Source organism: Pinus tabuliformis, chromosome 8 (genome assembly GCF_031772625.1).
Source record: "Pinus tabuliformis cultivar Carrire ecotype Pingquan chromosome 8, CPIR1, whole genome shotgun sequence".
NCBI classification, from domain to species: domain Eukaryota; kingdom Viridiplantae; phylum Streptophyta; class Pinopsida; order Pinales; family Pinaceae; genus Pinus; species Pinus tabuliformis.
The window spans coordinates 23533195-23677373 of NC_142294.1; the positions used below are offsets into that span (position 1 = coordinate 23533195).

General features: G+C 37.8%; 1 pseudogene; it reads left to right on the forward strand.

The window, feature by feature from the left end:
• The first annotated feature begins 15401 nt into the window (after positions 1 to 15401).
• LOC149233958 (protein CHUP1, chloroplastic-like) lies at positions 15402 to 93510 on the forward strand (annotated as a pseudogene).
• Positions 93511 to 144179: the final 50669 nt, after the last annotated feature.

Sequence of the window (144179 nt, forward strand, 5' to 3'; positions counted from 1 at the left end):
CTCATCCTGCAACCACAAAGATATGACCAATTAAAAGCAATATGAAACAATGTGCAATAGAAAAGATAAGAACTTTGAAAACTTGCACAACTAATTGAAGGTTTAGATTATTACCAAAAGGATGTGTCATACCGAATGGTTCGAGCCAATTTTTAACTTTACCTTGATGTTTGAAATTTAGATCATACAAACCTTGCAGGCTTCTTGCAAATACGCATTCATCTGTGCTCTTAATTCTTGCAAACATTAGAAAAGCTCAGAACTTGTTATTTGCAACAGGGCTTGCCAAATAAGATTGTTCTAACCATTCAATGATTGGATCTTGATATTCAAGCCAAGCAATTTGAAGACTTTGGGACTTATGAGAACATGAATTTTCAATTAATGTATTCAAATCCCAATGAGAATCGTTGATATTATGATCAGATTGGTCGGTTAACATAGAAAGTTCTCGATTCTCTATCGGTTCCCCTTGTATCCAGTTGCATGCAAAGTCAGCAATAAGAAACGTTATGACATTTAAAATAAGTGTTGACATTATGAGTCCAGGAAACCAATCAGGATATTGAGTTGACAAATTATTAGAAACATGTTTCAAATCAAACTAATTACTAACACAAGTGTTTTGGTCGGCTGAATGGTTGAAGAAATTGCATTTATTGTAGAAGAGAACATGTGCCAAAGAGATGATTAGCTTCATGATATGAAAAAAAAATGATCATATGTTCAGATTCAAAAGAATTTAATAGAGAATATTGCTTCAACCCAAAACTACCTTTATCTCGATCATAAAAATGATAGGCCTTGAAATTGTAAGGAACCGTGGAAGATATGCTTCCCAACTCTTGGTCTAGCTTAAGTAGTCGACATGAAAAGGAGCTAATCAAACAAGAACCTTTCATTTGATCATAAATTATATCTTGGAGATCATGAAGATCGGCTTGAAAGTACGAAGAGTCCTTTAAGAATGAACTCATAATCAGTGGATGAATATTAAGGAGAGAAATATGCGTGAAAGCTGGATCCAAATTAGTTCAAGGATCTTAACAGGATTGCAATAACTTGATATAACCATCAGCAGGAGTTGAAGTGCCTTGACTTCCTAGCAGGTCTCTAAACTTATGATGATGGATGATCAAATTCTGGTGTCTTAGAAAATCAACAGGTAGACATGCACCACTATCATCATATGTATCAATGAAAAGACTATCAATGATTTAGGATTAAACACATCATATTCTTGATGGATAGAAAACTCAAATACATCAATTGAAAAAATCACTTGATTATTTAGGGTTGGAACATCCTCCTTCTGACTTACAAAAGATTTACAATTGAATATATCATGAATAATAGATTCAAACTTTTCATCCTATGGTTATAATATCACATTGTCTTGTACTTAATTGCAACCATGATCAGCCGGATAAATATAGAAAGTATTTAAGGGGGATGTTGGTGTGACAAACTTATCAAACATATTTGGGTACTAGGAATATTGTGCTAGAGATGAAGAAGGATTGAAAGGCTCTCAAGGAGGAGGAGCACTTGTACTTAAATCATATTGAACTTGAAAGAACTATGGATTAGCTTCATTTTCATCAGTGTAACATTCAAAGATAGGCATACCGATATGACACTCATATCGACCAAGATATTCCAAATATTAAAAAACCTGACAATTTACCACTTCAGATTTGTTATCCAAGGATGTATGGATTAAAGAAGATTCAAGATAATTTTAAATTAAAATATCATCCCAATTCATAAATGAAGATTGTAAACTATGAGAAATGGATTATGACCTTGCAAATCCAAGCTCGCAGAAGAAGAGAATATAGCTTCTGATATACTTGGATATTCACGACCATAAGTTTTAATGGAGACAGGGATATCACAGTGATGATTATCCAAAGTATCAACTTTGATGAGAGGTTTAGAGTCATTTGAAAAGTTATAAAGATTAAAATATTGAAGACCACCCTGAAAGGAAATATTATTATCTTGAAAGGGGGGAGAAATATAAGACATATCTTCAACACTTTGCTCCTCTACATGTGAAGTGCATCTACCTTGTTCTTGATTACCGCTTGAAATAACAGGTTGAACATCATTATGAGTTGAAGCAGGTGAAACAAGCAAATCTTGAAACATAGGTGATAGAGGTTTCAGAGTATCCCCAAAGACAATTGACTTTTCATTTATATCAGATTCAAGATTAGACTTATGTACATTAATATGGTCTTGAAAACTTGAGGGATCAACTTTCACTTTGGGCTCCATGCAATTAATAAGTCATTCCAATTTTTCATCAATAGGATGTGGATCATAAGAATTTGATGGAGATTGAATGAACAAATCAACAATTTTATTTTTAGATACCCCAACCTTAACATCATCACAATGGGGCACCCAAATTGGTACTGGAAAAGGAGGACGACAAGGAACACAAGGAATAATAAGTTCCTCCTTGGGAGATTGAGGTGTCTCATGGTTAGCCAAAGTTGGGAGAGAGAATCATCTAGGGGTTCAGATTCAAAAGATATGAAAGAGAGTAGAATCAAATTCTAATTTTTTTCCATAATGAAATATGAATCAACCACTCCTTCAAGAAATTCATAGCAAAGGTGAAGAAACCAATTAAGAAAACCCTCTACAGATTCACTAGGTTCCTTTCTAAGAAAATCACTTCTATCACATACAGCTTGATAATAATACCTGTCAAAGGCTTCACAAAGCTCCTTAACAAGTTGCTCGAGTGAATGGATAGAAGTAGTAGGTAATGTATGACACCATTTCTTAACTCAACCTTCAAATGTGAGGGTGAAAAACTTTTCCATGAGATATTTACAATGTATTCCACTATAAAGGAAAAAATGAACAAAATTAAACATATGTTCACGAAAAGTTAATTTACCCTTTCTGCCAAACTTGAATCGAGACATGTCATGAATAATTTCTATGGGGATGGTAAAATCAAGCTCTATAGAAAAACATCTCGAGATTATGATTTGGGAAAGATCCATTTAAGATAAGAGATTCAAAACAGACTCAAAGGGCACAACTTGTCATCTATCCCTCCTTCTATCACTAGAATGTTTATGGTGTTGGATACCACCAACATACAAGGGGTCTCCCTGATGTGAAGTCCCAATTAGGCCTCACACCATTTGGAGTATGAGCCCCATCCAAAATACGACCCAACTACCATTTACTTAAATATATTCCTTGGATTTAACTATCAGCATGAGGGAGAAGTGTGAAGGTGCTTTCGAATGAGAAAGCTATTGTGCCTTGTGGATGTTTGATTGTCGATGTATTAATGTTCTCTTACTGCGGAGGGGGAATAAAGTGAGCCTCTAAGAGAGAAGTAGTATTACTATACTAATGGAGACACACGTGAAAGAGAAAGGCTCATCTAAAATCAAGCGAAATAGTTCACAAAGATGTGACGATCATTATAAACATAACAACATATTTCCAACAAGAAGCACCGAAGTCACCAAAATAGTTCAATTACTCTAGTAATGGTGAAAGAAAACATGAACAATAAACATTTAAATAATAGTCTTAGAAACATTCACAATCCATGCATGAAAATGTGTTGGCATGAAAAGGATTCAATATTAAGAAAAAGTCCCAAGATACATAAATACAATGAACACCACTAGCTCCAATAGTGGAGCGTTAGAGCCACTACTTGCTCCCTAAAAGTACTAAATATGTATCTCTAATGCCTTGTGGGAGAAGCCAAGGTTAAAATTCCTTTACATGAGGAATGAGGATCTATTTATAACTTGAGGAATGACCTTTCACATCCTCATGATTCTTGACTTTCCAACTTCTAGTGACCTTTGGACTTCTACAACCTTTGGAATTACATATAACTTTTGATATTACATGTCTTTTGGACTTCCATGACTCTTTAGTTCATACATGACTCTTGGAATTCCACTTATTTGTGTTTACAATGATTACAATAATACATCATGACTTCCACATCATCATGTGATGAGACTTGACATGTCACTATCTTTGATGATTGGGACTAATAGTGACTGATGACATGGAATTTATCTAGTGGTGACATGGTTGTCACTTGTGTCTTTATTTCTTCAAGCAACTTCAATCGTTGATGTCCTCACCCTCCAAAGGGTCTTTGATGTAATGTAGTATTTTGGGTGCTTTGATAATCAAGGTTCGAGTGTGCTCTATGTTCTTCATGTAGCTTCCTTCATTTGTTATCTTTGTACGGTCTTCCTCATGGGTGCTTGCCATGATGTTTCTCGAATACTTATGTCTGCAATCACTCATGAAAAGAAATGATCATCATGAAAAATATCTTATTCTACCATGTTTTATGCATATTTTTTGTTCACGCCTTTTAAGTGCACTCGAGAGGGACAAAAGGGGATTTTGGGTGCACTTTGAAAGGTTGAAGGGCTAAAGGGGATAGGCTTCGTGGCCTCTTCATGAGATAATTCACTCAAGAGAGGGAGCCAATCAAGGCAGGGTGCATGGCACAAGTCTGAAGGATGAAGGGGAAGGCTTCGGGCTTCCCAAGTGTGTTGTGTACTCAAGGGAGAGAAAGAGGGCGTAGGGCACACTCCTGAAGGCTGAAAGATGAGGCTTCATGCCTTTGGAGTGTTCTGATGCACTCAAGAAACCAAGGAGAGTGCATTCCTTCAGGTTGAAGGAGTGCACTTGAAGGAAACCAATGAGTGTGCATGGTGCAACTCTGAAGGCTGAATGATGAAGTTTCATGCCTTTGAAGTGTGCTCATGTGCTCAAGAGACCAAAGAGGGTGCATGGTGCAAGTCCAAAGCTAAAGGATGAGGCTTTATTCCTTTGAAGTGCTCTCATGCACTCAAAGGATCAAAAGGGCACATGGTGCATTGTGGAAGGATGAAGGGTGGAGCTTAAGGCCTTCGAGGTGCATTCATGCGCTCAAGGAGGGCGTAATTTGCAACAAGGAAGGGGAAATGTGGATTAAGGAGTGTGCTTTGCACTTTTTAAGGATGCAAGACACACTTCTGAACAATGAAGGATTCCCGATCAAGGCTTCAGAGTGCACTCACACGCACTTTGCCTCAATTGATTTTCTTTGAAACCAAAATTAGTCTAAGTCTGGGAGATAGGAAAAGGGGTGATCATGATGAGTTTAAATGTAAAACCATGTGCGACTCATGCCAACTCATCGAGAAAACTTAGACAATTTTGAACAATGATAAATTTACATAAAAACGACACTTTGTACATATTCCCCAACTACAACGAGTGAAGTGTGTGTGACTGTGGCCCAAAAGTATCATTTTACTATGAAAAAATGTTATGACCATGGAATGCACTTTGAGATGTTATAATTAATACAAAAACACTTGAGAACATTCAGGAACACTTGAAACACCTAACATAACATGAAATGACACTTGATGATCAAGGCCACAATAGATACAACATTGATAGCAGGCTCCAAAATTTGAATGTAGTGAAATTTTGGAGTTTGTTGTAGCAATGATAGAACCTTAAAAAATATAATATATATTTGTCCCTTAATAAAATATTATATGTATTAATGTGTATCAATTATCTATACATTATTGATGCACTTATGTTCCTTAAAGATATAAAAGTAATGTAGCCAAAGAGAAAAGGAAATGAAAAAAACAATATTAAAATTGTGAAGAAATTATAATTTCTAAGTCGACCTATGGTTCAAAGCACATCTTTCCTCTAAAAGGTCACAAGTTCAAATCCAAAAGAGGATAGAGTATTGTTGTAGCAGATACAACCACCCTCCAAAATTTTGGCCAACACCAATTTCGGAGCCTCCCTTGGAGAGTTTCACTTGATGACTGCACACACTCGGGTTCACTCTGTGAGCTCGTGTGAGTCTTTACATTCACCTTGCTTGTTTATTTCACTCAAGTCTCTGCATGTTGATGTCTAAGTCATGCTTGCGACCGTTTTCTGGATATGCTCAAATTTTTTTCTTCGCATGTGTTTGTTGTGTTCACCATGAAGGCATCTGTCGCACTCACACACAAAGTCATATTCACTGTCGCAAGCATCGTCTCGATCATGAACGATCAATCACAAGTGTCACGCTTGTTACTTGCACCGTCGGTCAGTCATGTTGAACATGTGTGTCCAAATGGTTTGGTTGTTTCATCATCAATTCATGTGAGTGTGTGTCTGAATGATCACCTATGCATCTTTCGACTATTCACACACTTAGTCATTTGTGCTAAAGTTTTGACGACCAGACTCCTCACTGATAGCCAGACCATCACCCTACTTTCGAATCAATCGATTGTCAACCAGAACAACGTAGAAGCACCAAGCTAGTTCCCTCAAGTTGTGTTTCCTGCAAGAAATTCAATCAACACTCATGTTGGCCACTGAGACAGTCGACCGGATTTTCATCTCAGAAATTGCGCAGTGCTCATGAGCAGGCCTCGCACTGCCCATAAGTTAGCTCAGCTCTGAAATTGCACAGAGATGATCAGCAAGCCGGCTTCCTGACCTTAATGTAATTTTCCTAGCTAGCAAATCCTAGTAGCAGACTGCATGTTCCCTCCAGGAATTGCGCAGTTTCTGCTGCTAGTAACTAAGAAGCCAATTGCCAGTTCCCTCTACGAATTATGCAAGTCTGGCTACCAGTGACCCCAGCATCCAACTGGAAGTTTCCTCTGGGAATTATGTAGATCTAGATGCCGGTGACCCAGCAGCCAACTATCAGTTCCCTCTAGGAATTGCGCAGATCTAGCTAACAGTGACCCCAGTGTTAGAAATTTATATATTACAGAGCAATGGAACACATAAAATATTGCAGAAATATAAACACAGAAAACACATAAAACAAGAGAGACAGATATACATGGTTCACCTATTTTGGGCTACGTCCGCGGAGAAACAGCTAGTCCTTATTTTATTATATTATCTAGCAAACTGAAGAGATACAACCTACAGCAGGTCCATTGCAACTCCCTCTTTGCTCTCAATCTCCTCTCTCTTCCTCACTCACAATACAAATATACATAGACACAATACAATTCCCTCATATATAGCGAGGGGTTGCCTTCTAGGGCAAAAAACCCTAAATTAAACATAACTTCTACCGTCAAATCTCTGCCTAATGAACGGCCTAGATTGACTACGAAATTACAACATTTTATAAGGCAATTTTACATCTATTCTTAGCTTCAGGGATGTTGCCTCCAAAACCCCCTGCCAAGGGCGGGATCCCAAAAGGTCACAGCCACCCCCCCCTGGACCCCCCCACAGCGAATATTTTACAGGCGGCATTGCCGCCCCATTACGAACTAGGGTCCAATGCGGCAATACCTTTGAATACAAAAGATAATCAGGCTCCACACCCAACAATCTCCCACTTGGAGACTAATTATAGCAACTCCATCGCTGCTTCATTTGCTAGACAATGACTCCTCTTTGGACCTGGTTGTTTCTCATCTTCTTCATCATACTTGAAGACCAATTGAAACTAAGCAGATTCTCAGCTTCTCCCTGGTTACAACTTTTGTTAACATATCTGCAGGATTCTGGCTAGTGTGTATCTTTTCCAGCTTCAACTGTCCATCTTCCAATGCTGACTGTATGAAATGGTACTTGAGCTGTATATGCTTAGTCTTGGAATGAAATGTAGAGTTCTTTGCAAGATGTATGGCACTCTGGCTATCACTGTATAACCTGCCCAACTCCTGCTTCTTACCCAATTCATCCAGAAACCTTTGTAACCAAATCATTTCTTTACTAGCCTCTGTAGCAGCAACATACTCTGCTTCTGTTGTTGAGAGTGCAACAACACTTTGTAGTTTTGAGACCCAATTTACAGCTGTTCCACCTACAGTAAATACGTATCCTTTAGTGCTCCTTCTGTTATCTCTGCCACCTGCCATATCTGCATCAACATATCCCTGTAGAGCAATGTTTGAACCACCAACACATAATGCTTGATTTGTGGTACCTCTCAAATACCTGAGAATCCACTTCACCACCATCCAATGTTCTTTTCCTAGATTTTTCATGTACCTGCTTACAACTCCCACTACATGTGCAATATCAGGCCTTGTGCAAACCATTGCATACATTAAGCTTCCAACTGCTGATGCATATGGAACTTTAGACATATGAGCCATTTCTTCCTGAGTCTTGGGACATGCCTCCTTACTTAATTTGAAATGGCTAGACAAAGGTATACCAACTAGTTTTGCATTCTACATATTAAACCTTTTCAACACCTTTTCTATGTACTCACTTTGAGACAATGTTAATTTGAGATTCTTCCTATCTCTAGTTATTCTCATACCAAGGATTTGTTTTGCAACACCCAAATCCTTCATTGCAAATGAGTTTTCCAATTTCATTTTGAGCACATTTATTTCCTACATGTTAGAACCTGCAACAAGCATGTCATCTACATACAATAACAATATAATATAGCTGCCATCATTTTTCCTTTTGAGATAAACACAATTATCAGAGTGACATCTAGTATAACCTTGTTCAGACATAAACCTATCAAATCTTAGATACCATTGCCTTGGAGCCTGTTTTAAGCCATACAAGCTCTTCTTCAACCTGCACACTAATTTCTCCTTCCCTTTGACCTCATATCCTTGTGGCTTCTGCATATATATCTCTTCCTCCAAATCCCCATGGAGAAAGGCTATCTTTACATCTAACTACTCAAGATGTAAATCTTCAGCTGCTACTAGACTTAGAATAGTTCTGATTGAAGTCATTTTCACAACAGGAGAAAATATCTCATCAAAGTCTATACCCTTTTTCTATTCAAACCCTTTTACCACAAGTCTAGCTTTATACCTTTTTCTTCGTCCATCTTCTTCCTTCAACTTGTAAACCCATTTATTCTGCAATGTTGTTTTACCTATAGGCAACCTGACTAAGTGCCATGTCTAGTTATGTGCTAAGGAGTCCATCTCTTCTTTCATGGCTTACTCCCACTTTTTCCTGGTTTCTACCTGCACTGCTTCTTCATAACATTCTGGTTCACCAGAATCAGTCAACAATACATAATATAATGAAGGAGAGTATCATTCAGGGGGTCTACTCATCCTGGTAGATCTTCTAACACCACTTTCAGGTGTTTGAAGTGCTTGTTGTTGTTGTGGTTGTTGTTCTGGCTATTGATCATTATGATTTTCAGGCACCATCACTTTTTCTGTGATCTCGTCAAGCACTGTGTATTCTCTATTTTCTTTTTCCTGTTTCTTTTCCTGCAACTGATCCTTATACAAAACCTTTTCATTGAATATGACATCTCTTCTCCTAATGATTTTATGTTTTTCATAATCATAAAAGTGATAACCGAAATCATTAACACCATATCCAATAAAGGTACATTTCTTTGATTTTGCCTCAAGCTGTTCTATTTTCTTTGTTAATGTGGGCAAAGGCTTCACAACCAAAAGTCTTTAAAAAAGAGTAGCTTACCTTTTTACCTGTCCATGCCTCCTCTGGAATACCACCATCCAAGGAACTTGAAGGCCCTCTGTTTATTAGATAAACAACAGTATCTACAACATCTGCCCAAAATTGTAAAGGCAATCCTACATGCAATCTCATGCACCTTGCACGCTCCATGATTGTCCTGTTCATCCTTTCTGACACGACATTTTCTTGTGGTGTTCCTGGAACTGTCTTCTCTCTACAAATTCCATTCTCTGAATAGTACTTATCAAACTCTTTGCTGCAATATTCACCTCCATTATCTAATCTGAGACACTTCAACCTTTTTCATGTCTCATTTTCAACCAAAGCTTTCCATTTCTTGAAAGTATCAAATACATCAGATTTATTTCGAATACAATAAATCCAGGTTTTTCTAGTTGCATCATCAATAAAAGTAACATAATAACGAGAGCCACCAAGAGATGATACCTGAGCAGGTCCCCATACATCTATATGCACACGCTCTAATTTTTCGCTCTTATTTTCTTTCCCAACTCTAAGGAATTTGAATCTCTTATGTTTTCCATAAACAAAATTCTCACATAATTTTAAATCAACATGCTTCAAACCTGGCAACAAATTTCTTGAGTGAAGAAACTGCATCCCCTTCTCACTCATGTGCCCAAGCCTATGATGCCACAATGTCGTATCTTCTCCTATAGAGGTTAAAGCATTAACAGAATTAGAAATAACATTGCACAAATACAATGTACCAACCTTTCCTCCTTTCACTATTACCAGGGATCCTTTAGTGACCTTCCAGGTTTTATTTGTGAAAGTGGTTACGCAACCTTCACCTCCAAACTACCCTATTGAAATTAGATTTTTCTTCAGATCTGGAACATGCCTTACCTCCTTCAGTAGCCACTGATTTCCATTTTGCTTTTTTATGAAAACTGTACCCATTCCAACGATTTTACAGGGTTTATCATCACCCAATCATCAAAATCTCCTTGAACATAATCATGAAATTTTTTTCTATCAGGTGTTGCATGGAATGAGGCCCATGAATATACCACCTAGGCATCAATAATATTTTCTAATGAAAGGATCAAAGCATCTTGCAACACATCACCTATTACATTTGCTTCATGATTGGTTTCTTGTTGCGCGTCTCCTTCTTTTCCCTTCCGAGACTTGCAGTCTTTCTTCAGGTGTCCTTTCTTCCCGCATTTCCAGCACACTATCACTAACCTGAACTTGGATCTGGCTTTTCTTAACTTACTGCGATATCCTGGGTTCTTTCCTCTTTCCATTTTTCTTCCCCTAGTCTCTACCATCAAAGCATTACCTGATGTCTCACCGGAGCTTTTTCGTCGCATTTCCTTGTTAAGGATTGCACCAACAACATCATCAAAATTTAAAGTACTAGATCCAGAGACAAACTTACTAATCACCATAACTAAACCATTCCATCTTTCTAGCAATGAGCACAGAAATAACAGAGCCCTAACTTTATCATCAAAAGTTACCCCTACAGAACTTAACTAACTGATAACTGTATTAAATTCATTTAAATGATCAGCAATAGATCCACCTTCTGAAATCTTCATATTAAATAAATTCTTCATAAGAAATACCTTATTTGAGGCCGAGGGTTTTTCATATAGTTTGGCTAATGCCGACTTTAAACCCTCTGTTTTCATTTCCTTTGAAATATTAAACGCTACCGACGCCGCTAGGCACAACCGTATTGTTCCAAGTGCTTTTCTGTCAAGAATATCCCATTCTGTGTCTGTCATACTTGTCGTCTTCTTTGTCTTTCTGCTCAATGGTAGGTATAGATCTCTCTGATGCAGATAATCTTCCATCTGCATCTTCCACAGTTGGTAGTTTTGGCTGTTGAATTTTTCGACCCTAAACATACCATCTTCCGCCATTGCTCCCACTCGAACCAGGAAGCCTTCTCTCCTGTGAGTTTATCAACCAAATAGACCTTTGGCTCTGATACCAGTTGTTAGAAAATTATATATTACAGAGCAATGGAACACATAAAATATTGTAGAAATATAAACACAGAAAATGCATAAAACAAGAGAGACACAGATATACGTGGTTCACCCAGTTTGGGCTACGTCCACGGAGAAACAACTAGTCCTTCTTTTATTATATTATCCAGCAAACTGAAGAGATACAACCTACAACAGATTTGCTGTAACTCCCTCTTCACTCTCAATCTCCTCTCTCTTCCTCACTCATAATGCAAATATACATAGACGCAATACAATTCCCTCATATATAGCGAGGGGTTGCCTTCTAGGGCAAAAAACCCTAAATTAAACATAACTTCTACTGTAAGATCTTTGCCTAATGAAAAACCCAGATTGACTACGAAATTACAACATTTTACAAGGCAATTTTACATCTGTTATTAGCTTCGGGAGCACTGCCCCCGAAACCCCCCACCCCCCCTAGACCCCCCTGCAGTGAATATTTTACGGGCAGCATTGCCACCCCATTACGAACTGGGGTCCAATGTGGTTATCCCTTTGAATACAGAAGATAATCAAGCTCCACACCCAACACCCACCAGCCAATTGGCAGTTCCCTCTTGGAATTGCGCAGATCTAGCTGCCAATCTCCCGAGAAGTTCCCCAGAGAAATTGCACAATCCCTGCCTGCTGACCCCTCATGAAGCTCAACCCGTTCCTCTAGAAAAATGTGCAAATTTGGTTGTCTATCCCCTGCTGACTGTTCATTCTGGAAAATGCACAGAGCATGCCTACCTTGCCTTCCAACAACCTAGACTATTCCTCCCAAAATTTGTGTAATTTTGCCTCCCAACTGAGCTAGACCTTGCAGTCAGTCACTGTCAATTCAGATCACCTGTCTCCATCTCTCATTGACTCTTGCACAATTTTTATCAACATTTTCCCAAAGCCATCATCCCACATCACAACCCTGCTGCCTCTCCCAGTCACTTACATTTGAATGATCGTGTGTCATGGTAGACTACGAGGTTTTGGATTTGATGTTATCTCGTCATGAGTGACTGCAGGTACAGGTACACCAACAACATTGTCAAGACGATGAATGGGATGAACGAAGGGAGCACATGCAGATGGACAAGTTCACCAACGGAAGAACGAGTGAAGCATGCAAAGCGTACAAACGCGATGAACATGGACCTTCGCGAATAAGTGAGCCTGTGAAGCCTTCTAGCATGAAAGCAAGGAACAACATGCTAAAGCTTCATCAAGAGAACCAAGGACCATCTAAGACTCTGTGACCTCACCTTGCAGAGGTGAAGCTATGGTACCAGCAATGTCATGTCTAGTCATGTCGAGTCAATTCATGAGTCATGTTGCCCACATCTCTACTATGGGCTTGTTTTCAATCAATGTGATGTAACATGGAAGTCCAAGAGACCCACTTGTTGAACATTGAGTCATGTAAGTTGGAAAGTCATGGAAGTCGAATGGCCATGAGGATAGTCGAACAACCAGAAGGGTCAATTTCACCCTTGGCTATAAATACCCCCCTCATTTGTACATGAAGGAACTTTTTCACCTCAGCTCCTCCCACATAGCCAAGAGAGTCTATATTTCCTTTGGTAAGTAAGTAGTGGCTCCAACACCCTGCTGACGGGGTTAGTGATGTATGGTGTAACAATGTGTCTTGGAAATTTCACTTAATTTAGAAGCCTGTCAAGAGGCCAACACATTTTCACACATGTATTGTATTTGTTGTAAGACTGATCATTAACACTTGTAATGCATGTTGCTTTAACCATGTGTTCTACATCTGAATTGATTCATTTGTTGTAATGCATAATCTATCAATGGAAATTTGTTGTATATGTTGTTAATGCTGTCCCGTTCGTGTCGACTGCTCTACCGAACATTAGACAGGCCTTTCATATGAATCTAGCTGTAATAACCGTTGCACTCGTCTCGGACTGATCCATGAGTGTTGCCCATGTTATCTTACCTTGTATGTTGTGACTGCAGCATCTTAGTGGACTGCTCTACCGAAAGCTGTGTATGTCCTTTGTGTTGTGTGTTCCTAGTCGAGTCAGGATTGATCCCTTTAAACCTGGAGCTCACCTTCACCTTTTCCCCTCACAGTGAAAGAACCATCGACACAAGTACAATTACACTCACCAGGCACGCGAACCTCACTTCTCGAAGACAAATCAAACCACTCTCTGGTGCTAACAAGAAAGAGTTGAGGCAAATCCTTAAGACAATGGCAACTGGGCCATCATACCGGATGGGACTCCCACACCAAACGGTGTGAGGTCTAGTTGGGACTTCATACTAGGGTGATCCCCTGAATGTTGACGAGTCCAGCATTGTCAACATTTTTGGTGCTAGAAGGAGGGCTGCCCATTGTACATGGATGAAGTTCCCCTCACACTCATTTTACAAACATCTAGTCAAGGTAGTAACTTGCACTCTCTCTCACCTACACGCAACTCAGCAGTTGGTTACTCCTCACCCACTAGTGTTTAGCATGAGAATTTAGATCAACACTTTCGCTCTGTTCGCCCCATCACTCACCAGTTTGCAAAAGAAATAGAACTGATCCCAGACAGACAACATCTTCCACGTGTAGTGAGGAAGCCATAGGCCACTCCCACGAGTGTTGTTGTATCATCATTGGAAGAAGCAACCCTCACCACACTTGAAGGTCTAGGAGAAGCTATCAAAGACGAAAATAAATCTCCCATCCTCTGGCAAAGTGAACAAGGCACTCTTGTGATCTTGGGATCAGACTTTGGTATAGGAGGCAGAGGGGAATGCAGCGGCGAAGTTAGAGACAGGCCAACAGACTCAAAGTCAGACACATCAGACTCCAAAGAAGAGGAATATTATGAAGAAGATGAAGAGATGCCGGACCCAAATCTTGAATGGATGACATAGGGACCATTGGCTTTCCCATTTGTTCTGCACAAGTTACCGAAATGAGCGGAGAGAATGAACATCAAGTTTAACCCTGACAGTGTGGTGAAGGCGGAAGACCACTTAGACAACTTCTACCTATAGCTATAGACCCTTGAGGTACGTTATGATGATGTAGCATGTAGATTGTTTCCATGTACCTTGGACGGTCGGGTAGCTGCTTGGTATCACAACCTTCCACCTAACTCCATACAAAACTGGGGTTCTTTCAAACGTCTGTTCCTTGAGAAGTTCACTAATGACAAGACCCCAGCCATGCTACTCAAAGAGTTGGGAAGCCTCAAGATGGAGGGAAAAGAAAAAGTGAAATATTTCAATCAGAGGTTTACACGTATACTGAATAGGTTCCCAACAGACACTAAGCCTCATGACTCTATCACCACTGATTACTACACATCCGCACTGCCAACGAGCATTGTGCAATTCGTCAAGCAAGCTGCGAGTCCAACACTATTGGAAAATTGTGAAGAGGCTATCAGTGTTGAGAAAGACCTGCATGTAGTTGGAGTCATCAAGTATGATCAATCGACAAAGGACTCCAAGGATACGAGCAGGCAGTCCCAAGAAACAGCGAGCAAGGGTAGAGACAAGGAAGCAACTAACATTGAGACCCTCACTCGTCTTGTCAAGAGCTTTTCCACTGAAATGTCTGAACTCAAACAATGTGGATCAGACACATTTGCAAGTAGTCACCCGCCTAGGCAGAGACAGGAAAGCAGCGCATCAAGCAGCGGCCAGTTCATTCCAAAAACTGCATAAAAGCCTGTGTTCCAGCTCAAACAATGTGCAGACCTGAAATTTTGTTCTTTCCACAAAGAACATCATCCTGAGAACTCTTGTCTAGGCTGGAAGCGAGTCACAAATACTTTTTACAGTCATACACTCAAGGTGGGAAGCAATATGCAGGAGCAACCAAAAGACATGTACAATGATGAAGAGGTTGCACCTGATGAGCCATCAAGCTCTGAGCATGTGGTGAACACATATCAGTGCTCACAAACAATGGCAAAGACAAACACCGAGAAGCAGCCCCGGAAACAAACTGACCATTACAGTCTTAGAAGCAAAGGGGCTCCCCCCACACTAAGGGAGATGCAAGAAAAGGTTAGACTACTGATAAGGAAGATCGACCCACCGACTCCCTCAAAGCAACAAACACAAAGAAAGTCTGGGAAGACAGTAGTGGAAAAGAGTACATCCATGAGCAACAAGTTGTGAAACACTCCACTAGAAAATACGAACATCCGTTCAACCCTGGACACCTCGGTGAGTCAACCACCTTTGGACTACAACATTGTTGATGACATGAAGAAAACTCGAGTGAACATCAGCTTGTTCGAGTTGGCTAAGAGCCAGAGTTAGCGAGATATCCTACTGTGCGCTTTGGGACAGACAGCAGTAGACAGTGAAACCTCTACTAGCAAGGGAGCAAGTGTACCCCCTATATCACTTTCAACTGTGCTCAATACACTCTAGATGGAAGAAGAAAACTTAGGTTGCCCTCCATTCTTGCTATCTTTTGAAATCTTCAACTACAATGTTCACAACTGTTTGGTTGATTCCAGTGTGGCAGCCAATGTCATGCCGCTCTCCATCGCTAAAAGGATCAATGCACAGTGGAGCGAGACATCCACGTGAATCATCCAACTTGATCGAACATCAGTACCAACCATTGGTGAATTATGAGACGTGATCATTCGACTATCCCATGACAGTTGAGTGCACCAATGTATCAACATAGTGGTTGTGGACATCCCAGAAGCGTATGGTCTATTACTCAGTAGGGACTGGTCCAACAAGTTGGATGGATATTTTGCTATGGACTGGTCTCACATGTGGCTTCCACACAAGGGCAAGTGCAACCAAATCTGGGTGGAATCTGAGAGGTACATGAAGCATAATGTCACTCCCATCAATGGTGAGAATGAACCGTTGGCTCTCGTAGAACTCATGTTTGGCAACTGCCTCCTTGAGACAACGTTGGGGTGTTATCCTGCATGGCCAGCTCCAACCCCACCAGACACACAATTGGGACTCCTTCCTTGCCCAACTGATGGTAATGAAACTTGTACAACACATTGTACCAATAGTAGCAGTAGTAGCAGTGACAGTAGTAGTAGCAGTACTAGCACATCAAGTGGTCTGTGTATAGATGAGTTGTGGACTTTGTACTTTGACGGATCAAAGACACAGGATGGCTCAAGAGCCGGGTGTGTTCTGATCGACCCTTGCAACAGGAAGCATCTGGTGTCAAGCCGCTTGGAGTTTGAGTGCACGAACAATGTAGCAGAATATGAAGCACTCGTGTTGGGCTTGCAGAAGGCCATCAACCTCAAAGTGGTCATGCTTAAAGTGGTAGGTGATTCAGAGATAGTGGTATGACAGGTACATGACACCATTCACTATTTATCACCACATCTAAAAAACTACCAAGAAGAGGTATGGCAACTAATCTCAAACTTCCAAGCATTTAATATCATTGTTGTGCCGTGTATGCGTAATGCAGCTGCCAATGCACTAGAAAATGTAGCCTCAAGAATGTCACCGATTAGGGATAGATTTACTATTGAAATTTTGTACAAACCATCTATCTCGGACAACATAACTAACTTACGCATGTTTAATGATGATCAACAGATACTACATTTTATGGCCAACGCTGATGTTTTCAAAGATGCAGCAATAGACGACGATGAGCACGAGCGCTCTCTGCAAATAGGAGTTGATGACATGAAAGGCCACATTATCACAAAAGGTGTGGTATCACTGGAAAAGCTATATGACTTGCAAGAGCGGTTCCAAGGGCCAAGGAACAACAAGACCCATAGTTCCACCATGAGGCACAAACTGATAAACCTGGGAATAGAAAAGGATCCAAAGTTTGTTAATCTTGGCACATGTTGTACATAGCAAGAGTGGCAAGCCTTCATCCACTTGTTCAAACAGTACCGAGATGTGTTCGCGTGGATGTATGATGACTTGAAAACTTATGACACACGGATCATCCAACATATCATCCCAATCAAGGAAGGGGTCAAGCCATATCAACAAAAGCTGAGAAAAGTACATCCGTCACTTGAACCCCTCATACAGAAAGAGCTTACTAAATTGTTGGATGCATAGATCATATATAAAGTTCGTCATTCCACTTGGGTCTCCAACCTTGTGCCTGTACGAAAGAAGTCCGGGGAAATCTGCTTGTGTGTCGATTTCCAGAATGTTAACCGCGCCTTGGACAAAGATAACTAATGGACCATATTTTGCAAATAGTATCTGGGGCACAGATGTTCTCTCTCCTTGACAATTTTTCAGGATACAATCAAGTTCTGGTAGCAGAACCTGATAGACTCAAAACTACTTTCCATACCAAGTGGGGTACGTTCGCATATAGACGAATGCCATTTGGGCTTGTAAACACACGCGCAACATTTTAGCGCGCTATGGACATCACCTTTCACAGGCTCATTGGGCAGAGTGTGGTGGTATACCTCGATGATTTGATTGTGTTCTCAAGAAGACGAGAAGACCACATATGCCATCTTAAGAAAAATTTTGAGCGATGCCGAAGATACGGGAATTCCCTTAATCGCAAAAAGAGTGTATTTGTCATGTTAGAGGGGAACCTCCTCGGACACATTGTTTCCAAGAGCGGGATCAAGGTGGATCTGGACCGTGTCTAAGCTATCAAGTGGATTCCTCACCCAGTCAACACGAAAGCTATGCAGTCCTTCTTGGGAAAGATAAACTTCCTCCAGAAATTCATCGTGGATTATGTGCAAATAGTCAAGCCCATGCAGGACATGATTAAGAAATATGTAGTCTACACCTGGGGCAAGAAAGAAAAACACACATTCAGCCAGATTAAGGAATACATCATCGAAGCACCCACACTTTACAACCTAGATTTCAAAAAAGATTTCCTACTATACACCTTTGCTTCCGATAACTCACTAGCTACAGTACTCACTCAGAAAGACGAAGCTAATGATGAACACCCCATCTCTTTAATGAGTGCAAGCATGTAGGGACTAGAGCTTAACTACCCCACCATTGACAAACAAGCTTATGCAGTTTACAAGGCAATGAAACACTTCAGGCCCTATTTGCTAAAGAACCATTACATAGTCTTCGTTCCCCACCCAGCAGTTCGTACATTGCTAGTTCAACAAGAGTTGGGAGAATGACGTGTGAACTGGATGTTTGTAAGAATATGATATCGAAATCAAGCCAGTACACACAATCAAAGGACATGGACTCTACATACTTGCAGCTGAAGTAGTACATGCTCCGGAGAACAAAGAAGAGCTTGATGGTTGGGAGTAGGAGATTGAAATGTATGAAATAAGGTGAGCAAACCCCATAGAAAATGAAACCTCTTGGTATGCATATGTACGCCAATACCTTGAGAATGGCACTGTACCCTCTCACTTTTCTATTAGACAGAAGAGGGCATTGCACCTAAAAGCCTTAGCATATCAATCGGTGCACAGAGTGCTTTACAGAAAGCACAGTAATGGAGTTTTTCTCAGGTGCTTGGAGGCACAGGAATCAGAGAAGGTACTTCAATATCTGCATGACGGACCCATCAGGGGTCACTTTGTGGGAAATACCATGGCACACAAGGTTATGCGAGCTGGTTTTTACTAGCCCACATTATTCAAGGATGTGCATGCCTATGCCTGCAAATGCCTGGTCTGTCAGCAATGCGCTGGCAAAACACGAAGATCAACAACCCCACTACACCCTATTGCAGTGACTGAACCATTCCAACAGTGGGGCTTGGACATTATTGGGGAAATTTTCCCTCATTCATCAAAGCAACACTGCTATATCCTAACAGCAACTAACTACTTCACGCAGTGGACAGAGGCAGTTTCACTCAAATAAGTGAACAACCAAGAGGTCATCAGCTTCCTCTAGCAGAATATCATCTCACGCTTCGGCATTCCGGTATCACTTGTTTTTGATAATGCAACTTATTTTTCATCTTTGAAACTCTATGACTTTGCATTACAGAATGGTATTGTGTTAAAGCATTTATTGAATTAATAACCGCAAGGAAACGGTCTAGCAGAGTCTACAAACAAGAACCTCATCCGTATAATCAAGAAGACCATTTTCTCTGAGTAACGTAACTGGCATACTGCCCTGATGAATGCACTATGGGCTAACTGTGTAACACCTAATCCCTCTCTAAACACCTCATCGTACTTCCTGGTCTACGATAAAGAATCCATCCTCCCACCAAATATCTACTTGCCTTCTCTTCAGCTTTCCCAGGAATCCCAAGGCAAGCCTTGCCAGCTAGTTCGACGTAGGATGGATGCTCTCCATAAGCTCTAGGAAGAAAGGATGAAAGCAAAAGAAAAATTCATACTCCACCAGAACCGTATCAAGAGGTGGTTCAATAAGAATTTTGCAGGGAAAGCTAGCTTCGATGTGGATGACTTAGTTCTGAAATGGGATAAACCCCATGAAGACAAAGGAAAACATATGAAGTTCCAGTCCCTATGGATTGGCCCATACACAGTTCACGAGAATCTTGGCCCATACACATATCATTTGCGATCACTCGACAGGAGGATTGACAACCTTCTCGTCAATGGCCAAGATCTCAAGCATTATTTCCAATAGGTCGGGCCGCGCCTATGCCATGTACATAGTCTACTTGATGCTTGTTGTTTTCATTCGGTTTGTTTTGCTTATTGCCTTTGCTTTCGATTTGTTTTATTATTCTTACTATTTTTGTTCACATTCATTTGGTTTGATTAATATATTACTATTTTTATTTCTGGAAATAAGTGCTGCCAACCACTACGTTCTGGATTTTGAATAGAGTATGTGGTTGAAATTTGAAGAGACTCATGACACTGCAGCACTTGGCTAGTCTTGTGTCCATTTTCTTTGTGCTTGGTTACAACCTTCGGCCAATGAAGTCCTGACGGAAAATATGAACCATTTGTAAGGGAAGATTTGGTCCAACCATGAACCTATGTCCACACTGGGAAGACCCAATGCTTGTACTCAGCCTTCTGCTCTATGTGTTGAAGCTAATCCAATTAGTAGAAACGGAGAAGGGGAAATATCTAAATGAGCAAACCTATGTTAGAGGTCTTACATGCTTCTCTAAAGGAACAACCTCTTCTGCTCTCAATAAGTCAGGATCCCTCTTCTGCCCCAAAAATAAATAAGTGCCTATGCACAGTTCTCTTGAAAAATACAAAGGCGAAAGAAGAGAAAGGCTTCCTGCACAGAGAGGTGAAGCATGCAACTCCACCAGGGTACTGACCAGGCTCGCTGGCAGTGGAGCAATGTGTGTGTTCCTGCGTGACTCTGCCAGGGTATTGTCCAGGCTTGCTGGCAGCGAAGCAACACCAGAGATGAAAACTTATACTCTGAAAATCTTCAACTCGCGAACTAAACTACCCTTCCCAGATTCGAAACACTGAGATCTAAGCTGAACTTTTGATTTTGTTTGATTGAGTTGGCAAAGGGTGAACCATGTATGTCCATGGGGTAAGTGGGGAAACTGAAGTAACCTGCACAACGATTCAATACTTCCTGAAAGACCAAGGCCCTGTGCTAGAAATGAACCAAAATAGAGAATTTGGAGTTCTACCAGAGTGTCGCCAAGTGTTGTAACGGCTACAACCACCCTCCAAAATTTTTTCCTACACCAATTTCAGAGCCTCCCTTGGCGAGTTTCACTTGATGACAGCACACACTCGATTTCACTCCGTGAGCTCATGTGGGTCTTTACATTTGCCTTTCTTTTTTATTGCACTCAAATCTCTACATGTTGATGTCTAAGTCATGCTTGCGACCATTTTCTAGATATGCTCAAAGCCTTTGCTTCATATGTGTTTGTTGTATTCACCATGAAGGCATCTATCACACTCACACACAGAGTCATATTCACTGTCATGCAAGCGTCATCTCGATCATGAACAATCAATCACAAGTGTCCTGATTTTCGCTTGCACCGTCGTTCAGTCATGTTGAACATGTGTGTCCGGATGGTTTGGTCATTTCATTGTCAAGTCATGCGAGTGTGTGTCTGTATGATCACCTATGCATTTTTTTACTATTCACATACTTAGACATTTGTGCTGAAGTTCTGATGACCAGACTCCTCACTAACATCCAGATCGTCACCCTGCTTTCAACTCGATCGACTATCGACCAAAACAGCGTAGAAGAACCAAGCTAATTCCTTCAAGCTGTGTTTCCCGTAAGAAATTCAATCAGCACTCATGCTAGCCACCTGGACAATCCACCAATTGTTCATCTCAAAAATTTCATAGTGCTCATGAGCAGGCTTCCCACTGCTCATCAGTCAGCTCAACTTTGAAATTGCGCAGAGATGACCAGCAAGCCGGCCTCCCAAACTTAATTCAAATTTCCTAGCCCGCAGCTCCTAGCAGCAGACTACCTGTTCCCTCCAAGAATTGCCCAGTTTCTGCTGCCAATGACTGAGCAGCCAACTAGCAGTTCCCTCCGGGAGTTGTGCAAGTCTGGCTACCAGTGACCCCAGCAACCAACTGGCAGTTCCCTCTGGGAATTGGGCAGATCTAGCTACCAGTGGCCCAGTAGCCAACTGGAAGTTCCCTCTGGGAATTGCGCAGATCTGGCTGCGAGTGACCCCAGGAGCCAACTGGAAGTTCCCTCTGGGAATTGCCCAGATCTGGCTGTCAGTCTCCTGGGAATTTCCCCAGAAAAATTACGCAATCATTGTCTGCTGACCCCTCATGCAGCCCGACCCGTTCCTATGGAAAAGTGCGCAAATTTGGCTGTCTAGCCCTTGTTCACTATTCGTTCTAGAAAATGTGCAGAGCATGCCTGCCTTGCCTTCTAACAACCCAAACTGTTCCTCCCAAAATTTGCGCAATTTTTCCTCCCAGCGAAGCTAGACCTTGCAGTCAATCACTGTCAACTTGGATCGCTTGTCTCCATCTCTCAGTGACTCTTGCATAGATTTCATCAGCAGTTGCCCGAATCCATCATCCCTCATCACAACCTTGTTGCCTCTCTCGGTCACTTGCATTCGAATGATCATGTGTCATTGTAGACTAGGAGGTTTTGGATTTGATGTCATCTTGTCATGAGTGACCGCAGGTACAGGTACACCAAAAAACATGTCAAGATGATGAACGGGATGAACGAAGGGAGAACATGTAGATGGACAGGTTCACCAACAGATGAACGAGTGAAGTATGCGAGGCATATGAATGCAACAAACATGCACCATCGTGAACAAGTGAGCCTATGAAGCCTTCCAGCATGAAAGAAAGGAACAACATGCTAAAGCTTCATCAAGAGAACCAAGGACCATCAAAGACTACGTGCACTTCACCATGCAGAGGTGAAGCTATGGTACACCATGAAGACATCCATCACTCAGCAGTACTCTCACTCGATTTGCACTCCAGCAACAGCACGAATGTACCAGCAATGTCATGTCTAGTCATGTCAAGTCATGAGTCATGTTGCCCACATCTCTATTATGAGCTTGTTTTCAATCAATGTGATGTAACGTGGAAGTCCAAGAGACCCACTTGTTGAACATAGAGTCATGTAAGTCGGAAAGTCATGGAAGTCGAACGGTCATGAGGGTAGTTGAACAACCACAAGGGTCAGTTTCACCCTTGGCTATAAATACCCCCCTCATTTGTACATGAAGGGACTTTTTCACCTCATATCCTCCCACATAGCCAAGAGAGTCTGTAATATTTTCTTTGAGGAGTAAGTAGTGGCTCCAATGCCCCGCTGACGAGGTTAGTGATGTATGGTGTAACGATGTGTCTTGGAACTTTCACTTAATTCAGAATCCTATCAACAATCCAGCATGTTTTCACACATCTATTGTATTTGTTATAAGACTAATCTTTAACACGTGTAATGCATGTTGCTTAACCATGTGTTCCACATCTGAACTAATTCATTTGTTGTAATGCATAATCTATTAATGGAAATGTGTTGTATATGTTGTTAATGTTGTCCCGTCCGTGTCGACTGCTTTGCTGGACATCAGACAGACCTTTCACATGAACCTTGTTGTAACAACCGTTGCACTTGTCTCGGATTGATCTGTGAGTGTTGTACATGTTATCTTACCTTGTATGTTGTGACTACCGCATCCGAGTGGACTGCTCCACCGGAAACTGTGTATGTCCTTGTGTTGTGTGTTCCTAGCTGAGTTGGGACTGATCCCTTTCAACCTAGAACTTACCTTCACCTTTTCCCCTCATAGTGAAAGAACCATTGACACAAGTACAACACTCACCAGGCACGCGAAACCTCACTTCTTGAAGACAAAGCGAACCACTCTCCGGTGCTAACAAGAAAGAGTTGAGGCAAATCCTTAAGACAATGGCAACCGGGCCATCATACCGGATGGGACTCCCACACCAAACGGTATGAGGTCTAGTTGGGACTTCATATCAGGCTGATCCCCTGAATATTAGTGGATCCAACATCGTCAACAAGTATGTACACCTTAATAAATTTTAACACTCAAATTATTATACGAAATTAAATCTTTTATCTCACAAACAATAAAATTACATATACTTATTTAATGTATAACTATTATTATTATTATTACTATTATTAATTTTATATCTATTAAAACTATTATTACTCAGAACATTTTTCTAAACACTTTAAATGAGTCTTATCACATTATAAGCCTTTACAAAATTTATTTTTCCACAGTGAAAAAATCATCTCACTTTTCCAAAAACATTTGGATTCACAATTAATATGATGCAAAAATGGTTATAAAAATCACCTTATTATGTCACTACATAGCAGTGAGATCTATGATCCATGGATTTTTATTATTCCTATTGTACAAAATATTTGCAATTTGTTTTTATAAAGTTTACATAGTTCACCTTAGGATTTCATTTTTCTATGCAGTGATATGAGCTTAGCCACCACATCAAGGCTACGAAGCCCAATGCAACAACGAGCTCTGCCTTCAGAGGTGTCTTGTCATCCATAATTCATCGTCATCTGTTCCCTATTTTCCATCTTCTACCTTAGTTAATACTCGCCCACTGTTCAAGAAATGACAATTGTATTCCAAATGCAAATATAAATGAGACGGGACTGCATCACCAACCTTCAAATGCTCATTCCTATGATAATTTCAAATTAATCATATATGCAAACGTCCAAACAATCAAGCTCCTATCACAAATTAGACATCAATTAGTTTTGCAGAATTAATATACAATATCCTTTGTTATTAATGGTGGAAATTTTAAAATTCTAGATGCATAATTCTAGATTTAATGTAGTTTGTCATTGATGAATATTCATTATGATTTCTAGATAGGGTTTTCAATTTTCTTATAAATAACTACTTAATCACTTTTTACAGAGTGATATGGTGGCAAAGGTTGAAGTTGAGGCATCTGTACTAAGGCACACAAATGAAATTCTATGCAAGCAAGTTGAGGGCTTGCAAATCAACTGATTCAGTGAGAGTGAGGAATTTGTTTATTTCTGTTGGGTCAACTTATGTTTGTGCTATGAACTTCAAAATTTGCATACAACCACTGGAAAGATGTCGAGTGGACCTTAAGGATAGTTTGAGTCCAAAATCATAGGATATTTCTAAACAACTTATGTTGGAATATGCAGTGTTTGAACAATCATGACCTCAACAAAAATGCCAGTCATATAATGATTTAGAGAGCTTGTCATCTTATTTATCAAACACATCTGAAGTTGCAGAGTACATTGACTTCATCAAAGAAGTCTAGTTTGTTTCGCAAACTAAAGAAGTGGACTAAAAGTAGTGATGATTGCCAAATATTACATGGTAACTATCTTTTCGAGAAGAACTCTGAGAAGGGTCAGTTGGAGAGAACGAGTCTTAGGTGAAGGCATTCTATCATTGGATCAAAGGGGTCAATAGAACATCTGATAATGCAAAACAAGATAAGTTGTAAATATTTCTAAACCTACTAATTCTAGAGTTTCTTCTTTTGATTTGATAGATTCCCAACCTATGATGTCTAACCAACTTGAGGATTTACATAAGCCTCTTGTCTCAAACGCTAAATCATCTAAGCACACAAATTATGTAGTAGTGTCTTTCCAGATTTTATCAAAGTCGATTTATGGAGATTTAGACAATAAGTACCCTACATTCAAGGATAGACACAAGTTGATTATTCATAAAGATGAGCAGGGAGTTCCTTGGAAATATGAGCAAAGAGTTCATCTGAAAGATGAGGAGGGATTTCCTTAGAAAGATGAGCAGGGTAAGGTCGAAAAGTCACCATTAGTGTCCAAGCAGCCTGAAGTGACTCAAATGGCACAGGAAAAAGTTGAAAAGAGTGCTTTAAGAATAGCCAAGCCCCTTCCTAAACCTTTAGAAATTGTTGCTACAACCAGTGGCCTTCATAAGGGTCCCACTAGTGTGGTTCTAATACCCCCTTCCACCTCCACCCCCACTCCCACCCCCACCAACTACACATTGGGGAATTAAAGATGGATCAGCAACAACAACACCCCCACCTCCTCCCCCTCATCCTAAGTTTTCGACATCTGCTGCTAATATAATGCAAAGATCCCCACAAGTAGTTGAGTTCTATCAATCATTGATGAAGCAGGATTGTAAGAAGGATTCTTCTGGAAATACAGTTATGGATGTGCCAGACATGGCAAATGCTCATAGCAGCATGATTTGAGAAATTGAGAACCGGTCATCACACTTACTAGATGTAAGTATTTATATTTGTTTCAATTTTCCCATATTTTCCTTAGGTACCTTTTCTGTATATTAGAGACTAGCCATTGATGTTTTAGGCTAAATTTTGTTTTGTTTATTTTCCAAGTCTAAAGCAATAGATTATTGTTTATAAATTTTGAGCTATGCAGATAAAAGTAGATGTGGAAACCCAAGGTGATTTTATTTGATCCTTGGTAAGGGAAGTCAAAAGAGAAATGTACACTAACATTGAAGATGTTGTATCTTTTTTCTAGTAAAGTGCACTTCATTTCATTTCATTTCATTTCATGCATGTTTTCTTGTTACTATGCTGGTGGACAATCTTATTATGACAACTACATGAGCATAGTCCTTTCATGTTTCATGAATACATTGTAAAATCTTGCTTTGACTAAAATTTGTCTTTTACATTTGCATTTGAGTTACGTTTTTCTACTAATTTTTACGATAACATTTTAGTACAGGTTGATGAGAGAGCAATGCTAAAACATTTTGATTGACCTAAGAGGAAAGTTTATGTTATGCGAGAAACCACCTTTAGATATTGAGATTTGAAAAAGTTGTAATGTTAAGTTTCATCATATGAATGTGATCTACATCAGCCTTGTGTTGTTGCTTTGAAAAAGGCACTAGCCTTACTGGAAAACTGAGATGCTAAAATGCTCAAAAACCAGAACTCTGACTCTCTCAACTGTCAATTGGTGTTTTCTTAATTGTTGCCAATGTAGTAGACATGCTTTTTTGGGCAATTTATCTTTTTTATTGTTGGAATATACTCAACACAATAGGAATACATATTCAAATTCAGCATACCTTGATATGAATAACTTTAAACCTTTTTCGCAACTCTCTAAAAATAAATGGACTAAATGTCATTCTTTTAACTTTCGACGGGTGTGAATAGAGTGTCTATAAGCCCCTAAGAATGAGAGATATGGCAATGGCTCGCTACAAATAATTTCATATTCCGACTAACTGGATGCTTGATCATGGAGTTATCAGTAAGGTAACATTCTGAAATTTGAACTTGAGGCATCTACACTAGTCATGTTGAGGATGCCTATTGTTGTTTTGACCTTAATTGATACAATTACGATGCAATTGAGTTTAAGCGGTGTCAATATTTTGTTGGGCCTAGAAAGACAATACCAAATGTATGTGATTAAATGATAGGACATTTGCTTGGCTAAGTTTTGTCTGTTAACTTTGCTTGTAGGCTTTCAAGAACTTGAAATTGATATTCTTTATGTACAAGTAGATTGCAATAATAGTATTCACAGTGAATCAACTTTAGCAATAGATAAGTACAACAATGACAAGATATGTTGATTAGCTCTATCACGTATTTAAATTTCTAAACTCTAACAAAAATCAATTTTAAAAAATTCAATTTTGATGATGGATAAAAATTTGTATTTAGAAATTATATTGAGTAATAAATAAACAACGAGAAAAATGAAAATAAATAAAAATTATATAATAGTTATAAATCGAACTTTCACTCCCCATCTTCAACAATATAATTACTGAGATATTGTAACATGCATTTCAATAATAATTAATCATGAATAAGAATTTATATTTGGCAAAATTATATTTAGAAATTGACATGGAGTAAAAAGTTACACCTGCCACAAGTTTTAAAATCAATAATAACTTCTTTTTTATATCTATAAATCTAACAAATCATTAGGTAATACACATTATTTATATACCAAACAGTTTGAATTTTTTTTTTTTTTTAATATTGAAATTATAAACCATTCTAAACTTGTATGTTATAAAGTTTATTTTTTTGTTTAGTTCTATCATCCTTTTCATGGATAGGAGAAAATTAAAACAAGTCATCCTTAAGTTAAAGCGCAACAAATAGAAAGGGGTAGTGGAACGAATTTTTTGGTATCTCATAATTCCAAGTTATATATGTATATTTTGGTTTGGAAATATTAGTTCACAATCTAACCAATTAAAAAAATGTCATTTAAAATAATATTAAATCTGAATTATATATTTTGTATCATTAAATCAAAATTATAGATGTAAGTCAAATGATATAAAAAGGTTAAATTTATTATAATTTATTATTAATATAATTAAGTATATAAAAAGTTATTTTTAATTAATTAATTAGAAATAATATTAAATCTGAATTATATATTTTGTACTATTAAACCAAAGTTATAGATGTAAGTCAAATTATAAGAAAGAGTTAATTTTTTAATAATTTATTATTAAATATTAAATATATAAAAAGTAGGGGTGGTTGTTATAGATGTAAGTCAAAGTATATAAAAGAATTTAAAATTTTATAATTTATTATTGATAATAATTAAATATATAAAAAGTAGGGGTGGTTGTGGTTAATAATTTGAAGTTGAAAAGAGTGTTATTTTTTAATTTTAAATATTTAAATATTTTAAAAAAAAAAAATTCTAAAAAATTGAAATTTCAAAACAAGAGCCATGTGGTATCAAAAAGTAAAACAATGACATTGTCACAACATGGCTTTGGTTTAATGGGCCTAATGGTTAAGAGTACGTGTTTCTTCCTAAGAGGTCATAGATTCAAAACCAGAGGGGGTAGAGTATGTATGCCTTCATAGACTTTCAAATCGCTGTGCGGAGGTGGGTCTCTTGTCCCACAAACAAGGGGATCTCATACACTAATTTGGTGTCTAGTTTGGGTGTGACCTTAAAGTTGGATAATAATAATAATAATAAAGTTGATAGTTAACTTGAGTGAGCCTAATGGTTAAGAGCATGTGTTTCCTCCTAAGAGGTCACATGTTCAAAACTAGAGGGGGGTAGAGTATGTATGTCTTCATAAACTTTGCAGGTGATCCTGATCTTAAAATTAGATAATAATAATAATAATTTGGATATACTCATTCCAAGTGACATAAAAAAACTTTGACTTTAAAATTAGATAATAATAATAATAATTTGGATGTACTCATTCCAAGTGACATAAAAGACTTTGATTTTAAAATTAGATAATAATAATAATAATTTGGATATACTCATTCCAAGTGACATAAAAAACACGACATTGCCACCACATAACTCTGATTTATGAAATTTATAATTAATTTGGATATACCCATTCCACGTGGCAAGTGAGGGTGTAATAGTGACCTTATTGATGAAGGTTGGTAATTTTCGTTATCAATTAATCCCACGTGACCTTTTTTTCTACTGTATGTTAGTTGGCACACCTAATAAAGCATGTGACATTGAAAGGATGCTTACTTGTTCCCATTGACTCGTAAAATTAAAGTCATATTCCATGAGGAACATTGGCGTGTGGACATGTGGGTATTTTCCACGTGGCACATAACTTACTGACACGCATTTGGGAACGGTAGAGAGGACCCTTACGCGGCATCGTATTTAGATAACTCTGAAATTATATCGTCAGGTGGCATAAATATGTTGGAATTGGCAGACGATTATTAAAAGAGACAAACGACTTACATGTGCTCTGAGAAGTTATAGGTTAGACTTCGTCTTCTCTTATGTGTTTTTTCGTTGTGTAACGCAATGAATTCTTTTTCAAAATATGTGTCATATACAACCACATTTATTTGTGTGTCATATACGTTGATCTTGTATACGTGTCATATGCGTTGATATGTACATTAATTTAAATACATATAATTTTTATATTGCAAGATGTTTTTGCATAAACTTTATAAACCATTTACATGATTTCACTTGTTATTTGATAATTTATATATCATTTTCTCTCTTTTAAAATTAATTGCTCTAAAACAATGAATTTTTTTCCTAAATGATTCATATGATGGTATTTGTTATTTGATGATTTATATGGTAATTTCATAATTGTAGTAGGTAAATATGAAAAGGTAAACATGTATTCATATGATGTTATTTGTTATTTGATAATTTGTATGGTAATTTCATTATTGTATTAGGTAAATGTGAAAAGATAATCATGTATTAACATGATGTCATTTGTTATTTGATAATTGCATGGCAATTTCATAATTGTATTAGGTATATGTGAGAAGGTAAGCATAATTTAGAGATGCATGTTAGTGAAAATTTGAAATTCCATCTATTCACATAAAGGAGACCATGAGAAATCATGTGGTGTAGACAAGTTTGTTTGAATGGGGTTTAGTCCCCACTAGGTTTGAGATTCAAACCTCATGGGGAGGGATTGAGGATAGAAGCCACTTTTGGGGGAATTAAACTATATTAAGGGGTGTCCAAACCTGATCGAGCTTCTCACAATCTTGGTGATAAAATCCATCCCACTAGTGGATAGATTGTTATTCGTCCAATAGACAGGTTGGCCCAAGCCTAGGCTCAACCGAGTTACACAAAAAAAGGAGACCGGGAGAATATGTCAACATCTTTCATTTATAACCATAAGATAAAGATTTGGATTAAAAGAAAAGTTGGATCAATATGGGAGATGCTTATAGACAAATATAAAGTTTTATTGCAATATATATTAGGTTTTATCAACTAATTTATTCGTATACCATTAAAAATTAAATAATTTTGTATATCCAATAAAGGAGATAAGTAATGTTTATTTCTAATATTTATATAATACTTAGTTGTATAACACACACATATATAGAAAGGGAGGGGATACATATGATTTTCTTTTTATATTATAATAATACGAATATAATCTAATTTTGTCTAAAGTTAGTTGCTTGGGTGGTTGGAAGCATAGTTTGTTCTCCCATCTACCTTAGCGTAATTCCAAGGCACATGTTTGATCATTGTGATAAGGCTCGAATAATAGGTGTCCCCACCCACATGACAGCTTGGGCCTTGCTAACTCATAATTTATTGGAAGAGTAAACACCCCCACCCATGTGATGTCTCAACTCCTAAGTTATTAGTATATCTGGATTTCACACTATTGGATATACTCTTGGTGTTACAATGGCAGACTAAAGATTTGATCATGAGCCTTTCCTAGATTACTCGAATGTGATATTGATTCACCATGGTTAAAATAATAATAATAATCTAATTTTTAGGCCACTACCTCAGTGTATGACATTCCCTTGTTTGTGGGATAAGGGCCTCCCAGAAAGTGAGTATATTTTATATTGTAATAGAAAGGAGATATGTACTATTTATTTCCAATACTCATATAATGCATAATTTTAAAACACACACACACATATGTATGTATGTATGTATGAGATGTGTAATGATTTTCCTTATATTATATAATAATAATAATCTAATTTTAAGATCATGACCCTCTTGGTGTATGATATCCCCTTGTTTGTAGGATGAGGGAGCCCTCTCTTGCAACGATTTGAGTACTAAAGTCTATGGAGGTGTACATCCTATACCCCCTGTGGATTTGAAGATATGACCTCTTAAGAGGAAATACATGTTCTTAACTATTAACTGCCCCCCGCCCCCCAAAACATGCACACACATATGTACTAAAGAATTAGGAAAATAGTACTAAAAAATAATATAAATAAATAAATTAAGAAAATAGTACTAAAAAATAATATAAATAAATAAACATATATAGACACCAATATAGATTCAATTTAATTGAATTTTTTTTCAAAATAATTGATTTGATGTTTGATAGATTTGAAATGAAATTTTATATTTATTGATCTTTATAAAGATCATTATACTAATTCCAAGAGCTACAAATGTGAGAAGGAAATGATGCTTTACATCCACTTTAAGGATAGTGTCAACAAATAATATTAACCCCATATATGTGGAGAGGACATAATAGTGGGGAGAGATGGGTATGGAGAGAATAGATGGTTGAAGGAAGGTCCCTTTAACATGTTCATCCTTAAAATAGGTTTGCACCTCCCATTTCAATTATGTTGATTATACAAAAAATAATGAGTAGAAGAAGGTAGAATTGTGAGTATGGAGGCATATTTCCGTAGGTAGACAGAGCACCCCTTAGGTTGGAGGATTCATAATGGTTTAAAGTGGCATTCTTTAAACCATTTATCCTTTCCCACCATTATTATGTCCTCTCTACATATGTGGGGTTAATGTTGTTTGTTGACACTTATCCTTGAATTGGATGTAAAGCATCCATTCCTTTTTGCATTCTCACCCCTAATATGATTATAATGGTTTTTATATTAAGATCAATTTTAGTTTCAAATATATTAGACACCAATTTTCTACATTGTTGTTAAAGAAACCACCCTCGAACCATCTATCCTCTCCACACCCATCTCCCACCACTATTATTTCCTTTCCATGTATATGGGGTTAATATTGTTTGTTGACACTTATCCTTGAAGTGGATGTAAATCACCAATTCCTTCTCGCACTAGCACCAACATAACCAAGCATTGTGCAAATACTTTACTACTCCTTGGAGTCTTGGAGCTCCCTTAATTCTAACTTTCCACCGTTTTGTGCTTATGTGATGCATAAATTGTCATGGATATTCCATTGAATAGTTTTTCATAACATATCTACTAGAATTATGCTTAAAATCTGAAATCTACACCATGAGGGTTAATTTCTCCTTAGATCTGTGGATTCCTTAATTAGTTTGTTATGCTTATGCATGTAATAGATAAAATATGGAGAAAATATAGAACATCAAAATAAAAAATCACAAAAGACAAATTAACACAAGATATAACCTAGGAAACCCTTCCAGGAGAAAACACGAGATTTTTCTTCATGCTTTCTCTAAATGGAAATAGATGAAAGTACAGAGAAGTGAGGCATGTCGCCCATGGGATTCTATAGTGCAAAAAATCTCTCTATTTTCTCTCTCCTTATCCACTCTCGGCTACTCTACTCATATATGGAACAACTTGCACTTGAATAGAATGAAACCCCTTTTCCTCCTTGATCTGAAATGGAGCAGATTAATAATGTTGTGCTAATTCCCCATTCAGAATAACCCAAGATGCTTATCATTTTCTTATCAAGTATTTAAGGATTAACTATTTTTTCTTAAGTAACTGATTCCCATGAGAGTTTCTTATGTAAATGTTATAAACAATTTAATATAAAACATTTGTTGAACAACAACAAAATAACAAAAAAGAACATTAAAATACAACACAGAGATTTGATGAGGAGCTCACCCCGCCTAGGCTACGTCTCCTTGGTCCATCTTTCAATGCTTGGGGCTCTCTATTATGCTCAAAATTACAACAAAAGTGTGTTTACAATGCTCAAATGCCTCTGAAACTTGTCTCCAATGAGTTTAGAATTCCCAAAACTGACTATTTAGCCTCTTTTTGCTTCTAATTTGGATAAGAACTGAAGAAGTTATGACTTCTCCTAGTTCTCCCACTATTTATTCCACAAATTGCTCCAAAATCGACATAATCCCACAAATTCGCTCTGAAATCCGCTAACCGAGCGAATATTTCGCTGCGTCGCGAGACATAACATGTCGGCTATATTGCAAATCGCAATCGGCGTGAAAACCCGATGGATGGTCTGGTAAACAAAGCGGTGATTGTGTGATGCGATATCAGCAGACCCTACGGGAACTTACACTACAACATATAAAATATTTTGTTCGAGCAGTATATCGCAATCGGAACTCATCGCATTTCGCTATCAATGGATAATCCTTGTATCATATATATATATATATATATTGACAGGTACTAGGTGCGATATGCAATTGCGATATATTGCATCGCAACCCTGACTGTGTCGGGGGCCGATTCTATAACTCCTCCTTTCCTGCGATTGCGATATGTGATATCGCAAATCGCAATCGGCACTGCCTGGGGGTCAATTCTTAACCTGATCCACCTGCGACCTGTGATATGCGATATGCAAGGGCCAATGGAAGCTTGCCACTTGGCGCCTTCTCACTCGCTGGGACCTTTGCCACGTCATCCAATCCTACCATGTTGACAAGTCAAACTTGAACTTTGACTTGCTCTAACTTTTTCATACAAGATCGGATTTGAGTTTCGTTTGCACTGTTGGATTCAGAATGATGAGATCTTCGATCTGAAGCTAAGTTTAATAAGATTTTGACACTTTGATTTTTGAGCATAAACTTGAGCACCTGATCACTCCTCTCCACTGGAAGCATTTTGAACTCCAAAAGATTATATTTATTTATTGAACAAATGAGGGTATTGTTCCCTTACCTTCCCCTCTTCAATCCATTTGGCCTTTCATGGATTTGTACCTTTGAGATCCACTCAAAGATAATCAAGATTTCCCATTTTTTATGACCTCGTTCTTTTGTCAAGTATGGTGTCTTGGTGAAGTTCATCAAGAAATTCTGGAGAAAAATCTTCAATTGATGGAATTTGTGCACTTTCTCCTTGATATTCAATCAAAGGAGGCTCATAAAATCTCAAATTTTCAACATTAACAACGGAATAAATTTGCATATATTAAGGAAAATCAAGTTTGAAAACATTATTACCAATCTTTTCCAGAATTTTAAATGGACCAAAACGGATTGGTTTTATCTTTTTACCTTCACCTTGAAGCCTTTCCTTGCCAATGTATAACCAAACTTCATCACCTACTTGAAACTGATGATCCACACGATTCTTATCATGACTTGCCTTATACTTGCCTTGACTCTTTTCTATTTGTTCTTGAACTATTTGGTGAATCAACTGAATTTTCTCAATGAATTTCTTTGCTCTGGCTATGTCTCTATGTACATCTACAACTACATCTTTCTCGAAGATGAAATCCAAAGGCCATTTAGGCAAATAACGAAGACATGCCTCAAAAGGAAAAGTTAGAGTAGAAGAGTGTTTTGCTCAGTTGTAAGCATGCTGAATATAATGCCACTGTTCATCCCACAACTTAGGATGTTTGCTGCAATATCCTCTTAGCAAGTGAATAATTGTCATGTTAACCACTTCAGTTTGACCATCTGTTTATGGATGGAAGGTTGTACTTTTCTTTAACTTGGTGTCCATCAAGTTCCATTAATTTGGCCAAAAATTCCCAACAAATCGGGAATCACGATCACTTACAATAGAAGTAGGTAATCCAAAATGAGCCAATACATTTTGAAAGAAAATTTGAGTTGTTTGTTCAGTTGTAATTTGTTTTTTACAAGGCATTAGTATGCACATCTTGTTGAACCTATCCATAACTACATACAAATAATCATGACCTTTTCTGGATAAATGAAGACCTCCTAAAAAATCCATAGAAACACTCTCCCATGGACGTGAAGGCACTGGAAGTGGTGTGTACAATCCTAGTTTCCTATTACTAGACTTACTGAGTGCACACAATGAACAACCTCTGATAAAAGGTGACACGCTTTCAAGCATATGAGGCCAGTAAAAATACCTCTGAATATTTTCCACTGTTTTACTTAAACTAAAATGTCCATCAATAAGAGAAGTGTGCGCTTCCCTTGTAACATTTACTCTCTCTCCTTGTGGAAAACAAAGTTTTTCCAAATGATAAAACAGATTATCATGTACATGGTAGTCTAATTCCTTAACTTGGTGGCCTTGACTCAAGTTTGAATACACCTCTTGAAATTCAACATCATGTGCGTATTGTTCAACATAACTTTACGGAAAAATAGAATGATTCTTGAGTAAAATGGCTACTTTAACAACCAGTCTAGAAAGCATATCAGCAGCTCTATTATAGATACCTTTCTTGTACCTGATTACCAAGTGGAATTGTTGTAAGAATCCCATCCAACAAAAGTGCCTTTGATTGCTGCAATTTTGTTTGAGATTGTAGATATTGCAAAGGTTGATGATCGGTGTGAATAATGGTTTCTTTTCCCATCAAGTAATGCTTCCATTTATTCACACTTTGCACCAATTCGTAAAGATCTTTATCATATGTAGGATAATTAATAACATCGCCATTAAAAATCTCAGAATGAAATGAAATGGGCTTATCATGTTGTAGAAGAACTGCACCCGTGGCATAGTCACTTTCATATGTTTGTATATCAAATGGTTGTTTCAAATCCGGTAATGCTAAAACTGGGATGAACTGATATTTTCTTTTAAAGCATTGAATGATTTTTGTCGTTTTCCTCCCCACTGGAAGACAACTTTCACGCTGGTCAAAGCATGTAGTGGAGCTGCTATGGAGGAGAAATTGGAAATGAACTTCCTCCAACACTGCATTGCTCCTAGAAAACTCCTTACTTCTATGACTGATTTGAGTATTGGCCAATTCACAATGACAGAAACTTTAGAGGGGTGAATCTTCATGTCACCTCCTCCAACTACGTGGCCCAAATACACTAAGGAATTTTTCCTGAATTCACATTTAGACATATTCAGAAATAATTGTTCTTTTTTCAAGACATCCAACACTTCCCTCACATGATTGACATGCTCTTCTCGTGATTTGCTGAATATCAAAATATCATCTAAATAGACAATTACAAACTCATCAAGAAAGGATCTTAAAACATCATTCATAACTCTCATGAATGTAGTTGGAGTGTTGCAAAGACCAAAAGGCATAACCAACCACTCAAACAATCCTTGTTTGGTTTTAAAAGCAATATTCCAAATATCCTCCTCAGCTATTCTAACTTGATGATATCCACTTCTCAAGTCTAATTTAGTGATATATATTTCATTCTTCAACTAATCTAGCAAATCATCTATTATGGGAAGTGGGTATCAATTCTTTATGGTAATTTTATTCAAATCTCAGTAATATACACACATGCGCCAGGTTCCATCTTTCTTGGGTACCAAAACAATTGGTGAACCACATGGCAAAGTAGAGGGACAAATTACACCTTTATCTAACAATTCCTGGACTTGTGTCTTAATTTCTAAGATTTCCAGAATCGACATTCGATACATACCGATGTTTAGGAGTGGAGAGTCTTGCTATAGCTGAATTTCATGTCGAATTCCCCTTTTTGGTGGCAATCCCTTTGATTATTTAAACATGCCTCCATATTAATTGACCACATCAACCAATTCATCTTTCAACTTCACGTCATAGCCTACAAAGGATTTATGCTCTATCTCAATCTTCTGCTTGATCATAAGGAGCACGAGACTCTTGTTGGAATTGACCAGACACTTCATTTTCCCTGGGCTTGCCAAAGACAGATTAAGCTTCCTACGATGGGCTCTCACAATATACTCCACTCCATCTTTGAACAAATGATATTTGTTCTCAAATCTATGGAAAACGACTTTCCTGTCATATAGATACAGAATTCCCAACACAATTCTAGAAATATCTAGCGACACTACATCTAATTCGACTTCATCAACGAAATTGCCAGTAATTGAAAACTTGAAGCACATTTTCGTGTGGCCTGAAGATTGGCATCCTTGGTTATCCAACCCAACGAATACGATTTATGATGAGGTACGGTTTCTAGATTCAATTTCTTGACCAAATATATAGAAACTGAATTTTCCTAGGATCCACTGTTAAATAACATAACAATCTTGGTGTGTTTGGAAATAGCTTGGATGTGGAACAACTCAATTCTATTTTCCTCATAGAAAATGTTGTTGGAGTTATTTTATGCGTTGGTGCTTTCCACGGCTTCCTCTTTGCTTGCTTTTGCCATGACTTTTCCCTTAGTGACTGTGGTTGCAATCTTTGCTTCATCACCTGAGTTGGAACCCAAGTCTTGTTGTACGACAACATTTGTCTTCTGTTTCCCTTTATTGTTAAATTTCTTCGGTCTTAATTTAGGATGAAGCTTCCAGCAATGCGGTTCATCATGGCCCTCTTTGGAACAATTATTTCACACGGGTTTCTCCCCTTCCTTCTTAACAGAAGCATTTTTCTTCTGATTTCCTTTAAATTTCTTCCCTTTTTCACCACTCTGAAATGGTTTCTTCTTACCTTCTTCTTGTACATTTTTCCTTCCTGCTTCGAGGTGTGTAGCTTGAACACATGCCTCATCAAGATTCATGATATTAAACATAATAATGGTGTGTCGAAGATAGCTATGCAAACCTCCTATATATTTCAACAAAATATCTTGTGACTGCAAGTCTACTCCTAGCATAAGAGCTCTTCTCCTAAACTCTTGAGTATACTCTTGCACATTTTGACCTTTTAACTGTCTGAAATTTTTCCAATTCATGATAGCTTTTTGCATATGGGATAAAGGGTAGAATTGTCTTTTTATAGCAACAATGAAATCAAACCAAGTAATAGAGATCTTACCATGTTTTTGGATCTCGTCTTGAGTCCTTGCTTCCCACCAAATTAGTGTTGCACCCTCCATTCTCAATGAAGCCAACTGAATTTTGATATCATCCTCTTGAAGGTTATGAATTCTATAATACACCTCCAACTAACGAATCCAATTATCCAGCTTTTTTGCATTAACTTCTCCATTGTACATAGGAAACTTGAATTTAACATCAAGCTTTAGAAAAGGTGATTTACCAGTTCCATTTTGAAGAATGATAATGAGTATGAGTAAGGGTTGTATTAGTGGAAGAGTGTGAAGATGCTTGTGAAGTAGAAGATGAAGAAGATGGTGGAGAGGGTGGAGGCTTGTCTCCATTACCATTACCTCATTTTCCATTACCTCCTCCTGAAGAACCTTCTCCTTTGGGAGGTTTGGAACTTTCTCCTTACAATCTGCTATTCCTCTCTTCATAGAGGAACTTCACCATCTCTATCATATCAAAAAAATCCTTTCTAAAGGTTTTCTCATCTTTTGTCATGTTTGTAGGTTCTCTGAAGACTCAACTACAACTTGAGGTTGAACTGGTGTACAAGACTTTGGCAACCTTGATCTTCTTCCACTTGACCCAACTTTAGAGCTTCCGACCAGCTTTCTTTCACCTCTTTTGAGCTATAACCTTGTAAGCAAAAACCAGTGCTATAATACCAACTTGATCTAAAATGGAGCATATTAGTAATTTTGTGCTAATTCCCCATTCGGAATAAAACCCAAGATGCTTATCATTTGCTTATCAAGTGTTTAAGGATTAACTATTTTTGCTTAATTAACTGATTCCCATGAGAGTTTCTTATGTAAATGTCATAAACAATTTAACATAGAACACATGTTGAACAACAACAAAATAACAATAAAGAACATCAAAATACAACACACAACACAAAGATTTGATGAGGAGTTCACCCCTCCTGGGCTACGTCTCCTTGGTCCAACTTCCAATGCTTAGGCCTCTCTATTATGCTCAAAATTACAACAAAAGTGTGTTTACAATGCTCAAATGCCTCTGAAACCTCTCTCCAATGAGTTCAGAATGCCCAAAAATGGCCATCTAACCTCTTTTTGCATCCAATTTGGATAAGAACTGAAGAATTTATTGTTGAAAATAGCAACAAGAAATGATAAAAATAGAATCCAGTATATTCCAATTTTAATTTTTCCTTGAATTAAAATTCGAATTTAGTCTCATCAGCTGCTTGAAAATAATTAATTAATTCATTATGGATTAATTAGTTGGAGAAATTCAAGTTAGAAGTCTTTCTAAAGTCATGCAACAGTTATCCCTTAAATTAAGGAGATTATCCCTTAATTAAGGAGATAAGGATGAGTTATATTTGAGTTGTAATTAGTTAGCTCAGTTTACTGAGTTAAGTCCAATTAAATTAGTTCCAAACTATTTGAGGAACTAATTGTGAGTTCAGTTAGTTAATGCATGCATGCATCCAACTAGTGTACTCCAGATAATTGAAGATTCTCTCAACAGAAACTCATGCATGTCTATTTAGAGAAAGACGTAGTTGAGCTAAATGTCAAGGATAGGTTACTATTAGTTGCATGATTTTTGTTATAAAGGAAACTCATCCATGCAAAAGGAACAAGGTTCCTTGAGGATTGTGCAGTTTTATAGGGTGTGAGATCAGTGTGAGTGATCAGTGTTACACTTGGTAACAATAGGATCACCTAGGAGAAACAATGCAAGGAAATAAGAGGCTTGGAGGGCAGAGGAGAAGGTTTGTGAGAATCCTTGTTTGCCTTTGAGCATCCAGGAGGATTGTACTGAGAGCTGGTTAGCTGTGGGAGCTAAGGCTTTGTGTAATTCTGAGATATTTCCACCTTGTATGATAATACAGATAATGGGGTTTTTAGCTGAGGCTTTCCCCTGAGTATTCTTCTATGTTTCATGTGCATTGATTCTTCTTCTGGTTATATGTGTTCTACTTGATCTTGCTCAAATCTTTTAAGCTTCCACAAGTTTTATTGTAGAAGTAGATTAAAGTATTTTGCTTTAGTTATATTGAATTATTAGGTTAATCTATAGTCAGAATTTCTACATGGTATCAAAGAAAAAGTTATCGAAGCTGTGAAAAGTATACTGAGAAGAGAATTCGAAGTTTGAAGTTTGAGGTTGCAGGTACAAATCGAATTCATCTCATACTTCAGATTGGTCAATGGCATTCTATGGCTTGAGACTCGAGTATGCCTTGGAAGGCAACTTGAATTACATAGCATGGAAAGATAGAATGGAAGCTGTATTTGAAGACAATGGCTTGAAGGATTTTATTGATCAAGAAATCCCAAAGCCAGCTGCAACTAATGCACAAGAATTGGCTGAGTGGAAGAAGTGTGTGGTGAGGGCAAGACGAATCATCCTAGAGGGAGTTCGAGACCATATTGTCTTGAGTCTCCATGGGAAGGATACTCCATATTCAATGTGGAAGACATTGAAGGACCTCTACCAGAACAATAGCGACCAGAGGAAATTGGTGCTCAAGGATAAATTTTGAAGAATCAAGATGGAGAACTGTGATACTATTTCCACATATTTGAACAAGCTCACCACTTGCAGAGATGAGCTTAGCAGTGTGGGAATAACTACTGTTGATGATGATATGGTGAGCCTCACTCTCCTTGGCCTTCCAAAGAGCTGGAATAGCTACCAGGACTCTATGAATGGAAGGGAGAAACTGCCGGATTAGGAATGACTGTGGTCGGATCTCATGCAGGAGGAGATTAGGAGGAGCACTCGAGATGGTTCTTCATCCAAGGATGATGATGAAGAAAATCTGGCCTTAGCAAGTAAGGCAAGGAAAGGGAAGGGGAAGGCGTCCCATTCCGAATCGAATTCTTCTCATGGAGGGAAGAAGGTTGACAAGTCTAAAGTGAGATGATTTAATTGTCACGAGATGGGACATTATGCAACTAATTTCCCATCAAAGAAGTCCAAGAAGGGATCCTCAGAAGGATTGGAAGGTGAGGCATTAGCCTCTCAATTTGAGATGGACTTTACCCTCATCGCATGCATGGTGTCATCGATGATGGGTTGTGGTTGGTTTCTTGACAGTGGAGCCTCATTCCACATGACCAGCGATAAAAGTTTATTCAGTACCTTGGAGGAGAAAGACCTCAAGATGCGCATAGAGATGGGTGACGATGAAAGGTATAGTGTTTTAGGAGTGGGCACAGTTGCTTTTCAGAGGGAGCATGGAGCTCTTATCACCTTGACAGATGTGAAGTATGTGCTTGGACTGAAGAAGAATTTGGTATCGATCGCAATGTTGGAGGACAAAGGCTACGATGTTGTCTTCAGTAAGGGAAAGGTTTTCCTTAGACACATCACCACGGGATAGGTGAAACAAATCAGTTCATGAGTTAAGAACCTGTATGCTCTTAAGGTTCAAGATGCATGTGAAGCCTTGAGGAGCAAGGCAAATTTTAGAGACTTGGTGGTTGAGAGGGAGAGTAAATTACCTCTCAACATGCAAACCCAAAAGAAGTCTCAGACAATTGTGGAGGAGCCACAATTGGAGATGCTGAGAGGAGACTGAGTGGAGGCATCCACTCATGCAAAGACCTCAAGTAGGGCGAAATTTCGAGCCAAGTCAACAGAGGGATCACATGCAGCCATACCTCCATGTGTGAGGTGGGGCGATGTGAAGTGATAGTCTCAAGAAGGCTGAAATTGGGCAAGGTCCATTGAGAGGTTTTATCTCATGGATCATACCTTGCTACAGGAGCCCAAAGTACATAGTAGCAGGAGGAATTAGTGGGATTTACGTAGTCAGAGATCAAAGTCACAAAGAATAGAGCAGTCAGATACTGCAGAGTGCAGAGAAGGATTGAAAATAGTGCAGAAAGGTAGAGATAGCAGAAGCACAGAGTTTTCAGTTGACAGAGGCAATAACAGTCAGAGACTTTGATGACAGATGCATCATACTGATTCAGGTTGGATGTTTTTTTTGTTTCTGGAGATTGCTAGAGCAACAACACGAGAGAGAAGTGTTGCATGCAGAACATTCCAAAGGTTCAAGATCGGGATCAAGTTGAATTCCCTTCTTGTTGAGAGGGAGTGTTGAAAATAGCAACAAGAAATGATAAAAATAGAATCCAATAGATTCCAATTTTAATTTGTCCTTGAATTAAAATTGAGAGTTAAAATTCGAATTTAGTCTCACCAGCTACTTGAAAATAATTAATTAATTCATTATGGATTAATTAGCTGGAGAAATTCAAGTTAGAAGTCTTTCTGAAGTCATGCAACAATTATCCCTTAAATTAAGGAGATTATCCCTTAATTAAGGAGATAAGGATGAGTTATATTTGAGTTGTAATTAGTTAGCTCAGTTTACTAAGTTAAGTCCAGTTAAATTAGTTCCAAACTATTTGAGGAACTAATTGTAAGTTTAGTCAATTAATGCATGAATGCATCCAACTAGTGTACTCCAGATAACTGAAGATTCTCTCATCAAAAACTCATGCATGTCTATTAAGAGAAATACCCAGTTGAGCTAAATGTCAAGGACAAGTTACTATCAGTTGCATGAGTTTTCCTATAAAGGAAACTCATCCATGCAGAAGGAACAAGGTTCCTTGAGGATTACATAGTTTTATAGGGTGTGAGATCAGTGTTACACTTGGTAATAGTAGGATCACCCAGGAGAAACAATGCAAGGAAATAGGAGGCTTGGAGGGTAGAGGAGAAGGTTTGCGAGAATCCTTGTTTTCCTGTGAGCATCCAAGAGGATTGTACTGAGAGCTGGTTAGCTGTGGGAGCTAAGGCTTTGTGTAATTCTGAGATATTTCCACCTTGTATGATAATACAGATAGTGGATTTTTTAACTGAGGCTTTCCCCTGAGTATTCTTATGTGTTTCATGTGTATTGATTCTTCTTCTATTTATATGTGTTCCACTTGATCTTGCTCAAATATATTAAGCTTTCGCAAGTTTGATTGTAGAAGTAGATTAAAGTATTTTTCTTTAGTTATATTTCATTATCAGGTTAATCTACAGTCAAAATTTCTACATTTATGACTTCTCCTAGTTCTCCCACTATTTGTTCCACAAATTTCTCCAAAACCAACATAATCCCACAAATTCACTCCAAAATCCGCTAATTGAGTGAATATTTTGCCGCGACGCGTGCCATAACCTGTCAGTTGTATCGCAAATCACAATCAGCATAAAAACATAGCGGATGGTCTTGTAAAAAAAGTGGCGACTATGCGATGGGATATCGATGGACCCGATGGGAACTTAAACTGCAACATATAAAATATCGTGTCCAAGCAGTCTATTGCAATCAGAACTCATCGCATTTCGCTATCGGAGGATAATCCCTGTATCATATATATATCTATAAATATATTAGCGAGTACTAGGTGCGATATGCGATTGCGATATATCGTATCGCAACCCTGACTGTGCCAAGGGTTGATTCTATAACTCCTCCTTTCCCGCGATTCCGATATGCAGTATCGCAAATCACAATCGGTACTGCCTAGGGGCCGATTCTTAACCTGATCCACTTGCGACCTACGACCTGCAATATGCGAGGGCCAATGGCTGCCTACCACTTGGTGCCTCCTCATTCGCTGGGACCTTTGCCACGTTATCCAATCCTGCCATTTAGACAAGTCAAACTTGAACTTTGACTTGCTCTAACTTTTGCATACGAGCTCAGATTTGAGTGTCATTCAGACCGTTGGATTCAAAATGACGAGATTTTTGATCTGAAGTTGTGTTTAACAAGATTCTGACACTTTTTTTTTTGAGCATAAACTTGGGCACCTAAACACTCCTAGTGGTCTAGTTATAACACAAACTAATAGCCTATTGGTTGTTAGGTTTGACTATGTCAACTCTTAATTAGAGTTATAATATTGACTCTTCTAAAGTCTTCTTCATCATGATTGTTGAAGAATGTAACTATTAGGATATTTTGACGCATACGAAATAGTTAAGTATAACTTGGTCTAGTGTAGAGTTAGGTAAAGTGTGTTTCTTTACTATGTACCTTTCGTAACTAACAATCTGATGGTCATGATATGTTCTAGACATGAAGTGATCCGACAGTTCATTCTCCTTAGTATTACCGATACTTGATCTGTGGCTTAACACACGATTGGTCCATGATCTCTATTTAAAGAGCATGGAGGGTCATTTGTAAGGTGACCGTTCATGAGAGAAGCTTATGTAAATTTTCTTTCTTTTATTAATAAATTGCCTAAAGTGACCATGTTGGCTCAAGCCGTGGACTGTTTCCCTCTTTTAGGGTTTTAAAAATGTCAAGAATACTGCGTTGGAAATACTGAGAGGGGGGTGAATCAGTATTTTCTTTCAATTGTTATTATTATCGGTTATATTCTTCACAATTTAATCAGAGAAACATATAAGAATAATTTTATTGAGTATAAAAGGATAAATACAATGTATGATAATTATTCCCAGCACCAACTTGGTTTTGATGAGGCTCCGACCTCTAGGGCTTCAACCCTATTTAATCCAAGGCACCTACTTTGTGTTTAGGAGCACCAACTCCAAGGACACCAATCCTGTTGTTCTTAATAGAAAGTATAAATATAACTTACTTGAATGTTCTTATTCCAGAAATACTTGAGATTAAATTCATTTAATTTTCACTGTACCTTGTCCACCACTAGACTTCACTATTGCTACAATCTTAGTTCATAAACCATAGCTCAGCTACATAACAAGCTCCAAGCCACTGTACAAATTGGTCATTTCACTTCACTGCATCATAGAGAATCCTCCACTATCACTGTTGTCTGAGAAGAGTGTCCAGATCTCTATTTGAAATACCTTTCCACAGTCTGAGCAATACTAGAGCCAAAAAATCAGAGTTAATGTGTTAATGGAGGCACAATTATGATCCACTGTGATTAAGTATCCGTCACGATCAGAGTTTCTACACTACAGTCTGAGCCTGAATAAGATGGTCCACTGGTTAAACTATATACAATTCTATTTTAAGATGATGTATCTCTCTGCAGTCCTTAAATACTTCTCCACAACCTTTTACAGTCAACAATTCATTGATTTAAACTGCAATTGGATAGATCTTTGAGTGCATCACCAGATTTTTGCTGAGGCTAATGGCACTTGTGTTATCACAATAGATGGTGATTGGTTGATTGGTTCCTATGTTGACATCTTTTAGAGATTCCTTCATCCATAATATTTGAGTACAACAATTTGTAGGAGCTATATACTCGGCTTCAACTGTAGATAGTGATATGGATGTTTTTTTTTTGCTAGCCAAGATACTAGACAATATCCCAGGAAGAATGCATTCCCACTAGTACTTTTTTATCATCGACACTTTTGGCCCAATCAGCATCGGTGTATGCAGTCACAGTAAGAGTTGACCTCTTAGGGTACCAAAGACCAAAATGAGAAGTTCCTTTTAAGTATTTGAGAATTCCTTTTACAGCCCACAAATGGGATTGTTTAGGAGTTGATTGAAATCTTCCCACCATTGCTACTGCTTGCATAATGTCAGGTCTCGTAGCAGTCAAGTATAGGAGGGATCCAATTATTGACCTGTAATGAGTTGCATCTACCAGAGGAGAGCCATCATCTTTTCTTAATTTGCAATCTGCGGTCATAGGTGTGCTCATGGATGCACAATCTTCCATTCCATATCTCTTAATCATGTCTTTAAGATATTTTGCTTGAGATATGAACATGCCTACTGTGGTTTGAGATATTTGTAGTCCAAGGAAGTAAGATAACTCTCCTATCATTGACATTTCAAACTTTTTTGACATATTTTGAGCAAACTCATGGCTCATCTCATCATTATTGCTAGATAAATTTAGATCATCAACATAGACAAGAGTGACTAGTAACTTATTCTCATCTGTCTTCATGTAGAGATTACTTCCTGCCACCCTCTTCTTGAAGCCTTCTTGTTGTAGATAGTGATCCAATCTTGTGTACCAAGCTCTAGGATCTTGTTTCAACCCATACAATGCCTTTTTCAACTTACAAACAAAGTCTTTTCCTTCTGCTAGACTAAACCATTCTGGTTGCTCCATGTAGACTTCTTCCTTGAGTTCCCCATTCAGAAATGTTGGTTTTACATCCATCTAATATAATTTGAATCCTTTTGAGCAAGAAAATTCCAAGAATATCCTTATAGCTTCCATACGAGCTACCGGTGCAAAGGTTTCTTCAAAGTCGATTCCTTCAATTTGTGAATAGCCTTTACATTCATTCATTTTGTTTTTGAACACCCACTTGGTTCCAATTATATTTTTATCCTTTGGACGAGGTACCAGCTCCCATGTCTCATTCTTCTCGATTTGAGACATTTCTTCTTCCATGGCTTCCACCTAATGAGGATCCTTACTTGCTTGAGTAAAAGTTTTTGGTTCTATCATAGATAGGAGAGCAACATCATTTTTCCTTGGTGTACTTGTCATCCTTCTTCGGGTTTGTATCCCCTCATCTACATTGCCAATAATCTGCTCTTCTGGGTGATGATTTTGGAGGAACTTCACCTTTGAAGGGGTTTGAGATGGTTCTTTTCCCTTTTGTTTTTCTTGATCTTTTTCCTCTTTTCCAGGTTCTTCCTCATTTTCTTCAATGAGAGGGTCAACTTCATGATCTTCAATTTCCTTTTCCGGAAGCTCTTCATCAATGTTCACATCAATGCTTTCCACTATTTTCCATAGTCGATTATGGTAGCACTTGTAGGCTTCGTTCCTTGTAGAATATCCAAGGAATATTCCTTTGTTAACCCGAGAATCAAATTTTCCTGGTGAGTCATCATTGATTTTTATGAAGCACTTTCTTCCAAAAATCTTGGCGTATTTTACTAAAGCAGGTCATCCTTTTCATAATTCATAAGGAGTCTTCTCATTATTTGGTCTTAGTTGAGTTCGATTCAAGGTATAAACTATTGTCCCAAGTGCTTCTCTCCAAAATTTTCACTGCAAGTCAGCTGCTAGTAACATTGTTCTTGCTATTTCTTGAACAGTTCGATTTCTTCTTTCAACTACCCCATTCTGCTTGGGTGTTCTAGCGGCAGAGAGTTTTCTTTCGATTCCATGTACTTTACAAAATTCATCAAATTCTTTTGATATGAATTCTTCCCCTCTGTCTGTTCTAAGACATTTAATATTAGAATCCTTTTCATTTTCTACAAGAGCTTTAAGATTATTAAAACATTCAAATGCTTTGGATCTATATTTTATGAAATACACCCACATCATTCTAGTATATTCATCAACAAATAAAGTGAAGTACCTTTCTCCTTGGAGCGTTGAAGTTCTAGTTGGTCCACATAAATCAACATGAATGATCTCCAAAGGTTTTGATGTAAAGAAATCCTTGGTCTTGTGGCTGTTTCTAGTTTGCTTTCCATGTTGACATGGACCACATACACCTTTATTTGGTTTGAATAACTTTGGGATGTCTCGCACTGCATTGACCTTGCTGATATTGATCAAGTTATCGAAAATTTTATGTCCCATTCGCTTGTGCCACAACCAACTTTCATCTGTTTGACTTAGATAACATTTATCTTCTTGCATTTTGTTTAGAATGTATACGTTATCTGATGTTCTAACTCCTTTCACTACAAGTTCTCCTAAGGAAGAGTTCCTTATTTCACAATATTTGGTGCTAAAGACAACATTATGTCCTTGATCACAGATTTGGCTAACACTCAAGAGTTTGTGTTTGAGCCCATCTACCAGCAAAGCATTTTGAGCATTTCCTTTTCCATTAATAAGGGTAACAGTTCCTTTTCCAACAATTTTGGTAGATCCACTTCCAAAGGATACATTTACTTCCTTTTTGTTCAATGAGATTGTTGGGTGATTTAATTTTCTATTAACTCCCTGTCATTTAATTTGTCAACCCGAGGGTTTTGTAAACTTAGAAGCAAACCAAAATATATGGGACCTTAGATGAAACAGGTGTAGGAAGTTTGTTTAGAATGGAAATGCATATTACAAATCTAAACTATCAGATCTATTTTATGAAAGCATAAAAATGATGGATCAATGGAATTATTTTACTTTAGAAGATAGAGAAGAGTCTCCTGTTCAAGAGTCATGATTGTCCTTCTACAATATTCCTATAATAACATTTCCAAACACCTAAGAAAGCAGGAAAGAAAGCATATAAATGAAAGCAAGTAAATATTGATTTCAGTTCAGTTCTTAGCTCATGGAGAAGAGTCTCCTAACTGAGGAGATCCCGATTGTCCTTCTCACATAAAAACTAGCTACTGAAAGGAAATCAATCTTCACATAAATGTATTGTAGGAAAGCATATAAGAAAGTAAACATTGTTTTAGTTTAGTCTAGCTTATGGATAAGAGGCTCCTGACTGAGGAGATCCTGGTTGTCCTTCTCACATAAAAGCTAGCTACTGAAAGGAGATCAACCTTCACACAAAAAAACATGGCCATAACATGAATTCATACTGAAATTATCTACAAGTATTTACAACAAATAAATAACATGAACATCAGAATTAAAATTAGTATATTCACAACATTACTCTACAACAAAGTGTACTTATCTTAGTATGGGGATCCTTCCATTCCTCAATGAGTACACATGAACAACTGTCACACCTTAAGAATCAAACAACACTCATAACTCATGATTTGGAGAAAATGATATTATTCATGTTGAATGAACAATCATAAATCTGATGCTAATGAATAACTGATAATTGTTCTCTCCTTCCTTTGAAGGATGATCCTCTTATTTATACATGAATTAGGGATATCTACTCAATAAATGTAGATCCCTTAAATATCTACTAGATCCATACTTGTCTCAACTTATCCCTAAATACTAGATACAAATCCCATGACACATCAAAATCTCCATGATCTTTCTCCTTGGAATATGGTCCACCTCTTGAGTTGAAATTCGAATTTGATCTTGGGAGGCCACATAAGGGTGCCTTGGAAGCTTCCAAATGATCTACACATGTCATCAAACTAAAGCCACTTTTAAGTACAAGCAAATACATGTTATTTCTCTAACTTTTAATCATAAATTCACTCTAAATACATAAAATTAATAAATTTGGAAAATGAAGATATGAACCCATATGGTATTGGAAATATAGAGTTATGTAAGGATAACGTGATGAAATGAGGTGACAAAATGAGGATAAAGGTGAAAATGGAGTGAAAATGTATGTTAATTTGGCGGCCCAACAGAGATAAACTTCCTTTTGTCACCTGTCATATGTCTGGAGCACCCACTATCCACAAACCAATGATTTTCATCACTATGAGCACATAGGGCTAGGCCACATTTATCCGTATTGGGATTCTCATTTTTTGCTTCTCTTCTTTTGAGGGAAAAATTTTGTTCATTATGTCCATTATCATTACATAATGAGAAGATTGGATCAAATTTGGCCAAAGGATCAAAAGAGTTGTAGGTCTTGATTTGTCCTTGCCCTTTGAGACCATGTGGTTTGTTTGTTTGATCCTTCAATTTTGGGGTCTTATTCTTACAATCCATGCAATGTTTAGCTTGATGACCAAATTTTTTACAATAATAACAATGCCCAAAAAAGATAGTTTGGTACCTGTTGTAATAGCCATGATTTGAATCGACATTCTTCCTTGGAGTTACTCTTTCTTCATTCTTTGGATTTGAGATGGGCCTTTGATGAAATGATTTTTCTTCCTTTGGGTTGCTGGAAAGTATGTCGGCATAGTTTTTCGCATTATCCTTAGTACTTGATGATTCTCCTTTAAAACCTATCCCAAATTTGTCATATTGAGGTTTTTGAGCATTTAGGATAATGTCAAGTGTTTGAGAGTTTTCCCAACTCTTTTTGACTTTCTCCAATTCCTTCCTCAGAGATACTATTTTAGCTTCATGATTTTCACAAATTTCTTCCTTTTCTTTTAGCTTATTTTCCAAGAGGTCTTTCCTTGTTTTTACTTCCTCCTATTCTACTTTGAGAGAGATGATTTTATTTTGTAATTTCTCATTTTCTTCAATGACACTCAGTAAGAATTCATCTACATTTCCTTCTAGTCCTAAATCATCATTATTTGTGAATGCCATCAATAATACTTCTTGGCTTCCAGCATAGTCATTTTCTTCATCTGATTCATCATTACCTCCTTTGTGATTAGTTGATTTCCTTTTGATGACTACAAATTCATCTTCATCAAACTCATCTTGCTTAGAGAAGAAATTCTTATTATTGAACCCTTTCTTTTTGTATACCATCCTTTTAGAATCCTCCTCATCATCACTATCATGCTTATGAGGACATTTTGCAGCATAATGACCTATTCTTCCAAACAAATAAGAGGGTACTTACCTTTTAGCTTGGATCCTTTATTTAGTCTTCGTACAAATTGCGCCAATTCGGATTCAACATCGGAGTCATCACTGTTGGTATTCCATCCTTTCCCCTTTTTTGATTTTGAGGCCTTGAGTGCTGCATCTTTAGAACTTGGGATTCCTTTTCTCATCTCATAGGCAATGAGGATTCTATGAAGTTCATCCATCTTGAGAGTATCTAGGTCCTTCATTTCTTCTATAGCACTTACTTTGGAGTCAAATATATCAAGGAGAGATCTTAAGACCTTTTGGACAATAGTGCTTCATTCAATCTTTTCTCCCAATCCTTTAAGAGGGTTGACCACTTCAGCTACTCAGAGAAAGTATGATGCAATATCTTCTTCATCATCCATTTTCAAACTTTCAAATTTCCTTCTATGAGTTTGAATCTTTTCCTTCTTAACTTTGGAGTCCCCATAGTATAAGCTAACCATCTTATCCCATACTTCTTTGGCCAAGTCACAATTCATGACTTTTGTAAATTCACAATCAGTGATTCCACTAGTGATGGAATTTAAGGCTTTTGCATTTGCAATGTAAGCTTTCCTTTCATCTTGATCAGTTGGAAGAGTGGAAGGACCAATGTACCCATTCAAAACTGAATGCCAAACTTCAAGTCCAAGGGACATTAAGTAGTAGGACATTATTTTTTTCCAAAAACCAAAATTTGTGCCATCGAACAAAGGAAGCCTTCCTGACACTTCTTGATTTTTCATTATGACTAAGAATCCTTCTTCCAACTGTTAGGTTGATTATGAAGAAGCTAGCTCTGATACCAATTGTTGGAAATACTGAGAGGGGGGTGAATCAATATTTTCTTTCAATTGTTATTATTACCAGTTAGATTCTTCACAATTTAATCAGAGAAACATATAAGAATAATTTTATTGAGTATAAAAGGATAAATACAATGTATGATAATTATTCCTAAGCACCAACTTGGTTTTGATGAGGCTCTGACCTCTAGGGCTTCGACCCTATCTAATCCAAGGCACCTACCTTATGTTTAGGAGCACCGACTCCAAGGACACCAATCCTGTTATTCTTAATAGAAAGTATAAATTTAACTTACTTGAATGTTATTATTCCAGAAATACTTGAGATTAACTTCACTTACTATTCACTGTACCTTGTCCACCACTAGACTTCACTGTTGCTGCAATCTCAGTTCATAAACCATAGCTTAGCTACATAACAAGCTCCAAGCCACTATACAAATTGGTCATTTCACTTCACTGCATCATAGAGAAACCTCCACTGTCATTGTTGTCCGAGAAGCGTGTCCAGGTCTCTATTTGAAAGACCTTTCTATAGTTCGAGCAATACTGGAGCCAAAAAATAAAAGTTATTGTGTTAATGGAGGCACAGTTATGATCCACTGTGATTAAGTATCCATCACAATCAGATTTTCTGCACTGCAGTTTGAGCCTGAATAAGATGGTCCACCGCTTAAACTGTATACAGTTATGTTTTAAGATGATGTCTCTGTCTGCAGTCCTTAAATACTTCTCCACAACCTTTTACAATCCATAGTTCATTGATTTAATCCACAGTTGGATAGACCCACAATGAAGTAGAACCTTGTGAAGTATAAGTGCAAACCCCTTATCTACACTTCAATTTTTAGGCACAGCAATCCGCAAATCAGTTCTTAAGGTGGCTAGCTCTGTCCTTAGTTCACAAGATGTGAATTGTATATCCTTATCTTTTCACACCAAATTGTTCTGTACTTCAAAAATGCGGAGTTCCTTTTGTATATATACTTGTTTGCGTATGAAAAATGAAAGGTCGTGTCTCCTAGCTAAGCCGACATGAGTTTGACAAGTTCAGGTCGGCTTACTGACCATAATTATACCCTTTTCTTAAAAAATTCATATCTCCTAAAATATTTGGAGTTTCAGGGCATGTGATAGCTCATTAGAAAGCTAAAAGTATGCTCTAAAATATGGTATGGGTCTCATGATGATATTCTTCCTCTAAGATGGAGAAAAATATTATTTAATGTGACTGATCATCATTAGTGTAGAAATGGAGGTAGGGCAGAGTGTCTTTGAGTGTTGGGCTTCTCCATCGTTTGGTTCCTTCATTGATTGCCACCAAGTCCCTGCCTTCTTCAATATATTGACATCAATGACAACTAGATTAACAATATCCCCCTTTGTCATTGGATGGAAATATTTTTCTTCTCTCCCCCTTTGACATCAATGGCAAAGGAGTGCACAAGGACTCCCCCTGTCGAACTACTCCCCCTGTCATGCGGCATCTTAAGAATCAGCTTAGTGTGATGCTAGAGAAATAACCCCCATCTTTTGGTGAAGATGTTCAAATGCTTCTTGAGGAAGAGGTTTTGTGAAAATATCAACAATATGCTCCTTGGTATTGATATATTCCAACTTTATGTTTTGTTCAGCTACTTGTTCACGAAGGAAATGATACTTGATTGGTATATGTTTGGTCTTTGAGTGCATCACCGGATTTTTGCTGAGACTGATAGCACTTGTGTTATCACAATAGATGGTGATTGGTTGATTGGTACCTATGTTGACATCTTTCAGAGTTTCCTTCATCCATAATATTTTAGTACAAGAATCTGCAACAGCTATATAATCGGCTTCAGGTTTAGATAGTGATATGGATGTTTGTTTTTTGCCGAGCCATTAGACTAGACAATCTCCCACGAAGAATGCATTCCCACTAGTACTTTTTCAATCATCGACACTTCTGACTCAATCAACATCGATGTATGCAGTCACAGTAAGAGTTGAGCTCTTAGGGTACCAAAGACCAAAATTAGGAATTCCTTTGAAGTATCTGAGAATTCTTTTTACAACCAAAAAATGGGATTGATAAGGAGCTTATTGAAATCTTCCCACCACTGCTACTGCTTGCATAATGTTAGGTATCATAGCAGTCAAGTATAGGATGGCTCCAATTATTGACCTGTAATGAGTTGCATCTACCGAAGGAGAGTCATCATCTTAGCTTAATTTGCAATCTGTGGTCATAGGTGTGCTCATGGGTGCATAGTCTTCCATTCCATATCTTTTAAGCATGTCTTTAAGATATTTTCCTTGAGATATGAACATGCCTGCTGTGATTTGAGATACTTGTAGTCCAAAGAAGTTAGATAACTCTCCTATCATCAACATTTTAAACTCTTTTGACATATTTTGAGCAAACTCATGGCTCATCTCATCATTGTTGCAAGCAAAAATCAAATCATCAACATAGACAAGAGTGACTAATAACTTATCCTCATCTATCTTCATGTAGAGATTACTTCCTGCCACCCCCTTCTTGAAGTCTTGATGTTGTATATAGTGATCCAATCTTGCGTACCAAGCTCTAGGAGCTTGTTTCAACCCATATAATGTCTTTTTCAAGTTACAAACAAAGTCTTTTCCTTCTGCTAGATTAAACCCTTCTGGTTGCTCCATGTAGACTTCTTCCTTGAGCTCTCGATTCAGAAATGCTGGTTTTATGTCCATCTGATAGAATTTGAATCCTTTTGAGCAAGAAATGCCAAGAACATCCTTATAGCTTCCATACGAGCTACCGGTGCAAAGGTTTCTTCAAAGTTGATTCCTTCAATTTGCGAATAACCTTTACAAACAAGCCTTGCCTTATTTCTAATGATTTGTCCATCTTCATTCATTTTGTTTTTGAACACCCACTTGGATTCAATTATATTTTTATCCTTTGGACGAGATACCAACTCCCATGCCTCATTCTTCTCAATTTGAGACATTTCTTCTTCTATGTCTTCCACCCAATGCGGATCCTTGCTTGAGTAAACGTTTCTGGTTCTATCATAGATAGGAGAGTAGCATCATTTTTCCTTGGTGTACTTGTCATCCTTCTTCGAGTTTGTATCCCCTCATCTACATTGCCAATAATCTGTTCTTCTGGGTGATTTTTTGGAGGAACTTCACCTTTGAAGGGGTTTGAGATGGTTCTTTTTCCTTTTGTTTTTCTTGATCTTTTTCCTCTTTTCTAGGTTCTTCTTCATTTTCTTCAATGAGAGGGTCAACTTCATGATCTTCAATTTCCTTTTCTTGAAGTTCTTCGTCAATCTTGACATCAATGCTTTCCACTATTTTCTGTAGTCGATTATTATAGCACTTGTAGGCTTTGCTCCTTGTAGAATATCCAAGGAATATTCCTTTGTCAACCCGAGAATCAAATTTTCCTGGTGAGTCATCATTGATTTTTATGAAGCACTTGCTTCCAAAAATCTTGAAGTATTTTACTGAAGCAGGTCTTCCTTTCCATAATTCATAAGGAGTCTTCTCATTATTTGGTCTTAGTTGAGTTCGATTCAAGGTATAAACTGTTGTCCTGACTGCTTCTCTCCAAAATTTTGGTTGCAAGTCAGTTGCTAGTAACATTGTTCTTTCCATTTCTTGAACAATTCGGTTTCTTCTTTCAACTACCCCATTCTACTTGGGTATTCTAGCGGCAGAGAGTTCTCTTTCGATTCCATGTAATTTACAGAATTCATCAAATTCTTTTGATGTGAATTCTCCCCCTCTATTCGTTCTAAGACATTTAATCTTAGAATCCTTTTCATTTTCTACAAGAGCTTTAAGATTCTTAAAACATTCAAATGCTTTGGATTTATATTTTATGAAATATACCTACATCATTCTAGTATAGTCATCAAAAAATAAATCAAAGTATCTTTCTCCTTGGAGCGTCGGAGTTCTAGTTGGTCCACATAAATCAGCATGAATGATCTCCAAAGGTTTTGATGTAAAGAACTCCTTGGTCTTGTGGCTTGTTCAAGTTTTTTTTCCATGTTGACATGGAGCACATACACCTTGATTTAGCTTGAATAACTTTGGGATGCCTCACACTGCATTGATCTTGCTGATATTGATCAAGTTATCGAAACTTGTATGTCCCAGTTGCTTGTGCCACAACCAACTTTCATCTGTTTGACTTAGATAACATTTATCTTCTTGAATTTTGTTCAGAATGTATACATTATTTGATGTTCTAACTCCTTTCGCCACAAGTTCTCCTGAGGAAGAGTTCCTTATTTCACAATCTTTGGTGTTAAAGACAACATTATGTCCTTGATCATAGATTTGGCTAACACTCAAGAAATTGTGTTTGAGCCCGTCTACCAGCAAATCATTTTGAGCCTTTCCTTTTCCATTAATAAGGGTAACAATTCCTATACCAACAATTTTGGTAGAACCACTTCCAAAGGATACATTTCCTTCCTTTTTGTTCAATGAGACAAACTTCCTTTTGTCACTTGTCATATTTCTGGAGCACCCACTATCCACAAACCAATGATTTTCATCACTATGAGCACATAGGGCCATGCCACATTTATCCGTATTGGGATTCACATTTTTTGCCTCTCTTCTTTTGAGGGAGAAATTTTGTTCATTATGTCCATTATCATTACATAATGAGTAGATTGGATCAAATTTGGCCAAAGGATCAAAAGAGTTGTAGGTCTTGATTTGTCCTTGCCCTTTGAGACCATATGGTTTGTTTGTTTGATCCTTCAATTTTGGTGTTTTATTCTTACGAGCCATGCAATGTTTAGCTTGATGACCAAAATTTTTACAATAATAACAATGCCCAAAAAATATAGTTTGGTACTTGTTGTAATAGCCATGATTTGAATCAACATTCTTCCTTGGAGTTACTCTTTCTTCATTCTTTGGATTTGAGATGGGCCTTTGATGAAATGATTTTTCTTCCTTTGGGTTGCTGGAAAGTATGTCGGCATAGCTTTTCACATTATCCTTAGTACTTGATGATTCTCCTTTAAAACCTATCCCAGATTTGTCATATTGAGGTTTTTGAGCATTTAGGATAATGTCAAGTGTTTGAGAGCTTTCCCAACTCTTTTTGACTTGCTCCAATTCCTTCCTCAGAGATACTATTTTAGCTTCATGATTTTCAAAAATTTCTTCCTTTTCTTTTAGCTTATTTTCCAAGAGGTCTTCCCTTCTTTTTGCTTCCTCCTTTTCTACTTTGAGAGAGATGATTTTATTTCGTAATTTCTCATTTTCTTCAATGGCACTCATTAACAATTCATCTACATTTCCTTCTAGTCCTAAATCATCATTATTTGTGAATGCCATGAATAATACTTCTTGGCTTCCAGCATAGTCATTTTCTTCATCTGATTCATCATTACCTCCTTTTTGATTAGTTGATTTCCTTTTGATGACTACAAATTCATCTTCATTAGACTCATCTTGCTTAGAGAAGAAATTCTTCTTATTGAACCCTTTCTTTTTGTATACCATCCTTTTAGAATCCTCCTCATCATCACTATCATGCTTATGAGGACATTTTGCAGCATAATGACCTATTCTTCCACATTTGAAACAAATAAGAGGGTACTTACCTTTTAGCTTGGATCCTTTCTTTAGTCTTCATAGAAATTGCTCTAATTCAGATTCATAACTGTTGGTATTCCATCCTTTCCCCTTTTTTGATTTTGAGGCCTTGAATGCTGCATCTTTGGAACTTGGGATTCCTTTTCTCATCTCATAGGCAATGAGGATTCCATGAAGTTCATCCATCTTGAGAGTATCTAGGTCCTTCATTTCTTCTATAGCACTTACTTTGGAGTCAAATCTATCAGGGAGAGATCTTAAGACCTTTTGGACAACATTGCTTTCTTCAATCTTTTCTTGCAATCCTTTAAGAGAGTTGACCACTTCAACTACTCGGAGAAAGTATGATGCAAGATCTTCTTCACCATCCATTTTCAGACTTTCAAATTTCCTTCTATGAGTTTGAGGCTTTGCCTTCTTAACTTTGGAGTCCCCATCGTATAAGCTAACCATCTTATTCCATACTTCTTTGGCCGAGTCATAATTCATGACTTTTGTGAATTCAGAATCAATGATTCCACTTGGAATTTAAGGCTTTTACATTTGCAATGTAAGCTTTCCTTTCATCTTGATCAGTTGGAAGAGTGGAAGGAGCAGTGTACCCATTCAAAACTGAATGCCAACCTTCAGGTCCAAGGGACATTAAGTAGTAGGACATTCTTTTTTTCCAAAAACCAAAATTTATGCCATCGAACAAAGGAAGCCTTCTTGACACTTCTTGATTTTTCATTGTGACTAAGAATCCTTCTTCCAACTGTTAGGCTAATTATGTAGAAGCTGGCTCTGATACCAATTGTTTGAAATACTGAGAGGGTGGTGCATCAATATTTTCTTTCAATTGTTATTATTACCAGTTAGATTCTTCACAATTTAATCAAAGAAATGTATAAGAATAATTTTATTGAGTATAAAAGGATAAATACATTGTATGATAATAATTCCCAATTACCAACTTGGTTTTGATGAGGCTCCAACCTCTAGGGCTTCAACCTTATCTAATCCAAGGAACCTACCTTGTGTTTAGGAGCACCAACTCCAAGGACACCAATCCTATTGTTCTTAATAGAAAGTATAAATATAACTTACTTGAACATTCTTATTCCAGAAATACTTGAGATTAACTTCACTTAATTTTCACTCTACCTTGTCCACCACTAGACTTCACTGTTTCTACAATCTTAGTTCATAAACCATAGATCAACTACATAACAAGCTTCAATCCACTGTACAAATTGTTCATTTCACTACACTACATCATAGATAATCCTCCACTGTCACTGTTGTCTGAGAAGAGTGTCCAGGTCTCTATTTGAAATACCTTTCCACAGTCCAAGCAATACTGGAGCCAAAAAATCAGAGTTACTGTGTTAATGGAGGCACAGTTATGATCCACTGTGATTAAGTATCCGTCACGATCAGAGTTTCTGCACCGCAGTCTGAGCCTGAATAAGATGGTCCACCGCTTAAACTGTATACAGTTTTGTTTTAAGATGATGTCTCTGTCCGCAGTCCTTAAATACTTCTCCACAACCTTTTACAGTCCACAGTTCATTGATTTAATCCGCAGTTGGACAAACCCACAGTTAAGTAGACCCTTGTGAAGTATAAGTGCAAACCCCTTATCCGCACTTCAGTTTTTAGGCACAGCAATCCGCAAATCAGTTCTTAAGGTGGCTAGCTTTGTCCTTAGTTCACGAGATGTGAACTGTATATCCTTATCTTTTCACACCAAATTGTTCTGTACTTCAAAAATGCGGAGTTCCTTCTGTATATATACTTGTTTGCGTATGAAAAATGAAAGGTCGTGTCTCCTAGCTAAGCCGACATGAGTTTGACAAGTTTAGGTCGGCTTACTGACCATAATTATACCCTTTTCTTAAAAAAATCATATCTCCTAAAATATTTGGAGTTGTGGGGCATGTGATAGCTCATTAAAAAGCTAAAAGTATGCTCTAAAATATGGTATGGGTCTCATGATGATATTATTCCTCTAAGATGGAGAAAAATATTATTTAATGTGAATGATTATCATTAGTGTAGAAATGGAGGTAGGGCAGAGTGTATTTGAGTGTTGGGCTTCTCCATCGTTTGGTTCCTTCATTGATTTCCACCAAGTCCCTACCTTCTTTAATATATTGACATCAATGACAACTAGATTAACATATTGGTGTATTGATCTGTGATCTGTTTGTGAGTAGTGTCCTTTGGTGTTCTATCTGAGGAACTTACCCTGTAAATTGCTACATGGTATCAAATCTATTTGAGGGCCGCATCCATTGGTGATCCAAATCTGAAGCTGGTACAACTGCATCCGACTGTCGTTTCCTATATCTACTATTTCTAACTCCTTTCAGGCCGAGAGGACTGCTCTATTTTGCTAGGAGCATCTGTTTCAATGAGGAACCCCTTTCGTTTCATGCGGAAAGGTTTTCGGTATCCCTAGCTACGTCATTTTTAAGATCTTGAGGTATACAGTCTTTATTTGTAGTTTTAGTTATTCATCCCTCTGTTTTTTATTACCGAATCTATACCTTTCATTTTTGTGTATGCTCTTTGCCTCACGACTCTATGCAATCCGGGAAAATCAGAAACAGAAAGGAAGGATTTTTCTCATGTGTATCCTCTTTTCCGCTGTGCCTTAGTGTGATCTCAGAAAATCAGAAACATTGAATAAAATATTTAGTTTCCGGCGAAAGCTAACTTCAAGGCATAAGGTTTGTTTTTTTTGCATGTCTGTGTTGAGTTGTGTGTCATTTTTGTTTTGTAGGCAAAAAGGGATTTTTCAAGTAAGCACGCACTCCAAAGCTTCAGTGACTAAAGGAAAAAAAAAACCCCTTCCTCTTTTCCAAAAATTACTAACCTTTTAAACTAGCTCACTTGGTCCAAAGTTACTTTATGAGAATAGAGGTCTTGGGTTCAAGTCTTTCTTTTTGTTGAGTTACTTTTTTCAAAAAGCACATGTATCTTATGTTTTAAAGTTACTTTATGTAAAAGTGTTCTCACCCATTATAAAAAGTGAATCACTTATAATTCTAAAGTCTCTTTATCTTTTATTTAAGTTACAATTTAGTGGTTAGCTCATAAAGTACCATTGTAAAAGTGACTTTCATTTATTTATAAAAGTGGGTCCACTGTGATTAAGTATCCGTCACGATTAGAGTTTCTGCACTGCAGTCTGTGCCTGAATAAGATGGTCCACCGCTTAAACTGTATACAGTTTTGTTTTAAGATGATGTCTCTATCCACAGTCCTTAAATACTTCTCCACAACCTTTTACAGTCCACAGTTCATTGATTTAATTCGCAGTTGGACAAACCCACAGTTAAGTAGACCCTTGTGAAGTATAAGTGCAAACCCCTTATCCGCACTTCAATTTTTAGGCACAGCAATCCACAAATTAGTTCTTAAGGCGGCTAGCTTTGTCCTTAGTTCACGAGATGTGAACTGTATATCCTTATCTTTTCACACCAAATTGTTGTGTACTTCAAAAATGCGGAGTTTTTTCTGTATATATACTTGTTTGCGTATGAAAAATGAAAGGTTGTGTCTCCTAGCTAAGCCGACATGAGTTTGACAAGTTTAGGTTGGCTTACTGACCATAATTATACCCTTTTCTTAAAAAATTCATATCTCCTAAGATATTTGGAGTTGTGGGGCATGTGATAGCTCATTAAAAAGCTAAAAGTATGCTCTAAAATATGGTATGGGTCTCATGATGATATTATTCCTCTAAGATGGAGAAAAATATTATTTAATGTGAATGATTATCATTAGTGTAGAAATGGAGGTAGGGCAGAGTGTATTTGAGTGTTGGGCTTCTCCATCGTTTGGTTCCTTCATTGATTTCCACCAAGTCCCTACCTTCTTTAATATATTGACATCAATGACAACTAGATTAACATATTGGTGTATTGATCTGTGATCTGTTTGTGAGTAGTGTCTTTTGGTGTTCTATCTGAGGAACTTACCCTGTAAATTGCTACATGGTATCAAATCTATTTGAGGGCCGCATCCATTGGTGATCCAAATCTGAAGCTGGTACAAATGCATCCAACTGTCGTTTCCTATATCTACTGTTTCTAACTCCTTTCAGGCCGAGAGGACTGCTCTATTTTGCTAGGAGCATCTGTTTCAATGAGGAACCCCTTTCGTTTCATGCAAAAAGGTTTTCAGTATCCCTAGCTACGTCATTTTTAAGATCTTGAGGTATACAGTCTTTATTTGTAGTTTTAGTTATTCATCCCTCTGTTTTTTATTACCGAATCTATACCTTTCATTTTTGTGTATGCTCTTTGCCTCACGACTCTATGTGATCCGGGAAAATCAGAAACAGAAAGGAAGGATTTTTTTCATGTGTATCCTCTTTTCCGCTGTGCCTTAGTGTGATCTCAGAAAATCAGAAACATTGAATAAAATATTTAGTTTCCGGCGAAAGCTAACTTCAAGGCATAAGGTTTGTTTTTTTTGCATGTCTGTGTTGAGTTGTGTGTCATTTTTGTTTTGTAGGCAAAAAGGGATTTTTCAAGTAAGCACGCACTCCAAAGCTTCAGTGACTAAAGGAAAAAAAAAACCCCTTCCTCTTTTCCAAAAATTACTAACCTTTTAAACTAGCTCACTTGGTACAAAGTTACTTTATGAGAATAGAGGGCTTGGGTTCAAGTCTTTCTTTTTGTTGAGTTACTTTTTTCAAAAAGCACATGTATCTTATGTTTTAAAGTTACTTTATGTAAAAGTGTTCTCACCCATTATAAAAAGTGAATCACTTATAATTCTAAAGTCTCTTTATCTTTTATTTAAGTTACAATTTAGTAGTTAGCTCATAAAGTACCATTGTAAAAGTGACTTTCATTTATTTATAAAAGTGGGTCACATATTTTTTTTTGAAGTAAGCTAATTAGATTAAGTTTGGAAGGGGGAGGGGGTTTTTTTTTTAAATATAACATTATCATTCACTTCCACACATTCACGTACTTCGTCGGCATCTTCAACAACTTTTCTTCAAAAAGCCATAACTTCTTCATCCGGAAGTCGTTTTCAGAGCCATTTTTTTTAATATGCCAATTTTTCGAGATCTTTCCATTGGAACACTTAGTTTCAACATCTACAGCTTCAATTTCTATTAAAATGGAAAGTCCATGCCAATTTATTCTTGATAACACCAACTACTTCCAATGGTTATCCTACATTGTGGATTTACTTAGAAGTAAAGGTCTTGCCTTAGGCCAAGAATCTAAACCTAAAGATGAAGATTAGATAGCCAAATGGGAAAATAGGAAAGATTAGGCACGTGGGTTGATAGGGATGTCTATTTCTCTAGACCTTAGATTCTATATTGCAGAACTTGATACCCCTGATGAAGCAATGAAACAACTCACTAAAGTTTTTGGAATTAAAAATGAAATTAGAGCCCATCCACTTGAAAATGAGTTGCTTACTTTGGACCTCAATAATTTTTCTTCCATTGAAGATTTTTTGTCCAAGTTGAAGACCCTTAGACTTCTCTTGGAAGGTGTTAAGGTTAAGAAAGAAGATGGTAACCTTATCTATTCCATTCTTGCAAAGTTAGGATCAGCCTACTTTGTGTTTGTTTCCACCTTCCATTCTACTAGTGAAGATTTTATTTCTCAAGGACAAGCCTACAAGTCCCCCTCTTTTGATGCCTTTTGTGATTCTTTAATAAGAGAATAAGAAAAACTCTTACATCTTGGTCTTCTTAATCTTGGAAACTCTTCTAAGAAAGCCTTAGCTACCCAACAACAACCAAGTTTAGAGAATCCTAAGAAGAAGCATCCTAAAATAAATGGTACTAAACCAACCAAGGGTCCTAAGCACTTCCAGTCTCAAAATGAAAAATCAATTCAACAAAATGATAAGGCAAATAAAAACAAAGGGAAGAAGATTTATAGACATTGCAACTTTTTTAATCAAGATGGCCACTTAGAATCCAAATGATTTAAGAAGATGGATGCCTTGGAAGCAGAAATGAAGAAGCATAACATCCATTTGGAGCACTCTTCAACTTCAACTTCATCTTTAGGAATATCACTTTCTGCATGTGGTTGTCAAGCATATAGGTCAGGTTATGCACTAAATGTATCTTCTTCTTCTCATTCTCATGAGTGACTCATTGATTCAGAGCTTCTTATCACATGGCCAAAAAAAAAGCCATGTTTTCTTCTTTAAATGATTGTAACACCAAAAATATATATGTTGGTGATGATAGATCTCGTAGTGTTGTAGGGACTCGAACTATTTATCTAGACAATGGTCAATTTAATGATGTATTATGTGTTCCAACCTTATCCTGTAACCTTCTATCTGTATATCAGATAACTCATTCAGGTGAAGGTAAAATCGTTGAATTTTCACCTCATGATGTTGTAATTAAGGACCTAAGAGATCCTAGACAGATTTTAGCTACTGCCATTATTGATGATTCTACAAGGTTGTATAAGTTTAACAACTTTGGGTCATCAACTCTTCCCTCGATATTTGTTTCTCATAATGATGAAGTAAGCAAAATTTGGCATGAGTGATTTGGTCACTTAAACTATCGCTCCCTTCAAAATCTATGTGAAGAAAATATGGTGACATGTCTTCCTATGGTATCTTGCAGAGATGGTGTTTGTTCCGGATGTGTACTCGGAAAACATCATCGGGATAGTTTTGAAAAATGTGCCTCTTGGCACGCCTCAACACCTTTACAACTTGTGCATAGTGATTTATTTGGTCCACTTCTAGTTGTTTCATTCTCTAGCTACAAGTATTTCTTAACTTTCATTGATGATTTCTCTAGACGCACTTGGGTATACTTCTTAAAACTCAAAAGTGAAGTATTTAACATGTTCTTGGCCTTTAAGGCCTTTGTTGAGAAACAATCTGGACATCAAATTCTTGAGCTAATATCTGATAATGGCGAAGAATATGTTAACCACAAATTCATCATCTTTGGCATTGAGCATGGAATTCAAATGCAACATGTTGTTCCATATACTCCACAACAAAATGGTGTAGCTAAAAGGAAGAATCGCACCTTAAAGGAAATGGCTAATTGTATGCTTCAATCTAAAGGACATAGTCTTAATTTTTTGGAAGAAGCAATTAACTATGAAAATTACATAGTAAATTTCACTACTACTAAGGTTTTAAAGAATATCACTCCAAAAGAAGTATGGATCTCAATTAAACCAAATGTAAGTCACTTTTTTGTTTTTGGAAGTGAAGCATGGGCCCATATTCCAGATGAGAAACATAAATTCTTAGAACCTAAGAGTGAAAAATGTATTTTTGTTGGATATTCTAAAGATGTCAAAGGATATAGAATTCTTTCACCTAAATCCAAAAATCTTATCATTAGAAGAGATGTAAAGTTTGTTGAAAATATATTGGCCTACGAGCCTAGTTCGGCGGATGTGCCACCTCTCTCTATCCCTTCTACTTCTGAAAATATTTCTTCTTCAGATGATGATAGCGAGGATGACACTCCTCCCCCACCTTCTCAGGATCCTCCTTCATCTCCTCAACTTCTAAAATGGATCCGTTCTACTCGGGATGCAGTAGGTTCTCTTGTAGGTGATCCTACAGATCAATGGCGTACATGTTCTTAGTTCGATAAATCCTCTTCTTTACTGGGTCAAGCTTCAGCGAATTATGATCCCGACATATTTGTAGAAGCTTTAGGCCATCCAGATTGGGATGTAGCTATGAATGAAGAATATCGTTCATTATTGGCAAATGATACATGGGATCTTGTTCTTGTTCCAAAGGGAAGAAAACTTGTTAGATGTAAATGGGTTTACATAACCAAGTTTGGACCAAATCGAAAAGTTGATAAACATAAAGCTCGTCTTGTTGCTAAGGGCTTTTCACAAGTTGAAGGCATTGACTATACTGAAACCTTCTCCCCTGTTGCCAAAATTAACTCTATCTGCTTTGTTCTTTCCCTTGCTGCCTCTTTCAAATGGGAAGTCCATCAGATGGATGTTAAATCTGCCTTCTTGCATGGAGAATTGCATGAAGAAATCTATATGGAACAACCTCCTAGCTTTATAAAACAGACTCCAACCTTGTATGTCGTCTTAAGAAATCCCTTTATGGTCTCAAGCAAGCCCCTCAAGATTGGTGTGCCAAAATGGATAGCTTTCTTTTATATATTGACTTTTCTAGGTGTCATTCTGACAATACTGTCTACACCAAGAAAGTGGGTAAGTCTCTTATCATTCTTGTTCTTTATGTTGATGATATTATACTTACTAGTAGTGATCTCAACCTTATAAACCACGTGAAGTCCAGCCTTAAAAAGCAGTTTGAAATGACAAACTTTGGACACTCGCATTATTTTCTTGGTCTTCAATTCTTGCAATCCAAGGAAGGTATTTCCCTTTCCCAGTCCAAGTATGCCTGTGATCTTCTATGCCACTTTCACATAGAAGATTGTAATCCAACCCCTTCTCCCTTTCAGTTTTGAGCCAAACTTTCAGTCACTTGTACTTCCCCTGAAGTTGATGCTACCTTATACCATTAGCTTGTTGGAAAAATTTTGTATCTGACCCATACCCATCCTGACCTTTCCTTTGTTGTTGGCCTTGTTGCTCAATTTATGCAAAACCCACATGAAAGTCATTGGAAATAAGCTAAAAGAATACTTTGTTATGTTCGAGGTATAGTTCAGTTTGGGATTCATTACAGTGCAGAAGCATCTCCTCTATTGGTTGGTTTCACTGATTCTGATTGGGATGGTGACCCTAATGATCGGAAGTCTACTGCATGTTATATCTTCACTCTTGGTTCTGGACCTATTACGTGGGCTTTCAAGAAACAAAGTGCCATTTCTCTTTCTTTAGCAAAAGAAGAGTATCATGGTGCCATAGAAGCTAGTAAGGAGGCCCTATGGCTTCGTTAGATCCTGTCAGAGTTTGGTTTTCAGCAGTAGCATCCGACTACACTTTGGTGTGATAATCAAAGTGCCATTAAACTATGCAAAGATCCAGTCCAACATCAGTGCAACAAACACATTGAACTACACATGCACTTCATCAAAAAGCTCATTCATGACCATGTTCTTGAAGTGCATTATTGTTCAACTGAAGATCAAGTTGCAGACATCTTTACAAAGGCTCTCACAGAGGCGAATTTTACTAAACTTTGTTTTATGGTTGGAGTTCAGGAAGACATCATTAAAGGGGGATAGGCTCTAATGCCTCCTTCCTTCTCCTATTGTGTCATATTTGTACATCCTTTAATCCTATCCCAAGTTGTTCTTAAGGGGGGATGTTAGGATATTCCGACACATAGGAAATAGTTAAGTATAACTTGGTCTAGTGTAGAGTTAGGTAGAGTGTGTTTCTTTACTATGTACTTTTTGTAACTTACAATCCGACGGTCACGATATATTCTAGACATGAAGTGATTTGACGGTTCATTCTCTCCTCAGTATTACCGACACTTGATCCATGGCTTAATACTCGATTGGTCCATGATCTTTATTTAAAGAGCATGGATGGTCATTGTAAGGTGATCGTTCATGAGAGAAGCTTATGTAAATTTTCTTTCTTTTATTAATAAATTGCCTGAAGTTGCCATGTTGGCTCAGGCCATGGACTATTTCCCTCTTTGAGAGTTTTAACCATGTCAAGAATATTGGTGTATTGATCTGTAATCTATTTGTAAGCAGTGTCCTTTGGTGTTCTATCTGAGGAACTTACGCTACAAATTCCTACAATAACTAGGTTCGGTCTTCATAAATGTATTTGAGTCATTATGTAATGTACTTATCAAAAGAATGAAAAAGAATTTTTTTATTATTATACAATGAATTATTAAAGTATGGATTTCATGCTTGGGTCATATTTTATTAGTCAAAGTCCCTATTGTGGACTCCTAGGATTTATATTGAGTCATTAGGGTCATTTTGCATTTTATGAGACCCTTCTTGGGATTTTGAATCATGTAAAATGAATTATTTTTTAGTCAAAAATGAATTTTTTCACCTCCATACCAAGTTAGCCCTTGCCTGATGAAGTCGGCCTACAAGGGAGAAATTTGACCCACAAGAAACCTATATATACAAGTGCAGTTCGATCTACTTTCTCACCAACTCAACAAGTTCAATATACAAGAAGCAATGCAGGAAAAAGTGCAAAGTGCAGGAAGGAGAAGGAGAATTCCAGGATCAAAGTTCTTGGGTTATTTTATCTCTCTCTCTCTCTCTATGAATTTGTTGGGTAGTTGCACGATCGAAGTTGCAGGATTGAAAAGTTTTTACTGCAGTAGGTCGAAGTTGCATGTGGTCGAAGTTATTGGGGTCGAAGTGCTACTGCTGCATAGATCGAATTTTTGTTGCTACCAGGTTGAAGGTCTAGATTGAAGCTACTGGAAAGAATAGCTTACTTGGTGGTTGGAGGAATTATGTGTCTAGGTTGAATAGTCTTGGATTATCTCAGGAAAAATATTGAAGGAAGAGATTTTGACTAGGTTTTCCCCTAGATAGGGGGTTTTTCGTGATAGAGTTCCTACATCTTGTGTCTCTTGTTTTTTGATATTCATACACACATAATTTGGTAATTTCTTGATGAAATATAATATAACAAAGAAGTAAAATAAGCCAACTTAATTCACAAGTAATTATCAAGAAAGAGGAATCAAAGACCTAAGTCTAATTACATTGATTTCTCAACATGGTATTAGATCTAAGTTCAAGGAATATTGGAGATCACTTTGTTGACTTGAAGGAAATGGTTACTCCCTCTATGATAAGTTATATGAAAATGGGATTCAATACTATGGGAAGCTAGATCAAGAGGATCTTCTACTACAAGGTCAAAAGCCAAGGGTTCTTGGTTGCACTTATAGGTTCACTTAATGATGACAATGCATGGATTATTGATAGTGGAGTATTAAGGAACATGACAGGGGAAAGTAAACAACTTCACACTCTATCAAAGGAACCATCTTCTCATGTAGTGGAATTAGGAGACAACAAAATCTATGTTGTTAGAGGCCTGGGATCAATATCTTTGAAGCTGGAGAATGGAGCTAAGCTACATCTCAACAATATATTATATGTTCCAAGTTTGAAAAAGAAATTTCTTTCAATTTCTTGCTTAGAAGATAAAGGGGATAGAGTTTATTTTGTTTATGGAAAGGTTTTGGTTTGGGGAAAATATTCAAGTATCAATAAAGCTAGGGTTATTGGAGTTTGTGAAGGAAGTTTATATAGAGTCATAACACCATCTCCTCAAGCCCTAGTTCATATGGAAATCAATCCCATTGAGATATTACATAGAAGATATGGTCATCTACACTACAAGGTAATTCCCTCTCTTAATCAACTGGTTAATGGCATCCCCAATATCAAAGAATATCATGAAGGAATTTGCAAGGGATGTGCTTTGGGTAAAAATACAAGGAAACCTTTTACAAATAGTGAAACAAGGTCTAAAGAAATATTAGACCTCATGCATATGATGTGTGTGGGCTTATGTATGATAAATCACTTGGAGGTCATCTTTAATATGTAACATTAATTGATGATCACTCTAGAAAGACATGGCTCTACCTTCTTAAGAAAAGAGATGAAGTATTTGAGAAATTCAAGGAGTTTAGATATGAAGTGGAAACCCTAACCGAAAGAAGAATAAAGACTTTGAGATCCAACAATGGTGGGGAATACACTTCTAAAGAATTGATTACATATTGTAATGAAATGGGAATTAAGAGGGTGCTCATTGTTCCCTATTATCACAAACAAAATGGAGTGGTTGAAAGAATGAATAGGACAATTGAAGAAGGTATAGGAACAATGATATCTGATCAAGACTTACCAAAATTTCTATGGGGAGAAGAAAAAATGACAACAATATATATTCAAAATAGAAGTCTTCGTATAATTATTGAGAATATGACACTAGAGTAAGCATTCACAGGGAGGAAGCCAAGTGTGAACCATCTCTAAATCTTTGAGTGTCCTACCTATATCCATGTTCCAAAGGACAAGCGAAAGAAGCTAGATTCTACAAGCATCAAAGGGATCTTCATTGGCTACAGTCTCTCTTCAAAATCATATAGAATCTACATCAAGGAAGGAAGACGTATTGAAGTAAGTATGGACATTATTTTTTATGAAAACCATGCCTACATAGATCCAAATATATTCCTATTGATTATAATGATGAAGATATACCAACATTCGAAGAAGAAGAAGTACACCATGACAATCCTACTACAATTCAAGAAGACGAAGAAGGACCAAGTGAGCCTATTCAACCAGTGATCATATTGAACATAAGGAAGAGGCCAAATTGGTTAAAAGCTACTATTGAAGATGTTGAAGGACATGGAGCTGCAAAAGGAACCTTTAGAGAAAGCAAAAGACCAAAAAGATATTCTGGATATGTTGAATACATGACAAAACTAATTGAAGTTTAACCATCTACATTTGAAGAAGTTGCTCATCAAGAAGTATGGAAGAAGGCAACGCAGGAATAATATCAATCCATCATGAAGAATGGGGTTTGGGAAATCATTCCTATACCTAGTGAAAAATCGGTTGTCACCTCTACATGGATCTACAATATCAAGAACATTGTTGATGGAAGTATAGACAAGTACAAAGCTAGATTTGTTGCAAGGGGGTTCTATCAAAAGGAATGCATAGATTATGAATAAAAAGTTGCACCTACCACAAGGTATACTGCTATTAGATCCTTGGTTTCATTGGCTGCTACAATGGGATGGAATATCCATCAAATGGATGTGAAGACAACATTTCTAAATGGGACCATCAAAGAAGAGGTATACATTGAACAACATGAAGGCTTTGAAGTAAATAGAAAATACACTCATGTTTGTAGACTCAAGAAGGCCCTATATGGTTTCAAGCAATCTCCAAGGGCACGGTATGCAAGAAGGGTGCATACCTTCTAAGAATTGGGTTTGTGAAGAGTAGTGTTGATCCAAATATCGACATCAAGGTTATGGATAATGAGCCAGTCATTATTCTTCTATATGTGTATGATATATTCATCATAGGTATGGAGCAAAGGATACAAGAATGCAAGAAGATGCTGGCAGCCAAATTTGAGATGAAGGATATGGGACTAATGCACTATTACCTAAGTATGGAAGTATGGTAAAATCGTGGGGAGATATATCTTGGGCAAGGAAAGTATATAATCAAGTTGTTGCATAAATTCAGGATGATGGGTTCCAAGCCCATGACTACTCCCATGATCACTAATCTCAAGAAGTTGAGAAGCTCTGACTCAAGTCTCATATATCCTACCCCCTATCATAAGTTGGTGGGTTCTTTGATATATTTGGTAAATAATAGGCTGGATATATGTTTTACTGTGAACATTTTTAGTCAGTTTCAGTTGGAGCCTCGTCATGATCACTAAATAGCTTCCAAGCGTATATTGAGATATCTTTGTGGCATTATACATAACTGCCTAAAGTATGATAGCAAGGAATTAAATTTGACTAGCTTCACAAATTCTGATTGGGGTGGCAGTGAGACCAGTGGAAGAAGCACTACATGTGAATGCTTTAGTTTGGGATCTGCCATGACCTCATGGATTAGTAGAAAAGAAAGATCTCGTTTCTTTGAGTAGTGCTGAAGAAGAGTATGTGGTTGCATGTGAAGCAGGAAAGGAGGTTGTATGGTTGAGGAAGCTTCTAATAGATTTATTCAAGAAGACTCTAGGTCCTACTATAATAAACCGTGACAATAAAAGTTGTGTCAATATGTCTGAATATCCCTTGTTTCATACTAGGACAAAGCATATCAACTATAAGTTCCACTACATTAGGCGCTTTATGTAGGATGGGATCGTGGAGCTACAGTGTGTCTCGATCTATGATTAGGTAGCTGATATACTAACAAAGCCTCTTCCTACTAAGAAGTTTGAATATATTAGAAGCATGCTTAGTTTAGTAGATATTGCTGATTTTGATGATGATGATAAAAGTCTGGAAGAGAGTTGTTGAGGCTTTGTGTGTGAGACACATTTCCAGGAGGACATCTGGCTGGCACTATGTGATGATGTCTAGATCCCAAAGTAGGGACAGTGGTGTCGGTCATAGAGCTCTAAGCTCAGATACGCACCTAGATCCCTAGGTTAATGGTTAGCAAGTAAGTTTGATGGTACCTAGAGAGGCTGAAAGATTTAGTCCATCTTAGTCCCACCCAGATAGATTTCCTTGGTCAGGAGTCTAGCCTGTGGCACCGCGAGTGCCTAAACTGTTGAAGGACCTTGGATAGATTGCCTTGGTCAGGAATCTAGTCCATGGCATTGTGGTGCCTAAAGTATTCATAGTTCATATGTTTTGAGATCTTCCTTGTACTTAGATATGAATACCTCCCTAGTTGAGAGGGAGTGTTGAAGAAAGTAACTAAGTTCGGTGTGCATAAATGTATTTTAGTCATTATGTAATTTAATTACCAAAAGAATGAAAAATAAAGTTTTTATTATTATTACAATGACTTATTAAATTATGGGTTTCATGCTTGGGTCATATTTTACTATTCAAAGTCCCCATTGTGGACTACTAGGATTTATATTGAGTCATTAGAGTCATTGTACATTTTATGAGACCCTTATTTGGTAATTTCTTGATGAAATATAATATAACAAAGAAGTAAAAGAAGCCAACATAATTCACAAGTAATTATCAAGGAAGAGGAATAAAAAACCTAAGTCTACTTGAATTGATTTATCAACAATGATAATGTGAATAACTGCTTTTCCATGAATAATGGGGGCTTACATGGCATCCTCTCGAATCATGGTTGTCAAAACAAAAAGGTCAACTTCTAGATGGCATAACTTTTGCATACAGAATTTGATTGAGGAAATTTTTGTGCCGTCAAAAAGGTATTTGTGTGTATAATAATGCTAGGTGGTGCCTCGCTTAAGTAAAAAAAAATTAACCTAGAAAAATATATTGTTTTATTCCTCAAACAACTTTCGAAAGATTTCAAACCCCAATTTTCCAAACTGGGTCATGCTAGTAAAAATGGTCATGTGAGCTAATTCCACCACTTTTTCCACTCTTAAAGCATCAAGATGAAGGAAAAACAATACGTTGATCCATTCTAGATCATTATTCACCTTAGAACTATGGAATATACCTTAAAACCACGTCTAGGTGTTGTTATATCGAAATATTTGGGGAAATACTCAAAAAAATTAACACTAAAATATCTTGCAAAACCAAAAATTTGAACCCTTTTGACGAGAATAATTTCCATTAAATACTAGATAAATTCTAGCCAGGCCTATCATCTAACAGATATCAATGTATCGAGATATTGGGAGATCTCAAAGCATTACTTTAACCAAAAGTGTCAATATTGTGGGCTCCTTGTGGACAACCAAATTTCATCTCAAATATTGTTATCACATTGTAAAGAGATGAACCTCAAATTTGGATAGTTATATCAATATATTGATAAAGTCTAAAAAAATTTAACATAGGAAATCCCTGCAGAACATAGACATTTGGATTATGGAAGATGGGAAATAATTGTATCACATACGTTTAATTTTTTTGTCTAGCAGGCCCATCATATAACATATATCGGTATGTCAGTGAATTTAGTATTCACTACACCATTTAAACATATGATTATTGGCATGCTAAGGGATATAAGCCTTTAGGTGTTATTCCTCAATACCATTGTGACCAAGAATGAGAACAAGCACCAATATACTAGAATATCGTGATTCCATGAGCCTGTGATATCTAATAAAATGCTGATATGATGATATGTTAAGGGGCCTAAGCCCTTGGGTGCTAAACCTTAAGTGCTTTGTGACTGCGGATTATTACTAGGAACTTGTGTACTAGGATATCAAATAATCTCCAACATGTCCCTCTTGATTAAAACATCAATATGGAAATATGTCGAGGGGGATTAGCCCTCGACTGCTAATTTAAGCTCCTTGTGACTAGGGGCAATGACAAGGCGCTAGTATACTATGATATTAGTGAATTTACATGAGTCATTCCTTTTTTATAAAATGGAAATTTGTTCATATGCCAAGGGATCTTATTCCTTGGGTGCTACACCTTGGAAACTCTGCGACTAGGAGCGAGTCCAAGGGCTACTTATAACAAGAAATTGGTGATTATGCAAAGAATTTTCTTTCTAAAAGTCCCAAAATTCCAAGGGTTTGGTAGACGAACCATCTATAAATGCTAAAATATTTGTATGTTTACTAACGAAGGTGGCTTAAAAACAAATGAATTGCAGCACTACTTCAAATTATAAGAAAATTTGAGGTTTAAAAAAAATACTTATAGTTTATTTCACACGCCAATCTTGCTTCTCACTCCTCGCCACTTCTCTATTCCTCACACCTCATATGTCATGTTTACTATGGCCCTTCATTTTATGATTACATAGATTCCTTCTCTTCTTTTCTCCTCATTCTCATTTTTATTTTTCTTATATTATCAATGTCATCCACTAATGTGCTTGCAAAACAAGTTATTTATACACATCGATGTGAATTCTTGCTCTTCCCCAATGTTGGGTGGACTTATAGCTATGTGTCAGGGTAGGAGGTAACTCCTTAAAATGAATTATTTTTTTGTGTTAAGGCTTATCACAGATATATACATTGAGGGAGAGACTCTTGGGCTTCATCTCCCAGTGTCCCTTCATATTCCAACTCTCCTTATTTTCTATTTACACTATTTTACATATTCACCCAATCCAAATGATTAGATGTCACCATTCCCCCCCATTAATCTAAAGGGATGTTGGTGAGTCCAAGCATCATTCTGAATCTTTCGAACTTTTCTCTTCCAAGTGCTTTGGTGAAGATGTATGCAATCTGCTCATTTGTGGAACAATGGCGTAGATGGATTGTCTTGGCCTAAAAATGATATCGAATCAGATGGTATTTTGTATTGATGTGCTTCGTTCGATCATGGAACTTTGGGTTCTTGGCCAACTTTATTGCAAAAGTGTTGTCAATCATGAGTGGAGTTGAATGCACTTGTTTCATCTGTAAATCTTCCAGAATTTTCCTGAGCCACACAATTTCCTTTGTTGCTTTAGATGCTTCCGCATATTATGCCTCTATTGTGGAATATGTTGGAACTGATTATTTGTGTGACCTCCAAGAGACAACTCCTGATCCAAGATTCATATCATAACCTGAAGTAGATACCCCAATTTATTTATCTCCATCAAAGTCTGAATCAGAGTATCCAATCAAGCTGAAGTCGCCCACCTGTGTATACTTAAGTCGAAAGTCTTGAGTTCCCTTCAAGTACTTTAGAACTCTTTTCGTAGAAGACCAATGTCCCTCACAAGGTTTTTTCATAAACCCGTAGAGGATTCCAATAGAAAATGAAATGTCTGGTCTAGTAGTAGTCAGGTAGTTGAGATTTCCTACAAGTTGTCTATACTTTGTTGCATCCTCAAATTCGTTTCCTTTAGTGGATGTAATATTTAAGTTCTGATCCATTGGAGTAGTCAAAGGATTGCACTCATCCATGCCAAAATTGTTCAAAAAATCTCCAATTTACTTCTTCTGAGGGAGGAATATAAACTTTGGATGTTGAGTTACTTCAATACCAAAATAGTAGTGAACATATCCAAACTTTGACATTTCAAAACCTTTCCTCAATTCCTTCTTTATGGATGCAATATAGCTCTCATTGTTCCCTGTAATCAAAAGATAATCTACATACACCACAAGATATACCACTGTTTTGCCAACTTTCTTGACAAACAAAGTTGCATCATCAAGATCATAATTTTTGAAGTTGAGTTTCAGAAGATTTTTCGTTAACTTCTCATACTAGGATTGTGGTGCTTGCTTGATGCCATACAAGGATTTTACAAGCTTGCATACTTTATGTTCTTTACCCTTCACAGCAAATCCTTCTGGCTGAGACATAAAAAAATTCTCTTTCAGATCTCCATTCAAGAAACCAGTTTTTACATCCTTTTGATGGACTTTCCAACCGTTATGAGCTGCCAAGGAAATGAGTGTCTAGATGGTAGCCCATTTTTTGTGGTGGGGGGGAATACTCCTCATATTCAACCCATTCCTTCTGTGCAAAACCTTTTTCCACAAGCCTGGCTTTGTGCTTGTACAATGAGCCATCATCTTTATACTTTTTCATGTAGACCAACTTGCAGCCTATTGGTTTTATGCCCAATGGAGGATCAACCAGCTTCCAAGTGTCATTCTTCATCAAGGCATCATAATCTTTTTGCATCACTTATTTCCATTCATCATGACAAGAGGCTTCTTTGAAGGAAGTTGGTTCAAAATATGTAGAAAAACTCAGTTCACAATCATAAGAAACATCCATTTCAACAGGTGAATCAGAATCGTCTAAATCACCTCCATTTTGCCTGGTTTAATTTCTCATTCCTATCTTTCCAACCCCATCAGAATGAACACTTTCAAGTGTCTTTGTCAACCATTTTTGAGAACCTTTCTGAGATGGCCTAGGTTGCCCAGTTGACTGAGTTGGGGTTGAATCAAGATTGAGTCTCCCAATTCTGTTAATCACATCACTCAAAGTGTCATTAATGGTTGGAGCTTCATGTGGGGGAGAGAGTGATTCAAAACAAGATTCCATATATTGATCCAGTATAGGAATCCCCCCTTCAAGATGTAGAATCTCATTATCAAGTTCTTGAAAATATTTGGCATCTCTGAATCTATCAAAGCGATCAAGATGTCACTCAACAACATTGCTAGCCTTGGAAGATTCAAGAAAGATCACGTCTCTAGACACTACAAACTTCTTATTAACTTCATCATAGAGACAATATGCTTTAGAGGTATTTGAATACCCTAATAAGATACATTTACGACTCTTTGCACCAAGCTTTTTTCTTTGTTCCTTTGGTATCAAGGCATAACAAGTGGAACCAAAGACCCTGAGATGCTTTACCGAAGGAATGTTGCCATACCAAATTTCATAAGGAGTCTTGTTTCTAATAGAATTAAATGGACACCTATTCTTTATATACACAACACATAGAACTGCATTGGCCCAAAACATCAATTTTACATTCTTGAAAAACATCATGGAACGTACCATATTTAAGATTGTCCTGTTCATTCTTTCAGCTACTCCGTTCTGTTGGGGATTATAAGGCACAATTGTTTGATGTTTGATCCCATGCTAGAGAAGATAGTTTTCAAATTCATTTGAAGTGTATTATTTTCCATTATCAGTGTGAATAGAGCCACTATGAAATTGTGCATCATTTTCAATCCATGCATGAAAGTTCTTGAATGTTTGAAAATCATCAAATTTGTTCTTCAATAAATAAACCCAACACATTCTGGTGTAATAATCAATAAATGTCATCATATATTTATTTCCATTTGTAGAAGGAACATGCATTGGGCCACATAAGTCTGAATGAATAAGTTCAAGTTTTCTATGTGCTCTGGAATGTGAACCATGAAAAGATTGTTTGTTATGCTTTCCCAGAATACAAGAATCACATTGCTTAAGTTTCCTAGGAATTGTAGGAAAACCAATAACACCAGTTTTCTTCAACATACGAAGGTTGTCTTCATTCAAGTTTCCAAATCTAGTATGCCATAAAAGACTTGATGGAAATGTACCTTCATCACAATGAGAACTGTATAAGAATTTTTGGTAACAAGTAGAGGTACATGGCATCTTTAGAAGTATTTCTTCTTCTATCCCCATCATGACAAGTGAGTGATCGGAGGCTTTTTTGACCTCAACCTTTCCATCAAACATATGAATGGAGTTTCCTTGCTGGTGGATGTGGACCGAAGACAACAATTTTCTCCTCAGCTCCGGGAGATATAAAACATCATGCAGAAGAAATTTAGAAAACCAAGAAGTTTGAGCCTGATTTTGCCAAGCCCCGATGGATTGAGTTTTGATTTGTGTGCAAAGTATATTGCTGCATCAAAATTTTCAATAAATTCTTCAAAAATATATCTTCGACAAGTCATGTGGCAAGTTTCTCTTGAATCAAGCAACCAATCATTTTTCCAAGAAGCAAGTGAAGCATTAAACAAGTCTTCAGTTACTCTAATATTACAATGTGCCACAACATAGTGAGTGGATTCAGGTGCTTTACCTTTCCCTTTGTCATTGGTTTTACCTTTGGCTTCATTTCTTTCCTACTCAATTTTGTCCCAAGGCAACTTACATGTGGATGCATCATTTCCATCTCTATTGCAACGTATACAATGAAGATCCGACTTTTCTCCTTCGACCTATCTACCCCCCCTGCCTCTAAAATTCCTTCTTCCTCTACCTCTTCGGCCACTGATTCCTATTGAAGAATCTTGTGCATGATTCTTCTCTTTATGTGTAAGACACACAACTTCTTCATAATATTGAGGATTTGTCTTCTTTTCAAAAGCCTTCTCTCTCTCAACAAACTTCTTCTCAAGGGAGTCAAAGGTAATTTCCTTAAGGTTTCCACTTGCTTGCAATGACTTAAGATAATTTGAATAAGTGGGATATAGTTCCTTGACATAAGCTACAAGAGGAATGTCTATTTGAACACTAGTGGTTTTGATATCATGCATAATAGATCTTACTTCTAATACTAAAGCAAGAGGGTCATCATTTTTCATTTCAAGACTGAACAATTTAATGATCAATTAGACAAATTCAAGTTCAGAGTGTGAGTCATAGAGTTCCTTCAACTTCTATAAGGCTTCAAAATAATTTGAAAATGGTGAAATATGGCGTCTCACCTTTTCATTTACAAATGTTGCAATTAAGGCATATGCCTTGTTGTTCTTTTTTTCCCAAATGGCTATCTCCTTATCTGAGGTGGGCTTCGCAGGTTCATTATCTCTTTCTTCTACACAAACTCCTTTCCACAGCTCATTGAAAATGAAAGTTTGTTTTATCTTTTGTAACCATTCAGGATAGTTCTCTTTTCTAGAGAGAACTACTCAAACAATAGATATCAATGAATGTGTTTTAAAATATTTGTGTTGTAAAAAAAATGTACTTATGTTGGCAACAAATGCACTTCTAAGGTAATTTTGTAAAAAATGACAATTTTGATATATATAGAGCAAAGGTATTATATGAGGGAGGTTTATATGGGGGGAGGGCTTATATGAGGGGCGCCCCATGGTAATACAATGCATACACATTATATATTAAAAATTGTAATATAGTGGACACGTTATATATGGTATGCAGGCTTATATGAGGGAGGTGGGTTCAGGCCCCACGGTGATATGGAGGCAGCGTGACAGAGGGAGGACTATGGTATGTGGGATCTATGGTGTATGAAGAACGTGACAGAGGGAGGATTGTGGTATGGGGCGGATTTATATTATTCAAGGACCATACGTTATATAAAAAACCACGCGTTATATAAAACCGGTTGTTAACCAACGTAATGTAAAAGAAATGGGAGTGGGAGAGAATTGGTATGGGAGCATAGGTATGGGCAGGGACAGTTGCAGGACTCCATGGTATGCAGCGGATTGGCAACCAACAACATTCAAGCAACCACAGTTGGCCTCATTATATATGGAGTGGTATATATGAAACCGGGAGTTGTGTAATATTATATGGATGCAGCATCGTATGGGCAGCATGGTATCACACAACGCGGTATATGCATATAGTGTAGTAATACCACTCTAACACTCAGACACCAACGTCGAGAGAAACGTTCAAAGTGTGGTATGGCAGTGTATTATTCAACGTGGATGGTATGGAGTGGGATTGGGAGCGTGGAAAAACGCAATGTAAAAAACCGGTGCCATACAGAAATCTTATATGGACAACGTTAAATAATGGACAGGCATTATGTAGTGTCCAGCGTTAGGGAGGAGGCAAGATGGGGGAGGCGATACAACTTTCATATGTCAGGGGTAGAGTTACGACTGTTGAGCAGTTTGGAGCGTAATGGGGAGAGCGTTGTTTGGGAGCAGAGGTATGCGCTCAACTGAGTAATACCATAATGTACAACATAATACAATACCATAGTGTTCACTGTTCATTAATATGAAAATCTGAATATGCACTCACCACACCACAACCACGACTTCAATGCACCACAACACCTCCAGGAGGCACGATCCTCTAGCAACCTTCAGAAAATGGAGCAATCACATGTGTTAGTTCTACAAAATAGATAGAGCCGAGAGGGAAGCCAAAAATGAAGTTGGCTATGATACCATGTCAGGTTAGGAGGTAACTCCTCAAAATGAATTGTGTTTTTGCATTAAGGCTAATCACAGATATATACATGGAAGTAGAGACTCTTGGGCTTCATATCTCAGTGTCTCTTCATACTGTAGCTCTCCTTATTTTCTATTTGCACTATTTTACATATTTACCCAATCCCAAGTGTTAACAATATGGTTGGGACGAAATATAAAAATTATTTTCTATCAACATTATCTATATTAGTGGTCTCTCCCTAATTTATAAATGTACTCCAAAAAAAGTTCTCAGGGGCCTCCCCTCACTTTGACATCAATGGACACATAGTATTTAACACTTTATGTAGGGTGATATTGAAAATATCAAGAAGGAATACAAGGGTTTGTATGTGGATTCAACCTCATATATTTCTCTCATAACAATATCCACCAATTGCCACTATAGGTCCATAGCTAAGTTGAGGATAAGCTACATCGCTTACAAAATTAAATCCTAGGATGTTTCTTATTGCATTTTGTTGATAGTTGAGAAACATAAAGAAATAAATTATAGGTATGGGATTTTGTTCTATAGTTTTTTGGGGATTGAGGATGATACGAGGTATTGCATTCTAGGGCTTGTGTGGAACATCAAATTAAACTAGCAAAAATTCTCAAAATTCTACAATTAGGTTTTTGGTAATTATAGTTATTGTTGTCCTCAAATGGGCCTTTATTCTAAATAACCAAGAGCTCCTCTAAAGTTCATATTGATAACATAGGTTATAGGTTTTCCACTATTGTTCTAAAATGGAAGATAAAATATGTTGCATATACATCGCTTGCAAGTAATTTGTATCCTCCTCCTTTAATGGGACAACATCAAGCACGACATTATCAAGGTGATTCTTATTGTTGTTATTTGCAATATGTTATTGCTATATGTGGGGAGATTTTAAAATAAGAGTATCACATAGGTAATAAACAATGGAGACATATTTTATTAAAGCTAAAATCTTGGAATCTTTTAGCCTTTTATCCATAATAAATAAATTGTATCCTCCTTCAACAAGACAACATCGAGCACAACATCACTTAGGTGATTCTTATTAATGTTATTTGAAATCTATGATTGTTTGATGTGGAGAGTGTTAACAATTAAAGTATTGTATATGAAAAAAAAACAAGACACCATCAAGCACAACATTACCTAGACGATCCTTATTGTTGTTGTTTGCAATATGTTATTATTGGAGTGGGAAGTTTTGACACTTATAGTATCATATATGATCCAAAAATGGATCCTGGATAAACCTCTAAGTCTAAAAGACTTCATGCAAGAGGTGAAAGGTGCCAAATGGCACAAATCCTTTGTAAATTAGAGGAAAATGAAAATCATAGGCTGCTCTCAGAAATAGTCTCATTGCAGAGATCTCCTCATTCTGAATCCAACGCAACTTGAATGGGTGAAAATGAACTCCGGATGAAGGAGTTATTGTAAAATGAAAATTACCCAATGTCCTTAGAAAATTCGAACTTATTGAAAAATTTGATTATAGGCTCATGGGCCAATCCACAGCTGACACATGGCAGGCCGAGATTGGGCCACGTGGCCCACTCTGATTGGTCTAAGAAGCATTGATATCGCATCGGTGGATGGCTATATAAAGGAGGAACCGCAGGTCTTAAGGCATCGTGACATGCGATTGCCGAAATATTGCATCGCTTAAAACCAAAGGGAAGGACTTACCCACAGGCACGGTGACTTGCCGATGTGTGATCACCGATATCGGCGAATCGCAATTGGCACTGGCATAGACCCTGTTAAATGAATATATGAGTGATCCGATCAACCGGACCCGATAATGTTATCAACCATATTGTATGGATCTTGAGATCCGCCCAATGCCACTTTTCAATGTATTTACGTATATTTCGTTGTTTAACGAAAATACAAAGGGGAAGCGATATGCGATGTAAACCGAACCCGAAAGGGTTCCAGAATGGAAATATATATGATTTCAGATCCGCCCAAAGCCATTTTACGTTAATTTTCGTTGTTTTCAATGTATTTTAAATACAAAGGGAAAACCAAGGAGTAGGCCAATTGCGATATGCGATGGCGATCCCCAGGCGGACCCAATGGCGCTATAAAGCGGGATTATGAATGTTTCAAGTCCGATATATTTTGTTTTATGCGGATTTCCCATGTTTTCACAACGTTCTCTGTGTAAACAGAGAATGACTGTTACTAATGATTTCAAGCGCCAATTGCCCTCATTTGTGGCAGAAATAGGTGGCCGCCTGCCCAAAGGGCATTATACAATGATTATTGAATGCCAAAGGAGGGATTTGAGCAGACATGGCCGGAAGTTGTAGAGCTCGAAAGGGAAAACCAACAGGCAATGCGATTTGGCTTTTAAGTTGTGAATGTCAAAGACTGGGGGCTGTTGAGTTGTTGAACAGTGGCCAAGTTATTGTTTGCTGCTGAAATATTGAAAGTTGAACAACAGAGAGTCGAGAGAGCAGAGCAATAGAGAGCCAAAGAGCTACTGCACAGAGCTGCTGAATTGTTGGTAGCCGAGTTGTCGTTGAAGGTTGTTGTTGGGGTTTTTCTGTGAAGCAGAAGCCACAGAGGCAGCGTAGAAGCCAAGGAGGCAGTGCAGAAGAAAAAGAGCAGCTGAGGGAGCCTTTGGGGTCACTTGAAGTTCAAGTGAAAAGCCAGAGAGCGTGAAGGTTGCAGAAGGCAGAAAGAAGCCAAAGTCGAAGAGCCAAGAGCCAAGAGCCAGAGCCAAAGAGCCAAGAGCCAGAACCAGAGCCAAAGAGCCAGAGTCAAAGCCAAGAGCCAGAACCAAGAGCCAAAGAGCCAGAGCCAAGAGCCAGAGCTTCAAGAGCCAGAGGGGATTAAATGATGTCTGAACCCACTGTTTTTGTGTAGGACAGTAGGAGTTGAGTCAAAGACTTGTAAAAAAAGACTTACACCATAATCCCAGAGAGCCAAGTCAAATTGACAAGAGCTCATGGAGACGTAGCCCAAGAGTTGTGGGTGAACTCCAAATTAATATTGTTGTTCATGTGTTTGCTTTATTGCTGCATTATCTATGTTGTTTATTTACTGTTATATGCATTTATATATCAGTTTCAGCACATTAATTTACAACACATAATCAGTTAAAACAAACACAAGCATACACCTATATTTTCAAGCATTTCTTCATTCCGCATTGGTTAATCAAATAGACTTGGGAAAATTCAAGCTTTGGAAGTGGGAGAGGTTCTTGTAAGCTAGACAAGAAGCCTAAGAGCCCCATTTTCAGATCAATATAGGAAATAAATAACAAAAGCGTTTTTTTCTTAAGCTAAAATATTGAAAACTTTTGAGTTTCTATTCATAATGAGAATTATTTTACATAACACAATACGATATTTCTGTATTCAAGTGTAGAGGGAAGTTATGCTCAGAGTAGTAGAAATGAGAACAATCGAGTGACTCACCTTATGCATAAACTAATTGTTGCTTCATATAATGCTACTAGATGGACTACTGACATTATAATTGATTGTACATGTGCTACTTATTTGAAATGATAAACTATTATTAGACCATAGTATCATCAATTTTCATGTCATTGTTAGTGGTTTTGCTCCTATCTTTGTAACTCTAGCTACTCCTGCTTCTTATTGAACATCATCAACATAGGTTGCGTTAATGAGCCAACAAATCATCTTCTAATGAAATAGAACCAATTTGATGAGATGAAGTGGTACTAAAATAGATCCATTGCTTTGGGATGAAGAAATGTGTTAAGGTGTGATGAAGTAATGAAATGAAGCGGTGAAGCAATGACACTCAAATCTAACATCTTATGACATCTAACATAGAGATTTAACATCTGACAAGATTTGACATAGGGATGACGTTTCGATCTCAGACATAAGTTTGAATGTTAAAGTATTCCTCCTGTTGGATAACTTTTTCAATGAAAATTATATGTAGAAAAAGACTATTATATTGGGAGAACACGTTAAGAAAATTAAAGAGAGTAATAAGACTCAAATCTATTTCAAATTTAAAAAATAAAAAAAAGAACAATCAAATATGCAGTTTTTTTTCCTTTTTAATATAATTTTTATTTTTAACCAAATATTTTAATTTTTTATTTATATTTTAAATATAATATCGATTTTTAACTTTAATTAAAGTACACTTATAAAAAAAATTAATACATATTAAACGAAATATCAATCACTATATTCTTGGCCTCAACATTCTTATGAAAACAAGCAAATATGCACATGGAAAAAAGGAGCAGTGTCCAACACACGTCATTCATGATCGCACTATATGTGTTTTCATTGTAAGATGCACTAAATAAATCTCTACCATCCATTTATATCACATAATTGTACCTATTTCATTTTTCATTTCTTCCAAGTGATGCACTATCAAAAAAATGGTTAGCGTTCTTCGATACATCCATTGGCAATAAAAAAAAATGGTTTTGCATGCAGTGTACTTTGATGTTAAAGGTGGTTAAAAGAATGGTTATGGCAAGTGGTGTTAAAAAATACATCCCTGGATTTCGAAATGGGGAAAGGAAACTTTGAAGTAATTCAAAATTTCCTTCTAAAATAAGAATATTTTATTGGATAATTTATAAATAATTAATAGAAAATTTATTCAATAAAGTAATAATGTTTATTTTTTTTATTTTTTTGTTTTGATTTGGATTTACGAAGTGTTAAGAGGGATTAAATTCAGAGTTCAGTTGGATTTTTTTTTTTTTTTCCCGAAGGTGGCAAAACCTATCAAACTCAGGTGTCAAACCAACAGTGAGGACAGCCATCTCTGGCTGCTATCCGCGAATGAGTTCAGTTGGATTTATGTGGCTACTCTTGTATTCTATAATGAATTTCCTCATATATTTAAATAGGTTTTATCATAACAAATATCATGAGCTTGTAGGTTATGATAATTTTACAGTTTACTTTAACTTTATATTTTTATAGTTAAAATTATAATTATTAGTTTTTTTTTTAATAATATTAATTATAGAGATATAATTTCTTATTTATTTTATTTTTAGCCAAGTCAACATATTTATATTGATATTACAACATCGCTACCATATTAAGCTAGAGAGTTGTAAAACAAGTGCATTAACACTCTTACACAATTATAATCCTTTTAATGACATCTTTGATAATATATTATTTCTTCACAACTCAACATAGCTCTTCTATTTTATATCTTGAAGTAAAGGCATTCTGTTCTTGAACTTCGTTGTGACTTTAATACTTACATATTGGTTCTCTTGCTAATTATATTGGAGACTTTATACATTTATCAATAAAAGTAGCCTTCTCTGGTTATTATTTTATCAACCATTAAATGTATTATGCCTTCCTAAGTTTTATATAACTAATGAAACCCTTTAATAACTTATATATGTCCATAAAGTTCAACGGTAGAACCCAATTATGAAATTACAATTATTTTAGCAGGGAGCATACTAATCCCAACCTCCTACCTCTGACCTTAGTCGTGTGGTTGGGTCGTTTATTAAACTTGGAAAAAGTGCTTTAATCCTAAATATGACCTCTGAACCTACTCATATGGTCAGGTAGTTCCTTCCTAGGTTTTATATAACTAATGAAACCCTTTAATAACTTATAAATGTCCATAAAGTTCAACGGTGGAACCCAATCCAATTATTTTAGCAGGGAGCATACTAAGCCCAACCTCCTACCTCTGACCTTAGTCGTGTGGTTGGGTCGTTTATTAAACTTGGAAAAAGTGATTTAATCCTAAATATGACATCTGAACCTACTCATATGGTCAGGTAGTTTAATAAAATTGATGAAAAATACTTTGATCTTGACCCACACCTCTAGCCCAACTATGAAATTCCAATTATTTTAGCAGGGAGCATACTAATCCAAACCTCCTACCTCTGACCTTAGTTGTGTGGTTGGGTCGTTTATTAAACTTGGAAAAAGTGCTTTAATCCTAAATATGACCTCTGAACCTACTCATATGGTCAGGTAGTTCCTTCCTAAGTTTTATATAACTAATGAAACCCTTTAATAACTTATAAATGTCCATAAAGTTCAACGGTGGAACCCAATCCAATTATTTTAGCAGGGAGCATACTAATCCCAACCTCCTACCTCTGACCTTAGTCGTGTGGTTGGGTCGTTTATTAAACTTGGAAAAAGTGCTTTAATCCTAAATATGACATCTGAACCTACTCATATGGTTAGGTAGTTTAATAAAATTGATGAAAAATGAAACCCTTTAATAACTTATAAATGTCCATAAAGTTCAACGGTGGAACCCAATCCAATTATTTTAGCAGGGAGCATACTAATCCCAACCTCCTACCTCTGACCTTAGTCGTGTGGTTGGGTCCTTTATTAAACTTGGAAAAAGTGCTTTAATCCTAAATATGACATCTGAACCTACTCATATGGTTAGGTAGTTTAATAAAATTGATGAAAAATACTTTGATCTTGACCCACACCTCTAACCTTCGAAGCATTACCGTACATGACAATAGTTACCAATGTATTAATACGTCTCAACCACATTATATCATAGCATAATAACAATATTTGTTTTATATGTTTCAAACGTTACTTCCCGCAGGGATGTGGTATATTTACTTAGCTTCAACTAGGCACTTCTCAAACCTTCAACCTAATTCAATCTTCTTCATGTGTTGATAAATTGATATGCCACGATAATAAATGGAAAGCCTAACATCTACAGAGGTGATCTAACCATACTTATCAATGGTTCCAAAACAGTTAGGGTTTTTATGAAACATAAAGACTATTCTCAGTCATCATTATGTTTATGTGTCAATCAAAATCTGCAAGTTTTGTAACACGACCATGTCTCGTAGTTATACACCTTATTCTTTGTTGTTTGGTGCACATTTGTTTTTTGTTATTAAACATTATTTCCTCTAGGCATTCTCAGTTTTTGACTGAAGCATCTAGAATGCAATCTCTTACAACAATGTAGGGTTTTCCACCTTCAAGGGGAGTTCTCTTCGCTTTTACAGGTTTACATGTTAAACTATAAGCTTATGTTTTCCTTTTATGAATGTCCTTTAAGGAGTAATTGGTTACATGATTATGTGATTAATTGGTTTCTTTTTTATTTGCATCTACAGGGATAGTTTAGCTAGTTAATGTTCTCTTTTCACTTGTGGGTTATTTTAACCCTCTCTTTATTGGTATTGGCCATAACTTGGCATTGTTCTAAGAGATCAGTGGTCACAAATCATCAACTAACTGGTAACTTATGAAACCCTAACCACTAAATCCTTCCTAGAAGTTATAATTTCATAATTTGTATTATTACAATTCTACAATTTGATTAGGTTAATTTTTCTTCGTAAACTAACTCTCTTTGCCTTGAATTTAACATGTATTTACTATTACATTCCAAGTATTCCTCTTCCAAGTTATTTCTACAGATCCTAAACTATCGACCATGAAATACATTCCAAAATTTGTCAAGAATTTCACATTTTGCATAATAGTTTCCACATTTTCACCAGAAATTTCTCCAGCATCTTCTGAGATAAAGCCTTTGTGTCAATCTTGGTCTCTATGAATTTTCAAGGTACAACTTTCGGGTATTTAAATCCTATTCGTTTGGCATCATTTGCAATTTATCTGGAATGCATACTCATTAGAGAAGTTACTGAAACCACAAATTTTCAAGTTGTTAGTAATCTGTTGAGCTACTTTTCAATTTTTAGGTAAAGTTCTTATAGTTTTCTTTTGAGATTCTAATTATGATGTTTTCAGTATTGGGTCACAGTTTTTCTTTATTAGTTACTATTTTTCATTGTGATATATTTATATTTTTTTCCTTCTAACCCTAAACACCCCATGACCACATACTAGCTTTTGGTTCCGCCTTTTATTCAATGGCTCGACTTTGTTAATTTATACTTGAGTTCAAATGTTCTAATTTCACACCCTAATCCTTAGGGTTTTCAGGGTATTTTTTTCCTTGTTTCTTCATGTAAATAATTCTTGAGTATAAATCTCGAAATTCATATAATATAAATACCTTCTTCCTGTATAAAGTTTTATTCTATATATATTTGGTTTACATTATCTAGATGTTAACACTATTACCAATATATATATATATATAGATATATATATATATATAGATATATATATATATATATATATATATATATATATATATATATATATATATAATTTTACTTCTTTTGTGACCCAGATAAATTTTTGGGTTTCCCATATTTTGGATTCTCAATAGGTGAAATGTGTTTTGAAACAAATACTTCCATTTAATTTTGTTTACATATTTCAAGAGTGGGTTGTAATTTAATACTTATTTTCTACTGTCTTAAGTATTAATGCACCACCTAAATGATATTTGAGGTTTTTCTTTTTCAATGTGCTACTACAAGGATCCATTTTCACTCATGAATTTTTTCATGACTTTGTCATTTTAAGTTGAAGGATTTGAAACCCTGGACTGAATTTCTCTACATGTTCATGAATGTAACATCGAGATAACTCACCAGGATGTTTATCCTCTAGATTATATATTCATGGTGTAATTATTAAGTTTATATTCCTTCTTGGAAGGTTCTTATTTCTACAAACTTATAGGCTTATGACTATACTTAATTATGGGTTTCGTCAACCTAAAACTTTTGTTGAATTTTGTAATTTGATAAGGTCATATTGACCTAAATTGTTACTATGGATATTTAGTTCTCTTTAATATTAAATACAGACAATGTTCGAATATTAAGTTTTCTAAGCTATATTACTACCTATCTCATTTATATTCTCAGTATCTTGTATACACTGAATGTATTTTGTTGGTTTTGAACTTCTGGTTGTAATCATCCCTTCATTTCCAACACTATATACATATACAAGGTTTATGTATGTTTTTATTTACTTTTATAAGTAAAATATGAGTAATTCATAAATATATACAATTATATATGTATTCAAGTATTTATGTATATACCATGGCATCTAGTCGCTTGACAATATAATTAAAACTATTAAAGCTATAGTACTCTTTTGTGTTTCTACTTTATATTTACAAAGAGACAATTTTGTACATAACTGGGACTCAGTTTTCCATATGTGTGTGTGTGTGTGTGTGTTCCTACTTAAATCAAAATTCTTTCATTACAAAGGAAAGAATATATTTTTATGACTAGTTTCCTTATCTCCTATATGATTTAAAGTCTTAATAACTCTATCAGTATCACACAGCAACATAATTTCTTTTACAATTATAAATGATTTCCTTTCCCTTTTACTGATTTATATTTTTATGCTCTTTCATGAACCTATAGCATTAAATCGAACAAAGAATAATATATCATGAATTAGTTTGTTCATCATAATTTCTAATTTTACTTCTTTAAAACACACTGCACATAATTATAAACAAATCATAGTTATTTCTTTTGTTTTTTGAATAAGACAGTAGGTAAGAACACCGACTTGAATTGTTGGTCTAGAAAATTAATAATTGAGTACTTGGCTCCTCCCAACCTTCTCTTAGAAGTTGTCCCCCTAAGCACAGGTCTACAAATTCACTTTTGTTTTGTCCTATTCACTTACTACTCAATAGTATCCCAAGATAGTGTGAGTCTCATTTTGCAAGAAGACAAAAGAAAGTATCTTCCATTAACCATCTACCACTCATTTTGGTATTTGGTAACTATCTCCAGCTCACCAATAGGTGGCAAGTAGTTATGTTGGCATTTATGTGTGTTGTAGTGTTTCAAGTGTGTTGTTGGTTGGAATTGATGTCAACTTGGTAACATGGGTTGTAGGAAAGTTGGTTAGCACATGTATGTTTGGTTGCAGGTGGCTTGTGTATGGATGGTGTGTAGATGGTCCTTGGAATGTCTACTAGCATGGAGATGTGAGGATGGAGTTTTGCTTTGCAGGTGTTTCATATAGAGTTGTGTTGAGATGTGATGACCTTCGTTATCATGTTGACTGATCATGTTGCTGCATATAGGTGTTGGTTGCCACTACAGGAGTGAGAGTCTAGGAGCCTTGCTAATTAGGTCTCCATGTCTCAGATTAGGTCCACATGTTGATGATATGATATATAGGACTTGGAGAGGATATACAAGTGTTAGAGGATGTTTGAGCTAGTTGTACAGGTGTTGGAGGATGTCTGACATGTTCTGGAGCTACATACTAATGGCATAGTTGTTGTGGAGTAGGTTGATGGCCCAGGTGTTAGTATATTTGTTGGTTGGCATCCAAGTCAACCTAGTTTGACTTGTGATGATGATGGTGATGTGGAAGTGACTTGGTGAAGTGTTGCAGAGGTGTCAATGACTTCCAGAGGTCCTACAGAGGCTTGTCAAGCTCTAGAAGAAGTTTGGGCAGGATCTGAGGTGATTTCATTGGTTTTCTCCCATCCTCTACCCCAACCGCATGGAGCTAAGCTTGTGCATGCAATTGAAAGGCTCCAACCGCATGGAGACAAGACTATGCATGTGATTGCAGCCAAGATAAGCTAGTTTTTAGCATGTGGTTGAGAATTTAGTTAGAATTTCTCTGGATTCCTTGCGCATCTTAGCTAATTTTTATATTGTGGTGATGTTCTTGATCAGAACTTTTTAGTATATGGTAGAAAAAGGTAAGGAAGCTTATATAAGTTGGTTAAACATGAAAATATTCATCAGTTAAGTGAAGTTAGTGGATTTATCAAGTCAAGAAGCCAAACCTGGATAAAATCAAATGTATGAACAAAGCTTCATCAGTGAGTTTCAATTATTAATTTAATCACTTCAGAAAATGATAAATAGTAGAATATGTTAAGTCTATTTGGTTGGTTCCATTGAGTGTGTGAGATTATGCCATTGTGAGGGTATTAAGAGTGAGTAGAGATTGCAATAGCTTCTCACATAGTTTTGCAGTGTTTTATAAAAGTGTTGTATGTAGAAATATGAGATAGAATTAAGGAGAAAATTCAGAATTTAAGTGTTGTAGGCAGCTGAGAATTGGAAGCTTGTGGTGTGTTAGAGAGTAGAGTTTTGGTGTGAGAAGAAGAGAAGAATTTCCCTCCTCCAGGCAAATTTTTTGATTCATCTATTGTATCCAGAACAATGGTGTTGTTGGGTTGCTCATGTTGAGCAGATTGAGAACCCAAATTGAAAATGCATGAAACGTGGTTTGCATGGAGGAAGTGATGGCTTGGAGGCTCCAGAGTAGATAGTGATTCGGCGAATTTAGTAGAAGGAATATATTTCTCTATCCAATACGTGTTGGATAGTTCAATGGGAGTTGGGTGAGGATCATTGGTCTTGGGGGCTTCCAACGGATAAATTTCTCTAGATCTGTGAGAGAAACATATTTCTTAATTGATAGGTGCCAACATACTATGAAGGAAGTCAAGTCTTCCAACTTATGGTTGTAAACTAATCCATGTATAATTTGTTCAACAGATTAATAGAAGAATTGAGTAGCAAAATAGCAACAGGGTGGTTTTTCTCCCAAAAGGGTTTCCACCAGAAATACTTGTGTCCTTATGTGTGCATGCTTGTGTTGATGTTTCTCATGTTTATTATGTTATGATTTATTGTTGCTTTCATTTTTTAATAAGCTATTATTGTGGAAACCGGTAATCCAACAAAAAAAATTTAAATTGATATAAATGCCATCACTATTGATTCACCCCCCAGTAATGATCTAGTTTCCAACAATTGGTATCAAAGTCGGTGCTCTTTGGTGAAGCTTGACTGCTTGGAGAGTAAATCATGGATCATGGCTATAAGAAAGAAGAGTGTGTCTCAAAAGACAAAGGGTTTGAAGAAGGAAAATATTCAGTCCATTGCAAATGAAGCAGCAAATTCTGAAATCTCAGCCAAAACAGTTGTGTCACAAGGTAATATTTTGAAATAAATTTTTAATTATGATTTTGATGATTCTATTGTGCTACATAGTGGAGATGAGATGGATATTTCTCTTGTTAAGGCTGAATACAAATCAGAAATGGTTGTAATAAAAGAATTAGTTGTTGAAGTGGATAGACTAACCTCTGCATGTAAGGATCATAAAAGAATTTTGCAGATTTCTGATGAGAAGGAGAATGGATTAAGAGAAGAGATCGTTGCATTAAAAATTCAGCTAGAGGAGGAAAATAAAATAGAAGATGAAATGAGGAAGCAACATAGAGAAAAGGATGAGGAATGTGAAATATTAGAATTTGAAGTACTTTCAGTAAGGAGTGATTTAAAGAAAAAAACCAATCAACTGAAGAGCAAGAGAAAGGTGAAAGAGATCAAAGTCTAGGAATTCTATTGATCTATGTTATAGATTGGCCCACTTTAGTGAATATGAATAAAGTATTTATATAAGTGAATATTATTGATATGAGTAAATATAGGTTAGTCATGTAAATCTTAAAATATCAAGGTTTCTGGTTGTGAGTCTAACTAATAAAGGAGTGGAGTATAATGCATTATTTTATGCATGCATTTTTTTTAATTTAAATGATATATTCTATAAAATTGGTCTTGATTATTTAAGTATAAATCTTAATGGTTGGTATTTTTTTTATAGTTAACATGGTATACTGGAAGTGACCAAATAGGAGAATTGAATTATAGTTAATAATTAACTAGCGGAATGAGAAATAATATTCCACGCACATTAAGCCTGATGGGATAGAATGTCTGCAACAAAGTATCTATACACCAAGAATGGTTACAGATAAATTATTAAGATGTTATCATCATAACATAGAAAAAAAATCTTAGAGCTAAAATGGCACAGGGAATAGTCAACTTGTAATTCACATTAACAATATCTATATATATATATATATATATATATATACTAAAATATGAAACATAGTTACTTTGATTATTTCTCCATACAACGTATATAATTTATACTTTATAGTTGTCATATATATATATATATATATATATATATATATATATATATATATATATATATATATAGATATATATATATATATTTCCCCTTGGAAAATTCGTAATTTCATTCATAAGACAAAATTACATGTGTAGATGCTAAAAAGCATATGCATATGGTCTATTCTTGTTTTCATAGGAAACAAACAACAAAAAAATAAAAAATAAAAAAATAACTACTATTCTTTTCTCCCTTTCTTCTTTTCCACGTTTCGCCAACCTCTAGTGTTGGGAGTGGCTGTATCAATGGAAAGCTGATTTTCACTTGTATGAATGGGAGAGTCTTTGTCAGAATCAGATCCTTCTAATCCATGAGTTCGCTTGATGCCGGTTATTTCCATTCCTGTTAGTTGAGATTCTTGGTGCTGCAAAGGGTTGCTGGGGTCTTTCTCCTCCTTTAGTGTGTTGTTCTGGTCCTTTTGATCCTCCATTTCTGCTTTGTATTTTGTTGTTTCTGCTTTTTTTACTTCTTCCTCCAAGGGGGTTGTATATTGCCATCCTTTTGGTTGTTTTTGTTGCTTCTTGCTCCATTTGGGAGTTTGTTTTGCTTTAGGATAGGCACTGTAGAGGTGTCCTTTTTGGAGAAATCCATGACATCGGAAGGCTGCATTTTCATAGTGTAGAGGTTGTGTCCACTGTGTATTATTGAAATTCAATGTTATGCTTTTTGGTAGTCCCTTGTTGAGATCTACTTCAACACATATCCTGGAAAAAGTAAATATCCCCCTTGTAACTCTATCGTCGTCAATCTTTAGGAATTTTCCCAATGCATTCCCTGTGGCGATTAAAACATTATGATGCCAGAAGTGTAACGGGAGGTTGTGCAACCTGACCCAAACTGGCATCTTTGATACCACCATTGTGTTGGTGTCGAATTCTAGAAACCAAGGGGTCATAAAGAGTCTTGCATTGCCCTAGAACCATGGTCCCTTATTGAGGATATGTTCCCTTTCCTGTATTGTTCTGAATCTGACTATGAAAAACCCTTTGGGGCATAAGTATATTTCACAGTCTGGTGACCAGGCATCATAAATCCATTGGTACAGAACATTAGATTTAGGCCAAAACCCATTGAATCTGCATATAACTGATTTGGAATAGATATTTGTGTACAGGTCATTTACCTCAAGCATTGTGATGGTGAGAGCAGGATTCTCAGCTTTTTGTTCTACAATGTAGGGCCCTGGTAGCTCGGGCAGTGTTGCTGATTTGGTTTGTGATTTTTCCTTACCTTTGATTGCATCCTTAAAGGATCCTGTGCTTTTTGAGCTAGTTCTAGCGCATCCACCCCGCAGATGGAGGTTAATCATGATGGTCGAGTCTGTGGTGATGCCATAATCTTGGAGTGTGAGGTTGTCCTGTAAACTGTGGCCTAAGTAGATCAGATTTTGCCAGCATGCTGGTATACCAAGGTGGTTCTGGATTTTATACCTTAGCTCCTGAATCTGCCTCCCCTTCCAGATCCTCCAGCAAATAGTCTTTCCTTCCAGTGTTTTAATGAAGATTTGTATTAGATCCTCCTCAGTAGAGTGTGGATCTGTCTAAGGAGGGGCTCGATCTGCTGCCCATGTGCCTAGATATGACAGATCTAAGCATATCGATGCTCTGTCTGGGTCTTTCTTTGCCAAATCCTGTTCTCAGTGTGGTGGTAGGTCTGTGTAAGGCACGCCCAGATAGGTACCCCATACCTTCTCCTGCGCTGTCGTGATCGTCGTAGAGGGTTCCCCTTTCCCTATTGTCGCAAGGTCTGCTAGCCAGTGGTAAACAGAGGAGATTGGTCTATAGATGACCAGATCTAGCCAACGTATGAGCCGATCTGCCTTCTGGCTGCCCACATCATTTTTCCCTTGGCCTGATCTATAAGGAGTGCCGCGATTCAGATAGGGGGAGGTCCTCCGTGGCCGTTGTGGAGGTCGTTCTGCCACTGGGGTTTCATACCCTGTTTTCTGGTACCGACATGCGATTGCCTGCTTTCCTGCATCGTTGTGCACAACTGCTATTTTTACACGAATGCCCTTGATGCCTAGATCCGTGGGCTGGAAAATGTCCTCGGCCGACTCTATTGAAAAAACGCAATGCCAGAGCCAGCACACAACAAACCCAGTGATTTCTGTGGTGTAGGCCAGTCCTGATACAGAAAGGCGATTAACTCATCAGGCCCTCCACCATTCTTAGTCTTTTTTGAGGGCTCGAAGATGCCTTTCGACCGTTTCCAGAGGGAGGCCCAGAGGAGCGAGCCAATCCCATCCGCCAAGATCAGCATGACCGGGTCTGTGCCATAGCCAGGGTTGCTTAGTGTTGCAGCGATGAGGTCGTCCAATATGTCAGCGACCTATTTGGTTTCTGAAGACTGGTAAACCCTAGCTTCATGCGCCATTTCCTCCCTTCTCCTCACCATCTGAAGAGTGATTTTTCCTATGAAAAATCTACCTATATATATATATATATATATATATATATATATATATATATATATATATATATATATATATATGAATATGACAACTATAAATTATATATTATATACGTAGTATGGAGAAATAATCAAAGTAACTATGTTTCATATTTTAGTATAAATAATGCAGGACAAGTATACAAATACTGTAAGGGAGAGATAAGTTGATAAATTATCTAACAATTAAAATACACATGCATATTTTGGATCTTAATATCATTGCAAACTAGACTACAATATCACCAGAGACAAATTGTTTACCAATGTGAAATGGTGACTATGACTAATTTATATAAATCTTAGAAGACGGTAACACACATAGAAAAAGAAATAGCAAGTGACGAGTAGATGGAAAAACATCCAAGAGGCATTGTGATGCAGGTAAATTCTAAGTGCAGACACAAACAATTCCTCTAGCCCGAGAGAGTGGGTCTAGTCACAAACAAAAAATCTATGGAAGATTTCCTTAGGCTAGAATCAATTAAGAGGGCCCACCTCTTAGAACGCTATTCCTCTTGGTGATGATCCTGCTTCCTCACTCTAGCTATCTTTCATTTCCTTCCTTTGCACACCTGAAACAAACAAACAACAACAAACGTAATAGCATACAATATTGTATTCAGCCTACTTAACATGTCAAGAAACATTAAACCATAAATATGTGAGATGACATTTCATGTAGGAAATCAATTTATAGTTGCATCTATATTAGTTAAAGAAGAGATTACAACCAATGTCTTGACATTGTTGTTCTCCTCTGACATATCCGGGTTCCCACACTTCTTCTAGCATCTCATGGATAGCCTTAACAATGGTAGTCTCAAGGCTCTTCCCTTTAGTCTTCACACCAAACCAAACTCACAATTCTCCCTTAAACACAAACTAGAAAGCTACAAACTATGGGTAGCTTGCTGACTACTCCAAAATCAAAACCTCAGCCAAAACTTAATTAGGACTAAACGATAACTTGTGCTTGGGAAAAATAGAGGTTTATATAGCTTGGATGGAGGGGTGATGGTTCCTCTTCTCATGGTATAAGGCCTTATCTCTTGGATTAGTTCCATCCTAATAAGGGAAAGGAGCCCAAATTGACCTCCTCGACTCCATCCGGCCTAACCATTTACTAGACTTCTGTTACGAAGCTTCTAGAGCTAGAAGCTTTGGCTCCATATTTAAAAACCTTTCCAAAAGAGGATCAGCGTGACTGAGAAAAGGCTCAGTCGATCTGATCGATGCTAGGGACAATTGTAAACCCTGCATATTGGTGCGAGGAGACATGGGACATTAGCGTCGGTCTTGTAAACTAGGATAAACAGAAGATTTTTGGGAAATGATGCAAAAAGGAATTGTTTTGCTCATGAAGAGGGACACAAGGGAATTTCTTCATGATAAGAAAGCATGTCGGGTACACTGTAGAGGACCTCCAGGATCATGGATGGGGAGTACAGGGATAGTGACAAAATGTTGTGTAACAAATGCCCCTAAAGCATGAAGGCCAAGCTAAAGTGAGGGGTGAAATGCTTTACAAGTGCGTGTGGGGAATCAGAGTCCGTCATCAGAGAACCTGCAAGCAAGCATAGATACATATACATCACTGAAAACTATAAATAATAATACATGAATTATGGTATGGACGCAACCATCTAGAGAATGATCATGTAAGGATCCAAGGCATGGGTGCAACCATCCACCAGGAAGGATTATAATGAAACCAAATTATGGTCGCAGCCATCCAATAATGAGAAGGATCACATATAACAACTCTCGGTATGTTCGCAGCCATCCATCTGAAAGAGACATGTATATCAACATGACCATGTCACATCTCCTCGCAACCTGGACTTGTGTAATCTTAGCCCAGGGTCTTGCGCTCCAAACAACTCAATCAAAGTACAAATCCTAACATGCAAATGAATGTGTTGAAGTCGAACATGCTAAGAAGTCGCTTGATTACCAGTTAATGATGTGAACTATTAACAAGCGCGAGAGAAACCACCAATAATGACAATGGCTGTCAAGGTACTGGCAGTATAGTTCACACAATGTGAATAAAGGAACTGATGTCGAACACCCATGAAATCACCCAATCGAAAGCCAATGATGTGAACTTGTCGTTGAGTGCGAAGAACTTGCCATTAGGGGATGCAAGCTCTAAGGTACTAGAAGGGAGTTTCTCGGCTAGCTTCCTAGGTAATGAGCTGAAGTCGACAGGGAGCGACCATGTCAAAGGAGGGTCATGGTGTATCCCACATCATCGACATGAGACAAAGGGATGCAAATGATTTTAGATGATCTAGAGAATCAGGAGTAAGTGTAACTACAAAGGGGCTAACTCTTGAACATATCGGCAACACGATTCTGGAGTTTGGAAACTTTGGGATCCATAGGATCAGTGGTATTGATGATGTGTCAGAGATCAAATGGAAGGAAAAAATGAATGGACCAACCTAGGAAGGTCAACGATGAAAGGAGGATATCCCAACCCGACACGAAGCAGATAGTGTCATGTTCAAGAGTGAGCTGCCGACATGACTGATAGAATTTCCAAATTTTACCCCACCATTTCTAGCAGGTACCCCAATTATTTTTTATCACAAGCTTGAAGGGGATAACATGTGCTTGCACTGTAAGTTCATCCTTCAGATGAATCCGACCTAGTAAGTTTAATGAGCCCTAGGAAGGAGAAGCTCATGTTCGTCATGGAGATTAATCCAATGTCTTTTAATGTTTTAACAAGTCTGGCAAAGGGCTAACTCGGTATCCTTTTCATGTTTAAAGAGTTTGAAAAAGACATGGAAAATAAAACTCCACATGGTCCCTTTTCGTACATTTGTGTCTCTTGAGCCCGAAAAGGTAGAAAACAATACTTGAGAGAACCGCTTGACCATTTCAGTCAAGGAGTACCTTTTTCGTAAATAGTTTATCCCAACCTGAAAAAGGGGTAAACGTATACTGGGTAAATGACGTTTCACATCTGTTAACGAGTTCAAAATGACAAGAGCTCAACAATATTTTCGTGTTTAAAAGGTCGGAAAAGAGCTGAAAGCAAACCTCCCCATTTTATTTTCTTTAACGAGTCAAAAGGGAAAATACTCGACGATCTTTTCATCTTTTATGAGTCAGAAAAGAGCTTAAAGGTGACTCGAGTACCATCTAAGCATAGTACTTCTTGAGATAAAGCCCGCTGTGGAGCTTTTCTAAGATATTGACCTCATAGTCAATGAGCTCATAGTCCCCTTCTATAATACACGTTTAAAAATGTAGGGCCCATGCCATATGGGTTTGAACTTGCTTGCCCCCAACTTATCATTAGCCTGATCATACAAAAGAACCAAATTGCCCTAAAAAAAGGCTCAAGTAGAGACATACTGATCAAAGTGGGATTTGACCCGCTTTTTCTATGCTTCAATCACCAGAGTAGCAAGAAGACGAGTCTCATTGAATCGTTATAGGTACAAGAGACGCTCTTCCTAGGGTGAGGTCTCGGGGAGGAGTTTGACAACCAACAGGAGGGATGGAATTTCGCACTCAATCAATAAGGTTACTTCCAAACCATAGACTAGCTGGAATGGTGTGAATCCAATTGCGTCCTTAGTTGAGGTTCGGTAAGCCCATAAAGCTGAAAAGAGCATGAGATGCCAATTTGATTTGTGCATCCCAATGGTGCGCTGAAGCATCATGACCAAGACTTTGTTCATAGCTTCAACTTGGCCATTGGCCTGAGGGTAGTACGGGTTGAGCCATCGTGGTGCAAGCCCAACGTAGAGGTTAGCTCAACCATCATGTAATCTCGAAAATGGGAGCCATGGTTGGTGACAATGGCCTGAGGCACTCCAAACCTGGAAATAATGTGATTGAATAGAAATTGAGCCGTCGTTTTACCGTTCGTAGAGTATGTAGGCATCGCTTCGGCCCATTTGGTGAAATAGTCCACAACAACGATAATATACCCATGCCCCCTAACTAAACGAGGGTTACAGGTCATATAGTCGATGCCCCATTTGGAAAAAGGACCAACAGTAATAACAGGGTGTAGGTGAGTGGGTGGGGCACGCATCTTTCATTGGTAAATTTGGCATTCATGACACTTGCGAATAGAAAGGATGCAATATTTGAAGATGGAGGGCCATAAAAAACAAGTGCGAAGGATTTTTTTAGCAGTAGCATATCCAGACATATGACCGCCACATGCACCAGAATGGAAATCATTCAAAAATATCTCAGCCTCCTCAAGAGTAAGACATCGACGAAGAACTGAATTGACACTGACACTATATAAAGTCTCTCCAATAATATGGTAGGGTTGGGATTGATGGTGAATGCATCGACGATCATCCTTAGTCAATGCAGACCAGAACGTCAATATTTGGAGATACATAATGATATCACGTACCATGGGTTGAGGTTGCTAATCAAGAAAAGAGTCTCGTCTAGGAGCTTCTAATCAGCACCAATAGGGAAGGACTTAGAAGAAAGGGAGAAACTTAACTCGGCGAAAACCAGTAATTTCTTAGATTTGGCAGTAGTAAACACCAAATCAAATTCTTGGAGGATAACAATCCACTTCGAATATTCCGCCCCCAACAACTAACAAGTCAGGATGTAAGTCATGGGGTTGCATTTCGAAATCACGGTGGTAGTGCATAAGAGAATGTAGTACCGAAAGCGTTGAACAGCCTATACGGAAGCCAAAGCTAACTTCTCGACATGAGCATAGCATGTCTTAGTGTCGAGGAGATTGCGACTGAGGTAATAAATAACATGTTCATTGCCTTCATCATCATCTTGTACCAGCACCATGGCGATAGTACTAGAGGCTACAACTAGATAAAGGAAGTAATCACGATGATAGTTCGAGGGATGTAGCAAAGGAGCATTGATGAGGATAGTCTTTAGGTCATCGAAAGACTTTTGAGCAACCTCATCCCAGATAAACGGGGTTCCTTGCTTGAGAAACCCGCTGAACCCTGAGGCTAACTCAACATAGTTTGATACGAAACGACAGAGGAAATTTGTTTTCCCTTGCAGACTTTGCAGTTGGCGCAACAAAGATGGAGGGGATAAATTAAATATGGCCTCGAATTTAAGAGGATCAAGGCAAATGCCTACCTTCGAGATGATAAAGCTAACGAGTCATCCGGATTCGATGCAGAAGACACACTTATGCGGATTGAGCCGAATGTTGTTGTGTCGATAGCGAAGAAAAAAATTTCGGATATGATCAAGGTGATCACGACACTTATGAGAAGAGCGGGAAGGTCATCCAAGTAAGGCTAAATGATGTTGCGGATGTCATGGAACGCATAAGACATCGCTCTCTGAATTGTAGCCCCAACATTTTTAAGGCCAAAGGGAAGATTTTTGTACGCGAAAGTACCCCACAAATAGATGAAGGCTGTCTTATCTTGATTAGCTAGCATAATGCTGATGTTAGAAATAATACTGAGAGGGGGGGTGAATCAATATTAGCAAGTCAGTAATATTTCATTTCCATATTGTGATTCATATACGCGAATTCAGTAATGAAACTTGCGTGTATACGCAACTGTATATAAGGAAACTAGCATATATCCAGTAAACTTATAATTTAGTTAATTCTTCATAAGTTGATCTTTAATCTGTGCATCAGAACCATATAAACAGTAACCAGGAGCAATAAAAACAAAACAGACAGTCACACACATGAACACAAGATATAAGGTGGAAACCCAATGTGGGTGAAAACCACCTGCTGCAATTGTCTCTATCTTCCTTTTAATAATAAACTTTCTTTTACAATATTTTGTACTGGTGCAGTCTTATACCAGTACACAGGTTTCTACCTACAGAAGGCTACAACCTTCTCTCATTCTCCAGCTTCTCCTGGAAGGGAGCTACAACCCCCGAGCTATTATACTAGCTGATGTACTAGTACGTAGGTGTTGACCTACAGAAGGCTACGACCTTCTCTTTTCTTCCAGGGACCACGTTTCATAAATTTTCGGACTGGATCCATCAATATCATCAATCAAATGTCAAATATATCTGCATCAACCAATCTCCTTTGCACCAACCAAAACTGAATAAAATAATCACTTCTCTAAATGCTGTAACCAGAATACAGTAACAGTAACCAGAACCCAAGCCAGAACTCAGACCACTGCAACAACAATCAGAAGTAGCTAAAGTATATTTTATGAGTTGTATGCTACTTCAATGTGACGAACCTGTGTTCATATGCACTTGTATAAATGCAAACTTGCGTATACGCACTTTTGAGTGTATATGCACCTTTGCTATAATGAACCTGCGTATAGATCTGTAAATGATGATTTAACCTTTACAATTATTCAAACATCAGTTATACCCAGATCATCATATTTACAGATTATGACATGCGCCAATTATTAAGATAAAAGATCAAAAACCACACAAAGATACTTCTCTTTAAGCCTTAAGATCTTGACCCATAAATAGAACTTAGCCTTCATCAAGCGCTCAAGTTCATCCTTGATTCAGATCCAGCTGTGCACCATAACCCAAGAACCTATAATCTAGATCTTGCTCTTCATTAGATATTCAATTCATGAGTGCCTTTGCCTAATGATCTTCTCCTCCTTTTATAGTCTTAGGCCTTACTCAATTCCATGGTCCAAAACCACTTAGAATCAATATCTAGGACCAAATACCCGGGGTCAACACGTCGGACAAGATACCTTGGACCAATATGACAATACCATGGACCAAATACCACGAACCAAAACCAAGTTTTCCAACATGTACACGCCTTTCCTTTCCTGAAAGTGCATGTGTACACATACGCCCTTTTTGGTCTACGAACCTGCGTGTACACGCGTCTTGGTCAATGGGAACCTATGTATACCTCTCTTTCTTCATTCTGTGAGCCTGAATTGTGATCTGTCATCTGTGAGAGTTGCCATCAAGGACAACATCTGTGTCATAGTGCCAAATCTGTGTCATAATGCCAACAATCTCCCCCTTTGGACTTGATGGCAACCCCAAGTCACTCTCCCCCTTTTTCATCAAGGGCAAAGGGTTATGCTCCCCCTGAGTACATGCTGAATTCTCTGATATGTTGAAGCGTGCTGTCCATGCTCCCCTTGACTGCAAGCAAGGTCTGCAAAAAGATGTTCTATAAGAAGAACATGACTCTATACATCATAAATGACCTTCCTATCACCAAAGGCTCATACATACATCCATCTCCCAACCAAGTGGGGATATACCGAAATTGACTCATCCACCCAACCAAGTGGGGATATACCAAATGTTTATACATGACAAAACAAGAACATTACATCATCCATCCCATGCATAGTGGGGAAACAAAATACGTCATTTCATGACCTTGATAGTAAAAGGTATACATGACATAGAGACAAAATATCTAAAACAAGACTATGATAGTTATGAACAACTGTCATCAATAGCATCTGTCAATCAGCATCCAAACCAGCAATCATGATCTCCCCCTGAACCTGTTTCACCGAAAAAACAACTGTGAATTTGTACCAAGATCTTCTAAGATAATGCCAACAATGCATTACTATAAGTATATGCTCCCCCTGAACCTATGTCAGATGATCTTTGTCAGACCCATATTAGACCCTTTTCATCCTGATTCTGGCCCACTTTCTTTCTTCAAACCAACATATACGCGATTGTATCCATAGCAACCAGCGTATGTACGCAGATACGCTTCATAAAACTCGCGTACAACCATTTTTCTCCGAAATATATAAGTTTCAACACCATGATGATGCATCAACTACTCCCAGCTTTTGTATGAGATATACAAATGTCTCTCTAGGCAGTGGTTTGGTGAATATATCAGCAACCTATTCTTTGGAGGGAACATACTCCAATTTGACGTTTTGTTCAAGCACTTGTTCATGTAAAAAATGATATTTGATGGGTATGTGCTTGGTCTTGGAATGCATGACTAGATTCTTTGAAATACTGATTGCACTTGTATTATCACATAGAATGGATATGGGTGGAGTACATGTGATGTGAATGTCTTGCAATGTTTGCATCATCCAAAGGGGTTGTGTGCAGCAAGATGCAACAGCCACATATTCTGCTTCAGCTGTAGATAATCTAATTGAACTTTGTTTCTTGCTTAACCAAGACACCAATCTAGAACCCATGTAGAATGCACCACCACTAGTGCTTTTTCTGTCATCCACACTTCCTGCCCAATCTGCATATGTATATGCATGAAGTGTGAGATCTGTATCCCTAGGATACCATAAACCAAAATTCTGAGTTCCTTGAAGATATTTGAATATCCTTTTGACTACCTGAAGGTGTGATTCCTTTGGATTTGCTTGGAATCTTCCAACTATTCCCATTGCATGCATGATGTCTGGTCGGGTACCTGTTAGATAAAGAAAACTGCCAATCATGGATCTATAGGTTGGTTGATGTACTGTTGCTGATTCATCATTTGAGCTGTGACTGCATCCTGTTACCATGGGGGTACATACTGGTTTCGAATCTTCCATGCCGTATTTTTTCAATATCTGCCTGAGATACTTGATTTGTGATAGAAAAATACCATCTTTATTTTGTTGAACTTGTAGGTCGAGAAAATATGTGAGCTCACCAAGTAGGGACATTTCAAATTCTTTCTGCATTACCAAAGAAAAGTTTTGACTCATGGCTTCTTCATTGCTACCAAAAATGATATCATCAACATACACTACAAGTATTAGCAATTTATCATTATCAATTTTTCTATATAGATTGCTGTCAGCTGATCCTTTTGAAAAACCTTGTTGATGAAGGTATTTGTCAAGACGGTAATACCAGGCCCTTGGAGCTTGTTTTAGACCATAGAGAGCCTTTTTGAGCTGGCATACAAGTTTTGGATCATTTCCAAGGATGAATCCATTTGGTTGCTCAATATATACTTCTTCCTCTAAGTCTCCATTAAGAAAGGCAGATTTTACATCCATTTGGTATACTTTGAATTTCTGAAAGCTAGAAAGAGCAAGGAACATTCTTATGGCTTCAAGTCTAGCAACAGGTGCAAAATTTTCTTCAAAATCTATACCTTCTTGTTGAGCATATCCTTTACAAACAAGTCTGGCCTTGTTTCTGATCACTTCACCATTTTCATTCAGCTTGTTTTTAAATATCCATTTGGTTCCTATGATATTCTTATCATGAGGTCTAGGAACTAATTCCAAAGTATTATTCTTTTCAATTTGCTCAAGTTCTTCATTCATGGCCTTGACCCAACATTCATCTTTGCATGCTTCATTTATATTTTGAGGTTCGATGGAGGAAAGCAATGCTAGATAGCTTGAAGCTTCTGTAATAGTTCTTCTTGTCTACACACCTGCCTCTTTCTGTCCCAAAATTTGAGTCTCTGGATGATTTTTCTGAACATACCTAGATGGAGTATTTTCTTCTGCCGTTATCTACTCTTCTGGTGCTTCATTGGTTTCTTCTTCTTCATAATTAGCCCGATTTGATGTGGAAGGATAATCCTCATCTTCTTCCCACTCTTTAGTTTTTACCTGCTTTGGATTTTTGCCTACTTCATCAACCACAACATCAATACTTTCAATAATTTTCCCAAGTCTTTTATTATAACACTTATATCCTTTACTTCGGGAGGATTAACCAAGGAGAATGCCTTCATCTGCTCTAGGTTCAAACTTGCCAAATTTTTCATCAGTTCTTTTGATGTAACATTTGCTTCCAAAAACTTTGAAGTATTTTACAGTAGGAGTCTTACCATACCAAAGTTCATGTGGAGTTTGAGTGCTATTTACACGAATGTTTGCTTTGTTGAGAATAGTGACGACATCAAATGCGGCTTCACCCCAGAAGGTTGCAGGAGTTCTAGACTCATCTAGCATGGCACGAACCATTTGTTGAATAGTTCTGTTCATTCTTTCTACCACTCTGTTTTGCTGAGGAGTCCTTGCGGTGGAGAATTCTCTTTTTATTCCATGTTCTTCACAAAAGTCGAAGAATTCATCTGAGGTAAATTCCCCTCCTCGATCAGATCTGAGGCATTTGATTTTCTGATCTGATTCATTTTCAACCAAGGCTTTGAAGGCTTTGAACTTTTCAAATGCTTCATCTTTATGCTTTAGAAGTCCTATCCAACACATTCTTGAAAAATCGTCAATGAATAATATAAAATATTCCTCTCCACGAGGTGACTTTTTCCTTGATGGACCACATAAATCAGTATGAACAAGTTCAAGAGGCTTACTAGCTGATCCTTCCTTCTCAGGGAAATGTGATCTAGTTTGCTTACCAAATTGACATGATTTTCATATTGTATTTTCTAGAATGTTGATATCAGGAAGATCACGAACAGCCTGGTATTTGCATGCTTTCCTTATTTGAGGGAAGCTTAAATGCCCCAATCTTTTGTGCCATAGCCAATGTTCATCATTTTTTCTTAGATAGCACTGTTATTGTCCTCCCTTGAGTATGTATAAGTTGTTTGGAGTTCTTATGCCTTTGATCACAGTTCTCCTGTATCAAGCTCACAAACAACACATCCATTTGATCAAAATACTACTTCATTTCCTTGATCACACATTTGAATAACACTCAATAGGTTATGCTTTAGACCATCAACGTACATAACATTCCCAGCTTTAACCTTTTCTTTTAAGAAAACAGACCCTTTACCTTTTATGACGGTAGGAGTGTCATTTCCAAATGAGACCTTCTTTTCCTTTTCTAAGCCATTGTATGACTGAAGTTTTTCTTTATCACTTGTCATGTGTTTTGAGCATCCACTGTCGATGTACCACTGATTTTCTTGTCCTTCTACATACAAGGCTATACCACATCTTTCTGTTTGCAATTCTTTCTTTCTCCAAGTTTTGGGACCCAATGAAGTTTGTTCCTTCTGATATGTTTGCTGAAATTTACTCCTGCATTCAGAATCTTCATGACCGAAGTTGTGACAGATAGAGCATTCTATTTCGTTTTCAAGAAGCGAAAAGTTATTGTAGGTCCTTCTCATGATCCCTATCACATTATTTTGATTTTGTGCTTCTCTAGTCATGATGGTCTTGTAAGCAACACATTGAGCAGCTTTGTGTCCAAAGTTATGACATGAAAAACATTGGCCATTAAAGAAATTCCTACGATTATCGAACCTACTGACCTGGTGATTGTAGTTCCATTGTTATTCATTCTTGAACCAAATTTAGTATGATTTACCTGAGATTAGTTGTAGCTTCTGTTCATCCTTGAAGTAGATTGACCCCGATTTACTTGGTGATTTTCTTTATGCCTTTGCTGACGATTGTCAACCTATTCACTGCTCTTTACTGCATCAAGATAGCTTTTATAGGAGGTGGATGGTTTCTGTGCTTCTTCAGTGTATCCAAGACCTGTCTTTATCAGAGGAGAATGTTGCACTTTGATAATTTCATTTAAGGTCTCTGATCCTTAAGTACAGCCAAAGACCTTAAGTACAGAACAACTGATAGTGAGAACATATTCCATGAATCACTTTAGCATTTAGACTTTGATGGGTCTGTAAATAGGTTGGGGGCTGGTGCAGGAGTCTGGATCCATAATATGGAAAATAACCATGCTGAAGGTCATGCTTTTAGATTGAATTTCAAATGTACCAATAACATGGCTGAATATGAAGCCCTAATTCTAGGGTTACAATTGGTTAGGAAGTTGGGAGCCAAAAGAGTTTCTGTCATGGGAGACTCAGAGCTGATTATGAAACAGATCAGTGGTGAATATTCTGTCAACAACCCTAGGCTTGGTAGATATAGGGATACTATTTTAGACTTGGTCAAGGACCTCCTGGAATCAAACTTTGCTGCCATTCCAAGAAAACAAAACATGCAGGCCCATAGTTTGGCTACATTTGCTAGTACTTGTAAATTGCCATTTCAACCAAACCACCAGTACACTGCAGAAGTCAGACACAGGCCTGTTATACCAAATAACCTTAAGTATTGGCAAATTTTTTCCCATGACTCTTAGATCTATGATTTCATGAACAGTGAAGGTGAATTTCGGAACTGTAAGATAGATACTGATTGCACAATAGACAGTAATGTAGAAAATAACTTAGATGTAAATGTTTTTGATGTACATAAACCCACTAAATTTACTAAAGTAGAAATAGATAGTTTAGAGAATGTAGAGATAGATGAAATAATGGATGATGATCCAAAGATTCTTAATTTGAAAGATAATTTTTTCCTAAAGGATTAGTACCTTTAGAGGATTTGTTTGACTCTAATGATGTAGCTAGAAAGCCCAAGTTGGAACCTCTAAGAGCTGACATAGAAGAAGTTAATATAGGGACTGAAGATAATCCAAAGCTTATTAAGATATCTAAAGCCTTACCCCCAGAGGAAAAGGTCAAATATATAAATCTGTTTAAAGAGTTCTAGGATGTATTTGCATGGAGTTATGAAGACTTAAAATCTTATGACACTAGCATAATCCAACACAAAATACCTCTAAAAGAAGATCATAAACCTTTCAAACAGAAACTTAGGAGGATAAACCCAGTTCTTATGCCATCCATAGAAAAAGAGGTTAAAAGGATGTTTGATGCTCAAATAATAGCACCCATTAGATACTCAGACTAGATTTCAAACTTAGTTACAACTAGGAAAAAGACAGGTGAAATTAGACTTTGTGTAGATTTTAGAAACTTGAACAAGGTTTCTTTAAAGGACAACTACCCCTTACCAAAAATGGACCATATATTGCAAAGGGTAGTGGGCTCATCTAGGATTTCACTGTTAGATGGATTCTCTGGCTATAACTAGATATTAGTCCAACCTGAGGACCAACCCAAAACTGCGTTTACTACTCCTTGGGGTACCTTCATGTATTTGAAGATGCCCTTTGGATTAATGAATGCAGGTGCCACATTTCAGAGAGCTATGGATATAGCTTTTGCCAAAGAAATCCATGATTTCTTAGTTGTATACTAGGATGACATTACAGTCTTCTCTAAATCAGACAATGAACATTTAGACCACCTTAGAAGAGTATTTATCAAATGCAGGAAATTTGGGATTTCTTTAAATCCTAAAAAGGCACTTTTCGGTCTAGAAGAAGGAAGTTGTTAGGACACATCATATCAAAAGATGGGATTAGGATAGACCTTGCTAGGATAGAAGCCATTTTGACCATTTCCCATCCTCGAAACATAAAAGAGCTACAATCATTTCTAGGTAAGATTAATTTTCTTAGGAGATTCATCTCAAATCTAGCAGAGTTAATTAGGGAATTAAATAACATGCTAAGAAAGGACTCATCAATCAAGTGGACATTGGAGGCCAAACAATCATTCAAAGCTATTAAGGAAGCATTAACCAAGACTCCAGTCCTCATTAGTCTTGACTTTAGCAAAGATTTTATTATTTTTTCATTTTCTTCAGAACACACCATTGCAGTAGTCTTGCTGCAAAAGAACAATCAAGGATATGAACAACCAGTAGCATTCTTTATCAAATCCTTGAGAGATGCCACACTAAAATACAATATCATGGAAAAACAGGCATTGGCTTTGGTTAAAACTATCAGTTATTTTAGAGTATACATTTTGTACTCTCACATCATTGCTTATATTCCAAACTTTGTAGTTAAGGACATTTTGCCTCAAAATGGGCATGAAGGAAAAAGAGGCAAGTGGATTGCCACAATATAATATGACATAGAGATAAAACCCACCAAGCTCATCAAAGGCCAAGGTTTAGCCAAACTCATGGCTGAATCGAACTGTCAAGCCCTTGATATCAACTTCATTAGTGCTTTGGATGATCAGAAGGAGATGGAAACTCCACAGATCAATGAATCTTTTACTGAATCACCATGGTATGTAGATATTACATTTGTATTACTAAATTTACAAGCTCCTCCTGGACTGACAAGAACCAAAGCTAGATTCTTAAAAATGAAGTCATTAAGATATTGTGTTATAGATAATGCATTGTTTTGGAAGGACAGTAGTGGTATTCTCTTAACATGTTTATTAAAAGATGAGGCTGACAAAATTTTGCAAGAGTTTCATGCAGGGGACTGTGGAGGACACTTGTACTGGAAGAGTACTGTTGATAAGATTCTAAGGGTTGGTTTCTATTGGCCTACTTTGTTTGCAGATGTCAAAAAACATGTGACCTCCTGTCACAAATGCCAGATTTTTGAGGGAAAGAGGAAACTGTTACCCTTGCCTCTTAAACCAATTTCCACTGAGATGCCATTTCAACAATGGGGGTTAGACTTCATTGGAGAAATACACCCCCCATCCTCAGCTCAGCATAAGTGGATTCTAACAGCCACAGACTATTTTACCAAATGGATAGAGGCCATACCTTCTAGGCAAGCCACAGACACTGTCATAATCACCTTCCTAGAGAGTAATATCCTTTCAAGATTTGGATGTCCCCAGAAGCTCATTACTGATAATGCAGCAGCCTTTAAGTCCAAAAGAATGATAGATTTTTGTAATAAATACCATATCACCCTTGGCCATTCCACAGCCTATTACCCTCAAGGTAATGGACTAGCAGAGTCATCCAACAAAAGCCTGGTCAATATTATCAAAAAGTTAATGGAGGATAATAAAAAGACATGGAACAAGAAGTTAGTCAATGCCTTATGGGTAGATAGACTAACTACTAAAAGGTCCATTGGAACATCACCCTATCAGCTAGTTTATGGGATGGATGCAGTTTTTCCATCATCCTTAGGAGTGCCAGTCATGAAAATCCTTCAAGAACTATAGGTGGAACCAAATGACATTCAAAGAAGAATAAACGAAACTATTCACCTGCAGCAGACCAGAGAAGAGGCTTATGTAAAATCACAGATAAGCTAGGAAAAAATCAAGAATTTTTTTGATAAAAAGACTAAAGCAGATGATTTTCACATAGGATACCAAGTCCTCAAGTTGGATTCAAGGAGGGAAGATAAATGCAAGCATGGAAAATTTGATTTTCTGTGGCAAGGACCTTATGTCATTTCTGGCTATAGAGGCAACAATTCCTTTTTCTTGAGAAACATAGATGGTTCATATCTGCTAGGAGGACCTATTAATGGTAGGATGCTGAAGTACTACGTTTCCTCTAACTTACAGTAGTTCATTTTATTTTCCATCACTGTACATAACATTGCAAGAGTGTAGATTGGATTGGATGGTAATCCTTTGAAGTTGAAGCCCGAAGAGAAGGCCCTAAGCTTTAAAAGATTTACTGTCATAAGTATCAATAATGCAGATTCACAGAAGGACACTTTGCAAGGTAACATCAGCAACAATTCAAAGGCTACTGATCTTTAGATTTATTGACATTTCACTAGGAAACACCACCCCCAAGTGGAGTCACTGTTAGAGTCCTATAGTGATAGGATTCATAATTTTGAATTGGCTAAGTTTGAGCCTTGTAATATTGTACATACCTTTGCTTTCTGCAAATGTTTTCCATATTAAAAATTTAAAAAATGTAAAGAGGGTATGTCCTAAAAGAAACATCAAAGGACAAAAAGAATAAGAAAAGATCAAAAAAAGAAAAAATATGAACCCCAAAAACAAAAAGAGATCATGAAAGTATGCAAGTCTAAATGCCACTACTATTTTACTGCTTTACTATCTTAAATAATGGTTGTGTGCAGCTTGTCATACATGCCACAACCCATGGTAGTCAAACTATTTAAACTTGGCTATTTCATGCTTTGAATTTTATGTTTATAGTTAGAGAATAAAATCTGACCAAATAGTTTAATCTTGGCAGATCATTAGATAGGTAGAGAAAATAAAAGGAGCTCATCAGTTTAATCTGAGCCCTTGGATGATATAAGGTTAGAAGTAGATAGTTTACTTTTCAAAAGAAAAATGAATGATAAGGGTTTGCTAGTCTAAATGCACCCAAATAAAATGAAGAAAAAATGGTAGGGTAAGTAATGGGTAAGTAGAAGAAAGGTTGCTGAAGTATAAATTTGATCCGATAAAAGCACATCTATCATGCTTGATTATTTTTTTCAATGTGCATGAGCATGTAAGAAGGCAAAAAAAATGGTTTAGAAGTTCATTTAATTAACTCCCCTTCATTCTTATTAGCCCTTTTACTTACTAATTTTCCCATCCACAAGTAAGTTCTAGTACTTAAATCCTCCAAGTCATAAAGGCTCAGAGCATTTCTCTGACTTTTGGTGGGACTGAACCCTCGGCTTAATGACTTATGGACATCAAGTGTTAGAATTCCCTTCATAAAATTCATTTCCCTTCATTTCCCTAATAAAACCCCTTTTCCTAAGGTTAAACTTCATTTGCCTAGGAAAAGTAAATAAACCCCATGTAAATCCTATTTCACTCAAAAAACCCACAAAAGTGCTTTATCCTAAGTGTAAATGTATGTCAAGAAAATGCATCAATATTACATTATGCTTAGTGGTATGTTCACTCCGCACATTCATTTCATATTAATTTTTAACTTTATTATATAATTCCCGATATACCTTTTCCCATATATTAAATAAATCCCCTATATAAATATCCCAACCCTTAGTTTTAATATAAACTATACAATTTACCCCATATCCCGACAAAACCTTCTTAACTTACCAATTTTCGGTAAAGTTAAGATAACCCATCATTAAATCCCCCCAATCATTTAAACCCATGATTAACCTATAATTAATCCCATACCACCAAGGGTTAAAATCCTGCCCCCCCCGAAACCCATGCTCTTATCACCCACGCACCTCCCTCGCTCGACTGTCATCCGATCATCATTGCTCGCATTCGATGGCCCATAGCCATATCGGCTTCACCCGACGGCTGACCTTTCCCACCCGATAAGGTGGTTTTCCCCAGCCCCCCAACTGCTACGTGTCGAGTAATGGAATAGATTGGGTGACCCCTCCTAAATACCACTCCCTCCATGAAAGCGGTGCGATGGCTTGGGAAACCACCTCCCCAAACCCGAAAAACCACCACTATTCATTTGAGAATTACCCGCCAAAAAGTGATCGTTGCTCAATAAAAAGGCCGAGAAGCCCTTTTTCGCCTTTTTCGCTTGTTTTCTTTGTGAACCTCTGCAAACCAATGCAACTCCTGCAAACGCTGAATTCACCAATTGAACTCCAAATTCACTCTTGAAGAAGCTGCAGAGACCCCAATCAACCTCTCAATCCATACTAGAGCCATTCAAACTTCTGTAGTTGCCAAGAACACCGAATTTGAAGCCAATTCACCCAATTCCAGGTATTTGAAGACGAATTTACCAGACAACCCTTTCAATTTGAAAACGTTCAGTTTGTAAAGTGTTTTAATTAAGTAAAATTAATTGAAATTACTTTAAATTTAAAAGTCTGTGCCCAAACCCTTCTAAAAGCTTCCAGTTTCCTTCAAAACCTCTGAATAAACCTGTGAAAGTCAAATTCAAATCCAAAAGAATTGAATTATGGCTGCCCCTGTTGCCATGGATGTCAGACCTATCACAACTCCCCATTTGGACCTTGACCACCTCCCCCTTGGTGGACAGGGATTTTCAAATCAGAGACACAAGTGCATATGAGGTCCTGCTCAAAATTCATTGTTTGAGTAAAGACAGATACCTAAACCATTCAGATGACATTGGCCTTTGGGACTCCAATTTTCCCAAATACTAGTTTCCCCAAGTACATATTTTTCCTGAAATTGTCCATATGTGCCATGCCTGTTACATTCCCAGCCAGAGAGCTATAATGTCCCCTGACCAAAAGTTTTTGTTCACAATTACAGTTGAATCAATTAATGAGATGTTGCAAGTCCAACCAGGTCCAAACCTGACCCCAATCTCAATTGGATATCTTTTAGACCAATACACCAAGTTGAGTCCATCAAGACTGGCCCAATTATTCCAAACTTTCATTGTAGAAGAACAACACATTCCTAAAGATGTCCCTCCATATGTTTCTGCTATTTTCTTTGAAAGAGGAAAGCATATTGTGACTATGATATCATGCATTTTGGGTTGTACCACTGATGAATTTTTCAATGATCTCATCCTGGTATTCATGTCCATTTTCACCCCAGGAAATCCTCCTACTACTTTGTACAATTATGCCCAATTCATAGTTGAAAGGATGCATGAACAATTTACTAGAATGCATAATGAGAGAGTATTCAAATACTCATCTGTACTATACCATATGTTTTTGTATTATCAGTTAGACAGGTTCCCTTTCACCCTCCAGAAGCTTGATACTAGAGGCCAGCCTAGGTCTGTCATATTTTGGACACCATTATTCCACAAGTATTCATCACCATACACTTATACAGACTTCATTGATTCTTTTGTCCATCCAGTCATGACCATGTTGATAGGAAGTCCTCCACCTAGAATAAGTCAAGATATCAAAAGAGTCCTCCAATTGTCCAAGAAAAGTAAGGTGGGAGATTGGTACCTTTACCAAAACCACACTGAGATAAGAATATATGGTTGCCAGCTAACCCCATACAAACTCCCCAAATACCTCCCCATGAGGTTATTTTCTCTAGAGTATTATAGGCAGATAATGAACTCTGACGAAGTCAACTTTGTCTCAGCCAAGAAAAGAACCCAATTCAAAGTCAAAAATCAATTAGGCCCTTTCATTTGCAATTCTAGAGAAGTAGGGCAGGAAGCAGATCTGATTCTGCAACAAATGAAGTTCCAAACAGTTTCATGTGGAGATATGACCCTCAAGGGTTTATGACCAAACTTAGACAAAAGGTCAAATTGGGGCCTTACATTCATCACCCCATACCAGAGATAGAAAGATATGCCAATCAATCTGAGTGGTTGGAAAACACTCTTGTAGATAGGGATAGTACAAAGGTAGATGTTGAAAATACCTTGTGTGATTTAGAAAGACAGCTTGATGAAAGCTCATTCCTGCAAGTACCACAACAAGAAGAAACCATGAGTACCCCTATTGTTTTACAGACTCCTCAGAATGAGGAAAAGAATCCCAAGAGGAACAAAGAGGGAGCCTCCACTTCAGGCATGGACACATCCAATGTGCAGTATGAAGGCAACCAGAGCAAAAGGCCAAGGCTCAATCCTGTTTCAGAACAGGAAGACACAAAAGGCTCAGCAGAAGTAACTAATACTGAGTTTGACATGAGCAGGGGCACAGCTCCATCTGGAGAAACACATGAGCCATCTACCTCACACACTCAAATGTTAGAAAGGCAGCTCAGTGTAGAAGTCTCCTCATTCAGTAGGCCTGCTGACAAAGATAAGGATATTAAGGACAGGTTTAAAGAAATCAAAATGAGAAATGAGAAACTAAAGGCACAGTCTTACGCATAGTATCTCAAGCTTACACCTACAAATCAAATCAGGTTTTTGTCAACTTTTGACATCAAGGAGGGAAAAATGCAAATGTCCTTCATAAAGCCAACTGTACAATAGCCAAGGATATCAGTAGATTACAAAAAGATCGATTTTAAGGTATTGGCAAGGGATATTCATCCCATTGACCAAATTGAATTTCAAAAATAGGTTGGAGAAATGATTTACTCCACCCTTACAGGTAAAGCCATAGTTTCCCATCAATTGCAGAATTAATTGACCAATATCTCAACTCTCTATTAGTTGGAGAAGGCCTCCTCACAGGCCAAAGACACTAGAATCAAGTCTTTGGAAGACTTAGTGATTGAATTGGGACATGATCCCAAAGATATCAAAGCCACTGAGTAACTAATTAAGAAAAAGAATGATGACATTGCAGCACTCAAAAATCAATTGAAGATACCTCAGTTGTAGCTTCCCCAAACACAGGAAGTCTTGGAAAACCAAACTAGACATGAAGAATTGATGGACTTAGTGCTAAAATTAAATGATTAGTTAAGGGAGACAGAGAAGGAATTGGACAGTTTAATCCAATTGAAGTAAACTGATATTGCCACAACTTTAGTGAATGCCATCCCAACAGTCTCAACAGTTGTTCCTTCCACATTGGATGCCTCATTGGGTCTCATAGCTCCTATGGCCACAACACAACAGGTTTCAATAGAGTCTACATCAACAGTAGGTACATCAGGTGAAGAAGCAACAAAGTTAGTTAAAGCTATGGAAGAGATGTCCATATAGGAAACATAGATGAATAAGCTGAAAGAGAAGGTGACAAGCTTGGAAACTAATTACAAGCTTGCCAAAATCATGAACAAAGAAGAAGTGCAAAAAGATGCTAGGATAAGTGAAAGAATAAAAGCCATGGAGAAGGACCTAACACTAAAGGAACCCCTTGGACAAGCTAAGGAACTATTATGGGCCAATATCATTGACTCTATCAATGATATTTGGCCATCTATTCAAGTGATTTTTGAACAGATAGATTTAATAAAGATGGCTACAGAAGCCATCCAAAGAGTAAAACAAGAATTAGGAGAGATGCCCGAAGATGCCACCAAAATCATCCAATTCCTTAACAGTAAGAATAAGTATGAGCTTCAGGAATTGGAAATAGAGGACAGAACATAGACAATTTTGGAGGTGAGAAAAGTCCTTTCTAAGAGAAACTTAATGCTAAACTTGGAGGACAAATGTCAAAATATGTAGGTAGCCATTGACAGATTTATCGCTAAGTTTAAAATTTTGAGACAGAAAGGGTTACCCAGTCCCTTAGTGATAAATGACAAGCTCATGACACAGCAAGATTACAATAGCAAAATTAGAGAGCTAGCAAAAGAACAGGTCAATACATCATCAATCAAGGCATTGCCAATAGGCAAAGTACTTTATCAGTCATTTGAAAACTTGTTTTACCTCCAGCATGAGGCAAAACACTTGTTTATCAATAAGCCTACTTTTTCCAAGTACATCGAAGCAAATGAAATATATTGGAGAATGCTAAAGATCCAATTACCTGATGCTGAAACATGGGAGAAATTAACTAATTTACTGTGAGAAATATGCGGTAAAAAGGTTAGTGTACAGTAAAAGTAAAACAACCAGGTAAAAATTTGAAGATAGATCAGTAGATTCAAACTGTATCAATGTCAAAGTGTATCAGATGAAACCCAAAAGTAAATGAAGATTCCATTGTGAAAGATCAAATAGCAAAGCAGCATAAAGGGCTAAAATCAAACCATAAAAGCCAACAATGTCAAAATAAAAGGGACAGCATGGAGCAGTTCAATAGTTATCTCTATCTTCTTGCAAGGAGATATTTTTATTTCGTAGATTAAATCTCAAATTAGTTTGAGATATTTTGTAATAATTTTTTTGTATAAATACTTCACAATTCGAAGTATGTAGTGTGGACTCTATTAGACATTTCTATAGACTTTTTGATTAGGAAGAACCAGAAGGTTATTGTATCAGTTGATTTGCCAGCAAGCTATATTGATTAATAAAGATCATATTTCTCCAAGGATTCATGTGTTGAGCGAATATCAGACAAGTATTTTCATGTGTCTTTGTCAATTTCTCAAAGTTATTCACAATATTATATGTATTTCAATCTAAATGCTGTAACTCGAAATATATTTCAGAACTTGTTTAAATCACACTTTGTTTTAACAATTAAGCATTTAAATGTTTTCTTTTGATATTTAAATTAAAGAATTCTTAATTACTCTTTAGTTTAAATTGATTTCATAAATAATCCAGATTAAAGGATTCTTAACTGCCCTTTGGTTTCAATTACCCATGTTAGTGTCAGTATCTTCACACTTCCATCAGTGATCAAATTGTTCTTTTTGCATGCATATTAGGTGTCCCATCCAATCAGCTGCATTCCATTAGGTCATGGATCAACTGATGGTAGTGGTTTCATGTCAATTTCCCTCATGCCATTCACCTGCTGACCTGTTCATAATTTTTTTTTTTAGTCATTTACTGTCATCCTGTTTCATTTCATTTATAAAAATCAGTTTTAGGGTTTGGTCTCACTAGGTCTTAGGGTTTGTCATCATGGTCTTCCTATTTGAATAAAAAGGTTAGTAGGCACATGAGGAGGATAAATAAGCTCATAAGTTTACTTTTGTTATGCTCAATAATTCTTTTTTACCTCAAAACTCTGTTTTGAGGTGAAAACAGGGTTTTTTCCATTATTGTACAAATTTCATGTAATTTCAATGTTTCTATATGTAATAAGTATTCCAATAGCTGTTTCTGGTGACCTGGTAACAAAGCCAACTCCTGCCATTCAAAAAATCAATGTAAAAGTCCACCTGCAAAAAAGCAAAAGCCAGAATATGAGTAAAACAAAGCATTTGTGAAAAAGCTAGCAAAACATTAGAAAAGTGGGTTTGGTTAATGAAAAATTAAAAGAAAAGGGATATAAAAGCTAATCCATGTGTTTGAGTCTTCATTGTTGCAATTGAATGAGATAAAGGGAGAAAAATCGCATTTTTGGAGAAAGAGGGCAAAAACAGAGGAAAAATACAACCATTTTGCCAGCACTACGCATCTAGGCTTTGGCGTTGTGCACCTACCCGGTGTTGCGCATCTGTTGCAGATTTCCCATATAAAATTGGTCTGGCGCTGCGCACCTACCCGGTGCTTCGCACCTGAGAGGCAGCGCTGCGCACCTGTCCACTAAGCTACAAAACGACTCAAGTCACCCAAATTCACTTCAAATTTCTTAATTGGCCTTTCATCAAGTAAGTAAAGCTTCTCATCTTGTTTAGCAAGGGTTTTTCATCAGTTGTGGTGATTTTCATATCTCAAAAAACTAAACCCTAGCTATCCTCCAAACTGTCTCATAGATTTGCAAAGGGTACTTGTTTTCTGTTGTTCCTATTCCCTTAAACTATTTTCCCTAAATCCCCATTCCCTTAATCTATTTTCCCTAAACTCTAACCCTCCACATATAAACCCTTCTACATACTATTCTCAAAACCCTAACCCTATACCCTATTCCCAAAACCCTAACTCCCACTTCCTATTCCTTCACTACATCTATTACACTATCAAACCCCTCATTCCACATTCATAAATACCATTCACTCCCCTCATTTCCCAAGAGAAACCCTTTCACTTCATATTTCAAAATCTCTTCATACTCATCTGCTTTCACTCCAAATTCATAAGCATGGAGACAGATTCAGACTATGAGAGGGAAGAGGAAACTCTCAGTGATTCTTCCCAAGAAGCTCATGTGCCAAGAAAGCCACACAAAGGGGGAAAAATCATCCAGGAGGAGCCCATTACTCTCACAGAATTACTTGCTTTCCCTCTTGTTGTAGCTTGCTTTAAACACCAGTCTTGTTATCAGTTTTGTGAAATGGTAGAGAGGGTGAAGTATCATCATGAGCTTGCTAGGTTGTTTGTTCTTCATCTCCACAATGGCCAAGTGAACCTTGCTGGTGTCTCTTTCACCTTGACACCTGAAACCATTGCAGCAGCAACAGGCATCCCTAATGTAGGTGAATAGTGGAATAAGGGGCAGCATGTGGGCAGAGAACATTATGAGCCTTATATTAAGGCTGGATATCACAGGTAGATCAGCAGGGTTTTTCCTTTCAAATATTTGCAGAATATTTATGCTCCTCTCATGAAACTCATTATCAAGTATTTCACCTGTGAAGGAAGGTTTTCCCGCCTATATACATATCATGTTAGATTGTTGATGCATTTCACAAGAGTGAGGATGATGAACCTCCCATACTTTATATGCAGGAATATTGAGAAGATGGCTCTCTATGTGCAAAGGAAACCTTTTCCTCAGCAATTCAACAACATTTACCACTTCTCACTAATTAAAATTATTGTCTTGCATCAGCTAAGCTTGCTGAACATACCATGGGATACCTTCATTGCACATGATATTTTCAAAGGCCCTCAGGTGATTCCATCAGTGCCTCAAGAGGAAAGAGGGCCATCAAGACAACCATATGTTCATGAGACTGAAACTACGGGTGTGCCAGTGTTTTTCACCTATGAGAGAGGCACCAGGAGGCTTTTTGCTGCTGCCAGGCGAGTACTATCTCCACCAAGGGTGGAAGGGGTCTCATTTTCTTCACCGGACCACAGGCAAATGTTATCTTCACCAGGGGTGAAAGGGGCTTTGCCTTCTTCTCTAGCTATACAGGTTGGCTAGTATTCAAAGAGAAAAGAAAAAGGGAAATAAAAAATGCATGAGGGTCCTACTGAAGGGCAAGACAAAGATTTTGTTTTGATTGAGGAGGATGTCACTGATTTGGGCTCTCAAAGCTCAAGACTCAAGGACATGATTATCAAAGAGAAGGAAGCTGAAATATAAGCCTTATCACTTAACCTTCAGAGGGCCAAATGGATCATCAACTATCTTAAGAAGGAAAACAAGACACTGGAAGAGAATCAAGTTATTATAGAGCTGCAAATGATTAGAGAAAATAGGCAAATGGCAAAGAAGAGAAAGATAAAGATGACCTCCCTTGAGCAAGAAATTGAGGATGATCGAGAATCATGGTTGGAGAGGGAAAACATTCACCAGGAAAAGATGCTTGAGAAATCCAACAAAGAGAAGAAAATGTTGTGCCATATGGCCTATCACTACCTAACCCGGAAGAAAATTTGCAAAACTAGGGTGAAGAGGTTGAAGGCCAAGCTAAAAAGAGCTTTGAGGAGCAAAAAAGAGCAAGATAAGTTCAATATCTTGGCTGAAGCCTCATTGGCCCAACAAAGCACCTAAAAAGGATCACTCATGCCAAATTTCAAGAAATTTGGAGCACTTTTTGTCATTTTTGAAATTTTTAATGCAAAAAACAGGTTTTTTCAACAGGTGCGCAGCACCACCGGCGCTACGCTTTTGTTGGGGGCATCCATTTGAAAAAAAGTTTGTATTTTTGGAATCAGCATGAAAAAATATGCATGCTCATAAATGGCTGAGAATTTTGGACAAGTTTTGGGTCTCCAAAAGGGAAAAAACACCCAAAAAGTGCCCTCTCTACCACTTTTTTGCCACACAGGAAGCAGTCTTGGGAGATTCCATTTTTGGAGGGGAAAATGGACTCCAAATTTAGAAATTCAAGTTGTTCCAGAAAGTAGACTCACCAAGCTTTCCAATGAGCTATCCTGTACCTGATTTAGACTTCGAGAAGCCTTCCAAAAGTGGCCTAGAAAAAGCATTGCACATAGGATCAGTGGCGCTGTGCATAGGAGGAATTTTGCCAGTTTTGCATGTTTTTCCAGATTTCGCCTAGTTTTCTCTGCAGTTGAATTTTTCTTGCCCTCTTGGTGAAATTATCATGGTGAATGATGTAATTTGATGTAATTATGGATGTAAAACACTCAATAGGGTAGATACATCAAGTCAAAGGTGGTTTTGAACTGAATGAATTGGTTTCCTTGGTTTTAGAGGCAAGCTATTCCACTGCCTATATTCCTGTTCTTAGTTTAGATATGGTTGAAACCACCCCTTTTCTCATGGATTCGACCCTGATAGCTAGCTTGAGTAGTTTCCTTGCCTATATCATGTACTTTTTGATTCATTTGTAAAGGTTGGACTTTGGCAAAAGTATTGGACTCACTGAACATTTTGTATCAACAGTTGGCAAGGAATAAAACCAGGTTTCACAGCTATTTTTGTGGGATTCTTGTGACAGTGAGTTTTGTGTATTGTTTCTTCTTTGTAATGAGTTTTTTCTAATGTTTATATGTATCCACATCTCTCTTTTTCTTCTAAACTAAGTGAATCAAGGTGAATAGACAGAATACACTAGATTTACAGTGCTTTGTCTTGGGATTTCATTTAGTTTCAATGTTTTCACTGTTTGAAGAGGATTCATAACTTCTTATGCCCTCCTCAACTCCTCAGTTGTTTTACTCTACCACCTCAAATCCTTTGCTAGTACATGAAGCTCTTGTCTACCCTGCCCCACAGGACATGACTGTATTCCTGAGTTGATTTCCTGGACCCAAATCTGCCTTCTCCAATTGATCCAACAACCAACCATCAAAAAATCAAACAAAATCCTCTGACCTAATATACCTAGCCTAAAATTAGCATTCATTTCAGTCATCTCAAGCCCTAGTTGCCATATTCTAATTGAGATTGACAAGGAGAGAGCCCTCTCTCGACTTGGTAGGGCTAGCTACCAGGTTAAGTGTGGTTTGATGTTACCCTAGACCTACCTTCCTTTAGCCTGAGGTAGATTTAGGCACTAACAACCCCTGCATTTCTCATTCATTATCTGAGTTTGAGAACCCTTAATTTCTCTCTCACCCCGAGTGAAACCCTTTCACCCCTCTGTCTCAAACCTCTGAAATACACTATGTTATCTTGCCCTTGGAACATCCCCTTTAGTGAGTTTATCCAGCCTTGCTTCCTTATCAGTTGACTCCATAGCCTAATGGTCTAAAAGACATCAATTTATCCATCTGTTTAAGAGATCCCACCACCCAATTTCAAACAAAATCAAAACCCCTTGAACAATCATAGCTAGCCTAAAACATCTTAACTAAAACAAAGTTAAATTTTAAAGAGAGAGCCCTCTCTGAGCATCAGGAAGGCTAGGTCTTGATCTCCAAAAGTGGATAGTGGTTACCTTTGGTTTTTCCTTCTTATTACTTCAAAGGAATTACTAGAGTGATAACACACATGGCAGTATCTCGCATCCCGGAGACCCCGCAGTCCTACAGGTTCCCACAATCCCACAGGTCCCCTAGTCCCGTAGTCCTGCACTGCTCCACATCCAACAACTCGGCGATCCCACAGTCTTATAGGGCCCTGCATCCAGCATCTTAGTGATCTCGGAGTCTCGCAAATCGGTGGGTTTTAAACTTAAAAAACCATGTGGGGGGCCAATCTTGTGATATGGTGTGACATTGTTGGGGAGGGCCGAAAACTAAATACAAAGGAAATGCATGAAAAATAGGGGTGGGCGACCCCCCTTCTCTCTCCTCCATGTGGTGAAATATAGTGAATCCTGCAGCCCGCATCCTATAGTCCCGCAAGATAGGCATATCAGCGGGTTCCAAAATTAAAAGACCATGCGGGGGCCGATTCTGCGGTATAGTGTAAAAGTTCCAGGGGAGGGCCAAAAACCATTAACAAAGGAAGTTCTTGACAAAAAAAAGGTTGGGCCGCCCCTTTCTCTCTCCTCCATGTGGCAGTATCCTGCATCCTGCATTATCGACGATTGTAAGAACAGAGGGGCTACCTCCCTAATAACCTTGCGGGATTGCGATATTGCGATTTAGTGCAAAATCATTGGGGAGGACTGAAATTCATTAACAAAGGAAATTCCTACAAAAACAAGGTCAGGCAGGCCTTTTTATCTCTCCTCCAGGGGGTCATGTGGCAGCCTCTGATTGGTCCTCAGAGTAGACATGGCAGCTGACATCATCAGTGATGTGGCAGTACGGATGATGATGTGGCAGATGACATGTGTCACCCAGTTTCAGTGTTTTTAGGGGTGAAATGGGGCCATTTCTAGGTGCCATGTGTCACCACTCACAGGGTGACACGTGGAAGTGATGATGTCACCCCGAAGATCAACGATCACAATTGTTAAGGGGAAAAGCTAAAGGTAAATGGCTATGAAGCGTCGGGATGCGGGATTTGATGTAACAAAGGAAAAAGGCCCCTCCCCCCGGATGCGATAATTTATTACGCCATTATCCATAAGGATCTCACGTCTGGACTGTCGTCCCACGCTATGGGAAAAGGTAAAGGGTACCCCTCTCTACAGTGAGATTGCGATGTCATAGGTGGGCCAAATCCTACAGATCAGCAATCGCAAGTGTCTGGGGAAGAAGCTTAAGGAAAATCGTGGTAAAGCACCGATATGCAGGATTTTGTGATACAAAGGAAAAGGATCCCAAACATGGGTTTGATGGCCTTAGTGCCTGAGGGCTAAGCCCCTGGTTCCAACCCCTGTTCATATGAGGAAAGCCACACGAGGGGCTATAATAAAGGGGGACTAAGGGGGAAATCAAAAGTGCCCATTTCAACTGTTTTAGAGAAAAAAAAGGCCCGCACCTGAGAGACTATGTTGTTACACTGTAATGCATATCACCCACCACATCAAGGCACCGATAGTGCAGGACAGAGGTTTAAAGGGCGTGATGGGTCAGCAACTATGGTTTTAAGAGGAATAGATGGTGCATTCAAAGCACAGGATGGGCTGATCCCGAAGAAGTCCACTGTGACACAGGTCCGAGAGCCAGCGCCGAATGAATTAAAGGAAGAAAATATAGAGGTGGGTGAAGTAGTGTAGGAAGCCATACCTTAAGTAGAATGACTCCTGTAGTAGAGACAATCACAGGATGGGCAAGGAGATCATTGTATATTTTACATCTTATGTTTATTTAGTTGTTGTACTGTAACATGCCTCCTTTCAATGAGGCTTTTAATTCTGTAATGTTTTGGGCCACAAAGCCATCTCTGACTGAGACAGCTAGTCAACCCAACAACTGAGACTAGGCCAGAGATATTTTGTTGTACTGAATTTTCTTGCTCCCCTCTCTAGATAAATAGGGGAAAGAAAGACTTAGTAAAGGTTCAAAAATTCTATAGAAAACACTACATTCTATTTTCAAACTATATCTCTTTGTAATACAAATATTTTTCAGGATATCAAGGAAATAGTGGTGATTCCCCCTTCAAGTATTATAGTATGTGTTCCCTTTGTCAAACTCATTTTTATGTTCATACTTCTTCCCTAGATTCATGCAACTATATTTGCTAGAAATATTTCAAACTCCCTCACGGATTCATTAGTATCTACATGTTAATGCAAATTTTTGTAACTGTTTCATAGATTCATTTGTCTCAACATTGTTTATGAATATGCCTGTGTGGACTATTGAAATTATATCTTTAAATCTGCAACACATGAATCATAGCTTTCAGCTCCTCCTTCATTCATTATTTCTGCTTGTAACTCAAATAAGTATAGAAATCCTTAATGCCTCAAGCTCTATGTGTTAAGTGTAGAATGATTGAAGCCTTATGCTCTATGTGATGAGTTGCTCCTTCTCTTGGTCCTCTCTCATATTCTCTGCAAAAGCTTATTAAGTTGTAAGACCTTGAAACACTCAACCTCCACTATTTTTATGCTTATTTCTGAGATCTGAACCTGTGAGGAAGTACCATAAATCCATGTTTTATTTCTTTTGATAAATGAACCAACCCATTCCCTATATATATATATATATATATATATATATATATATATATATATATATATATATATATATATATATATAGAACATAAGTGATGTCTCCAGTTTCTTGTAAATCAATTGAGACACACCAATTTAGATGTGCCCAGGCACTGGTCTTGTAAGCAATCCAAGGTTGTCTCTAGGAGCTACAACACTACCCAGGGCTTATTTCCCTTTCCAAATATCAAAAATTCTTTTCCAAGAAAATATAAAATAAGAATAATATTTTACTATATTCTAAAAGGTGAAGATTCTAAAATAATGCCACAAAATGAAATGAAATAAAATATATTTCCTCAAGCCACCAAATATATAAAGAAAACAATAATAATTATAATAATAAAACTAGATCTATTGATCTATGCATGAAATGATAATTATAAGCATTCAAGGGACTAAAAAAATATTTGACCAAAACAAACTAAATATTTCAAACTCGACAAAATCCTTTAAACATAAGCAGCAAACAAACCACTAAAATTTTCTAAGATATCAGAGCTAGAAATCAACACAATTCCATGTACTTTAATAAGCCCATTGTTGCTTAGTGTTAAACTTCTTAAATTACTTATTCATCATTTAATACTAGAAAACTATCTATGCGAAAATAAATAGGTCCAAGCTTCATCAAAGCCGACTTCATTTCCAGACAAAGATCAAAGCCATCTTCATTTCCAGTACCAATATAAAATCACACCCTTTATAAATCTTAACACCTAACCACTTAGACCCCTCATATAATCCTTTTCATAGCCCAACAAAAATATATCCCTGACAAAAATTGAACTTTTCAAAAATATAACATGATCATGTAAGACACTAAATACTAAATATGAACACTACTAGATAGGCAACAATTCAATGCCAGTTCAATCAACCTTCATGCAATGAAGAAAAATCACTAACTCCTTTTGTGATATTGAATGCCACATTCTTGTAATCAATAATTATGCTAACACTTGAGTTGCTAGTGTTGTGTCAAAGTAACCATTGCTCACTACCTACAAATGTTGAAATATAGGATGGTGTTAAAGTTAAAGATACAAAATAACAAATAAATATATGACAAAAAATAGACCTGCAAGTGATCTGAATTTGAAACTACTTGTAAATGGTTTGCAAGGTATTCAATTCAGAAATATACATGTTTAAAAGATGTCCATGTCTTGCAGAAAAGAAACAAATGAAATTTTCAACTGTTCATGACCCATTTAAGTATAGCAGGTTTATTTCCTTTTACTGTTTAACACACTAAAATGAATTTGTTCTGCAAAATAAATCAACCACAGATGCAAAAGAAGTTGATAAAGCAGTTCACCCCTCCTGGGCTACGTCTGCTGGGTCCAAGGCTCCCAAATGGGCCTGTCCTTGTTTTAATTAAATGCTCAAATTGAATATATAGCTGAATAGAAGCATCTACAGGTGGAATAGATGGTAAAAATGGATTCAGAACACTTGAATCCTTCAGGATTGACTACTGGTTCACCTCCAATGGATACCTGCAACCCTATACAGTTCTCCCAATACTGGGCCCTAGTGGCTCCTAGAACTTCCACGGCTCCAAAACCTCTGCAAATGACCTCAGATGGCTGTAAGACCTATGCCAATGGCTTCAAAAGGTCGAAAATACCCAAAATAAAAAAAATAAAAATCGTCCAAAACCGCCTTTCCTAGCCAAAGTTATGGCCATTTACTCCCAACTGCCAGCTTGGCCTAAAAAAACTCCAGTTAAAACTGGCTGACTGCCAGATAACCCCGCTAAATATGGAGCGGCCGCCAAATTTGGCGCCACCGCCAATTCCGCCGCTAACTGACCGCCGGTTAACTGACTGTTTTAATGGCGCATGTGAACGGTTGGCGGTTTTACCTCGGATTTTGTGCCAATGGTTAAGGGTTAGGCCCACGGTTCCGGGCGGAAGGTCACATGTATGGGGGGCTGGCCCTGCGAGGCTGGCCCCCTTGGGGCCCCGCCAAAACAAATTCAAAATTTAATTAAAGTTTTCCCCGCCCACATTTCATGATTCATGCCATTGGTGCAACGGTAAGGCGTTTGACTTGTGGGAAGGAGGTCGTAGGTTCGATCCTCCATCCGACCAACAATTTTGAAATCCGCCCATACATAACTTTGCTGATGTCACCCAGGCCACGTGGCGGCCTCCGAGCCTGCCACGTGGAAACCTTTGATTGGTTGCCCAAAAAGGAATATTCCCTGGAATATTCCAAGTAATATTCTAGGAATATCCTTTTTTTAATTTTTTTTTGAAAAATTCAAAATTTCAATGTTACTGAGAAATTCTTCTTTTTGCCATAACTTTCTCATACGGCGACCGTTTTTCGAACCGTTTGCGGCACCGAAATCAGGAAGATGAGCACTTTCCAGTCATTTAACTTTGAACTAGTTCTAAGCATTTTAAATTTTGAGCATTTTACGACACTTAGGACATGAGCACCTGATCAGCAAGACTATATTGGTTGAGTGTGACAGGGACACCACTAACTGAGACTAGAGATATTTAAAGAATGTGGTAGTTACTAGTGTGTGTCTATTGTGTGACTAGTGGTATGGTGGAGAGACCTACCAAGAAGGGACGTTGGTCTTGGGAAAGTATAGTAGCTAGATCCATAGAGCATTTATGTAAAAGGAAGATGCGAAGTCAAGTTGGGTTATGTTACTGTAGAATTTCTTCGGTGATAAGAAATGGTAACAAAATACTTACATAAATAGGTAAAAAGTATATTCAGGGCATGAGTTGGAAAGACACATGTTATCTCATCCCTTAATGGTCCTAAGGACATGTGGGGACCTTAGAAACTTAGTACTTGAAAGACTTGAAAGCATGGTCGAAAAATGACTGACAAGACTCTATACAAAAGAATGTCAGTCTCATGTCAATAGGTCTCCTACAATGAATGTGTAGGAACCTAGTACATAAACCATTTTTCTCTTCACTTAGCTACCCATGGCTCATTTCCCTTTCCAAATATCAATAATTATTTTCCAAGAAAATATAAAATAAGCATAGTAGTCTACTAGATTCTAAAAGTGAAGATGCTAAAGTCATGCCACAAAGTGAAAGGAAATAAAAACAACTTTCTTCAAACTAGTAAATATATAAAGAAAAAAATAATAGCTATAACACTATATCTATGAATCTAAGCATGAAGTAAGAACTAAAATCATTCAAGGGACTAACATAATCTTTGACCAAAACAAAACTCAAAACTCAACAAAATGCCCCAAACACAAGCAACATATAAACCATTAAAATTTTCCAAGATATCAGAGCTAGACATCAAGGTAGTTTCATGTACTTGAATGAGCCCATTAATGCTTTGTGTTAGTCTTGTCAAATTAGTTAATTATCATTTAATACTAGTCAGACACTATCTATGTGAAAATAAATAGGTCCCAGCCTCATCAAATCCAGCTTCATTTCCTGTCACATATAAGAAACAAACAATGTAATGATTAAATATGAAACATCAATCTTAAAATAACATGCATCAAAGAAATGTAGCTGCAATGTTACAATGAAAAATACAAAATATAAAACATATTTTTACCTGAATTTGGTATATAGTAATTTTTGGATTATGGGGGCTTGACCTAGGTTCAGAGTTATTTAGCCAAACAAATCCCTACACTATTGGCCCTTTTGGCATCAACCTGTGGAGCTCGGACTTAAGTCTCACCGGAAGCAGTATGGGGGGATGCTGGAACCAAATTTCTGCACCCTAGATAGGGATGTGATGTTGGTTTAGTCCAACTAAACCTGCCTTTGCGCAAGTTGCTTCATGCACTGTTCTACCCTTCAGTACCTTCGCGATTTGTTATAATCGACTTTCGCGCAACCCTAACCAGGGGCTGAAGTCCTTTCACACTGCTAAGGCAATGAACTGCGATATCTCCTAAACTATGCCAAGTATCTTACTTATCTTATTAACAGGTCTTGATTATCTTCGTGTAAACAGATATTCTATCTTGCATTCACTTAGCCAATACAATTATACACATTCGCGCATCATATAAGCATTAAAAGTGAAATTCATACCCAATATAACAGATGCATAAAACAAGAAATAAAGACGCAAAATTGATAGAAACTTCTCTTTATTAATACTTCCACTGTTTACAGACTTGACTCACCCTGCACACTCAACTGCAGGGGTCCACGCACTCAACTGCGGACTACTAGGCCTGTGCACACTCAGCTGCAAAGCCTCTTCCTACACTATGACCCAAAACTAGACTTTACACTTCAGAACTATCTTGCATACATCATTCTTCCTTAGATATTCTGTGATTAGCTTCCATTGATGCCTTAACTACTTAGAGCTTTGCTCTATTTATACAATCCCATGGTCTGTGGACCATGGGTAGATCTTCTACAACAAACATTACGTTATCAGAATTAAGGGCGAACAACCCTATGACTCTTTTACAACTACGCGCTCCGCGCCCACAAAATGTGGAGTCTTTACATTGGAATTACAAACTTGGACCAAAATCTGGGCTCTAAGCCCCAAAACTTCCCTTGGGGGATCCCGCACCCAACAGGCCCCCAACACAAACATCATGACTCACCCTCGAGTCACTCTGTAGGTGCGGAGATCTTTGCACGAAGACCTCCCAACTCTGATTGGATCGCTGCAAGTTCGGCAGCACACTGAGCGGCTGCCTGTTGAACTTCCTCTACGTGTTGTTCGGTGACTGCTGTCATCGAATTGCTGCCCTGAATCCTTTCCTAAGTTGCTTGCAGCTACGCGAGCTTTACTTCAATGGAGGTTGTAATGGTATATGCCTCATCAATCCACGACTGTAGGCGTGCTTTCAAAACTACCTCTTTATGCCGAGCAACATCCACCTACTCCTTGAGCACCTTTGCCTGCTGCATCCTTACGAGCCTCTGCATAAGGGAAACCATCTGTGCGGTCCCTTTTACCTCATCATATCTCTACTACAGCTCACACGCCTCTATCTCTAGGTGCTCTATGTTCGGGTCCTCCTGCAGGGTGGTGAGGACCTCGAATGACTACTAGAACAACTTCATGCAGTCTTTCACTACACTGTCAACTGCTGCCATTGCTGTTATGATCAGAGTGGTGCGTTGTTCCTTAACCTCCAATGGATTTGAAGGCTATGCCTTCAACTGTAGTTATGCTATCTGAAGGTTCAGCTCCAGCTGAACCTTGGGCATTTCTGCTCTGTCATCGCGCACCCTTGCAGCTAACTTACGTACGCGTGCCTCCACCAGTTCCTCTACTTGGATGGCCAACTCTAGGACCATTTGGTAGGCTTCCTCCACCACCTATGCTATCTATCTTTTCTACACCGATGCCTCATTGCGCTGTAGGCTCAACTGCTTAATGTTGATGTGTTGCTCGTTCATTACCTATAGCGCACGACTCTGCCTAGCACGTAGTTCTGCAGTGACTCCATCCTGCAAAATATATAGCATCTCCAGAGGGAGCGAAACCATGTTTAACCCGATTCCTTTCAAGTTGTTTACCATAGGCCTGTCGGCCTCATTTTCTGTAACGAATTCTCCATCTGGTAGCACTATTGTGTTCGTCATCTCAGCATGCAACATTTCCTTGGTCGCGAATGTGCCGACTGCGAGGCTAGTTGACACTATGCCAGCCTGCGGAGTGCACACCTGAAACTCCTATATTTGCATCTGGAGAGCCCCCAATACCATCTGGTGTTTCTCCTCAAACTGCTGGAGGGCCTCTGCGGTGACATCCCGCACTATTTCACCGATATCATGTAGATCCCCCTCAGTGAGGGTGATTGGATCGAACAAAATTTTTGAGACCTTTGTCTTCTTTCGCGGCCCTACCTGCTCTCTTGGGCATGGATGTTTTAGCTGGGTGGACATTGTCTATAGGTCCGCACCACCTTATTCTATGTCTATTTCTAGCTCGGGCGAAGGTGACTTCTATCCTTCGCGCTCTTCTTCTACTGTCTTCTGTTGTTCCTCAGCCAACTTCGCAGTGTTGCACGCCACCTGGGCCTTAGTTGTTGCTTCTTCCTTCCTGCGTTTTTCCACCAGCTGTGCCATCCGCAGTTTCGTTTCTTCCTCCTTCCGCTGCGCGGTAGACTTCTCTGCTTCCACCGCAGTGCCAGTTGGAGTGCACCACTCCAGCAGCAGGGACTCAAGGATGGCGAAAATTACATCGTCAGTTGCCAAGTAACATAGCTCATGCCACTTCTTCATAGGGTCCTTTCGTGCCTTGATGAAGACATGGTGGAAGTTTGCTTTGAACTCCGTGAAGCTCTACAGACTGTTGTAGACCATGGGTGATAACCGCGGCTTGTGATTAATCCCCATTCTGATGTTCATCTCCATGAGCACCCAAAAGATCTTGTTCTATTCTCTGTGCGTCCTTGGTTACCCACAGCGAAGTGTACTTCTCTGCCTCTAGAAGGTCCTGCGTGATCGACGGGAACTGGCTATATTTAGGCAACTCCCATGCCACCAGTACTATTGACAATAAGAGCCATGCATAATGAAATGTTTTACCCTGCTCCTGTGCCTCGCGGCAATTCTTAAGGAACTCACCGCATAGATAGTTTGCCCAGTTGAACTGGACCCCTTCTATGCATTACGCTACTAGTGCAACCACTAGCGCGAGCACCTCATCCACGCGGCACTTCCACATCACCTTCCCTGCCAATATCTGCATCGCAACCTTGACTACAAGGTTGTTGATGTTGGAGATGGTGTACCCTCGCTTCTTCTTCTCCAACTTAAATTTCTTTTTCATGGCCTCCACGATGGCCAAATCGTCACTCTTTCCTTTTGAAATGTTCGCTGGGTCCTCCCCTGCACAAGGGAGCCATGTAATCCTATGAATCAGATGGTCTGTGATGGGGATGGGCTCCTCCAGCCACAAGCACCCATCATGCACCAAGCAGAGCAGCTGCCTGATGATGAAAATGGTCACTAGGGCATGGTGGTAATGCGGCACCCAGAGCAGGTTTAGCAACCCTGCTTTCTCAACACCTCTAAGCCATTTGCATGGCTCCAACTCTATCATTCTAGCCGACGCGTCTATCTTCTGGCGCATTAGCTGCGTGGTCGCTAAATGCGGGAACTTCTCGTGGTCCGTGAGGTCCCAATCTTCAAATTTCAGCACGAGAACCTGTCCCAAGTGCACTCCTTCAAACACAATATCGTCTAGGAGCAGGGGAGTTTGTAGAGAGATCTTTCTCTCATCTATATCCTTTGGAACCTTAGCTTTACCCTTTCATGGAGGAATGTATTCTGATAGCCTGGTGATAGGGTCCACGCCCTAGATTTCGACTTCAATTTCTACATCCTCCTCCTCCACCAGGATTTCTTCAAATTCTTCCTCTTCATCGGCCTCCAAATTAATGGCCTTCCCATTTTCCTCCATCGCGAGCTTGGCCCTCAGTAGATTTCTAGGTGAGATGCACACCGGTATCATGGCCTGCTCATCCTTCTTAGGTCTCAATGTGTGTGGTGATTTAGGGATTTCAGCGACTATTTCGGTGCTCTCTGGGGCTTCTACTTCCGTAATTGCCTACGCGGCTTCCTCGACAGTCATTGCTTCAGTATCCATGACTTCTTCAAGTGCTGCCATAGTGCGATTCCATAGTTCTCTCAACGTCTTTGGTAATTGCTCAAGTAATGAATTCACCTTCAAAATATCGAACAAGTATCGGTTCATGAATATCTGAGTATGCAACAACTCAGTTCTCAAATTGCCAAGTGTTGTTTGCTGGACATCCCTTTGTAATTTATAGTGCCTTTTGAATTTGAATTCGACCGTTCCCCCCACATTCGGTCCATTAATGCTAGATTGGCAGTAGATTTTCAAGAATCTAGCCCATAAAGTTCACCTTAAATGCCTTCCGCCCGCTCCATTTGGCCTCAAACCAAGCATCACGTCATAAATAGTGACTCTAACGGTCACTTTTCGATAGACCTGTGCACTAGCACAGCTGTCTTCGCGCTATCATGGACCCTGTGACACTTTGCTACTGCATGCAGTCCTGACATCACACAGTTCCCAGGTAGAGTAGTTTATAGTCCCACGCCTCCTTTTAGCTACCTGGAGTGCTAAGACTGTGCTTCGGTCAGCCAGTCAGGTGGCCGAGCCACTTTTGTATGGCTTCAAACTACTGCCATTCACTTTTCTTGGAAGGGCTCTCCATTTAACTTGACCAACTGTACTGCGCCACCATCTGCAATCTCCTTAATAACATACGGCCCTAACCAATGCATTTTGAATTTCCCTGGGAATTTATCAAACTTACTATCATACAACAACACCAAATCATTCACCTAATATGTGGGCAGCTTGATGTGTCGGTCATGCCATGGATTTTTGCGCTGCTTTTGGACCAGCTGGTGGAATCCAACCAAAAATCGTTCTTCTTCGAGCTCTTCCAGCTGCGCGAGCCTCTCCTCTAGGGCACCACAATCCATCATACCTGTAAGCACTGCTATGCGTAGACTAGGAATGATGTATTCCATAGGCATTATGGCTTCCACTCCATAGACAAGCCTAAAAGGTGTCTGTCCCGTCAATTTCTTACATGTCATCCGATAAGCCCATAACACTGTAGGTATGCATAGATCCCAGTCACTTCATTGTGCATTGCATACCTTGGCCAGCGCGGTTTCCAGTACCTTGTTGAACGCTTCTACTGTCCCATTAGCCTGTGGGTGATACGATGTGCTCTTCTGGTGATACACCTGAAATTCCTCTCTTAGTGCGTTGATCTTCTTGTTCAGGAACTGTGTACCGCGATCGCTCATCAAGATCTTCGGACGTCCAAATCACGTCAGTACGTGTTCAAATAAAAAAATTGCAGCAGTCACACCCGTGCAATCCTTCACCGGCTAAGATTCTGCCCAACGAGTCAGATACTCCGTCGCAGTGATAATGTACCACGCGCTATCTTTCCTTGAGGTTTAATAGGTCCTACAAAATCTATTGCCCACATCATTTGTGGATTCAAAGGCATCTCCTCCCTCCACGATGGCCTACATGTCTGCTGACATACATCACATGCCTTGCAATATGTTTTTAAATCCTGATGAAGGGTTGGCCACCACAACCCGACGCATAGAATCTTCTGCGTGGTTGCTCTTCCTGCGTAATGTCCTCCCATAGTGCACCCATGAGCATCCGCGAGGATGATGCTTCATTCAAATTCAGGTACATACCTTCACAGTATTTCATCATTCCCCATCTTGTATAGATTCCCAGCGATGACAGAGAAATCTGCCGCGCGTACCACTAATTCCTTCTTCTGCTAGAAAGGTTATCCTTTCAGCGCAGTTCCAGTTGTTAGAAAGTGTATTATATCTTCAAAATTTCCATCCGCTACGCACACATCAAAGAGCTGCGCGTCAAGTAATCCTTCCTCCAAATTAGTAGGTTCCTCCCCAGTCTCAATGCATGATAGGTGATCTGGTCTTGTGTTCAATCATCCACACTTCACAACAACTTCAAAATCATATTCTTGGAGTAACAAAATCCATCTGAAAATGCGCCCCCCCAACACAGGCTTATTGACCAGGTACTTTAGCGTAGAGTGATATATATACATCTTAAAGTGGCCTCCTAGCAAGTAGTGTCGATACTTCTGGAGCGCATATACCATAGCTAGTCCCTCGTGCTCAGTGGTGGAATAGTTCTTGTCTGCTTTGGATAATTTGCGACATGCAAATGCGATAGGGTGATCCAAGTATTCTCCACCATCCTACATCATTACTACCCCCAGCGCTATACACGACGCATCAACATGTACATGGAACTCTTTCTTCTAGTTCGGGAAGACTAGAATCGGCACAGTAACCATATTTTCTTTCAATATATCCAGGCTTTTCTTACAGTCATCGTTCCAGAAGAACGTGACATCTTCCTTCAACAATTTCTCCAACGGCGCGGTGATCTGGGTATAGCCTTTGATAAACTTTCTGTAATATCCTGTATGTCCCAGAGTGGCATGTAGTTGTTTCACACTTCTCAGTGCTTCCAAGTTCAGAATCACCGCGATCTTTGTGGGGTCTACCATCAGCCCTTGTCTACAAACCACATGCCCCAACAGGTTCCCAAAAGGAATGAGGAACAAACACTTCTAGAAGTTGAGCGTGATTTGGTATCTTCGATAGGTATCCAACATCAAGTGCAAGCTCGCTACATGGCATTTAACTAGCCCAAATACAATCCAATCATCAAAATAAACCTCCAAGAACTTATGAATATATTCCCTAAATGCCGCAACAACCACGAAGAAAAAGATAGCAGGGGCATTCTTCAATCCAAATGGCATGATAGTATATTGAAAGCAACCCCACTCAGTCGTGAAGGTTGTCTTGCTCCTATCCTCCGGCGCGATTTTGATCTGGTGGTACCCCAAGAACCCATCAGTGAAAGAATATGCTTCCTGACCTCCTACATTGTCCAACACTTCATCTGTGAACGGAGTTGGGAATGGATCATGCACACAAGCATCATTCAATTTTCTGAGATCCACACATATCCTTATCTCATCCTTCTGCTTCTTCTCTTGTACCACCATTGGGCTTACCCAATCAAATTCTTCCATAGGCTCAATGATGCCTACTGCGAGCATTTTGTCTAGTTCTATGCAGACCTTCTCCTTGTATTTTAGATTTAAGCGGTAAGGCCTCTGCTTAACTGGCTTCACGTCAAGATTTAACGTGATCTTCATCACTCCTAGATCTCTGATTATTCCTTTCAAATCTGTAAAATTGGTTGGGAATAAGTCCTGATATTCACGGAGTAATTCAGTGACCTTATCCACCGTCGCGTCGTCCCAGTAGTCTCCGATCTTCACGAATTTGGGTTCTGCCTCCATACCAATGTTTACCTGCTTAGTTTTCACTGGCATGGTTATATCAGGGTTCTCAATCTATGGTCCATGAACCTCGTGGTGGCCTTCTATTTCTGGAATGTTAATATTCCGCGAATCCTCATCCTCCTCTTCAGTAATGACATTATAACATTCCAGTGCACGACTCAGCTGAGTAGCCCATTCAGGCTGAATCAAGTCTACCGGCTCTTGTGGTATCCTAAAGATGGCTGCTTTTACCTCTTGTAGCACTTCATCAATACTATCCCACCCATCCTCAAAACTGAAGGTCATCACAAACCCTTCGCGCAGGATATCCCATTCACCTATCCCATGGCGAAGCTCTGTTTCTATATACCAGTTCATTGGTATAACATCTAGGGTATGACAGAACAGGTGCACCCACTCAGGTTGTGGATTTTCTCCATAGGCATGCGTCCACTTGGCCAGATGTGTGCGCGGATCATCCTACCCATCATACTTTTCTATCAATCACACCTTAGGCTTCCCAAATCATACTCACATCATTCTCCTACATTCGCGCCAATCATCAAAGCTTCCTTTGTGCATACCCCACCATCTCGTAGGTGTAGCGCGCAGTACCCAGTCCAAGGCCTGGAAGCGTTTTTTTTCTGGCACCTCCCTTTCAAAGGCATCCAAGAAGGTATCTACCTCATTTAGACCATCATAAGTAGGAAGATCTCTTACTTCTGTCGACACACAGCGCAATGACCTTGTCATCATATTGCAGTTCAACGTAGTTACTTCGTGTAACCGATTCTGCCATTGTTCTACTTCTTCGTCAGAATCCGAAGTGCAGGAACTTTCGTGCTCCCATGTAATCTGTCCATCTGTGGTGGGATTCACCCAGTCTTGGTCTCACGTTGTTATCTTATAGATGCAGTCTAGATCATCATCACTTTCATAGTCGCGGACCGACTCCGTATAGCGCGATCCTTCAACAGGGTCCAGGGGTATAATTACGCGTAGTGACTTCTTTTCAAAGATAATTTTCCACTTCTTCAGATTAATTACCCTGTTCATATCAGTGACCCAGTCAATTCCTAGGAGCGCGGGGTAGGGATTGTTGTCATCAACAATCTCTATTACTTCGAAATCTTCTAGCGCGCTCACTCCCTCAATATCCATAGTTATTCCTTGCAATCGCCCCATAGGTATTATTTTCTATTGATTCACCATTCTCAGCTGAATTGAAGACCATTGTAGTGCAGGTCTTCCCATTCACTCCCATGTCTACTTCAGTAGAACATTCACATCTAATCCCAAATCCAGAATGACTTGATCTATCTCATATTCTCTTATATGTGCAGTAAGTCTCACTTCTCGTCCCATTCTTGTTTTATGTTTTCTGATCTTCCAAACTACGTGCGGTTCTCCTGGCGTGGTCCCAATGCATCTGTTGATGAGTTCCTGTAACCCTTTCACAGCATTACTGTCATGCAGTAACTTCATACATGTTTCACGAAAAGTTGTCAGCATGGATGGGTCCATTTTCGGCTTCGGTTTATCTTTTCTTCCTGAAGTGGAGGCATCAGCTAAGCTCTTCTTAGCTTCCATGAACGTTTCCCGAGCACGCTCCAAATCAAACTCAGCTTCTTTCGTTGGAGCTTTGCGAACCCAAGTACTCTCTTCTAACTATTTTCCTTTGTCATCTCTCATCGCAATCCCACTTCAAAGCACAATGTTTACATTCAGGTCTTCCTCGCGTGGCTTATACCTCATCATCTACAGGTTCTGAGTTGGGGGAGGCGGTAGCGCTCCTTTGTCGCATATCCTAGCTATCAGCATAGGACAATCTTCTATCTCATGATCGAACAATGTGCAATACTTGCACGACGGGCATGTTGGATTGGTGCAATCGCGAGCATAATGTCCTGGCCCTCCGCAATTGTAGCAAATCAACTATCCCCAACCTCTACCAAGTCCTCCTCTGCCTCGGCCTTGTCCGCGCCCCTGAAATCCTATTCGCGGGCATTCCTGCATTTTGGTCAAGGGGCCCTCATTTCAGCCTAAATCATGTAGGTGGGGTTCTATCCATCATCAACTCACAACTTCTACAGGTACGCTCGTCATGTCCCACCAACCTTCCAAAGTTGCAGAACAACTGTTACGAATTTTGCGTATACTTCTTTAACAAGTGACAATTGTTCGTGGCATGTTTTCCAACTATTTGACAGATTGCGCACCACAAAGCAGGTACCACACTAGGTCCTGCTTAATTTTCCAGCCTTAAAGGCATCGGTCCTCCTCCTACAAGGTAATTTGTAAAATCTGGGTAGTGGTCTTTGTCATGACCCTGGCTCTTGCATTTTACGCACCACACTTCTTCGTGCACCTCTGGTTGAACCATCCTATCCTGTTTTAGACTCTACATCTCAAGGCACAGATTCTACAGCTGCACATGGATTTGCTGAACTCCCAAATTAGAATCTTACATTGGGGTCTCATGTAGCCTCATAGCGATCTCTAAGGCCTCTACCTGAGTTTTTATCTTCTGCTGCAAAAAGGCACTCCTTAAATGTGGTAGTAGCGAAGCTACAAACCACTCGCGATGCTGTCCATCTGTTAGATTCATATTGGCTTCACGAATCATACATTTCAACCTCTGATCCAACTCCCAAGGAGTCTCGCCTAGTAGCATCATAATCTGTTTAAATCCAATGATCAAATGCACTTCAGATTTAGGACCGCTAAATTCTCTATTTAGCACTATTTGGATATCCGCAACTCTCACATTTGGGTTATTGCTGGAGTACTTAATATACCAGGTCAGCGCGTGATCCTGTAGGGCACTAACTAGTGTCATTTCTTTATATGTTCATCTGTAACACCTTGTGCTTCCCATACATCCCTCAAAATGAACCAGAATTGGTTCAGATCTTTGTTTCCCAAACCTTTGAACATAGGAAACTTCACTGTGCTTGCCATATTGAATCACGGTGGTGGTGGAGATGGAGGTGACAGCAGTGAAGTCGATGGCAGTGTGGGAGGAGGTGGAATTCACAGAATTCTTTGTCTTATCGGATGAATAGCACTTCGTGGAGAGACCTTTGCGATCTCTTCCTCATCTCCTCGCGAAGGTGAAATCAAAGGGCTATTTTTTGGACCCTTATTTCCTTCATCCCTGTAAACCCTTCCACTTCACGTAGCCCCAAACATCAAGGTAACTGCATAACCCACTTTTCGCACAACATCATTTTAATCCAAGTATTCAAAGACTTTATATACTTACCTCGCAGTCCTTTGAGAAAGCGTCGCTTTGCCTCACTATAGCTGACTGAGGTGTCAACTGCGAACTCAGTAACAAATCCTCCTATAATACAATTGAGCCAATGATCGATGGCGCGTGCGATCTTATCCTCCGATGCTTCCAATCTCCGCACTAGCTCTGGGGTCCACACAATAGGATCGTGAAGTTTCCACCTTCCTTGGATATCTTCTAGCTTCGCGATCCACTTGTATAGCTTAGTAGGGAAGTACGCGAAAAATATTTCGTGGATCTCTGTATATAGGTAGTTGTCTAGCCACTCTTCTGTTGATAGTCATGGGTTTTTGTTCTCCTGCGCCGTGAACTCGTGAATTCTTCTGTCCAACCAACCTTTAATTTCTTTCCTAGTTGGATTCCAATGATACGACATCACGCATCTCTCATGAAAATTCTGGTCCCGACAATGGAACCATTTGTTGGCTTATGGGAGCCTGATTTAGGTTCAGAGTTATTTAGCCAAACAAATCCCTACACTACTGACCCTTTCGGCATTGGCCCGCAGAGTGCAGACTGGAGTCTCACCTGAAGTAGTATGGGGGGATGCTGGAACCAAGTTTCTGCACACTTGAGATGGATGTGATGTCAGTTTATTCCAACTAAAATCACCTTTACGCAGGTCTCTTCATTCACTGTTCTACCCTTCAGTACCTTCACAATTTGTTATAATCGACTTTCGCGCAGCCCTAACCAGGGGCTGAATTCCTTTCGCGCTGCTAAGGCAACGAACTGCAATATCTCCTAAACTACACCAAGTATCTTACTTATCTTATTAATAGGTCTTGATTATCTTCACGTAAACAAATATTCTATCTTGCATTCACTTAGCCAATACAATTATACACATTCACACATCATATAAGCATCAAAAGTGAAATTCATACCCAATATAACAGATGCATAAAACAAGAAATAAATATGCAGAATTGATTGAAACTTCACCTTATTAATACTTCCACTATTTACAGACTCGACTCACACTGTGCGCTCAGTTACAAGGGTCCACGCACTCAGCTATGGACTACTAGGCCTCTGCGCACTCGACTGCAGAGCCTCTTCCTATGCTACAACCCAAAACTAGACTTTTCACTTCAGAACTATCTCACATACATCATTCTTCCTTAGATATTCTGTGATTAGCTTCCATTGATGCCTTAACTACTTAGAGCTTCGCTCTATTTATACAATCCCATGGTCTATGGACCATGGGTAGATCTTCTACAACCGACATTACATTATCAAAATTAAGGGTGGACAACCCTATGACTCTTTTACAACTACGCACTCTGTGCCTAGAAAATGCGGAGTCTTTACATTGGAATTACAAACTTGGACCAAAATCTGGGCTCTAAGCCCCAAAACTTCCCTTGGGGGATCCCGCGCCCAACAGTAATATTGCATGATCAATGGAACATGTACACCAAAATAAGAGTCCTAGCATATTTCAATTTCCCAATTCTCATATTGGTCCTCATTTTCTACATTGTGAACATGATCTTCTCCAAATGAATTGTCATTATGAGCCTCCAAAACATCATGTTTTCTATCAAGTTCATTAGAGAAATTTCTTATATTGTTTTCTCCCCTTCTATCACAATCTGATCACCAAAGAGCTAGTGCTCTTTCATATGGAAAGTTGTTAATGTCATACTTTGTTACATATAATATTAAACATGTATCCACATGTTCATCAAGTTTTTTCCTCAACTTTGAATTCAAGAATGATAGTGCACTAAGTATTCTCTCATCCTCCAATGATCCCAAAACTTTGGTTTGATACAAATCTGCTAATTTGAAATAGTCTGATATGTTTTCTTGAAAGTATTGGCTAGCACTTAAAGTATTCCATAATCTTTTTATAGCACCATTTTCATTAGGATTCTCCGAAAAAGGATATTTATTCCACATTATTTCAGCAAAGCGTCCACCTTGTTGATACAATTTTGATGAATCTAAAATACATTCAATATGTTCTCCATGTATCAAAACTTTCTTGAAAAAGTGGTCTATTAAACTTTAATCTCTTTTGAAAATCAGCTTTTAAAGTTTTTGGAAATTGAAAATTGTTCCAATATTGAGGGTATACCACACACATGGCCTCCAACAATTCATCTCGAGGAAATCATTCTCTTATCTCTGATGATAGTGATCTTGCAATTTGTATCAAATTCTGTCTCACTGAAATCACAATATTATCAAATTGGTCTCTTGACATGGGGCAATATTTGGTGATTCATCCTGTCTTAATAATATAATGAAAGGGAACCATATACCCACGCACTGCGATACACAGTATCCCTTTTTCATCAAATGTCGATTTTTTTTAGTATTTTTTATATTGATGATCCTAGTCCAACTTGTAAACTCTGGACCAGTAAAAGAGTCTGGCATCATATACAAATTATCTAATGCAAGTCATGCTGACTTCTCATATTTTTGTATTCTGAGACATTTTCACAAGGACATTCATTTCATATAGCATAGGAAGAATTCCAACCAATTTCAATAATTTCTCTATATCAGTTAGTCGAAAAAGAAGATCTTGATCTTTGTCTACATTATAGAGATTTTCATAGATCAACCCTACCAAAGATTTGAACTCACAAATAGTTTTTGAGTTAGTCCATTCAATGATATCCATCTTGTATCCACATATTTCACTAGTTTTTTTCCATCCGTAACACCATCTGCAAATTGTTGAAACTCTAAAAAGTTTTTGGAACAACGAGAAAAGTATGCATGAGTCGCACGTACAAAATCTTCAACTTTTGAAACTGATGGAAACTTGCTTACTATTTTAAATGCAAGATTCATCCTATGATCCATACAATGAATATCAAGAATTTATGGTGAAGCTGATAGTTATAGTCTAATACAAAGGGCACTCCTTTGTCCTTGCATTACTGATACTCCATCTACTCAACACATACCAACATTTTTGCAACCATTAAATGATCCATACTACTTTCCTTCAAACTATTAAGAACAAGTTCATAAATATTTTTTAGTTGTATAATTATTTCTCATATTTTTAACCCCAAGTAGATAGGAATGCCTAATATGGTCATTAACCATATAAATTCTCATGAAAATACATGAATTATTATCTATAGTCGTAACCTCATCCAAAGACAATGCCAAAAACCTAGCATTTTCAATCTTCCCTTTCAAATCAACCTTTTTCAATACCCAAGTTAAATGGATCCACTTGATAACCTCACGGAAACCAACAAAGGCTCATATGCCATAGTTCACATGGTTATATCATAGGTATGATGTATTATAAGATTGAAATGATCTAAATATGAACTTATATATTAGTTCATTCCATAAGTTAATCATTAATCTTATGAAGTTAATGGATGGTACGTAATAGGAAATATCCAACCATGTTTTAACTCCCATAAAACACAACATCGAATGCATATTTTTAGATAGCAATGGATGACAAAATTATTAGTGGGGTATATCCTTGAACATAGTAAGACTCCATAGAACTCTGTGGTGACTTTAAGGTATTGTGATGAAGAGAAATCTCTAATGAATCCCATATCCATGTATACTCATGATGACACTATACTTATACAAATAAATAAATAATAATATATGTACATGAGTGGAAAGCAACATCATATTTATAGGAGAAATTATGCAAATTAACAAAAATACCAAATTCTATATAATACACATAGACAAAATAAGAAGTACAATCTTCTCATGATACCCTCTAATTTAGTAATATTGGAAAAGAGAAAAGAAAAACAATTAGTGTGAATTAGAGGTACGTTACAATCTTGAGCTATTTTTTCATTCAATAGATCTCGATGCTTCATTTACCAACAAAGTTAAGCATTAGTATATAATTATTTTTTCTCCAATCTCAAATCTCCAAAGTATTTTTTCACCTAATCGTTTACCAAGGAAACTAGAAGCTTTTCTTCCTATGAAAGATCAACCTCTTTTTGATCCAATAATGGTGCTACCTCATCAAAACCTAGTAGTGTATAACAATCAAAGCATGTTGGTGTAATATCTTATTCCTCTATTTTACGTTTCAACTTATTGTAGTCTTGATATGATTTTGTTTGAAGGACTTCCATTTGACTATCCTCCCATTTTTTCATGTCTTCCTCCATTTCATCTAGGGTCAATACAGGTTTTTTCTCCTCCATTATCTAGGGGATATTCGAGCATTGGTTTCTTTTGTTTCATCTCCTAGGTTGTACTCTGGTAAACCCATCACTTGAATCCAGACTTCCTACAAATTGTTCCTTCCTTCTCTGTGAGAATTCTCTAATAAGGTTACCATGTTCATGGCAGAGACGACATCTGAATGGAACATATTCATATTCCAAGGGTTGTTTCCAAACCTCTCCATGATAATCTAGCTCAATAAAGTCTAGTAGTGATTGAGATATGTTCATATATATGCATAGCCTAGCATATGACATGTTTTTCCCCTCTTCGTGATCTATGAAAGCTTACAAATATCCCTAAATCTTGTCCAATTCCTTCAAGGATTTCTCGTATCCATAAATCCACTGGAAGTTAGTATAGTCTGACCCATACTAGCGCTTCGGTGAAATCTTCCTTATTAGGGTTGAAATAGGCCTCCCAATGTCTAATGTAGAGACCAACATTACAATAGAAGTACGGTCTGCCTTCAAATATTTGTGCTTTATCTTCTAGGTTGGAAAAGATGAGTGTAAAAAATCCTTTTAGCTCTAATGTCAAGTCAACTTCTCCCTTTGGTTTCCAAGTCTATTGTATCCAACATTCCAGATCCTTTTCCATAAGCCCCATTCCTATCAACCTACATATGAAAGCATAATCCCTCGTGCATCTTTTGTGGTCATCCAATACTTTGGAAGCAATAATGAATTCATGGTTTTGGGGGGCTTTAGGGATACATTGGCCCCATATGCTCCTTTTCCATTGATCTCTTGGGTTAGGCAACAGGGAAGATTCGTGAGGTTCCCCTCAAAACTTGATCTTCCACCACTATGATGAAACCTACCATTCAGTATATTGCAGAAGCAAGGGTTACTCCATCCCACCTGGGAATTCATTATGTAGAAACAGAATACACTAGAATTGAGTGGGAAAAGTAAAAAATCTCTTACCCTCCTGTGTTACAACGTACCGTTCTGTGATCTTCAATCAAACCATCACCTCCATCACTGCCTCACTTCTTAATTGAATTTTATATTAGATCCTTTATATATTTAAAATTAAAATCAATTTCATCCTTAAATTTAATTTACTCTCCAAATTCCTAAGGAAATTTCCCTTTAGAAACAATTGCAATCATTATACCTTTCACAAGAATATTAAAATGTTTGGGGCACTTATAAGCTTGAATTTTTAGAATTGTTTCATAAATTGCTTTGACCTACTTCTTGCAATATTATTTGTTTAAGAACCTTCATTACTAATTCTTTCATGGGAATGTTGGGTTCTTGACAATCAAACTTTTTCTTCTCTTTAAACTCATCATTTAACCTATGTTGCAGCAATCCCTATCCTTTTCTATATTCTGTTTGGCATTATTTGAGGTAAAAAATGGGCCTCAAAATAAAAAATCTACTGACAAAGTCAACTTTAAAAGAAGAAATAAGATTTAAGATGATGACGTCAATCCCATGGGTAAATATTTTTGCAGGGACAAGAAGAACACCTTTTTTTAGTTGTATTTTTTACTTATATCCTATAGGTTTGCTCAAATGTTAAGTGGATGAACCCATTGGATACCAAGTTCATATTTGCATCCCACAAGTACCCACTTTGCATACATTTGAGTAGAACTACATTAGAAAAACCTAAAAATATATGAAAAAAAACATATTTCTAATGTCAGTCTACTAAAAAATATGTAAAGTGGGTACTCGTGGGATGCAAAATTTAACTCCACATCTAATGGGTGCATACACTTAATATTTAACCAAACCTATACAGGATAAGTCCAAATTGCAACTAAAAAAAGTGCTTTTCTTTATTTTCCTTTAAAAAATTATAACTTTTATTTTATTATTTTAATTCTTATTTCATTATTTTCCTTGGGGGGCAGTTTTAAACCTCAATTTTTCCCTAATGTAGCATTGGCTTTTATACTCAGTGTGGTATTTAATATTTAAAATAGGTTTACAATTTCAGGAGGAGTCAATTAAAGAAATTTTTTCTTGGCCCTCCACATGCATTCCCCACTTTAGGTTTAATTTTGTAATGCAAGTGCCAAGTGAATGGATTATTTTTATTTGTTTTTCTTGCTTTAACTATCTATTTTCCTTTGTTGAAACTTTCCATTCTTGTCACATAATGGTT